The 121,911-nt window shown below is 41.2% G+C and overlaps 3 protein-coding genes across 6 annotated transcripts; 2 read left to right on the top strand and 1 right to left on the bottom strand.

The window, feature by feature from the left end:
• The first annotated feature begins 17,606 nt into the window (after positions 1–17,606).
• On the top strand, positions 17,607–56,077 carry ITIH2 (inter-alpha-trypsin inhibitor heavy chain 2). Of its 2 annotated transcripts, XM_032624810.1 has the most exons (21): positions 17,607–17,800; positions 20,483–20,557; positions 23,437–23,469; positions 25,026–25,195; positions 28,315–28,419; positions 30,936–31,098; positions 32,710–32,817; positions 33,641–33,769; positions 35,132–35,248; positions 37,483–37,651; positions 38,619–38,744; positions 40,122–40,303; positions 41,151–41,336; positions 41,710–41,849; positions 43,675–43,844; positions 45,601–45,738; positions 49,969–50,082; positions 50,557–50,755; positions 51,311–51,483; positions 52,958–53,069; positions 55,030–55,230. In XM_032624810.1, the coding sequence occupies exons 1-21, from the start codon at positions 17,717–17,719 to the stop codon at positions 55,175–55,177; spliced, it is 2,841 nt and encodes a 946-aa protein (XP_032480701.1). In that variant the 5' UTR covers positions 17,607–17,716; the 3' UTR covers positions 55,178–55,230. The 2 variants fall into 2 exon arrangements, with proteins under 2 accessions (XP_032480701.1, XP_032480702.1); XM_032624811.1 differs by lacking the exon at positions 23,437–23,469 and having other exon boundaries at positions 17,685–17,800; positions 55,030–56,077.
• Positions 56,078–62,687: 6,610 nt separating this feature from the next.
• KIN (Kin17 DNA and RNA binding protein) lies at positions 62,688–99,981 on the bottom strand. The gene is made up of 13 exons (XM_032624582.1): positions 99,815–99,981; positions 95,770–95,864; positions 93,521–93,564; positions 93,314–93,436; positions 92,293–92,474; positions 89,829–89,877; positions 88,808–88,865; positions 76,079–76,208; positions 73,875–73,925; positions 69,167–69,235; positions 68,261–68,360; positions 66,694–66,794; positions 62,688–63,027 (listed from the first exon to the last, which is right to left on the bottom strand). The coding sequence occupies exons 1-13, from the start codon at positions 99,926–99,928 to the stop codon at positions 62,965–62,967; spliced, it is 1,179 nt and encodes a 392-aa protein (XP_032480473.1). The 5' UTR covers positions 99,929–99,981; the 3' UTR covers positions 62,688–62,964.
• A 125-nt stretch (positions 99,982–100,106) lies between these two features.
• On the top strand, positions 100,107–120,259 carry ATP5F1C (ATP synthase F1 subunit gamma). 3 transcript variants are annotated; one of them, XM_032623003.1, is made up of 10 exons: positions 100,107–100,268; positions 107,201–107,235; positions 107,749–107,880; positions 111,141–111,345; positions 111,950–112,093; positions 112,217–112,281; positions 113,894–114,049; positions 114,441–114,537; positions 117,324–117,360; positions 118,109–120,259. In XM_032623003.1, the coding sequence occupies exons 1-9, from the start codon at positions 100,213–100,215 to the stop codon at positions 117,328–117,330; spliced, it is 897 nt and encodes a 298-aa protein (XP_032478894.1). In that variant the 5' UTR covers positions 100,107–100,212; the 3' UTR covers positions 117,331–117,360; positions 118,109–120,259. The 3 variants fall into 3 exon arrangements, with proteins under 3 accessions (XP_032478894.1, XP_032478895.1, XP_032478896.1); XM_032623005.1 differs by lacking the exon at positions 100,107–100,268 and adding an exon at positions 106,921–107,033; XM_032623004.1 differs by lacking the exon at positions 117,324–117,360 and having other exon boundaries at positions 100,109–100,268.
• Positions 120,260–121,911: the final 1,652 nt, after the last annotated feature.

The raw sequence follows: 121,911 nt of genomic DNA, 5'->3' as shown, positions 1-121,911 counted from the left end.
TTATTATTTATTCATCTTTGTGAGAGTTATAATTAAAAGAACAGGGGAAAGACAACTGAATTTGACCCTCAATATAACATTCTATCCGATGTTTAATCTTCTCTGAGAGGATTAGATCCTGATGGGCTTGAGTTCTCATGGTGAGAGAAGCGAGTTCTAATCTGTCACTTTCCCCACTCCTACCTCTATTTTTCTATGCTGGAGACCCTTGCCCCTTCAAAGATCCCCCCCAAAAATCTGCTCTCAGAAATTGCTATCATCTTTCTCCAAACATACGGACCAAAATCATCGCCTTCCCTTGAAAAATTTTAAGGATTATATGTAGTAATGTATTTTTATTATTCCCGAGGTCATCAGAAGGCACAACTAGCATGAATTTGGCCTTATTTCTTGAAATGCACACACACGCAAAAAATCAAAGCCAGTTCCTCACTCTTCAGCATTAGCTGTGGATGGCTGTCTTTACTTTTCTGCATCTGTGTTAAAGAGTAATTCAAAGCCAGGCAAATCATTCTGAAGAAATATTTGTCCATTGAGCAATGGTTTGTCTCTGTAGAAGTGCTCACTAAACACTGAACAAGCTCAGTGCAAAGTTAGGAATTAATCTTATCTTTTGGAAGAATGCCTAGGGCCCCGAGAGGTGTCCTGGTTTTCTGGGATTTAACCGGGGACCACAGAAGACTTGAAATAGCACAGAGGCTTTGCTGATGCTACAACAGGGACAGAGGACCAGTTCAACCTGCCTCAGTGCCCAACGTGAATGCCCCACCAGGCTTTTTCTTTCTCTCTCAGGCACTGAAGATGGAGAAGCCAGCAAAACTTGGAGTTCATCCACAGTGTGAGTTTTCTCCCTGATGACCTGCTGGATCCTTTCCAGACAGATGTTGGGAGATGTCCAGAGAACTTCACTGAAAGCCACAGGTGTGTCTTTGGAAGGGTTTTGGCTAAAGCAAAACATTGTTGGGTTTGTGGTTGATGCCAAGAGATAGATCGCACTCTCTGAAATCAAGACTTAACAACAGAGCTGCCATCGAGTTTTTCCTCCGGTGCTCACAGGCTTGCTGCCGGGCTGGTGAAGGAGAAATTCTCTTGTCTCTGTAACACATGCAGCAGGTTTGGATCTCACAGGTGCAGACTTGCTGAACCAAAATATGTAATCCTTTTGACCCTGTATCTCAAGGTTTTCTCCATACTGAGTTCCCAACCTCCTGTGTAGAACGAACTTTACTCTTGCCTGTTCATGATAAACCATCTATATGGGTCTTTTAAAAATCAAATTACTGTTTTCTTAGTCAATTTAGGGTTCTTTGCCTTCCTTCCTCTCCGTTGGATGGGTCCTAAGTTCCATCAAGTCATTAGGGAATGGATTGGGGGTATAAGGAAGGGTCCACTGGTCCTCAGTCATCACCTGTGTTAGACCGAATGTTTGTGTCCACCTAAAATTCATATGTTGGAGCCCTAACCCCCAATGTGATGGTATTTGGAGGTGGGGCCTTTGGGAGGTGATTAGAGTGAGGTAAGTCATAAGGGTGGGGTCTCCTCCTAATAAGAAGAGGAGGAGATACCAGAGCTGTCTCTCTCTCCACCCTATGAGGACACAGTGAGAAGGCAGCTGTCTTCAAGCCAGAAAGAGAGCTCTCACCAGGAACCGAATCCGCCAGCACCTTGATCTTGGACTTCCAGCCTTCAGAACTTGAGAAATAAATGTCTGTTGTTTAAGCCCCCAGTCTGTGGAATTTTGTTACAGCAGCCTGAGCTGACTAATACACCCATTAATGTTGGCATGTGCATCATCCCATCTGGTTGCCAGGGTTTAGGGATGCAGGGAAGGGCTGAGCGATGGAGGGATTGGGTGAAACTATAAAGGAGTAACAATTCAAGGGACATCTTTGTGGTGATGAAACTGTCCTGTATCGACTGTGGTGGTCGTTATACACATCTACATGCGTGATACAATTGCAAAGAACTGACCCCCCTTCACCCATACACACACACACACACACACACACACACACAAGTGCATATAAAACTGGTGAAATCTAAGGCTGTGGATTGGACCAATGACAATTTCCCTGATTTTGATCTTGTGCTATAATTATGTGAGATGTTACCAACAGGGAAGTCGAGTTAAGGGTATGTGGGACTCCACTATTCAGTAAATGTGCCTTGCTCGACTGGCTGATTAGTTTACTATAAGGAATTATGCACATCTTCTGTTTTCTAAGTGCAGCTCCTGAATAAGACTTAGAAGTGAATCTCTCTTGGGTATTCATGCGTTTTATGTGTTGTATGTCAGAATCAATAATTTTAATACATGGCGATGCCAGCGTTTTTGGAGGGAACACTGCATGGTTGACTGGTGATATTAGGCGTGTGCTAATGCAGTGCCACTACAGTAGAGCTCCTGTGATTATTCTAGAATGACACAGGAGTTCGTATCCACCCACTGCCTGGTGAGTGTTGTACTGTTCTTGGTCCCTATTTTGCCCAAGGGCCTTTGGATCACCTCAAAATAGGTGAGCACCTTGCGCCATCTAGTGGAAACACATATAAAAATATTTCCAGGTATTTACGGCTGAGATTGGCAGATCCACACCTTCCAAAAGCCACTTTGGTTAGACTTAGGAATCGCGGTAAAAACAGAAACTTCGAATTAAACTAAAATCTTTTCCCCAGTAAGCAGGCGCTCTAGAATCATTCTTCCAGACTCTGCCAGACTGTTCTTCCTGATTTCGCACAGCAGCTTCCTACTGAAAATGGACAGAAGACCTAAATAGACATTTCTCCAAAGAAGATATACAGATTGCCAACAAACACATGAATGCTCAACATCATTAATCATTAGAGAAATGCAAATCAATACTACAATGAGGTATCATCTCACACCGGTCAGAATGGCCATCATCAAAACATCTACAAACAATAAATGCTGGAGAGGGTGTGGAGAAAAGGGAACCCTCTTGCACTGTTGGTGGGAATGTAAATTGATACAGTCACTATGGAGAACAGTATGTAGGTTCCTTAAAAAACTAAAAATAGAACTACCATACGACCCACTACTGGGCATATACCCTGAGAAAACGATAATTCAAAAAGAGCCATGTACCAAAGTATTCATTGCAGCTCTATTTACAGTAGCCAGGACATGGAAGCAGGCTAAGTGTCCATCAACAGATGAATGGATAAAGAAGATGTGGCACATATATACAATGGAATATTACTCAGCCATAAAAAGGAACGAAACTGATCTTTGTTGTGAGGTGGGTGGACCTAGAGACTGTCATACAGAGTGAAGTAAGTTGGAAAGAGAAAAACAAATACTGTATGCTAACATATATATGGAATCTAAAAGAAAAAAGAAAAAAAATGGTCAGAAGAACCTAGGGGTAAGACGGGAGTAAAGATGCAGACCTACTAGAGAATGGACTTGAGGATATGGGGAGGGGGAAGGGTAAGCTGTGACAAAGCGAGAGAGTGGCATGGACATATATACACTACCAAACGTAAGGTAGATAGCTAGTGGGAAGCAGCCGCATAGCACAGGGAGATCAGCTCAGTGCTTTGTGACCACCTAGAGGGGTGAGATAGGGAGGGAGGGAGATGCAAGAGGGAAGAGATATGGGGACATATGTATACGTATAACTGATTCACTTTGTTATAAAGCAGAAACTAACACACCAATACTAACGCACCAATTCTCCAATAAAGATGTTAAAAAAAAGTTTGACCAGAAAAAAAAAAAAATACAGATTCCATTATCACTTTTGTCATCGATGATGCTATTTTCCAAAATGGTGCAAACTTCCTGGTTCAAAGTACACAGTAGTTGCATTCCCACAAATTCAATTACATTAAAACATTTTTAAACTATCGTGTGAAATAGAATTAGGTTGGAAGACCAAATAATTTTAAACATGCTTTTCACTTACGCAAATGTCTGGTGGGTCGTTCAGATGCCTTGTGGCCTTCACTGTCCTGTGCAAAGCAGGACACTTGTTATTCTTGACCTCACCCACCAATTGCTAGCAGCACCTTACAGTCATTAAGACAACCAAAAGGTGCCCCCTAAACTCCCAAAGTAGCCCCTGGTGGAGGCCCACTTCATGGTTCTAAAACATTCCAGAGGGGGCCCCATTTTTTACCATAGAGCAAGCTATTGTGTGCATGTGTATGCGTGTGTGTATTTATTTTTATTTTCTTATTTATACACACACAGAGGTGGTCCTCACTTTGCAACGTGAGACCATAAACATGACCCTAGATACTAGTACTGTGCAAACCAATGAATAATGAATGGGAAAATGATGCTTATTCCTTGACCTTTAACATGTTTTTGTGAAAACATTAAAAACTCTCTTACTGTTGGTTACAAATGCATAGGAAAATTTAAAAAGAGTAAAACTAGTATTTATTGGATACACCATAAGTTCAGACATCAAAAACATTGAGAAAGTGGTTCACTTTTTGGTAAAAACTTACCAAGAGTAGTTGAACAGTGCTGGCCTTCCTCCCGCTGTGTAACTTCTGACATTAAGTGAGCATCTTCTCTATGCCTGGGGAAATTGCCCTACCTCTTTCTAAGTTTGGGTTCGCTTCCCAAATTTCTTCCTTTGAGCTTTCAGTGCTGTGAAACACCTCCAAGGGTTCCTTTAAGTGTGTTCTTTCGGCGGTGTCACTTTCTCTAAAAGACATCCTTCTTTCCATCACAACAACTGCTTTCCTCATTTATGCAATAAATTCACCTTCACAGAATTTCTGTGGCTGCCCAGCTAGAGTGTCCACATCCCCCATGTCAGCTTTTCGTTGTGACTCCATTTACGTTCAAATCCAAATTTCACTCCCAGCATGATTGCTTTTCATTTTCTTCCTGCACTTTCATCTTTTGGGCCAATTCTCCCTTTCGATCATCCGTGTTTGTAAAATGTCACATGGGTTTATCACCGGGAGACAAGGAGGAAACACAAGTACATGCTTTGCTGTCTGTGTTTGAACCCGATAACAGACGCTTAGCGGCCAATCACAGAAAGACCGTGAAAGAAGTGACATGATTGATCATTGATTATGTTGCACCTGCTGTTTACAGAGTGGAATTCTTGCCCTTGAATCTGGGGAGCCTGGAGACTCTCTTGACCCAGTAAAATGCAGCAGAAGTGTGACTGTGTAATTTCCATGGACGGGCCTTACCCATCTACAGCTTCCACTGTCACACACCAGGAATACTCCTGTGCAGGCCCCGCAGCCATGCAGGGAGAAGTGCAGGTCACGTGGGGAGGCCGCAGAGAAGAGAGTCAAATTCTGAATTTCATTCAGAATTGAATGCAATATTCCAGGTAGAGTCTACATTGGTGAATGCACTGAGTCTTCACTGCTTCTGGAATTTATTTTGGCCTATCAAGATGTCTTTGGATTCTCGATCTGTCCACCAGAATATTAGGCATTCTTTCCAACAACCTGTCATCTGAAATTTTGTCCAGTGTTTCATTCAAGTCTACTTCAAGTATATTTTATTTGAACAAGTTCTGTGAGTTTTATTTTTTATTTATTTTATTTTTTATTTTTGGCTGCGTTGGGTCTTTTTTTTTTTTTTTTTTTAAACATCTTTATTGGGGTATAATTGCTTTACAATGGTGTGTTAGTTTCTGCTTTACAACAAAGTGAATCAGCTATACATATACATATGTTCCCATATGTCTTCCCTCTTGCGTCTCCCTCCCTCCCACTCTCCCCATCCCACCCTTCCAGGCTGTCACAAAGCACCGAGCTAATATCCCTGTGCCTTGCGGCTGCTTCCCCCCAGCTATCTACCTTACTACGTTTGTTAGTGTGTATATGTCCATGACTCTCTCTCGCCCTGTCAAAACTCACCCTTCCCCCTCCCCATATCCTTAAGTCCGTTCTCCAGTAGGTCTGCGTCTTTATTCCTATCTTACCCCTAGGTTCTTCATGACATTTTTTTCCCTTAAATTCCATATATATGTGTTAGCATACGGTATTTGTCTTTTTCTTTCTGACTTACTTCACTCTGTATGACAGATTCTAGGTCTATCCATCTCATTACAAATAGCTCAATTTCATTTCTTTTTAAGGCTGAGTAATATTCCATTGTGTATATGTGCCACATCTTCTTTATCCATTCATCCGATGATGGGCGCTTAGGTTGTTTCCATGTCCTGGCTATTGTAAATAGAGCTGCAATGAACATTTTGGTACATGACTCTCTTTGAATTTTGGTTTTCTCAGGGTATATGCCAAGTAGTGGGATTGCTGGGTCATATGGTAATTCTATTTGTAGTTTTTTAAGGAACCTCCATACTGTTCTCCACAGTGGCTGAACCAATTCACATTCCCACCAGCAGTGCAAGAGTGTCCCCTTTTCTCCACACCCTCTCCAGCATTTATTGTTTCTTGATTTTTTGATGATGGCCATTCTGACTGGTGTGAGATGATATCTCATTGTAGTTTTGATTTGCATTTCTCTAATGATTAATGATGTTGAGCATTCTTTCATGTGTTTGTTGGCATTCTGTATATCTTCTTTGGAGAAATGTCTATTTAGGTCTTCTGCCCATTTTTGGATGGGGTTGTTTGTTTTTTTGTTATTGAGCTGCATGAGCTGCTTGTAAATTTTGGAGATTAATCCTTTGTCAGTTGCTTCATTTGCAAATGTTTTCTCCCATTCTGAGGGTTGTCTTTTGGTCTTGGTTATGGTTTCCTTTGCTGTGCAAAAGCTTTGAAGTTTCATTAGGTCCCATTTGTTTATTTTTGTTTTTATTTCCATTACTCTAGGAGGTGGGTCAGAAAGGATCTTGCTGTGATTTATGTCATAGAGTGTTCTTCCTATGTTTTCTTCTAAGAGTTTGATAGTTTCTGGCCTTACATTTAGGTCTTTAATCCATTTTGAGCTTATTTTTGTGTATGGTGTTAGGGAGTGATCTAATCTCATACTTTTACATGTACCTGTCCAGTTTTCCCAGCACCATTTATTGAAGAGGCTGTCCTTTCTCCACTGTACATTCCTGCCTCCTTTATCAAAGATAAGGTGTCCATATGTGCGTGGGTTTATCTCTGGGCTTTCTATCCTGTTCCACTGATCTATCTTTCTGTTTTTGTGCCAGTACCATACTGTCTTGATTACTGTTGCTTTGTAATATAGTCTGAAGTCAGGGAGCCTGATTCCTCCAGCTCCTTTTTTCGTTCTAAAGATTGCTTTGGCTATTCGGGGTCTTTTGTGTTTCCATACAAATTGCGAAATTTTTTGTTCTAGTTCTGTGAAAAATGCCAGTGGTAGTTTGATAGGGATTGCATTGAATCTGTAGATTGCTTTGGGTAGTAGAGTCATTTTCACAATGTTGATTCTTCCCATCCAAGAACATGGTATATCTCTCCATCTATTTGTATCATCTTTAATTTCTTTCATCAGTGTCTTATAATTTTCTGCATACAGGTCTTTCGTATCCTTAGGTAGGTTTATTCCTAGATATTTTATTCTTTTTGTTGCAATGGTAAATGGGAGTGTTTTCTTGATTTCACTTTCAGATTTTTCATCATTAGTATATAGGAATGCCAGAGACTTCTGTGCATTAATTTTGTATCCTGCTACTTTACCAAATTCATTGATTAGCTCTAGTAGTTTTCTGGTAGCATCTTTAGGATTCTCTATGTATAGTATCATGTCATCTGCAAACAGTGACAGCTTTACTTCTTCTTTTCCGATTTGGATTCCTTTTATTTCCTTTTCTTCTCTGATTGCTGTGGCTAAAACTTCCAAAACTATGTTGAATAAGAGTGGTGAGAGTGGGCAACCTTGTCTTGTTCCTGATCTTAGTGGAAATGCTTTCAGTTTTTCACCATTGAGGATGATGTTTGCTGTGGGCTTGTCATATATGGCTTTTATTATGTTTAGGAAAGTTCCCTCTATGCCTACTTTCTGGAGGGTTTTTATCATAAATGGGTGTTGAATTTTGTCGAAAGCTTTCTCTGCATCTATTGAGATGATCATATGGTTTTTCTCCTTCAATTTGTTAATATAGTTTATCACATTGATAGATTTGCGTATATTGAAGAATCCTTGCATTCCTGGAATAAACCCCACTTGATCATGGTGTATGATCCTTTTAATGTGCTGTTGGATTCTGTTTGCTAGTATTTTGTTGAGGATTTTTGCATCTATGTTCATCAGTGATATTGGCCTGTAGTTGCGTTGGGTCTTTGTTGCTGCCCACTGGCTTTCTCTAATTGCGGTGAGCGGGGGCTACTCTTTGTTGCGGTGCGCGGGCTTCTCATTGTGGTGGCTTCTCTTGTTGCAGAGCACAGGCTCTAGGCGCACGGGCTTCAGTAGTTGTGGCGCACGGGCTTAGTTGCTCCGTGGCATGTGGGATCTTCCCGGACCAGGGCTCGAACTTGTGTCCCCTGCATTGGCAGGTGGATTCTTAACCACTGTGCCACCAGGGAAGTCCCTCTGTGAGTTTTAGAATGCTGTTTCTCACCACAAAATCCATTCCTTCAATTTAACATCAATCTATTCATCAAAGCTCTTCTGCTTGGATTTGTTCAAACAACGGGTTCTGTAATTAAGCAGTTTAAAGCTCATTCGTTTTCATTTTCCACCTCATCCATGATAAGCACATTGGAAACCATCTGTGCTTATAAGAAGTCTGGGTCTCTAGCATAGAAACACTGGGGTAAAAAGAAGTGAAATTAGTTCAATCAAGCACTGCTTAATCACTGATCCTTTAGGCAGGAAATGGCCCTTTGCCATTCACAGGCTTACAAATCAAGGGGAAGAATTAGGCTATGATACCCGGTACGGGCATGTTAATGGATTATGTGTGTGTGTTACCAGCCCCTGACTCTGCTGACAAATTAGTTTGCATCTCAGTGCCGGACTAGGCTTGGGCCCATGCCTCGGGTTTCAACTCCAGCCACCATCAGCACGCACTGGAAGGTGGCTGGTTCCTCCCGCTTCCTGACCCTTGAGAAGGTCTTTACAGTATTCTTGCACCTTTCCGTGGTTTTCAGACCCCCCTTCTGCCGCCTGGGTGCCCACCTCCCAAGACTCCAGAGCCCAGGCTGTCTTCCTCTGCCATCTCTGGTCCATCTACCCCCAAATCTCACATTGATTCCTCCCACTTTCTTCCTATCCCATAGAACCTAGTGAGCCTTGGTCACCAAACCCCTTCCGCACACATGACGTTGTCAAAATGCTTCCTTCTCAAGAGTTCTCAAACCCTCTTTTGAATGGTGTCATTCATTCATACTTTTTCTAAAAAAAAATAAAGTCCACCTCAAGCTCCCCAACCTATAATTTATAGAATCTAAACGGCTTCCCTTTTGGAAATTGAAGGAACCAAAGGCGCGTCATTTACAAGCTCTTTCTCCAGAACTTCTTTTGGTTCCCTGGCACGTAATTAGTCTTGGGCCGAGACGCGATCAATTTGAATTAGTTCAATGCAGCCTTATTACTGGTACATTCCTCCTGGGTTTTACCCATCACTCATGCTACACCTTCCAGTTGGTTATCCTATTCCAGGGAAAAACCAAGCTAAATAAACTCCCAGTTAACATTACCGCTTCTTTCCCCGGCTGTAGGCCTAGTATCGTTCTTCATTGTCCCCCACACGCTCCAAGCACAGCTTTAAAGGTGCCTTTTGGTGTTGGGATCTCTCACACATCTATTTATTCTTTTAGACTTCTCAGCACTGCTCTCACAAGTGTGCTGGTCTTCTTGGTAATGACCCCTTCAATCCACCTCTCCTTCCAAGTCCCTTTCACCTGCCATCTCACTGGAAAAGAGGGAGAGAGTTTACCCTGTGGCCCCGACACCAAACTGCAAGAGGTACATTAGGGATGAGAGTGAGGGAGGCTCGTGAGGCCCCTCCTTGATGCAAGGCTAACAGGACAGCCTTTCTCCTTGGCTGTGTTCATTCCATTTGAAATGCCCTTGAGACACCCTTGAGGACACAAGAGATGTAACATGAAATGAAAAAAACCACCGAGTACTTACCTGGAGATCAGAATTCCATGGATTAAATGTGCTTTGATACACTACTGATCACTGCTGACATTAACTGAGCACTTAATATGTTGCAGGCACTGTTCTAGGCCCTTTACACATGCTCAGAGATAAGTACTATTTCTTATCCCCATTTTCCAGATGAGAACATGGAGGCACGCAGAGAATTGCCCAAAGTCATGAAGACAGCTGGTGAGTTAGCAGGCTAGGGTTGGGGCTGGAAATGAGGAGGAACCAGTCTGCCCAGTTCAGACACCATTGCCCCTACTAGTCTGTCCCCCACCCTGTATCACTCCTCTGTCCACGACCGGCTTGTATCACTCTAGCCCCGGACTTAGCTTCTCAAGCCTCACTTTCATCATCTTTTAAATTAGACTCTCAGCTAGATGACTTTGAGCATCCCTTGTGGCTCAGATACCCACATACTCCTTGCCCTATTTACACCTCAGAGGCAACCACAATAACTCATGAAGGTGCTTCCCAACCTGGGACAGCAATACCAGCTGTCAGTGTCATAGTGAGAGCAGCTTCCAGATGTGATCCCTTCCCCGCCAGAAACACCCAGATTCCCTGGGAGGGATGCAGGAAGCCACTACACTGGAATTGACCTATAACGGCTGGTCAGTCCCCAGGCACCCATGGACCCAACTGTCTCCTTTTTGGCAATGGGTTTGAATGCAAACTTCTGAGACAGGGAACACAGAGCAGAAAATAATGGAAACGACTCAACGGCAAAGCCAAGTTTTCGTGGCTCAAGAACTAACAAGGAATAGAAAACCATAATTTGAAAACATCATATGCACCCCAATGTTCATTGCAGCACTATTTAACAATAGCCAAGACATGGAAGCAACCTAAATGTCCATCAACAGATGAATGGATAAAGAAGATATGGTACATATATACAATGGACTATTACTCGGTCATAAAAAGAGAATGAACTAGGACCTCCCTGGTGGCACAGTGGTTAAGAATCCGCCTGCCAATGCCTGGGACAAGGGTTCGAGCCCTGGTCCGGGAAGATCTCACATGCCTCGGAGCAACTAAGCCTGCGAGCCACAACTACTGAACCCACGTGCCACAACTACTGAAGTCCACGTGCCTAAAGCCCATGCTCTGCAACAAGAGAAGCCACCGCAATGAGAAGCCTGTGCACCGCAACAGAGAGTAGCCCTGGCTAGCCGCCAACTAGAGAAAGCCCACACACAGCAACAAAGACCCAACACAACCAAAAAAAATTTTTTTTTTTTTGCGGTACGGTTGCCTCTCACTGTTGTGGCCTCTCCCGTTGTGGAGCACAGGCTCTGGACGCGCAGGCTCAGCGGCCACGGCTCACGGGCCCAGCTACTCCGCGGCATGTGGGATCTTCCCGGACCGGGACACGAACACACGTCCCCTGCATCAGCAGGCGGACTCTCAACCGCTGCGCCACCAGGGAAGCCCCAAAATTTTTTTTAAAAAAGAGAGAAAATGAAATAATGCCATTTGCAGCAACATGATGGACCTAGAGATGATCATATGAAGTGAAGTAAGTCAGACAAAGACAGATATCATATGATATCACTTATATATGGAATCTAAAAAAAATGCTATAAGCGAACTTATTTACAAAACGGAAACAGACTCACAGACTTAGAAAACAAACTTATGGTTACCAAAGGGGAAAAGTGGGGGGGAGAGATAAATTAGGAGTTTGGGATTAACATATATACACTACTATATCGAAAATAGATAATCAACAGGACCTACTATATAGCACTGGGAACTCTACTCAATACTCTGTAATAACCTATATGGGAAGAACATCTGAATCTGTATATATACATATATATGACTGAATCACTTTGCTGTACACCTGAAACTAACATAGCATTGGAAATCAACTATCCTCCAATATAAAATAAACAATTTTTTAAAAAGAATGAACAAGGAAATCAGCCCCCCACACTCTAACTTTGTGTTTTTGGCTCATGAAACCTCTACCCAATGTCTAACATTTTTCTTCTGAAATCTCTTTGTGTTCTGGTCCCAAATTACAGCAGCCCACACCTACACCTAAGAGAGAGGAAAAAAGATGTGACAGAATAATGGAATATCATCTTGAGAAATTAAAACAAATAATCTTTGAAGAACCTAAGACAGAACATCTTAACCTGACTACTAGAAGGAAGGTATGAGAGTTCAAATACGTGTAGACAACAGACCTGCTCCATATCATGCCCCATCTGAACTAACGAAACAAGCAGGTAAGGGTCAGATACAGCTATTTGTAAGTTAGCTCACCTTTGACTTTGGACTTTTAAAAATATACTCTTTCACAATGATAGAACTAGAACTGGATTTTGTAAATGTGCAACAGTTATCGCCGCACCGTTATCTAAGCCACCATGCCTTACACTCAGAGCCACAAATCCCAAGTGTATTGATATTCCCGAGAATTCTCATTGGGCACGAAATGAGTTATTCTTTTATTTAAACATTATGAAGTGTACTGAAATTTTTTTCTCTTAGATTCCTCCTGATTCTCACATCTATGAAAGTGAATATTCTGGCAGCATTTGTGGTAGCGATTTCCATGCTATAAATCAGGAGAATGTAAGTACCAACCGATACATTCCATTCACCAGTGACAGCCGCCCAGGGCCAGGGCTGGTGGAAGGGCCCCAGGTGCAGGACCCCGTGACCTGAATACACACCTGCCCTGATAGGGAGCCTGGCGCTTCTGGACAGCAGGAGAGATCAAACGTGGTGGGTTTTTTCCCAAGACCTTGGAATTTGGAGATAGGCTATCAGCATAAAAAGAGAAGCGTGACCCAGGCTGCCCTTAGCTTGGCTTGTCCTGAGGTCATTCCAAATATCAGATTATAGTCATCAGAGATGAAATGACCAATGGAAGGGGCCAGAATATTGGAAATCATATCTATATTTGCAAAACATGCCATAAGGTCTTTTTTTTAATTAGCAGACCAACAAAAATGTTCCACATTATCCTTGCCCACAGCCAACCACCGCCAACACGCTAGCAATCTCAGAAAACAGCAAAATGTGCTAAGTAACTTTCTTTTAGACCGTGTTAATTTTACTTTCTCAACTTCAGTATCCACAGTATACTATGGAATTTATTTCAACATTAATAACTGTTAAAGATATCTACCGAGGGATTATCTTGGAGCTCTTAGTTGAGAAAAAAAAAAAGTTGTGAATGGTTTTGTTCAAATTTTGGAGGTTCTGTTTGGTACTCGACCCATAAGGTCTTAATTGTCTTTATCTCAGCAGAGAATGCAAAGCTGTGACGGGGTTTTTCCATGAGGGCTAGGCTGAGGCACCCACTGGGCTGGGAACTCCCCCAGCCCGCGCTACACAAGGGAGGGGAGGGGTGTTTTTCCCGCTTCCGGTATCCAGAAGATACATTTTTCCAGAATGTATAGCACTGTGCAATTTCAAAGGCTGAAGGGAAAACTTAGGCAGAAAACTAGAGACAACTCTCAGTTATATGCCCTTGATTCTGTTTTCCATTCCGAGCTGGGTTTCTTTTGCTGTTTAGAGCAGTGACAGTAATGATACAAGCACAGAACAGCTCCTAGATTTGCGCCAGGCACCTATCTCGTTCTTCACTTACTCTTCCTCAGAGCCGCCCCATGACGTGAATGGGATAGCCCCATCTTACAAGTGAAGAAACTGATTTACAGAGAGATAAAGTAACCTGCTACAGTGACTAATCTAGTAAGAGGTAGACTCTAGATTTTGAAGATGGTATTGAATATCATGTTCCATTATTGGGAGCTAAATAGCTCGATGTGGACATATTTTGAAAAGGACAATGTATGAAAGGAAAGAATTATTACTCTTGGGCCCAGGTCACCTTCCAACAGTGATTCAAGTCAGTGTTGATACTTAAGGGCCAGTTATGTTCAAAGGCACTGTGGTGAGTACTGTCCGCAGTGCTGGGCACATAGTAGGCTGTCTATAGAGAGTGGGTTTTTTAGTGTATTTTATTGAAGTATAGTAGATCTACAATGTTGCGTTAGTTTCTGATGTACAGCAAAGTGATTCAGTTATACATATATGCATTCTTTTTTTAAATATTCTTTTCCATTATGGTCTATCATAGGATGTTGAATATAGTTCCCTGTGCTATACAGTAGGACCTTGTCGTTTATCCATTCTCTATATAATAGTTTGCATCTGCTAATCCCAAACTCTCAGTCCTTCTCTCTCCCACCCACCTCCCCCTTGGCAACCACAAGTATGTTCTCTATGTCTGGGAGTCTGTTTCTGTTTTGTAGATAAGTTCATTTGTGTCATATGTCATATTTTAGACTCTACATATAAGTGATATCATATGGTATTTGTCTTCCTCTATAAAGAGCGTTGAATGAAGGAGTGTGTGGTCTCTACACTTGAGAAAATGTAGCAAGGCATGGAGGTGTGTGTTGCAATCATGCCCCCAAATGACATGAATGATGAATGTCAGCCAGAGGAATCTGCAAAATGTTGGTGACGGAAGTCGCAACTAAGACGGGCTTTGAAAGAGGGATGTGGTTTTAATAGAGAGACGCTGGAGGAAAAGGTTGGAATTCCAGGCAAGGGGAACTGTGTCGGGGAAAGCCCTTGGTTGAAAGGTTTGGAGGTGAGCCAATAGTCTGGCTTTGTGGTGTGTAGGCTGGAGCTCAGGCTGAAAAGGTAGAGCACTGACCACCATGAAAATCAGTCTTGGCCGGATCCTCTCTAGAAAGAGAGTGAAAACTTTGGAGCAGGGAGTGACCGCTTCACAGCTGCACTCGGACGCTGCTTCAGCCGTGGTGTGATGGATTCAGAAACAGGAGCCAAGACGTCTCTAGAAAACATCGCTATCATTCCAGAAAAATTAATGAGAGTAGTGACAGTGGGAATGGAGAGAAAGTGCAATCCATATCGGTTGGTATGTCCCCAGAAACGCTTACCACGTTCACTCTTAGCTGAGACCAAGCATTTGGCGGGGGGGGGGGGGGGGGGGGGGGGGGGGGAAGGGGCGTGTAAATTCACTACCCAAATCATGCAGTACACACTTAACAAAACCAAATCAACGTACATGATCCGAACCCACGTCATCTTCATTCGTAGCAAACACTGCTCTACCTTCAGCTAATAGATTTATTTGTTTAGCTTAGATCTCTATTCTATTTAAACAAAATGAGGTGGCATGTAAAACAAGGGATCTTCTTTATTCCACCAAGTTTACCTTTATTCCTTGCTGAAAATATTTTTAACTGACTTGAAACTGATTTTTTTTTGCTCTTTAAATTGTTTTTAAAATGTTTAATTATGAAGTAGTTCAGAGAAAAGTTTAAAGATACACTTGTTTAACAGACGAAGCCTAAGTGTCCATAGCAGGATGAATGGATAAAGAAAATGTGATATATACATACGACAGACTATTATATTTAGCCTTAAATAAAGAAGGAAGTCCTGATAGGCGTTAACATGGATCGACCATGAGGACGTTCTGCTAAATGAAATAAGCCATTCACAAAAGGACAAATACTGGATGATTCCACTTATATGATGTATGTAAAGTAATCATACTCATAGAAAAAGAAAATAGAATGACGGTTGCCGGGAGCTGGGGGCAGGCAGAATGGGGAATTATTGTTTAATGGGGACAGGGTTTTAGTTTTGCAAGATGAACAATTTCTAGAGAGGTACTTCACAACAATTTGCATACAATTAATAATCTTAGATTTAATTCTCTCTTCTGACTTTCTTTTTAGTATTATTTGCTATGACATCTAATTTAACCCTATACCAACTTTGTAACCCCCATTTTCAAGTATTTGAAATAAATAAGATAGATTTTAATGCTATCTCAACTTTCAGTCTGTTTTTGTCTCTTGGAGATAAAGTGTAATTGTTAGAAACAGCATACAGTTGAACATTTTTAAAACAATCATCAGTAACCCTTCATAATCTTACAGATACATTTAATCTATTTGCATTTTATATTACATTTGAACCAGCACTTCCAGTTATTTGGGGCATGTGCTTGGATTTAACAAATAAATTTGTCATTTTTTAAAGATCATTTTGCATATTTTAACATGTCAGTTTATCTTTTTTGGCATGGTTTTGATTTCCTCTTTTCACTTGCATTGTTTTTGAAATAAACTTTAAACCGTGTCCCTTTGAACAAAATCAGAGGGCAAACTCAGAGAAGTGACCTGTTCATCCTGGGTTCGCTGTAATCCTCAAGATGCGTGTCTGAGATCCCCAGAAGCTAGCTGAGTCTGGTCGGCACGGATCTGGTGGAAACAGCCCTACGTCACCAGGTTTCAAAGGCCATCGCAGACTTTCTGTTTGCATGTGGGTGAAAGTTCCCCTGTGGGAGTGCACTTTGGGAAAGTAGAGGTTTTTCCAGCAGCAAGACCCGGACCAGGTGATGGATCAGGGACCTCGGGCAGGAAGCCATCGTTCCATCCTGGCAAAGGAAACTGCCAGAGAAGACATGGGAGCTGTGGCCAAATTGAGATCCACAGCATGGCTCTGTCCAAGCAGATGTCTGGATTAGAGGCTCAAGAAAAAGTTTCATCAAGTACACTGGCCACCCAGCTTGGGAACTACAGGTAATTGTTAGTCTAAATTCACACTTGGAACACTGATCCCAGAGATGGACCCCAGGCTGCCTCTCCTGGACGTGGTCATGAACAACAAAAGATTTGAGGTCAGGCTGACCTTGAATTAAGTCTCCACGTGCTAACTATGAAATGTGGAATCAGTTATTGATACTTAACCTTACTTTCCTCCATTGTGAATGAAGATACATGTAGTACACGTCTCACATGGCTCTTTTATAGTTGAATAAGAACAGGGGGTTAAAGTTAATGTAGGTAAAAGTGCATGACACCACAAGGGGCTCAATAAATCCTAGTCAACATTGTTATTAGGATTCATGACCATGGGCGGGAAGGGATTCCAGGCTGGGCTGTCTCTGGTTCTGGGATGGGGAGAACTGATTTTCCGCTAACCTGAGTGAGACTGACCAGGGGCAGCCGGAACAGACTCTGTTCTCTTAATCAAAGAGGTTCCTGAAACTTCCTTGCTGAAGGGGTGCCTAACCTCCCACACTGCTGCTTGCCCAGTTCTCTCATGAAATAGGTTCTCGGTTTTCAAAGGGAGAGGGGGAGACACTGCCAGTGAGTGCTTTGCTCAGAAAACCGTGGGGTTTCTTCTCCCACTTTTCCTAAATTCCTCCTGCTTTCACTTAAACTAAAGGATTTTGTTTCCAGAAGCTTTTCACTTTAGCTTTTTCCTCTCTGACTCGATTTCTCAGTTACGTGCCTCACCTGGTCTTTCAAAGAAGATGACGCTGATCTTAGGTCTCTCTGATTTTAAGATGAACAGAAATCAGCAAAAGGAAAAAAAAAAAAGCACTGCACATCTGTCCGACCCTGCCTTACTCTCGCAGCCCAGGGACTGCCCCCAGCTCTGCTGTTTGAATAACCTCTGGATGTGTGACCCACCCCCCCATCCCCAGCTTAAGTTAGAACTCCAGAACAAATATTTGTCCTGTTTTGGAACAAAGTTTGAGAGCTCTCTTCTTCTCTTTTCTCTCAATTTTCTTTTTGAAAACCAACTGTACGGCTCTGCTGTCCCTCTGATCGTGGTTCAGGGAGCAGTGGGCTCCTCCCAGACCCGGCGCTGGAGAGCTGGGCAGAGCAACCTAGCACGATGAAGGGGGTCGTGTGCTTTCTCGTCTGCTTCCTCCTTTCTGAATCACAGGGCTTCGAAATCCCCACTAACGGACTTTCAGAAGTAAGTACTTCCAGAAGACTTCCTTGCTGTCGGCCCCAAAGGTTAGCTTGGTAAATAACCTGTTACCTGTTGCTATTCAAGGACAGCATTCTGTGTGGAATGGAAATTCATGAAAAAATTAATCTGAGTAGACGTGTTCACTATTATAATTACTGGAACCTGTATTTACCCTTTTTTTGATTCAATATTTGTATATATTGGAAAATGATCACCACAATGTCTTTAATATCTCTCACCATACATAGTTACAGTTTTTTTCCCCTTGTGATAAGGATTTTTAACTTTTTATTTTATATGGAGTACATTTGATTACCAATGTTATGATAGTTTGAGGCATACATCAGGGTGATTCAATTATACATGTATCTATTCTTTTCCAAATTCTTTTCCCATTTAGGTTGTTGTATAAAATTGAGCAGAGTTCCCTGTGCTGTACAGTAGGACCCTGTTGGTTATCTGTTTTAAATATAGCCATGTGTCCATGTCAGTCCCAAACTCCCTAACTATGCCTTCCCCCCGGGTAACCATAAGTTCTGGAACATATATTTACCCTTTAGAGCATTAACAGGTTTTGCATGAGAACCAAGTTCACAGCCCGACCCCATAGTGTACCATTTACGAAGTACAGCTGCCCCCTCCTTATCTAAAAAATTGGGGATAATAATTGATCTAACCCAAAGGGTTGTTGTAAGAATTAAGTGACATATGTAAACTACCCAGCACAGTGCAAACCTGGGGAAGAACTTAATAATTATTAGCTCTCATAACTCTTATTATGAAATATCATTATCACTCTTTTACTTAAGAGTATATAGAAAAGTCATTTTCAAAGCACTCTGTTTGTCATATCTAAGTGAAAATGATTTCCAAATTAAGGACACTTAATATTCCTGTTAAAGGGGAAGATTGGGTAAATGGACGGGCAGAGTGTAGGAATTACTCCTGGGGAGCTCCAGGTCTTCACTTAAAACCGTTGATCATCCCCAACGTATTGAAAGTCTTGGACTGAAAGTCATACAAGAGCTTTTTTTTTTTTTTTTTTTTTTTAATTTATTTGTTTACTTTTGGCTGCGTTGGGTCTTTGTTGCTGCTGCCTGCGGGCTTTCTCTAGTTGCGGCGAGCGGGAGCTTCTCTTCGTTGCGGTGCGCGGGCTTCTCATTGCGGTGACTTCTCTTGTTGCAGAGCCCGGGCTCTAAGTGTGTGGGCTTCAGTAGTTATGGCTCGCGGGCTCTAGAGCACAGGCTTAGTATTTGTGGCTCATGGGCTTTGTTGCTCCACGGGGTGGGTGGGGTCTTCCCGGACCAGGGCTTCAACCCGTGTCCCCTGCATTGGCAGGCGGATTCTTAACCACTGCGCCACCAGGGAAGCCCCAAGAGCTATTCTGATGCCAGAAAAGCAGCATGTATTCTGGGAATATCCTAGAAGGCGCAGCTGCTTGTGCTACTTACAGAATGGATTACCTACAAAGATGCCAAAGAACAGGATGGCATATTTGCAAGAAAAAAAAATCACCCTGTCTGCCTAGAAACTATCATATTTTCTAACACTTTAAAAACTACCAGAGTATGTTGGAAATCTCATTGACGAAGCCAGGAGTTGGAGGCAAGATATCCAAATGTGTTTGTGCTTTTTCAGTCACTTACTGGCATTCCTTTCACATCGCCATTTCTAACTCAATGGATAATGGTCCACATTTACCTAGTAAGACACCTCTGATGCCCCCAAGATCTACCCAGTACTTCTGCCAGGCACCTACCTGATCATTGGGCTACTGCAACCCCTACTTGGATATCCCATCATCTATAGGCAAACTCAGAAATGAACTCCTGCCTCCCCAAATTTGGAGATACTAACTCTCATTTACTCACCTCTGAGACGTAACTGGCAAACAAATATATTAAAGAAATCATTGTAGGGACTTCCCCTGGTGGCACAGTGGTTAAGAATCCACCTGCCAGTGCAGGGGACACAGGTTCGAGCCCTGGTCCGGGAAGATCCCACATGCCACGGAGCAACTAAACCCGTGCACCACAACTACTGAGCCTGTGCTCTAGAGCCCGCAAGCCACAACTACTGAAGCCCGAGTGCTATAGGGCCCACATGCTGCAAGTAGTGAGCCCATGTACTACAACTACTGAAGCCTGCATGCCTAGAGCCCGTGCTCCGCAACAAGAGAAGCCACCACAATGAGAAGCCCACACACTGCAATGAAGAGTAACCCCTGCTCTCCGCAACTAGAGAGAGAAAAAAAAAAAAATCATTGTAACAGACACAGAAAACAAACTTAACAGTTCCAAAGGGAAAAGGGGGGAAGGATAAATTAGGGATTTGGGATTAGCAGATACACACTACTCTATATAAAATAGATAAATGGCAAGGACCTACTGTATATATAGTGCAGGGAACTCTACTCAATACTCTGTAATAACCTGTATGGGAAAAGATAGTGAAAAAGAATAGATTATATGTATATCTATAGCTGAATCACTTTGCTGTACACCTGAAACATTGTAAATCCACTATACTTCAATTTTAAAAAAAGAAATCATTGTATGAAAAAATGAGATTGCCCAGAGATATAGAAAACAAGGCAAAATAATATATTGAATACAGTACCTTATGCCTGTCACCAGCTCCCTGTTTTATGTTGATAGAAATAAACATCCTAAATTCTTTTTTAAGTTTGCAGAATATGGAGACCTTGTGGAACTGGCCCCAGGCAAATTTCAGTTTGTGCCAGAGAACCGGAGGTACCAGGTACAGTAAACCTCAGTTCCAAAAGGGAAAATAAGTGAAAGAGATCATGATTGAAGAAATAAGTGAAGGGTTGAGATGATTTTTGCTACATTTTCTCAAGAGCATGTTTTTTTTATCAGCAAAGAGTCTGGTGGTTTTGCACCCAGGGGAAACACTATCCAGCTGAAATAAAGGGAAGCCTCCACATGGCTGTCTGTTCATCTTCAAACTGTAATGGTCACCTTGGTCCCTTAGAGAATACATTGCTATGTGTTTTCTTCAAAGTTTAAGATTATGGGATAGTTTTACTGCTTTGTATGGAAGAATTTCCTCATAGGACACTTCCTATTGGGGCCATCCATGCTCTCCTACTTAGTCACGGTCCCTACTGTCTCGGGGAGTTGCTCAGAGAGCACAGGGGACCTGACCATGCTGGCGGTCTCCTCCCGGATGCCAGCAACAGCACAGACAAAATGCTCTAACTCATGGGGTGAGTTCTCCAGGGGGCCAAGAAGGGTTTGGCTTCTCCCATGTAGAGCCCAGGTGCTAAAAAAGGAGGTATTTGTGTAAGCTGACCTATGACATCTTTGGTGCGGGTATGAATTTTTGACCTGCTGCAAGTCCAGGCTTTTTGTAGACCGATAATATTAAAACCCAATAGGCAAGTCCTCACGCCAGTGTCTTCATCTAAAAGGGAAAACATCATCGTTAGGAATTGCATTCAAGAAGTCCAAAAGACCCACAGACATAGAAAACAAACTTAAGATTACCAAAGGGGAAAGGGGGAGAGGGATAAATTAGGAAGTTGATTAACAGATACACACTACTATATATAAAACAGATAACCAGGACATCCCTGGTGGTCCGGTGGTTAGGACTGCGCTTCCACTGCAGGGGGCACAGGTTCGATCCCTGGTTGGGGAACTAAGATCCTGCAAGCCGCATAGCACGGCCAAAAAATAAATAAAATTAAATAGATAACCAACAAGGACTTACTGTATGGCACAGAGAACTATACTCAGTATTTTGTAATAAACTATAAGGGAAAAGTATCTGAAAAAGAATAGTTATATATGTAGGTATAACCTAATCACTTTGCTGTACACCTGAAACTAACACTAAACTAACACTGCTTCCCTGGTGGCACAGTGGTTAAGAATCCGCCTGCCAATGCAGGGGACACAGGTTCGAGCTCTGGTCCCAGAAGATCCCACATACCGCGGAGCGGCTAAGCCCGTGCGCCAGAGCTGCTGAACCTGAGCTCTAGAGCCCGTGAGCCACAACTACTGAAACCAGCAAGCCACAACTACTGAAGCCCGCGCGCCTAGAGCCAGTGCTCCGCAACAAGAGAAGCCACCACAATGAAAAGGCTGTGTGCAGCAACGAAGACCCAGTGCAGCCAAAAATAAATAAATAAACTATGCTCCAATTAAAAACAGTCTAGAAGAAGGCAGTCGTTGGCCTCGCTATGTCACATAATACCCCCTAAAATTTCAACTCACCCCAAATCAAGCAAGCAAAGCTAATGTCCCACACCTTAATTATTACTTTAAAATCCATCTGACATTAAAGGTTCACCCATCACTCTAAAGCCAGTCAGTTTTCCATGCCCACAGGACAGTCATTCATGTGGATACAGTAAGTCCCTTACATATGAGTGAGTTCCGTTCCGAGAGCACGTTCAGCAAGTTCGTTCGTAAGCGTGACAAAGTTAGCCTAGGTACCCAACTAACACAATCGGCTATAAACCTACGGTAATAGGTTTATAATACTTCTCACACAAATAATGCATAAAAAACAAACACAAAAAATAAAACTTTTTAAATAATTTTTTTAAGTTTAATTTTTTAAATTAATTTATTATTTTTGGCTGTGTTGGGTCTTCGTTGTGGTGCGTAGGCTTCCCATTGCCGTGACTTCTCTTGTGGAGCACGGGCTCTAGGTGCGCGGCCTTCAGTAGTTGTGGCACATGGGCCCAGTAGTTGTGGCTCGTGGGCTCTAGAGCACAGGCTCCGTAGTTGTGGCACATGGGCTTAGTTGATCCACGGCACGTGGGATCCTCCCAGACCAGGGCTTGAACCCATGTCCCCTGCACTGGCAGGCGGACTCCCAACCACTGCGCCACCAGGAAGTCCCAAGAAAACATGTTTAATCATACAGTACAGTACCTGGAAAAGTACACTAGTACAGTACAACAGCTGGCGTAAAGGGGATGGCATCGAGTGAACAGGCAAGGAGAGTTATCGCCTGGAGGAGGGAGAGGAGGTGGGAGATGGTAGAGCTGAAGGACCGTCAGAAGTAGGAGACAGAGGGCAAGCTGCAATTTCACTCACGCCTGACGTTGATGGAATGCACGTTCGCATCTTCAAAAGTTCGCAACTTGACGGTTCGTATGTAGGGGACTTACTGTAATTCTCTAACATAGCGGTTGAGTACAGAATTTTCCACCGTGCTTGACTCAGGGGCTACACCAAGGAGGAAACGCATCCAAGTCTCTGCTCCCATGTAGCTTCATCTAGTGGAAGAGACAGACATGCCTTCCAACTGCCTGGCTTTGAAGAAAGGCTCTGCTGCTGAGAAAACAATCAGACAAATAGGGTAAAGGTGATCTGTGCTACTCAGCTTAAGTTTGGTTGAACATTTTCATTCGAAAACATAGGTTTTAGCATTGTATCAAAGGATGGTGGGCATGCAACCAAACAGTGACTGAGACATTTGTTCACAGAAACACACCAGTGGGAAAATAGCATTCAAGAATATTTGATAATTATGTCTTGGTTCCAGTGAATGAGTTATAGCTCAGCACTGAAGGAAAAAATATCTTTTGAGGAAACAGTTTTTGCCCTCAAGGTAGTAAGCAACACGCTTCTGAAGAATGATTATCCAACTTCCTTTCACAGAGGAGTGTTTCTGGAGAATCTGGAGAAATGATGGTAAGTTTACTTTGATTTTGTTAAAAATTGATGTCTGAATGACTTTTCTGTTACCTATTATCGAGAAATCAATACGGGTGCCTCCTTTGTCTTCATCACTGAGAATGTTTACCTGACTTTCGAAATACCCCCTTCCCCAGTTCTGTTTGGAAGTGTGTCTAAAATTCAGCATGAAAGGGTGCAGTTTGTATGCAGCCGGGAGAGCTGTCCCCAGGAGTGAAAATGTCCCTTCTCTTTACTTTCGCAAGTTTTGACAACATTGTAGGTGTTTTTGGAATAAAAACTGTGTATTTATTCCAACAGAACAGTTTTGATTTAAAATAGGACACCTAACAGCTTTGGAGGGAAAGCCGTGAGTGTGGAAAAAGCACTCTCAAACATGAAATGGCCCGATTCCCTGAGATGTTCGGAGTAGAGCTTCCTGTGGCAAGAAAACATCAAGAGGAAGGGGTTCCCTGGGCTTCCTGCTCTGAACTGATAGCAACTGTGAGAAGCTCTGGGTTAAGGGGGAAGAAGGACAAACAACGTAGCCTGGGTTTTATCTCAGCTTGAGGTGGGCTGGATGTTAATGTGTTGAAAGGTTTAATCTTGGATGACAAAGTTTAGGGATATGACACCTAGTATTGAAATAAGCAAAAGCTTTCGGAGAAAAAAGCAAAACCTAGTCAGTCACATCACTGCCATAATCCTGACTGTTTAGAGTCACCTCCTAAAAGATGTGCGTTTGCAGTACTTTGTCTTTGAGCATACGGATACTGGAACTGCCTTAAGTCAGTAGAGAAGGATTGGGATTAGGGGTCCCGAGTACTGGACCAGTAACTGCATCAAAATGCCCTCTGCAAGGTATTCTGTTCTTTGCTCACATCCATCAGCATTCTCATATTTTGTTTTAATTTGGGAAAGGACAAGAGGACTGCAAGAAGGTGAAATTACAATAGATCAGGTTGAAGAAGGTAGGTGGCAGTGTGGGGCTTTGGGGACCACATGTGTCTTCCACCCCACCGTACCCCTGGTAGTGCCCAGGTCCCCTTCCAACGCTGCAGTCCTGCATCCTTCCTTCCCTCTGGCCCTGCATTCGAAGTTATTTCCTGCACTTTCGTAATCCAAACTTGCTTCCCCACAACCATTTTCTCCTCGTATTCTAACCTTTAAAATCATTTTTAATAGCCTCATAGCGCTTGAAAGGCATCTCAAGATATCTCAGACCTTTTGTTATTAAATTGTATTTATTTTAATTTCATATTTCCTCTGACTTTTTTATTTTTATTGCTATTTAATTTATGACTTTGCTTTTTTTAATCTTTGATCTGTTTGGTTCTGAAAAGGGCACGTTAAAGTTTACTAATGACAAAAAAAAAAAAAAAAGAAGATATCTCAGGCTTCTGCCTGAGGGGTATTCCAAGAAGTTAGGAGAATGCTTAGTAATACCTGAGTTGTATGCTTACCGGTGTCTTAGAATTGTTTGTAATCCAGTGGACCAATGTTAGCATTGAATACGTAGTGAAGTTCTGTGTCATTTTTCTCTGAGTGCAGTTGTATTTTCTTGCCAATTACAGGAAGATGTTGATCAAGTGACTCTTTATAGCTACAAAGTCCGGTCTACTATCACTTCCCGAATGGCCAACACTGTCATCCAGGCCAAAGTGGTGAACCACTCCCCACAGCCTCAGGATGTCGTGTTCGATGTGCAGATTCCCAGAGGAGCCTTCATCTCCAACTTCTCCATGTGAGTGACTCTTGTGCAGAACCAGACACTGGATATGCTCTGCTCGCAGAATCGAACCCCGTCACAGTTAGGATGGACCTTAATGGCCACCTATTCCAGTGGTTCTCGCTTTCAGAGCTGTGGACCCCCTGGACATCAAGAGTCATCTTGGGCTGGGTCCCAGTATTTTGCTTCTGTTCAGAGTAACAGAATTTGTGAAGCACTTGCTTTTCTTTTCTAATAAATTAAAGCATCCTTAAGCCTATCTCTGTGGTAACAACCTCCCACTTACTTGGGGAGAGAAAAATATATGGAGTTGCCCTGGGTTACAGGAAACCGTATATGAGTGTGTAGGAGGTTGCAGGTCAGCATCATCTATCACATGTTTCTTTACGGGGAAAAAAAAAGTGGAGAACCGCTGATTAAATCCAGTCACGTGTCCAGTGCTTGAATTCCTCTGTGTAGCCGCTGACTAGTGAGAATTATCCAGGCTTGACTTGAATATCTCCTTAATGATGAACTCACTACTTTCCAAGGCAATTCACTCAGTGGTTGGCAGCGCTTAGAATTATTTCTGCCACTTAATTGAAATCCGTTCCATTTCCTACTCAATGACTCTAGTTCTATTCACAAAAGAACTTTAAAAAAATTCCCTACAAAATGCATACTGAAATGTTCAAGGATGAGATGGTCAGCTATCTGAGATTGGCTTCAGAATAAATGAGGTGGAAGGAGGGGGTATAGACAATGGAGGTTGGCTGAGTATTGATAATGGTGTAACTCAGTGATGGTTTCATGGAGGTGTCTTACATTATTCTGTTTTTTTGTATACTTAAAGATTTCCGTAATCAAAAAATTTTAAACCACCCAAATAGTGAAGGCCAGTTATTTTGTTCCCACCCTGAGGCTTCATTCATCAAGGGTAAACTTTCCCTGTTCTGCCAATAGAGGAATAAATAAAATAAAAGGTTCAAATACCAAGCACTTTGGCTTCTAAAAATGGCAGAGCCATTTTAATTATATTTTCTAAACAAAACAAAGGTGAGGGGAACAAAAGGCAATTTGTAACTGGGAATTGGACTTACTGGAATTGGAATTCATGGATTTTGAATCCTTCAAATTGTCTGAGAAATTTATTTCCAAAGAAAAATTTTTTTAGTCAGCCTTTTCTAAAAAGCAAATGTAGAAGGAAAAGCTTTTATGTAGTGGTATTATATGACACTGTCTAAAAAATTATATTAAAACTAGTTTAATAAATTCTTACTTTTAAACTATATGACTAGATATTCCAGGTGTCTCATCTTTCTGTTTTCCTTCATTCTTTCCCTTCGTCCCCATCTCATTCCTTAGAAGATTTGAGGTGATGAAAGACAGAATTGTGAAATATATGTTTATTTTGATCTCTCTGTACTCCCGGCTGAATGTATAAATCAGAGAAGATAGCTCCTTACATCACCACAATTTAATATGAACCACACAGACCTCCATCTCCAGTCAAAAAACTTCTCCTGCCTATTTATCAAGGTTCCAAATATTCCACCATTAGAGATTATTTCCTTTTGTCATAAAGACTTTTTGGTCTTCGAACCTTAGCATGACTTGATGGAAATAGTGCCGACCTGGGCACTCGGGGTCCAGTTCTAGCTCTGCCCCTGAGCAAGTGTGTGACCTCAAGCAGGTCGCTTGACTCCTTGGCTCTGATTTCTCTCACCCACAGAGGTGAACCAAGCGTGCTCAACAAGCATGCTGTTGGCATTTGGGACAGGAAACTCCACCTCACGTTGCAGAATGTCTAGCACTCTTGGGGTCGTCCCATAATGCCAGTAGCCCTTCTCAGTCATCAGAACAGCCAAAAATTTCTCCATGCACTTGGAGAGAGATGCTGGGGAGAGATGCTGCCCACTTGAAGGCCAGATGTTCCATTTTGCTTCTAAAATTCTGTCATTCGACTGCTCCAGCTAACCATTATTGGGACGGATTAGGTGACGGCCAGCTAAGAGACAGAGGTGACATGAGCACACAGAGGTCCCCGAGAGAGATGTTGGAGAGATAAACACAAACTGTGCAAAGAGATTGACAAGCACCTTTCTTCATCTTTCTTTGCTCTTTTCCACCCTCACAGGAGACCGTAATGCCTCCAGGCCACCCCAGATCCTTAACACACAGGAGAATGATCTTATAAACCAAAAGTCAGCCAGATAACTAGTGACTTATCAGTCACCAATCCTAGGCACATTTGTCATTCCAAAGGGATGCACGAGAGAAAAACCCTTAATCTGAAGGGTGAAACTGGAAAATGAAGAAACATTTTTAAAAAAATTTATATTGGAGTATAGTTGGTTTACAACGTTGCGTTAATTTCAGGTGTACGGCTAAGCGATTCAGCTGCACATATACATGCATCTATTCTTTTTCAAATTCTTTTCCCATTTATGTTATCACAGAATATTGAGTAGAGTTCCCTGTGCTATACAGTAGGTCCTTGTTGGTTATCTAATTATATGCAGTAGTGTGTATGTGATAATCCCAGTCTCCTAATTTACCTCTCCCCCTTCCACGTTTCCCCTTTGGTAACCATCGGTTTGTTCTTTAAGTCGGTGAGTTTCTTTCTGTTTTGTAAATAAGTTCATTTGTATCATTTTCTTTAGATTCCACATATGAGCGATATCATATGATATCTGTCTTTCTCTGTCCAACTTCCTTCACTTAGTATGATCATCTCTAGGTCCACCCATGTTGCTGCAAATGGCATTATTTTATTCTTCTTTATGCTGAGTAGTATTCCATTGTATATATGTACCGCATCTTGTTGATCCATTCCTCTGTCGATGGACACTTAGGTTGCTTCCATGTGTTGGCCTTTGTAAATAGTGCTGCTATAAACGTTAGGAAGAAACATCTTAAACACTACAATATGCGAGAGGAAGTTTTTAGGATGGGAGCCCACCTCACCTCTCTTAATCACACTATCAGATAAAGGAACTCCTGTGAAATATGCAAACGTCTCCGTGTTTCCTGCAGGTTCAAAATGATAATTAAATAATTCATTAAGTCCACCTGGTTGGGCTGTTGGCTTGTTGTTTGTTTGTTGTGCTAAGACTACTATTTGGACCAACTGTAGGCCCTCTGTCATTTTTTAGGACTGTGGATGGCACGACATTTACTAGTTCTGTTAAGGAGAAAACGGTGGGCCGAGCCCTCTACTCGCAGGCCAGAGCAAAAGGCAAAATGGCTGGATTGGTGAGGTAAGCGGGGGGGTCCTCATCCACTGCTGCCCCCACTCAACCCCAAAACAAGCCTCCAAGAAGGCACAGAACCTCATCCTCAGGCGACAGAGTTAGGTATCTCCGTTCCTGTTTCCCTAAGGCCTCCTGCAACACATGAGTTTTGGATGATCTCACACGTGTTAGCCTTACATAGCTTGCCTTGCATGTAGATGGCTGTCCTGTCACTAAACACTGATTCCCAGCAGAGTACAGAGAGGAACTACAGAAATATTGGTGATTGGGGCTTCCCTGGTGGCGCAGTGGTTGAGAGTCCGCCTGCCGATGCAGGGGACGCGGGTTCGTGCCCCGGTCCGGGAGGATCCCACATGCCGTGGAGCGGCTGGGCCTGTGAGCCACGGCCACTGAGCCTGCGCGTCCGGAGCCTGTGCTCCGCAACGGGAGAGGCCACAACAGTGAGAGGCCCGCGTACCAAAAAAAAAAAAAAAAGAAAAAAAGAAATATTGGTGATCTTGTTACAGCACCACATGACACAGAAAGAAAGGTTTGGAATTTGTCTTAATGATCTTCTTGGCCTATTTTTATGGGGTGGCACCTTTTTCAGCACAGTTACTTAGTTTAGATTCTGTTTATTTTTTTCCCCTTATGGTCTTTAAATAAGACACTGGAAATGCCACGCCACCCTCAGAGAGGCAGCCTCTTCCACCAGAAATGTCAGAGGAATGTTCACTTATCCCCACACTCCGTATCTAAGCTGCCCTCAGATCCTGCCATCTTCTTTTCTTCATCTCATTCTCCTCGTCCAGACGCCCAAATTTCCCCTTAGCTGAAGTTCTTTTCATTTCATTCATGTGTTCATTCATTCAGAAAAATGCACTGAACGTTAACACTGTACCCAGCTCTGTCAAAGGTGACAGCAACACTGCAACAAACACCGTCAGGCCAGTGGAGGCGATGGCCACGGAACGGACAGTGTATAGGTGACTATAACATATAGATGACCATAACATATATAGCATATAGGTGACTATAATATATATATCATATAGGTGACTGTAATATGTATAATATTTAGGTGACTGTAATACATATAACATACAGGTGACTATAATATATATAACCTATAGGTGACTATAATATATATAACAGATGACTGTAATATATATAACAGGTGACTGTAATATATATAATATATAGGTGACTATAACATATATACCATATAGGTGCCTACAGTATATATATATATATATAGTATATAGGTAAGTGTAATATATATAATATATAATGGGGTAATATATAATGGTATAATGTGCTAATGTAGAGATGGTACAAAACCCTATGGGAGTTCCAAGTACCAAGTGAACAGTTCTGTCCGGGGGTCCAGATCATCACAGAAGACTCGATGTTTGAGCTGAGCCCAAAGAGATTAATAGAATTCAGCCAGGAGAAGGGACAGGAGAAATTCCAAGCCAGGGAACATCTCCAGCATGCCTCCAGGTTAATAAGTGCTTTAAGTATCATTCTGCCGTCTTTACCCATCACTTTGACCACATCATCCATCCATTTATTATTTCTTCATTCCACAAATATTTATTTGCAGCAGAAACTCCTCCAGGTACTGCGGATACAGCAGAGAACACGGAGCTCGCATTGTAGCCTGCCCTCCCCCACCCAGATACATCAGGCCTCTCACCCCACTCTCTACTCCTAAGCTCTGTACCCGGCCGTGCTCATCTTTTTCTTCAGCTGCCCTGTATCCCAAGCTCACTTCTTCATGGTACTTCCCTGATCCCAAACGATCCGGTTATGCATGGTCTCACCTTGCTTATTTAGCTGTTTAATTTGTTTTTTAATCACCCACTGTTTCTCCTAATGCTCAAATCTCCCTCATTTGACAATGTTTTCTCTTTAAAACCATAAACACCTCAAGATTAATGATCACGTTGGACTTGGTGTGTATGGGACTAAATAAGGCATCAGTGCTGGAAATACACATTCAATTTGTTGAAATAATAGATGTCTTCTTTCTGAAGACTTTCAAAATATAAAGAATCTCTAGAATGAGTCTCAAAAGCAGTAGAGGAAAGGCATGCTGTCTTTGGAATCATCTAAACTTGGGTTTGAGTTCCTACCGTACAACTGACTCACCATGTGGTCTGGAGCGATTACTTACCCTTTGTGAGCCTCATCTGTCATCATTTGATAACTGAGGGTATTGGGATCCAGCTTGCCGAGCTGCTATAATAGCAATGATATGTGTTTCCAGTTCCTGGCACATAATAGGTGATCAATAACTAGTAGCTCTTTGCAGATGACACTCAAATCTGTAAGAAGCTCTGGAAGAAAAAGATCAGGTAGGAGAGGAGAAGAAAATTCCAGGCTGGTGGAATGAAATTTATCTAGAAGTTGCAGTTACCTCTACTGTACCTACCATTCATTCTTCTGAACAGTGAGCAGGTTGCTAGCCCAGGGAAGCCCGACTGCCCTCTGCGTAGGTTCTGCCTGTGATGACTCACGTGGGGGGCTCGCACCTGTAGGAGCAGAGCCCTCGATATGGAGAACTTCAAAACCGAAGTGAACATCGCCCCCGGAGCCAAGGTGCAGTTTGAACTTCATTACCAGGAAGTGAAGTGGAGGAAGCTGGGGTCCTACGAGCACAGGCTCCACCTGCAGCCAGGACGACTGGCCAAGCACCTGGAGGTGAGCCCATCCCTCTACGGCTCTGTCCCTCATCTGTGCTTTCTGCCTGTCCCCACTCTTTGTGGTGTTCCATGCCACTCGACACTGCAGGTCAGGGTGGCGTGCAGAAAGGATTCTGGGTTTGGAGTCAACCAGGCCACTTCTTTGCAGATTTCAATGCCAGCTCATCTCCTTATTAGCTGTGTCAGTTTCCTGTGGCCTGTTGGAACAAATGACCACACGCTGGGTGGCTGAGAACAACAGAAATGTCTTCTCACACAGTTCTGGAGGATGGAAGTCTGAAATCAACTTGTTGGCAGGGCTACGTGCCTAAAGGCTGCCAGGGAGAGTCTATTCTTGCTTCTCCTGGTATCTGGAAGCTGCTGGCATTCCTTGACTTGTGGCCACATCACTCTAATCTCTGCCCCCCTGGTCACGTCACCAGGGTGTGACCTGTTCTGAGTGTCTTCTGAGTGTCTCGAGTCTCCCTCTGCCTTGCTCTCGTAAGAACACTTGTCGTTGGCTTTAGGGCCCATTGGGTAGTACAGGATGATCTCATCTCAAGATCCTTTATTGCATCTGCAAAGACCCCTTTTCCAAATCAGATAGTAGTCACAGCTTTCAGGGATTTGATGTAGACATGTCTTGGGGGGGAGCTCCATTTAACCCACTACACTGACCTTCCACATGGGACAAGCTATCCTGAGCCTCAATTTTCTCACCTGTGAAAAGGGTACTACAACGTTCTTAGACTCCTTGGTTACAAGTGAGATGAGCTTATGGAAGTAGGTGGCAAATGATAGCAGCTCAGTGGAGGCTGAGGTAGTCGTCTTCATCTGCTCCACGTTCCCCGCATTGCACTCCAACTCCCTTCACCTCGAGAGCAGTGCCTGCGGCAGGGCATTGGCTACCAATTTGAACTCACCTCTGCTGTAATCTTCACCTCTTGCCATGAGAACTGAGCTGCTCTTTTCTTGGTTCGAATCTTATTGACATCACATGACCACTTGTGTAAGAGGCAGAGCAGAACTGGAAGAAACCCAGGGAAGTGCACAGTTCGACCTGCTCTCCATTTGACACATAGGAAGGTGAAGCAGACAGGTTGTAATTTGCCCATTGATGTAGAAGATTCAAGGGAATGAATGAATGGATCATGGTAACATTCTCATTCCATTCTTATTTCTAAATAAGAATAGAATGGGGATTTCCCTGGTGGTCCAATGGTTAAGACTCTGTGCTCCCAATGCAGGGGGCCCAGGTTCGATCCCTGGTCAGGAAACTAGATCCCACATGCCACAACTAAAAGATCCCGCATGCTGCAACTAAGACCTGGTGCAGCCAAATAAATAAATAAGAATGGAATGGAATAGAGTAGATGAGGGGAATTAAATTCCAGAGAAATGAAGCAATAGAAGGGGAATACTAGGTTGCCCAAAAGGTCTTCAGCCTACATGGTGAGATGCATTGTGTCACACAGAATTTAAAGAACTTGCAGAAGTGATGCTGGAGCCATGCTGGGTCATCTTTGGGAAATCCTGAAGATGAGAAGAACAGCAGAGGACTTAGTAAGTGTACTTCTTGCTCAATCTTGAAATATTTTAATGCTTTGAGTAATTTCTTTCCCACCTCTAGGTAGATGTGTGGATTATTGAACCTCAGGGAATGAGATCTCTTCATGTTCCGGACACGTTTGATGGGCATTTTGATGGAGTTCCCGTCGTATCTAAAGGACACCAGAAGGTACCACAAGCATTGATGTTACAGAGTCTAAGTGGCCACTTAGACTTTGCTCCTGGGTTCTGCTCTCCTCCTCTGCTCTGGGGGATAGAAAAGCCCAGGTGCTGAGCTGAGGGAACTATATGAAGGAACAGTGACTCCTGAGCAAAGTCTAGGGTCTCCCACAGGATATACAGAATAATATTACGGATTGTTTCATTGCATTTTGACCAGAGTCTGTTCCTTTTGGAGGTCCTGTCCCATTTCCCCCAGGTAATTTCACTTTAGCAGTAGCTAAAAGACAGTTTTCACAGGGACTTGAAAACCACTGGTCCAGTAGTTAAGACTCTGCGCTTCCACTGCAGGGGTGCGGGTTTGATCCCTGGTTGGGGAACTAAGATCCTGCATGCTGCGTGGTGCAGCCAAAAAAAGACAGTTTTCACATAATACACAGTGGATTTTCATTAATCACAGCAAGAAATACTCAGCCTAATTCTCTCTGCCTTAATGGCCAATAGTAACCACCTTTGGAGGGATCGAAGTCCTGTAAGAACCTTTCACCAGCTCTTTCTAGAGCTGGTAGCTGTTTCTTCCATGGGGGGAAAGGGAGGAATTCTTTGAATCTCTTATAAAGGACTGAAACCAGGCCAGCAGCACCGCAGGCTGTTAGACGCCCCCCTCACATGCTGTGGCACCATCCCTTGCATCAACAATGGGACCACCGATGCTGCCCGGATGCAGAATGGCCCTGGACCTCCACCTGTGTGCACGAGAAGGTGCAGCTGTCAACTCCTCACCTGGAGGTGGGGGGGGCGAGACCAGGCTGTGACACTACTGTTCTTTCCAGGCACACATCACCTTCAAGCCCACGGTAGCACAACAAAGAAAATGTTCCAACTGCTCTGAGACTGCGGTAGACGGTGAGCTCGTGGTGATGTATGATGTGAACAGAGAGGAGAAAGTCGGTGAGCTTCAGGTGGGTGAAAACAGACTCTGGGAGAGTGGCCCCGCCAAAGCCAAAGAACTGGTTTTTGTTGAATAACGCCCCCTTCCCCCCGCCCACGAATAAACCTCTTTGGCCTCTGGGTAGTTCCCAGACGAGTGTCAAGGCTGCAGACAAGGGACTAAAAGCATATTTCTCTAAGTGTCGCCGAGCATTTTATGTCAAGATAACTGAATAAAGGTCATTGGGCCTCATGCCTTTGTCCCAGGAAGGTACGTCTAGGCCTCGAATGAAGAACCATAGGAAGTCACAAAATGGGAATTTTCGATAACCTTCCAAGGCCCTTTGCAATGAGATGATCAAAGAAAGCACAGAGATTATGTTCCCTGTGAGATTTCTTGAGCATTTCCCTTTCCTCTTTTGTCACGTCTTAGATGTGTGTGCATATTTCCCTGTGCTAAAGTAATGAGGCCTTAGTAGCCAAGAGCCTGTGCTTCTCTCCAGGGATGGGGGGTGTGTCGGGAAGTGTCCACAGCTACACACCTGACAGCTGGACACTGTAATGTCCTGGGGGAAGCAACCAAAGGGCAGTGGAAAGAGAATGAGGTGAGCCAGTCTTTAGCACCTACAAGAGAAGATGGGGTGGGGGGGGGAATCAGGAATCCAGCCCCTCCCATTAACTTCTAGAACAACCCAGACTCCCCAGGGTGCACATCAAGGTCCTTCATGGTCTGCCCGGTGGGTTCTCTGCCCTAACTCCTTGAATTCATCGTGCTGAACCACTTATGGAGCCCTAAGTGTGCCGAGGGCCGCACTGTCTGGAAGTCTCTTCCCCGGCCTGGCCCCCACCCCCCAGCTCAGTCCAACCCCGACGCTGGCAGCCTAACTGCAAACTCATGAACCCACGTTCAAGTCCAGCGTAGATGCCCTTTCCCTGGGGAAGACGCCCTTGCCTGACTTAGATGCACCGCCACTGGGGGTGTTCTTGGAGCCTTTTATTTTTCCTGATCACGGACTTAACAACCTGTGCTGCAAATTGCCTCTTTATTTGTCTGGGTCCTTCATCGCCCGCGAGCCTCAGGAGAGCAGGGACTCTTCCTGATTCACTGTCGGTGAGCAGGGTGCCTGGGACGGAGGCTCTCGATGAAGACTGGGTGGGGTGGAAGGAGTGGAGGGAAATAGCCTAGGAGGTGAACTGCTGAGAAGGCTCAGACCTTCGCAGGGAAGGACAGAGTGGGAGCAGGAAGGAGAAAGGAGAAGCAGGGGGACACCAAGCCTCTGTTCTCTCCTGTCCCCTGTGAGCACCCCTCTCCTCTCTCAGTCCTCAGACCCTTGTCTTCCTACATTCCAAACATTGCTAATGGTTTGGCTCACAAATGTGTTCTGGTTTCCCAGGTATTTAATGGATATTTTGTCCATTTCTTTGCTCCTGAGAACATGGACCCAATTCCCAAAAACATCCTCTTTGTCATCGACGTTAGTGGCTCAATGTGGGGAATAAAAATGAAACAGGTAAGTACCCCTGGTGGGCAGTGGTACCTGGGGCTCCCTACCTTTTCTGGTCCTCTCCTGATGATGCAATTGTTCAAGTCCCCTTCCCACAGGGCTTGTCTCAGCTCAGGCTGTTGACAAAGTCACACAGACTGGGTGGCTTCTGAACAGCAGAAATTTATTCAAAACTCACCTTTTTGAAAACTTTCGTGTCAGTATAACCTCTTCTCACTCTGCTCACTCTTCTGCGTCATATTCTTTTGGTTCTTCTGCATATAACACTTTAATACCTTGCCATTGTTCATGAATAACTTTGACACCACTGTATGCATTTATTTTCTAATTATGCTGTAATTCCTTGAGGGTGGCCATCCTGTCTCACATCTTCCAGTTCAGAGTTCAACATAGGCTTATTCAGTGTTAATGGTATAGATGCAATTCTAAACAAACAAGGAAATGTCTTATTTTATTCATCAATCTATCCATTCAGCCAATTTGAACCACCAACTAACCATTCATTCATTCAACAACCATTCTGACCACCCAAGTGTTCACTACTGTTCTAGGATCCAAAAGACAGAAAAGACATGGCCCTGCCCACTGTGCTTCTACCCTGGTACCCAGGTCTCAACAGTGGTGTTTTTGACAGTTTGGGCTGGCTGATCCTTTGTTGTGGGGACCACGCTATACGTTGTAGGATGTTTAGCAGCATCCCTGGCCGCTATCCACTAGATGCCAATGACACCCACCCTTCCAGTCATGACAATCGAAAATGTCTTCAGACGTTGTCAAATATCCCCTGGGGAGAAAATTACCCTCAGTTGAGAACCACTGCTCTAATACAAGAGTTTTTTCACCCCTCCCTCCCTCCCTCCCTTCCTTCCTTCCTTCCTTCTCTCATTTAACAAGTATTTATTAAGCACCCACTATGTGTCGGGCGCTTAGTTCATCACCGAAGTCTGAGATGACTATTACACACCCAAGCGAACATGTTAAGCAGGCTGTTGGCTCTACAGATCTGGTGCTCAGAGGTGAGATATTAAGATAGACACTTTGGAGCCACCAGTATGCAGAAGGTATTCACAGCCATGAGACCAGGTGAGAACGCCAAGGAGTAAGTGTAGATAAGAGAAGAAAACCAAGAGTCAAACTTACACTATTCCAATAATTAGAATAATCTGGGGAGAAGACGAGGAACCAGCAAAGAAGAAAAAGTAGCCAACGAAAGAAGAAGAAAACCAAGAGTGTCCAAGGCTCTGGAAGAAGACAAGGAAGTTATATTAGGAGAGAGATGTGACCAGTTGGTCCAAATGCTGCTCACATTGAGTCTGATAAGATGAGAATAGTCCACCGGATTTCACTGCAACCTTGACGAGCGACGTTTCAGTGGAGGGATGATGGTGAAAACCTGAATGGAATGTATTTCAGAAGAAGATTTGGAGACAGTATGTTTAGACAGTTCTTTCAAGGAATTTTATTGCAAAGGGAAGCTGAGAAATGGGTACATTATGAGGTTTTTTAAGGAATGAGAAATGATAGCATGTTACTCTGTTTATGGAAATGTACCAACAGAGGGAAATTCAAGATGCAGGAGAGGCAAACGGCAGTTGCTAGAGCCATGTCCTTCAGTAGACGAGAGAGAATGCCATCTAGGTCACATGTGGATGGATTTGCATTAGGCGGAAATACAACTACCGGTTCTTCTACATTACCAGGCAGGAAGGAAAAGTTTATGGGTACAAGTACTGGCAGGTGGGATTTTATGGTGGTGGGAGTTGTGGGAGTTTTCTTCTGATTGCTTGCATTTCTCAGTGAAGTAGGAATCCAGGTCATCAGCTGAGACAGGAGAGGGGGGTGTTGGTGGTTTGAAGGGGAAGGAGACAGGAAGCAATAATTACGTGGTAGTGGATGAGAAGGCTGAGTAGATGCACTTGAGAAATACATTTGATTCTCAGACACCACAAAGGGGCCACCTGAGGCTCATAATCCTTAACTTAAAGTCAAGCTAGTGAGACTGGTCATGCATGACAAAATAAGACAGTAAAAGTTTAAGTATCAAAATACAGACAATACATGTTCAGAATACAGGAGAGGTAGATCTGTGTTGACTCAAGTGGATTTATATGGTTTTCTGGAAAAATTACAGCTTGAGCCACTACTTGAAAGATGACTAGGATGAATTCTTGGTCTTCCTCATTTCATCTTAGGCTTAGAGCTTATGTATTAAGACCCTTCTCTATTCTCTCTCAAAACAGACAGTGGAAGCGATGAAGACCATATTGGATGATCTACGCGCTGAAGACCATTTCTCCATGGTTGATTTCAACCACAATGTTCGAACCTGGAGAAACGATTTAGTCTCAGCTACTAAAACACAGATTGCAGATGCCAAGAATTACATTCACAAAATCCAGCCCAGTGGAGGTAAGTAGGTTTAGCCCACAGCCCAGTGAGAAACTCCCATAGGATTCAAATCTTGGTTCACTTAAGAAATATGATTCCCTACCCCAGTGGTCTTTGCCCAGTCTGCAGTGGTCTGCTTTAAATAATACATTTATTATTAAACAATGAATACTATGGTCATGGTGAAAGCATAATTCATACCCCATCCCACACACGTTTTTAACCATTCCATCCTCAGAAAAGGGTGTCAGTAAGTGATACTAGCCTTCTTATGACTCGCATAGCAAGAGGAAGACAAATACCGTATAATATCACTAAGATATGACACAAATGAACTTATCTATGAAACAGAAACAGACTCACAGACATAGAGAACAAGCTTGTGGTTACCAAGGGTGACAGGGACGTGGGGGAGAGATGGACTGGGAGTTTGGGATTAGCAGATGCAAACTAGTATATACAGGATGGATAAACAACAAGGGCCTACTGTATAGCACAGGGAACTATATTCAATATCCTGAGATAAACCATCATGGAAAAGAATATGAAAAAGGAACGTATATATATGTATAACTGAATCACTTTGCTGTAAAGCAGAAATTAACACAACATTGTAAATCAACTAAACTTCAATTTAAAAAAAAAGAAAAAAATCACATTTCATAACACATAATTGTTTACAGGACAGTGTCCAAGTATGTCAGCAAGGCTGAATTAGGTAACTTCAGTTTGGTGGTTAACAAAATGACTGGTGCTTTGAAAGGGTTAATTCATCTCTAAGGGAACCATTGACTACAAAGTGAATATTTTATTCCACTGGGGGATCTGGACCAGCCTGGTCAAAATTTAGAAGGCAATCGAATGATTTGGGTACTGAATAAACTATACATGAGTCATCACCAAACAGATGAACCTGAACCCAAGACGTGATTGTTTCTGTGGAAAGTAAGAGTATGTAACAGAACAGCACATTCTACGGCTTTCACAGGGACGAATATCAACGAAGCACTGCTGCGGGCCATCTTTATTTTGAATGAAGCCAATAACTTGGGACTGTTGGACCCCAACGCGGTCTCGCTGATCATTTTGGTGTCTGACGGCGATCCGACAGTAGGCGAGTATCATTTACATTTTTAGTGATAAATATTTTTACTCTTGTTGCTTGGGAGCGTGATTTGCTCAAAATGGGAACTCAGATGCATTTGCCTGAGTGTCTAAGCCATTTTAAAGCCGTGCTTCCTGAAAGAAGGGTTCTTTTGACCCTGAAGCATTCACTCCACTTAAAGCAGTCCCTGGACGTTTGGGGGGAGGACGCTCTTGAATGCCTCAGTTTCACCTCCTCAGCGTGGGGAAACTTGAATTTGAGTCACATGCTGTGAGGATTGCTGATACATACTAGTGCAGTGTGTTTATTTCCTCAGCGTAAGGTGTGCGAGGTGGTGTGTGGAGAGTGTGTGTTGAGGATGTATCCTCTGAGTCTGCAGTGACCTGTTCTCCCACTGTTCTCCAAATTTCCCCCATGTACTCACTGCACCTGGACAGGTTACTTCTCTCTGATGCATCCTGTGTGTTTTCTTATCCACACAACGGCTCGCCGTCTCCCTGCTTCTATTACATACACTGTTATTTTCATTTGCTTCATTTGCGTCTTTACACGGACAAGCACCAGTGAGAGTGAATGCTAGATTGCGCTGCAGTCCGTCTTGTAGACAAGGATGTACCTAACTGTGCCTGACACAGCTCAGTGGAAGGAGAACCAGTGATGCGATCCTGACAAGGTACCAGAGTTCTAGAAAGACGGAGAGCGAGGCAGAATGGCAGTTGTTGTGTATTTGTTGTAGATTCAGTGCTTGGATCAGATGACTTTTAAAATTCAATTTTAGAATAAAATCTTAAGGAAATAAGCTTAAAAAATTGTCAGTTTCTTACTCTTGACCCTCAACCATCCAGTTCCTGTCCCGGGAGACAGTCACTGGTTACCAGTTTCTTGTGTGTGTTTCCAGAGATATTCTATGTGTATCTGTATATACATATACACACAAATATGTGAAAATATATACACACACATACATACATGTAAACAGATGCATTCTGCATACGCTGACCTTCACCTTGTTTTTCTCCCCTTTAAAAATGTGCCTTTGAGATCATTCAATATAAACACATAAAGAGTTGCCATGTTCTTTTTTATAACTGCATAGTATTTCAGTTTGAATATACCATAATTTAACCCATCTCCTTTATCGGTGTACATTTAAGTTGTTTCTAATGTGTTGCTATTCCCAATAACGTTGCTATATACCACTGTCCGTCCTTCATTTAAACATGTATGAGGGCATCTCTAGGGGACATTCCTAGAAGTTGAGTGACGGAGTCAAAGCATAGGTGCATTTTGAATTGGGACAAATTTTGCTAAACTGCCCTCCATGCGTTTTCCTAAATCTTGATAGCATTGGCTTCTCACTCCTTTCCTTCCTGTCATCATCCTTAGGGGAATTGAAATTGTCAAAAATTCAGAAAAACGTGAAGCAGAACATACGAGAAAACATCTCCTTGTTCAGTTTGGGGATAGGATTTGATGTTGACTATGATTTTTTGAAGAGACTCTCCAACGAAAACCGTGGGATCGCGCAAAGGATTTATGGAAACCAGGACACTTCTGCCCAGCTCAAGGTAACTTTTTTTTCTGTTCTTTTTCACTTAAAATCATTCAACTAGCAATATCTGATGCCTAAGATGGCTGAATTTAAGTAAAAATTGTCATTATGTCAGTTATATTAGGTCACAAGAATCGGGGAAGTGTTCTATTCCTTTCTCATGCACCCCACCCCCACTTGTACACCTGCAGTAACAGTGAGATGAGAGGCGGTAAGGTGATGGATACCAAGTTCCCTACTCCCTGAACAGGTCTTGGGAGACACATCACAGCTTCTTGTGTCTCTCCAGTCCCGCTAAGCCATCGGTCCTCCTAATCGTCATGGGCACTGTTCTCCCTTTAAAGTACATTGGCATCTTGGAAATCAACTTCTATAATGCAACACAAGTCAAACTATAGCCTGTACATTTCCTTAAATATAAAGGATATCAATTACTTGTTTATTTTGACTAAATGGACAAGAAAAAATGAAGGAGAAGAAGAATATACTTTACTCCACCCTCTGTCAGTACCATAGCAGGCACCATATTTAAACCTGGGGACAGGTAAGAGACAGGTTCTAATTTGGGGATATCCACCCAGCTGACTTATTATGAGAGTCCATGAGCTTTTCATGCTCGTCATAACAGAAAGAAAATATGCTGGGCTCTGAAATCAAGAGTAATATTCTTAACAAAGTCTTGATCGTCTCTGTTTCAGTTCATTGAGTAACTATGAGAATTTTCCATAGCTTTCCACAGAGATCCTGGGAGAATAAATTGAGCGATGTCTGCTAAGCACTTGAAGAATCTCAGAGAAAAATGCTTTAGATCTATAAAGTGATATGAAAATAATGATTTCTCTGTTTTTTTCTATGAATTGTAGAAATTCTACAACCAGGTCTCGACTCCCTTGCTCCGGAATGTTCAGTTCAACTATCCCCAAACACCAGTAACAGATGTCACTCAAAACAGTTTCCATAACTATTTTGGAGGCTCAGAGATCGTGGTGGCAGGAAAAGTTGACCCTGATAAATTGGAGCAGTTACAGGGTATTATCACTGCAACTTCGGTACTTCTACTTATCTGCTCATTCTAAAAATACTAATTGTCCCCTTAGTATACGAGAGACATCTTGTATATTAACAGGCTGATACTCTGAATTCCAAGAATCATGTGGGTATAATAAAAGCAAAAAGCGAAAGGGAAGGCCTGAGAATATCTGTGCCATCTTCCCAACTATTGTGTAAATCCTGACCTTTTCCATCCCAAACTCTAGAGGTTGGCACTTACTTCCTCTCGTGTATTCTTTTGGGTTATTTTGCATTCCCCTTCCAGTTGCCTGCTACCCCGATTCACTCACAGTAGATCCTTTGGAAAATGTGAATTGATTAACTACAATTCTGCCCCACTGGTGTCTTTCAACTGAACCTTCCACTGTCCAGGCTAATGCAGAGTTAGTCTTGGAAACCCTGGCCGAGATGGATGGCTTGGAGGATTTTCTATCCAAAGACAAGCATGCAGATCCTGATTTCACCAAGAAATTGTGGGCCTATCTGACTATCAACCAACTTCTGGCTGAACGGTAAGAAGACCGTACACCACAGGGATTTGCAAAAGCAAAACACTTGCCTTGGATACTTGACATAATAGACCAAAAAAAAGAGTTTGGAACCAAGAAGGGCAGCAAATTATTACAGGGTTTGGAGTTTTCATTTCCGCTGGTTTCAGGCAGTTTTAACTCAAGCTGGGTTCACTCTTTTTTCTCTTTTCTTGACATATAACATGCATACAATAAAGCATGTGAAGTGCATTCATTTTAAATGTACAGTTTAATGAATTTTTATGCACATCACCCACGTAATCAGCACCCTATCCAGACACGGAACAGTTCTTCCATTTCTGAAGTCTCCTTCATTCTCCTTTCCACTCAACACCCACCTCCCACCTCGAGTAGAAATCACTCTTTTGACATCTGTCACTATCAATTAGTTTTGTCTATGATGAAATTTCATATAATGATACAAACTGTATTTTTTGTTTCTGGCTTCTTTCACTCAATGTGATGCCCGTGAGATTCATCCATATCATTGCTATGGGTATCAGGAATTCATTTGCATTTACTCCTGAAAATAGATTATTGTCCAAAGAGAAATTTATGATTATGCAATTCTGATATCATGTAAGTAAGGGCTTCCTATAGGTACCCATTTCATCTCTGGCTTCTCAGCTGACTGGTATTTAAATGCTCCAATATAAAAACTATATTTCTAGAGTAATGTATGGTTCTTTGATCACGTGTATCAGAATTACAGGGGGGTGTTTGGATAAGAAAATTACTGTTCCCCAGCCCGCCTCCACCTATTCGATCAGATTCTTAGGAAGAGGGAGCAGGGTGGTGTGAACGGGGCTGGAAAAAATGAAATACAGCTGTATAACGGTGCTCAGAGAGAAAATCCTTAATGTCAGTAAGATTCTAAAACAGACACAAGTTTGTAAGCTGTGGCTTTAAAGTAAGTGAGAACTGTCCCTGCATCTTTACAGAGGCAACTGGGTGCATGTAAAGGTACATAGCAAATTGCTGCAGACGTTAAATATTGATTTTTAAAAAACAATCCCTGTAAAGTGGGTCAGTGGTTGCCAGGGAGCGGTGGGTGGAAAGGATGAACAGGCAGAGCACAGGGGATGTTTTAGGGAGGTGAAACTACTCTGTATGACACTATAATGACGGATACCTGTCATTATACATTTGTCCAAACCCATAGCATGTACAACACAAAAGTGAACCCTGGGTGATGATGACGTGTAGATGTAGATGTATCGATTGTAACAGATGTACCACTTCTAGTGGGAGATGTTGATAATGGGGGAGGTTGTCGGGTGGGGAAGGGGCAGGGAGTATACGGAAAAGCTCTACTTTCTGCTCAGTTTTGCTGTGAACCTAAAACTGCTCTCAAAAATAACTTATTTAGACTTGTTTCCAAGGGGGAGGGGGTCGGGGGAGGGGTGGAGTGGGAGGTTGGGGTGAGCAGATGTAAGCTATTACATCTGCTAAACAACAAGGTCCTACTGTATAGCACAGGGAACTATATTCAGTATCCTGGGATAAACCATAATGAAAAGAATATGAAAAAGAATATATATATATATATATATATATACATGACTGAAGCACTTTGCTGTACAGCGGTAATTAACACAGAGAACACTGTAAATCAACTATACTTCAGTTAAGAAAAATAATAATCTGTTTAAAAATTCCTTAGGACTGCATGGATAGACGAAATACTAAGCTTCATGAAGCCAGTTAATTCTGTTTTACCTCATGGTCCCCAGGGTCCCAGTTGGACCCAGAAGTGGTGGAGTTAAATCTAGTGATGCTGTCCAATGTCTCTGTTTCCTGAGTACAGGAGCCTGGCTCCTACAGCTGCTGTGAAAAGGAAAATTACAAAAACAATCCTGCAGATGTCTCTGGATCACCATATAGTGACCCCCCTCACAGCCTTGGTGATTGAGAATGATGCCGGGGATGAACGCATGCTGGCAGACTCCCCTCCACAAGACCATTCTTGTTGTTCAGGTGAGTCTGCCTACCTGGTGGAGAAATTTTTCATAAGATGTTACGGAAAAACCCAAACGAACTTTTTGGCCAACCTGATATTTTTTTATAAGCCTAAGCCCTGATAAGCCTTGTTGACATAGATAAAAGTAAACAGGAATGGAAAGAACTTGGTTACAGCAGTGGCAGTCACTTATCTGAACTTCTTTGAAGTCATATACAAAACTCATATAGAATCTAGTACTCAAAAAAGTATTTTTAATGGTCTATCAGATGACATGTCAGGCTCTTCTCCAATCCTGTTGAAAGCAAAGAATTGAAAACTGTCTCACTAACAAATAGATTTGTTTCCTAGACATTGGAGTTATTCCGTTTTGGGGCACTACACCGATTTTCAAATGGACACTTAATTCCTGGGAGGTTTTTGGTGAGGCAGGCAGGAAAAAGGTGTGCCTTCCATTTCTAAACTAGGAGAAAGGGTTTTCTTGGGAAAAATATATATGGAAGCTAAGAAGCTCAAAATTGCCGTAAAAGCTATCCACGATCTCTGTGTTTCGTGGAATGTCCCAGGGTACACCCAAGGGCACGTGTGCCCACATTTAGAAGAGCTTGGTTTACTCATCTCTTCCTTCCTCCCTTTCTTAGGGACTGGTCCTGTTATAACAATCTTGAGAATGACCAGCATTCACTGGAGGGATCATTTTCTGCATTTTTAATTCTGTCCAAGTGAGATGCCAACTTTATGACAGTGGTCCAGGCTTCAGGAAACTCTTACTTCTGACTTCCAGTTACAATAGCCTGGAGCCTCACAGCTAAATTTATGCAGGGAGAAACTCACGCTAGATGACCTGGCATTTATAGGTGATTTTATATCCCCTGAATAAAATGCCTAGGTGAACTGGCATTTTTTTCTCAGAGACAAGGAGCTGACTGCATATCAGAAAGCCAAATGAATTTTTTTTTTTTTTTTTTTTTGCGGTACGCGGGCCTCTCACTGTTGTGGCCTGTCCCGTTGCGGAGCACAGGCTCCGGACGCGCAGGCTCAGTGGCCATGGCTCACGGGCCCAGCCGCTCCGTGGCATGTGGGATCTTCCCAGACCGGGGCACGAACCCGTATCCCCTGCATCGGCAGGCGGACTCTCAACCACTGCGCCACCAGGGAAGCCCCCAAATGAATTTTTTGCAACCAGTAGGGGATATTGGTTGGTTGGGAAACTAAATCGTTCAGATTGATTGTTTTGTTTTGTTTTCTTTTTTATTGAAGTATAGTTGATTTACAATATGGTGTTAGTTTCAGGTGTACAGCATAAATGATTCCATTTTATATATATATATGTATTTTCAGATTATTTTCCATTATAGGTTATTATAAGATATTGAATATCGTGTTGTACAGTAAATCCTTATTGCTTTCTGATTGTCATTTGGTGAGTAGATAGGAATAGATCCAAGAAGATGCCGTCCAGAGTCTGGCTGGACCTCATCTCCCCAGTTTATGGTGAAGGCACAAGGTCCTTCCCCAACCTCTGAGGGCTGGTTCCTCCTACTACAGACCCTAGCCCAGGACCCAGACTCTGCAGAGAAGCCTACAGCAGGCCCTCGCAGCATGATGACAGAAGGAGCTGGAAGATAGAGAACTCAGGAATAAAAATAATGGGAGAAAACCTTAGCTGAAAACCTCTGGGGTCTGTCTGCATAAAACAGATTCTTCATATTGTAAGCAATGTCCATGGAAAAGTAAACCTGGAAACTAATGGGTACAGTTTTTTCTATGCAGGTGCCCTGTATTATGGCAACAGAGTTGCTCCAAATTCATTCCCACCTTGGGTGAACCCTTCACCGACACCAATGGTCCCAATGCCTGCGGTTGGTGCTCCAGTGCTTGAGACAACCCCTCCTCCACACGTGATGAGAGGTAAGGGAACTTCCACAATGCTTCCACATCCCAGATCTCAATTGGACCATAATGCCATGGAGCATTGGTATACGTTTAAAAAATCCTGGTAAAACTGGAAGCCTTCTATAGGCATTGTTGCCTTCCATGGAAAGAAGATGGCCCCATGTATTAGTCAGCTTGGGCCACCAAAACAAAATACCATAGACTGGGTGGTTTAAGCAACAGAAGTTTATTTCTCCCAGTTCTGGAGGCTGGGAAGTCCAAGATCAAGGTGCCAGCAAGGTACATTTCATTTTCTTCGTTTGTAGGGAGCACCTGTCTTCCTGTGTGTTCACATGGCCCCTTTGTGTATGCACTGGAGAGAGAGATAGAGGGCAGGCTCTCCAGTGTCTCTTTTATAAGGGCACAAATCCCATCATAAGGGTCCCACCCTCATGACCTTCATCAGCTCCCAAGGCCCCACCTCTAAACACCATCATGTTGGTGGTTACAGCTTCAACATATGAATTGGGGGGGGGACAACACATTCCATAGCACCCCATTTCCAACTGTACAAGGCAAACCCTCTGGGATGGAAGAGATGCACCTCTCGTGTGGGGAGGGCCAATGTGTGTCAATGGAAAGGACATCTTCTTTGGAGATTGTTCATGACACTCATTTGAACTTAAGTTACTTAACATTTCTGCACTTCACTTCCTTCATTTTGAAAACAGGCATCATGATACTTGCGTAGCTGTAAGTACGTATCATGCTGTAAGCTACTTACACAGCTGTCGATTAAATGTGTAACCATCTTACAGAGCTGGCATGTTAGAGTCACTCAATAAATAGGTGTTTTGTTTGTTTTTGGCCGCACCATGCAGCATGTGGGATCTTAGCTCCCCCGACCAGGGATCAGACCTGTGCCCCCTCCAGTGAAATCACAGAGTCTTAACCACTGGGCCACCAGGAAAGTCCCTAAATAGGTGTTATTATCAATTTTATAATCAAAAATACTTGAATGTTTCCTATATAACTGCATTATCATACATTATTTTGTGAGGTTGTTTGTTAATTTGCTTACTTGATTTTAATCAACAGCATATTTGAAAATCCTAGTTTTGCTCAGCATTTAAAAATCTTTCTACCAGTGGTTTCAGTGGCAGGCATGGGTAGCAGATGCAATCGTGTGAAAGCCAGGAAAATGAATTTCCTCACGAGGGTCCTGGCAGCTGCAGCTGGCTTCCTTGTGCAGATTCTTTCTTTGCCTTCTGGTCGTCAACCTCTGCAGGGTCTTATTTCTCAACCAGAGAGAGGGGCTGCCTGGGGGAAATAGGAAACTATCTTCTCTCCTGTTCCTGGTCTGCACTATGCCTTTCAGTGAAAGGGATTTCCACTGCCTACCCATTGGCTGGTCCCATGTAGAAACCTTGTGTCCCTTTTCTGCCTTTTACTTAGGAGTAAATTTCAACATTCGAAGAAGGAGCACATCCCTCTCCCTCTTGGAAGGTCCAAAGTACCAGCTTAACTCGGGTGGTTTGCAGTTTAAATATCAGAGTAGCTTCTGGTGTAGCTTCTTAGAAATGTGCTGCTTTTCTAGTCTGCTTGGAATGTAAGACTCTTCTATCCAGAAATCCTCAGAACTGATTTCTCAGGACTGTACACCTACCACTCACCTGACATAGAATTATAACAGAGAGAACACAGCAAGGACTTTGGGTATTTATGATATCTTTAAATATCTTTAATAAGTATCTTGATAGAGATATTTTAAAACATCCCACCTCTACGACTTAGCTCTGAAATTGTTATTTGGGGGCCCAAAGTGATCTTCTTCTTCACCCTTTCATTGGTGGTGATGCTTCAGACAGAGGACCCTCCACTCCCCTCCCACATCACCTCCAACTATGGAGCTTTGGCGAAGGGCTCTGCATGTGACTCTCAGAAGTGACAGCCTCGTAAGTGGCACATGAGGAGGGAATCTATATGTCCAAGGTTGCTGTGCTTGCACAACAGCCATTTTTACTATGTGTTTCCAACGAGTGGCTTCTGAGAGGAAGATCTGATTGCAGTGACAAGTTCATGAGTCACTTAAACTGTTCCTTTGCAAAATAAAACTTTCAGAGAAACATGTAGAGCCCGAGCCAATTTCTTTTGAAGTGTTCTTCTCAGTAAGAATGCAGTGCTTGCTCCGAGTTTCTTGTCTCTGCTGTATGAGGCAACCAAAAAGGACAAGGTCTTGAGAATCAGACAGTTCTGGGGTCAAACTCTGCCCCCATGACCTTGGCCTGGACACTGAAACATCTACAGGTCTCAGCCCACCTTCAAAATGGGGATGATAATAACCTGCAAGGTGGTTCTAAAGTAGGTTCCTGGTTCCTAGGAGAAGCTCGGTAAATGCTGGCTAGTCTTACACCCATTAACCCCAGGTCCTCAATCTCCCTCCAACCTGATCAGAATGGAAGGCTGCACAGACTAACTTCAGTATGATCTTCTGTTTCTGGTAGACATCTATCCACTCATTACGGCAGTACTGATTCGCTGCTGCTCACCAGTTCTGATGGATGGGATTTAGGTTCATCAAAATGGCAAAACCCATCATTATCTTTAATAAAAGCAATTTCCTTCAAGCCAAGTGATCTCAAAACACCCTATTTGTGTAGAGGAAAGAAGAGGCTATCATAATACGATGACTTTTTTGATGAAAAAAACAAAGAGCTGGGAACCTTTGTTGAGTGTTTTAATGATGCCCTCTCATGCCCAGCTCCTACACTAAATCAATTAACCAAGTATTTATTGACTACAGAGCATGACCTTGGTGGTGTGAGGGGTGCAAAGAAGTACAAGATTTTGTTCCAGTTCTGGATGAGTTTATCCTCCATTTCAAGTTCCCAAACACACACTTGAAGGAGCATATCAGGATGGTTGGGAGAATAGGCATGTAATCAAACGGCGTGGCTTTGCGTCATAACTCTGCCACTTATTAACGCTGTGATGTGACCTCGGGCAGGTCACCTGTCCTCTGCAGGACTGCGGTGAGAATTAGTTAATATTTGCAAAGAGCTTTGTGATAGCATCTAGAAAACAGCAACCTCTCAGACATTTGTTAAAGCACGGTAAGGAACAATTTATTCATGATGGGTGTAGGGACAACTGCATTGGGGTATTGCAGTGCAGGAGGGAGATAAGACTCAACTCTGAACACACCATGGGAAAGTGGGAATTTACAGACAAAAACCAGGCTGAGGTCAGTAAACGGAATATTACTGAGAGGAAACATCAGTGGAAAGGGGGGGTTCTGGTTAAACTAACCTAACAGGATTCTTGCTGAAGGCAGGCCAGGTAATCAGACCTCACTTGAGGTTGGTGGGGGGAGGAGGGACCTGAAGAGATATCAAGGGTGATCAGATTTGGAGGGTGGGGGATTCTAGCTAAACCTACTTAGTAGGATTTTTGCTAAAATTAGACAATGCCGAGAGGAACATGGAAGTCCAAAAGTTGAGGTCAAACTTGAAGAGTTCAGGGAAGCCTGAGTAGAGTTAGTCCCAGGAGAGAGTCTTTGTCACTCCTTCATTAAATTGTTTCTCTCTTGAAGGTAAAGACCATGACTTATTTATAGCTACACCAAGCGTTGCATAATTCAGACTTTTGCACATGGTTTGGTTTTTTTCTTACCAAATATTTTTGAATGGGTAAACAAACAAACAAAAAAGATCAGCCAGAATAATGGTGTCTAGTAACAAAGGAGTACTTTCTTGGGAATAGCTTGATCCTTCATTGCTCTTGGAATTGATCAATATTAATCTGTATGCCAAAAGGTAATATTATGTCTTTTTTATTTTTATGCACTGTGTATGACTACTTAAAAATACAGGTATTTTACCTATCTATACACACAGTCACTGTATATACGCATACGTAGTGCATTTGTAGTATATACTATACATATAGTGTGTATGCTTGTGTTTCTTATTCCTAATGTCTTTCTTTTCATTTTTTTCTCTCTAGCCTAGAATATATGTGACAGCTACAAAACGAGTATACATTATATTTGTAAGATAACCTAGAACTCTGACGGCAGCTCCATGAGGAAGGGACAGCGCTTGGACCACTGGGTCCCTGGTGCCTAGAACAGTACCTAGCATATAGTAGGAGCACAATAAACATTTGTTGTTGTGAAATTAAAGATGTTCAGGAATAAAATACTGTTCAAATTAATCTTCCTTTCTATGATTTTGTTTGTTTTCATTTTCTTTGTATATTTTCCAGTTGAAAATGACCCACACTTCGTCATCTACCTACCAAAAAGCCAAAAGAATATTTGTTTCAATATTGACTCAGAACCTGGAAAAATCCTCAACCTTGTTTCTGATCCAGAATTAGGTAAAATAAAAAGATATTATATTAGAATTAGACTACTAGATCATGGTCATTCTTCACTGTCACTACCTGGGATTTCTTTCTTTCCTACCTTAATAAAATCTTATATATATATATATATATATATATATATATATATATATATATTTCAAACTACTCTTTTCAAACTCTGATAGTGAGAAATGAATTATAAATATATTCCTAACTATTTGAACTATTCTAGATAAAATACTCTGAGTATGAACTAGCAGAACTTGTGATATGATTAATTTAAACCATAATAAAATAGTTATAAAATGAGAATTATAGAGGAAAAAAATATTATGTAAATCCTGAAGCTAAATAAAAAAATAATTTTCCCATTCTGTCAAGTTTTATAAATTTGAATTATGGTGCCCACATGTGCAAAAAAAAAGAAAGAAAGAAAGAAAGAAAAAGAGCGCACAAGAGAGAAAAAAACATTTTTTTTCCTTGCAGGGATTTTGGTCAATGGACAGCTCATCGGTGCCAAGAAGCCCAAGAATGAAAAACTAAGCACCTATTTTGGGAAACTGGGATTTTATTTCCAACGTGAGGACATGAAAATAGAAATCAGCACTGAGACCATCTCCCTGAGCGGGGGCTCTCGAACATCTGTCTTGTCCTGGTCCGACACGGCCCACGTCCTTAACCAGAGGCAAGTAGTTACATCCGAATTAGGGCGTATCCTTGACACGTGACTACATCAACAAATCCAGACATGCGTGACACAAACATAAAACTCAAAATCGTCATTTTAAATGTGAAGAAGTCAAGGTTCAGAAAAAATTTTGTTACTTCCTGCCCTGCTCCTGGCAGTAGAGTCTATGTGTTTTGGTCACAGTGTGTCTCAGTGCTAGCCTGGCGCCTGGCATACAGTAAGCACTCAATAAGTACATGTTGGACGTGTGAATGAATCCATCAACTGAAATCCAGCCCAGTGTGTCAGAGTGCTCAGAAACACTATGATTTTGTCCTACGAGTAATATCTTCCCATTAGTATCTGTTCATTGTTGATACGGAAACGTATACATTGACAGAATTTCAGCGCTGGGAGATAAATCAACGTTCTGTGGCCAAAATGTCGTAAAGCTCTTAGAAAACTGGGGGGATTGTACGGGGCAGAGTGAAGTCATATTAGGGGTGGGAGAGGAATGACATTCTAAAACGAGTCTGTTCTGGAATCGTTAACTCCTTTTTGACTTCCCACCAGGGTGCTTGTCTCGGTGAAGAAAGAGAAAACTGTGACTATCACCCTGGATAAAGAGATGTCCTTCTCTGTTTTACTTCATCGCGTTTGGAAGAAGCATCCGATCAATGTCGACTTTTTGGGGATCTACATCCCCCCCACAAACAAGTTTTCTCTTAATGTACACGGGTTGATAGGTAAAGTGTCCGTGGACCGTCTGACAGGTTTGGGACTGACCACCCTAGGTCTCGAGCAACTTTGGCTCAAGGTTAGAACATTTGGTTAGAATGTGGGAAAGTGACAGGTATGGACTCAATGGTTCAGGGAGGACCCACACCCTGGTCTTAATTTATGAAGGTGCCTGAGTGACACACAAAGAGGTCAGTGTCATTGACAGAGTGTAACATTTACCGTTGCTCGCGGTTTCCATAGAAACATGAGACACAGCTCACCATGCAAGGCCACGGGGAGGCCAGGTTTGGGTCAGGAACCAGAAGCAGGAGCAGGAGATAGGTCCAGGCCAGAGCCTTTACTGGGGTTTCTGTGGCAAAGACAGGACAGAGCAGGGTAGTTTGGGGTTGGCTGGCTTAATAATTTCAGTGGGCACTGGGCTACAGGTGGTCTTTCCTTGCCTGGCACCTGGCCCTGGAATGATTCCTTCTGGGGCTCCCAGGCCAGAGACAGGAGGCCGGCTCTGGCTTGGTTCATTTGCAGATCCCCGCCATGCTCCCGGCTGAGTCCTTTGCTCTCTTCCAGAATTGGCTTTCCCAGGGAGGGGCAGTCTCTCCCCAGCCAGACGGAGTTTTTAAGATGTCAAAACATCATAATATACAGAGAATAAAAAACAAGATTCCTACAACCCAACACAGCAGTGCAGGGCAACTCGTAATGCTATAGCTGGGACTATTTGCTGCTCCAGACAAAGTTGTCCAGGGCTGGGATTTCATCACATACTGGGCAAATTAAGAGAAGGGATGGATACAGTGTAAGTTTTATGCTGAAGATTTTTTTCTCACTGAAGAGAAGCGAACTGGTTTAGGAAGTCTGTGATAACAAGCAGGGCGTCCAGGTCAACCTTCCCTACTTTTTAATTTTATTTTTTATCTTTATTTTTTTTTTTGCGGTACGCGGGCCTCTCACTGTTGTGGTCTCTCCCGTTGCGCAGCACAGGCTCCAGACGCGCAGGCTCAGCGGCCATGGCTCACGGGCTCAGCCGCTCTGCGGCATGTGGGATCTTCCCGGACCGGTGCACGAACCTGTGTCCCCTGCATCGGCAGGCGGACTCTCAACCACTGTGCCATCAGGGAAGCCCCCCTACTTTTTAAAGAACGGTGGCGATTTAAGCATACTGTATAGTGTCACAAACCAAACGTGTTTCTAGATTTGAGCTGTACTCTCAGGTGCTGACCTTTACCCCCACCATCAGAGTGTTCGATTTTACTTGGGGTCCAGTTGATCAGACTCATATGTCAAATGACATATGAGTGAGCAGCATGGATTTGCCCTCAGGAAGAACCCATCCCCATCTGCATCCTTTTCCTCTCAGTACATCTGTCTACCCCAGAAAGTCTAGATGGGGGAACCAAAATGCAGCTTGGATCACATGACCAGCCTGTCCTTTTGTCTTCCCTTGAGTTACATGTAAATAAACGTCTGGGCTTTGTTTCATAGGCCAGTTCATGTATGAGCCAAAGATACATATCTTCAATGAGCGACCAGGAAAGGACCCTGAGAAGCCAGAGGCAAACATGGACGTGAAGGGACAAAAGCTGATTGTCACCAGGTATGTCTCGGATGCATGTACTACGGGAACAAAAAGGGCTCCTGTTAGGATTGGACTCACGGCCACATAGAAGAACAAGAAAAGCCATTTCAAGCTTTACCTGTGTCACACTAAACAGTTCACCAGGAAGAGACACATACATGGCATTGGCATAAGGACACTGCACGGAGTCCATCCGAAATGCAAAAAATGACCAGGTACATAAGTATGTACCATCAAATGCCAAGATTAATTAATCTACTCTTCTCACCTTCGTACATTAGATGCCATACGGCCACAAGCTGGATAATTGAAAAAGCAGATCAAAGGAAGAAATCATAAAAATACCTACTCGCCTTAGTGCTAGCGAAAGAATGTGTAGATTTTTACTTAAGCCTAGAGCTTTCTTTTTGAGTACTTATCCACTGAATGCATGTTTGTGTTTGAATCTACTGAATACATCTTGGTGTAGCTTTTCTTCCATAAACCGTATCCGTATGCTTCATTTTGAAGTGAGAACATAGATACCTGTAAAGCACCCTGAGTTTAAACTTTTTACACGTCTTTTTCATTTTTCCCAGTCTTTACAGTTGTCTCACCCAGGCCTAATTTGGTATCATATTAAAGAATTCGGGGCCTTTTTAGAGTTTTTACAAAGCAGCCAACTTTGCTCGATGAGAAATGACTCTTTTGGCACACGAATGTCATTGGCTTCCATGTACTTCATTAAACCATAAAATTACAACAATTAAGCCATAAAATTACAATAATCATTAAGCCATAAAATTACAACAGTAAAAGTTACCACAGAAATAGATTTGTGAACTGAAACTGGACTCTTAGTGAGTATACTTCTCAACTAGTATGGGTTTACCAGAGATCAGTGAGTTACCACTGGGCGTCAGTAAGCGTGTTTCATAGAAGCAACGCTGAGCACAGTTGATCACAGTAATAACAAGTTATCTGAGGTTGGTAAACACACATCTACCCTATGCTAATGACCAAAGGTAAAGGCTGGGCCCCATTTTCTTCTACTGCCAGCACCTCGTGACGCACAGCGGAAACTAACTCGACCTGTGGGCCACGCGCAAAGATGTATGTTTTAAAGCTCATTAATGGCAATACACCGTATAACTTCTTTACCCTTAAGACGAAAACCATGAATGTCTCTGGAACAGCCGGCGTCGCTCCTAAGTAGAACAGTCACCCCTGCAGTCAAGCTGAGACGCACCTCAGATTCATCCTGCAGGGAACCTGTGAGCTGGAGCTTCGTTTCCACCTTCTTTCCATTTGAACGTTATTTCCGCCTCACAGCCTCCCTGCAGTAGCCTCAGCTCCCCAGAGAGCACGATGGCTGGATCCTCTTCCAGCCTCATCAGATAAACACAAGACACCCAGGAAGTTGTGAGTTTCAGATACTTGGGACATACTTCTGTCGAAACATGAGCGGTGTTTATCTGAAATTCAAATTTAACTGGCATCCTGCATTGTTATTTGCTAAATCTGGCAGCTTCTTCCTTGCTCTGGGCTAATTTGGAGACTATACCAGCCCTAGGCAACCTTGAGGACATAGGCCCCAGCCAGTTCCCACTGCCCCCTTGTCCCTTTCCCCATGTCCAGAAAGAGGACTGCCTCAATACATGGGCCTCCCCTCCAAGGCAGCAGGGAAAAAGTAAAAAAGGAAAGTTTATTTGCACTCTTTACCTTCCTGGAAAAGTCCATATTGGTCAATCTCTAGCAGGTTATTTGAATTTCTAAGGACACACTGCTTATTGTCTGTCTTTCTAAACCAAGCCCCTGACTCTGGTGCTTTGTATGACTTGGGGAAGACTTGGGGAACGGGGATGGGGCACGGGGGTGTTAGCAGATACGGTGCTAGAAGGGGGCAGAAAACAGAGAGGGAGAGTGTGTCTTCTTTCTAGATACACAGGCTGGCCACGCCTGGTCTGTGTCCTGACCACGCCCACTGTTCTCCCTGCAGAGGCCTGCAAAAGGACTACCGGACAGACAGAGTGTTTGGGACCAACGTTCCTTGTTGGTTTGTGCACAACAGTGGGAAAGGCTTCATCGACGGACATTACAAGGACTACTTTGTGCCTCAGCTCTACAGCTTTCTCAAATGGCCTTGAAAAGTTTATAGTTGGGGAAATTCTATGTATAAATATACATTTTTTCCCTGCCACCTTTGCAGTCATTCTTGAGTTTGAATAATTAAAAACTAACCAGATATCATGGTGGTTTATAAAACCTGTTAACACACCTGAAGAAAATACTTTGCAAAGAAGTTTTAGGATGTTGTTACGTTTTCAGATGGGAAGGTTTGTTAATCGAGGTCGTGCAGAGGAGGGCTGCATTGGTGAGTCAAGCTGCCGTCCAGACGGAGTCCTGGGTTTGGCATTTACTGTAAGGACTTCACTGTTTTTAGTGTTAGGTCCTCAACCTTGCAACTGAATACATTATTACACTGTCAGTTACATGGGAAATTCAATTATGAGGTTATTTGGTGAACTTGGAGTAAGAACAGGGGAAGTCACCTATCTTAATTGTTTTGTAGTTATATATATATGAATATAAAGCCCTGTCACCCTCTGTAGGGATAACCTTGCCAAGGTACCTATGATGCCCATGATGCTTTGCCAAAATTCCTTCCTTAGTGTTGGCCTCAGAGACCCATTTTAGTCCAAGAAGCCTGTATTAGGATTCTCCTAAGAGAACTAGTAGGATAGCCATATCATATATACACACATATATAAACGTACACACCTATACAGTTGGCCCTTGACCAATGTGGGGCTTAGGGCTGCCAAAATCCCACACAGTCGAAAATCAACAAACTTTTATCTCTGTCTCAAAGACAAAGGAATTGATAGATGACTTAACCAAGGGCAGGAAACTGAGACAGTATAGAACAGATCAGGACTCAAACCCTAGTTTTTTTTTGTTTTGTTTATAAATTTATCTTTTACTTATATTATTTATTTTTGGCGGTGTTGGGTCTTTGTTGCTGTGCATGGGCTTTCTCTAGTTGCGGTGAGCAGGGGCTGCTCTTTGTTGCGGTGCGCGGACTTCTCATTATGGTGGCTTCTCTTGTTGCAGAGCACAGGCTCTAGGCGCGTGGGCTTCAGCAGTTGTGGCACGTGGCCTCAGTAGTTGTGGCTCATAGGCCCTAGAGTGCAGGCTCAGTAGTTGTGGTGCATGGGCTTTGCTGCTCCGTGGCATGTGGGATCTTCTCGGACCAGGACTCGGACCCGCGTCCCCTGCATTGGCACGTGGATTCTTAACCACTGCGCCACCAGGGAAGTCCTCAAACCCTAGTTTTTTGATTCCACATACTGTGATCTCTAATTAAATACAAACTTTTCCCCATACTTAGTTAATTTTAAAGATCTGTAAAATGAAACAACAGGTGCTATATTTGTTTTTTAAAAATCCACATACAGGGGCTTCCCTGGTGGCGCAGTGGTTGAGAGTCCGCCTGCCGATGCAGGGGACACGGGTTCGTGCCCTGGTCTGGGAAGATCCCACATGCTGCAGAGCGGCTGGGCCCGTGAGCCATGGCCGCTGAGCCTGCGCATCTGAAGCCTGTGCTCCACAACGGGAGAGGCCACAATAGTGAGAGGCCCACGTACCGCAAAAAAAAAAAAAATCCACATACAAGTGGTCCCATGCAGTTCAAACCCATGTTGTTCAGGGGTCAATCGTATATATATATATATATATATATATATATATATATATGAAGAGATTTATGGAGGCTGGTGCAAGTCTGATCCATTATCATTCTGTGCTTTCCTTTGTTTATAACTTTCCTTTAAATCTATTCTGAAAATGGATATATGTTCAAAGGCCAAAGTGATGAAATTGCACTTAAAAAATTTTAAGGTACATTTTTATGAAGCTTTTGCTCCATAATTTGGTTAAAACAATTTTTCATTTTAGAAAGTAGACAAAACTACCTCTTTTTGGACATACCCAACCAATATTTGAGAAAGCAAGTGATCATCTTTTGACATAATTGCAAAATATTAAACATGTGATTATTTCTATAATTTCCAAGATAACCTCAGTTCTGAAGAGGTAAATAGCATTGTCTTTTAGTTTCATTCCTCTATAAAAATTGGTCACCTATGATTTTTTAAAAAATCTATTACATCTTTTCTATCCCTATTTCAAAAATACTAATCTTAAAATGCTAATATTCAACACAAACTTCAAAAGTGGGTTCGTATACTGGTTACTTTGTAAAAAATTTTGACCTTACAGCTACCTTTAGCTATATAAGGTTAGATCTATTCCTAGTATTTTACATGTGCTCAGTAGTTTTAAAAATTATGATGAAAATCTTGGGGTGTAAATTTACATGCAGAGTACTGAGCAACACAGTCCTAGCAAAAGAAACGATTTAAAATCAAACCCATGTTATTCAAATTATCAAAACTTTTATTAATAGCTGGTGTTTTAAAATTCATTTCCTGTAAAAAATAACCTTATTAATACTGTTCACATGTGTCCCTCTTGAGACCCGAAAATTGCCTTCTCTATATAATTAATTTTGAATTATAAGGGAATAATCAATTTTGAATTTCAAATGAAGAAACCAAATTAATGGGAATCATTGGAAAAGAAGGAACTATTCCACTGTCTGCCTCTTGGTTAGTTCTGAAAGTATTATGCTCTCAGTGATGAAGAAAAACAAGTTGACAATTATCTATGCTTATTCGTTGAACACCTTGGAACCCATGGTAATTGATCAATATTTAATTTTGTATAAAGCTGGGGTAGTACAGGGCTGGTATTTGTCATATTCCTCTTTAGGATAAAAGCCTATCTTCAAAGCTTTCTGTAAGTATCAATCTAAATAGTTCCCATTAAACCAATTAGATATGTATGTCTTATTGTCAGAACTGTCAGGAAAATAAGAGCCTTTGTTTGAGAAACAAGACTGTGTTCAGGTCATACTTCTGTCGTAAGTTTGTTTGTTTGTGTTTTTAAGTATCTGAAAATTAAACAAGGCTTCTTAGAGTCGGAAAATTGGCAATCCAAAGAAATAAGTTAAAAAAAAAAAGGGAATTAGAGAGTGTCTCTATGTGTAGTAAAAATGAACTATGAATCAGTAGTTATTTTAGTACCTAATGGTATGAGGTCCTATGCAAGTCATTCTACTTGCTTTAAAGGATCGCTTAATACCATAAGGAGGAACATCTTCTCTTCAGACTTATCCCAATCGAAAGAGCTGTAAGTGACTCCAAAGACCCAGTAAGATGAAAGTAGAAATTACCTGGCTGCCTAGATATATAAAAATGCTTATATGCTGTAATAATTTAGTAGTCTTATTCCTTTCTTAACACTTTTTCAGGGAATTCCCTGGCAGACCAGTGGTTAGGGCTCAGCAGCCGTGGTCCGGGTTCAAACCCTGGTCAGGAAAGTAAGATCCCGCAAGCGGCAAGCATGAGGCATGGCAAAAAAACCAAACCAACAAACAAAACAGAACAAAACACTTTTTCACACTGGCAAAGTCTACATGGGTGACTTTTTCTGAAATATCCATGTGAGAGAAAGAAAAGTCAAGGACGCTTCCTTTTAATGGTATAGTGATTCAATTACCCAGTTAACGTTTCTGGGGTCACTTCAGTCTACCTAATGACGAACTTACAACAAAGGCTGAGCCATATTCTAATCCTGTGATCCCATTTCACCGGAGTAGGAACTGAGGTATATACAGTTCCTACTTACGTTACGGGTAACAGTAACGGTCTCTCACTGCGGTATGTCAAAGTCAGGGCGGGTTTTTTTTTTTTTTGGCTGCACCAGGTCTTAGTTGCGGCACGTGGGATCTAATTCCCTGACCAGGGATGGAACCCGGGCCCCCTGCATTGGGAGCGCAGAGACTTAACCACTGGACAGCCAGGGAAGTCCCAGGGCGGGTTTTTAAGTAGCTACTCCAAATTAGCTAATTTCTGTTTAGCGGCCAATCATTTCATTTGAATATCAATTCACTAAACATTGTCAATTCCTACACGACACCCATCTTGGGCCTACACCTGCTTCTCATCCTTTTATCTCCAGCACCTCCTGCGATCATTTACTTAGGGGAGGTGATTTAGTAAATGTTTGTTGAATAAATTCACTCAAATGTGTCAGCAAAAACTGATAGGCAGTTAGAAGTACACAAGGGTAAAAAGAGCAAATAAGGCAATGGGATCAGACGGCATTCCTAATGAAGAAAACTCAAGGAATTTGGTTTCCTAAGATATCAATGCCAATAATTTGATATGACCTCAAGCAAGCTGGTGAAAAAGAACAGCTTTCCAAAAACTGAGAAGCCACAGACAGAAAATATTTACAAAAGATATTATCTAAGACGATCATCCAAAATATACAAAGAACCCTTAAAACTCAACAGTAAGGAAGTGAATGACCCAATTTAAAAATGGCAAAAGACTTGAATAGACACGATATACAGATGGCAAATAAACATATGGAAAGACGCTCAACATCATATGTCATTAGGGATTGCAAATTAAGACAATGAGATACTACTACACACCTATTAGAATGCCAAAATCAAGACAACACTAAATACTGGCAAGGAGGTGGAGCAACAGGAACTCTCATTCATTGCTTGCAGGACTACAGAACACAACAGCCACTTCGGAAGTCAATCTTACCATTCAATCCAGGAACCACGCTCCTTGATATTTCCCCAAATGAGTTGAAAACTTACGCCTGCACAAAAATCTACACACGTAGGTTTATAGCAGTTTCATTCATAGTTGACAAAACTTGGAAGCAACGAAGATGTCCCTCAGTAGGTGAATGGATAAATAAACTGTGGTATATACAGATAAGGTGGTATTATTCAGCACTTAAAAAAAACAAAAGAGCCATCAAGCCATGAGAAGACGCGTGGAAGAAACAAATGCATATTACCAAGTAAAAGAAGCCAGTCTGAAAAGGCTACATACTGTATGAGTCCAACTATCAGACATTCTGGGGAAGGCAAAACTATGTAGACAGTAAAAAGATCACTGGTTCCTGGAGGCAGGCAGGGGAGGGGGGACGAGCGGGTGGATGTTTAGACTGATGAACCTATTTTGCATGATACCATAATGGTGAATAGATTTCATTATAAATTAGTCCAAGCCCATAGCATGTACAATCCCAAGAGGGAACCCTGACGTCAGCTACGGATGCTTGGTGAGGATGACGTGTCCATGCAGGGTCATCAGTTATAACAGATGCACCATCTGGTGGGGGTGCTGATGGTAGGGAGGCTGTGGCTCGGGGGGCAGGGGGCACGTGGGAAATCTCTACACATTCTGCTTAATTTTGCTGTGAACTTAAAATTGCTCTAAAAAATAAAGTCTATTATTTTTTTTTAAAAAAAAGAATAGCTTACGATGCTTTAAAAAGAAAAAAAAAGTCAGGGAATTCCCTGGCGGTCCAGTGGTTAGGACTCTGCGCTTCTACTGCAGGGGGCCCGGGTTCAATCCCTGGTCGGGGAACTAAGATCCTGCAAGCCATTTGGCTCGGCCAAAAAAATAAAGAAAGAAAAGAAAATAGAGAAAAAAGTGTACATAAGACGTGATTTTAGGTGTCTGCAGTCACTCTGCTTAACATAACCATATTGGCCTCTAAAAACTTACAGGAAAAAAGGTCCTACAGTCTAGCATCATATTTTTGTGCTTCAGACTTTTTTCAATTAAGTTGACCTTCAATAATGCTACTTTATTTTATCCTGCGACAATTTCAGGAAGATGCTGGAGAAAAGAAACGGGGGTGGTAGGGATGAAACATGGTTTTCTAAGAAGAAAACCACTGAGTCGATTCCAAACTTACAGATTTGGGGGAGGCCTATGAAATTTGTCATGTTTTATTTCTCCACTATAATCAGGGAGAACCATTCCCCTTATGGAAATTCCTCAGGTCACAAACGCTCGCCCCCATTTACTGACACTATGCTCACTTCCGTTTATCAAACACCTACTAAGTGCTGGGCTTTACGTCTGACACTCCATATGCATTTTCTGTAGTTCTCACAACAACCCTGCCGGGACACACTATTTTTGACAATTTATACATTAAAAGCATTGAAATTCGAGAACATTAACTTTCCTGAGGTGACTTAGCTAGTGAATAGAACAGCCAAAATTCAACCTAAAGTCTGCCCAACTCCAAAACCCAGCTCCTTTCCCCAGTACGATGCTGTCCAGCTATTTCGGAAACGCTTTAATTCATCCCATAACATTTTCTGTAAAGCTACTGACATCATCCTATTACTATTTCTTTCGCTGCCTCCTCTGTCTCTGTTCACCAGCAAATATTCTCCCGCCTTCTGATAATAGATTTATCACCCCTCCCCTAAGGGTGGGGTTCCAGAGGGATGGCCCATGGGTTGGAATACAATCCAAGTCTGGCCAGTCGGTAGTATTCCAATCCTTTTACTTGGAATGATCTGTCCCGGTGTGGATCCATAAGACTCAATCCCAGGTTTTTTGCTGGAACTGTGACAGAAGGGTAAGATGTAAACCTGGAGGCTGGAGATGCTGGCAGTCATCTTGTTGTTTTGAAAAGTACCTTGAATGAACCCAACACAGAAGCCAGAGATGACAGGGACCCAGCCCTGAATCTGGACTGCTTGCACCCTGAATCTCACTTGAATCGAGGGTCTGCTCCTTCGCAGTTATATGAACTATAAACTTCCTTTTTTTTTTTTTCCATAAGCAACTGTGAGGTGGGTTTCCTGTCTTTTGTATCCCTTCCTAATACGCTGCCCTACTTATTTAAAAATGGAGAGCTCACCATTGCTGGCGGGACTGTAAAATGGAGAGCTCACCATTGCTGGCGGGATTGTAAAATGGAGAGCTCACCATTGCTGGTGGGATTGTAAAATGGCGTGGCCACTTTGGAACACGGCCTGGCAGCTCTTCAGAGGTTAAACATGGTATAACGTGAGTGAGTTACAGTATGACTGACTCCACTCCTAGAATCTGAAAACGTACGTTCACACAAAATCTTGTACACGAATGTCCACAGCAGCATTATTCATAATTGCCTCAAAGCGGAAACAACCCAAATCCAGCAACTGATGAATAGTTTTTTAAAAATGCGGTATACCCACATGATGGATAATTGTTCAATGAAAAGGAATGAGATAGTGATCCGTGCTACAACGTGGATAACCCTTGAAAACATTATGCTGTGTGAAAGAAGCTGGTCATAAAAGACCGCATATCGTATGATTCCATTTATATGAAATGTCCAAAACAGGCAAATACACAGAGATGGAAAGTAGATTAGTAGTTGCCAGGGGCTGGGGAGAGAGGGGAGGTTAGGAGTGACTATGGATACAGGGTTACTTTCGGGGGTGATGAAAATGTTTCAAATTAGATAGTGGTGGTGCTTGCACAACTTTGTAAATATTCTAAATACCACTGAAATGTCCACTTTAAATGGGTGAGATTGTATGGTGTGTGAATTATATCTCAATAAAGCTGCTATTCAATTTATAGTTTGACTCTTTAAAATGTAATTATATTTACAGTTCAACTTTACTACTTTACTGATGAAAACAGAAATTTAGAGTATATGAAGGATTTCCTCTAACTATATGATTCTAAATTGTCCTATATAAAACACTTTACAATAATGTTCTTTTAATGAAGATAAAAAATCATCAAGGAAATATTACAAAGGAAATAAAAATAACAAAGACAAAATTACATAATTTTGATACTTCATTAGACATAACTAGATTTTTCTGTAAGTTTAGCTAAACAACTATACAGTAATATTTAAATAAATCCATTTGTTTTATACAAAAGAAACACCCTAACACAGTAGAGTCTTGTATTGCCTTTGTGAACACCAATTTGATGCTTTAAGATTTTAATGTGCTGTTAACAAGTCATCAAACTCAGGCAAGTTTAGAAATGTCTTCGTATTGAATTCCTTCAACTCTGCGTCCTTTTAAAGGGCCCTACAAATTAAAATAATTGAAGAAGAGGTTAAGAACACACATGTACTTACAAGACAAGAAAAGGACACACACTTCTGGATCCAAATTTGCCTTTTTCACATCCCTATGATACCACTAAGGTACCTAACAGCTCTACACATCTGTGAATTTTACAAGTATTCTAAAGTATTCTACGGCAACCTCATCAAGAACTGGCCATATTTTCTTTAGTGCTATGTGGCATGTGTTATCTCTAGACCCTGTGGCAGAGACTGGCTAGCTGGTCAGTATCTCCTCTGCTTCCTGGAGAAAGTCACACTTCCTGGCTCCTTCTGTGGTCAGGTATGCCATGAGATGGAGCTCCGGCCCAAGGAAGGGAACAGAAGCGATGCGGGCCACTTCCAGGCCCAGGCCATGCTCCCCTCCACAGGCAACCCGTCATGCTCCCCGCGGCCTGCCTGAAGCACACGGACACGGCAGCTGTCAAAACCCCGGTTAAAGGTGGTAGAGCCACAAGTCAGAAGGACCCTGGGTGCACAAATCACCGCTAAGAAAAGAGCCATTCCCTGATTCAGAAGACCTGTTCTGGACTTCAAAATGAGAAGTTAATGTCTATTATGTTTGTGCCATGATCAGTTGGTTTTTTTTTTAAATAACAAATATTATTTTAAGCAATACAAATCCTCATACTCAAACATATGTGTCTAGTTTAGCTGTGACAGGCTGGTCTTATTACAGAAAATGAGTCTAACCTGAAATACATTTTCTTGTTCCCTTCATATCCAAAAAGGGAAAGGGGAAAGAAAACTGGATTAATGAAAGATGATACCTGTCATAAAAGCTGATACAGCCTGGGAACACAGAGGCTAAGAATATGGGCTCTGGACCCAGACTGCCCAAGTTCAAACCCCACCCTCGGCAGGTGACATAACCCCTCAGTGCCCCATTATCCCCTAGTGGGGAACAGTAACAGTACCCTACATTACTGGCTTGTTGAGAAATATAAATGAGTTAGCACATATAAAGTGCTCAGAATAACATCTGGAACATAATATGCCTATGAGCTCAATAATTCTTTTTTCTCCCGTTGCGGAGCACAGGCTCCGGACGCGCAGGCTCAGCGGCCATAGCTCACGGGCCCAGCCGCTCCGTGGCATGTGGGATCCTCCCGGACCGGGGCACAAACCCGTGTCCCCCGCATCGGCAGGAGGACTCTCAACCACTGTGCCACCAGGGAAGCCCAAGCTCAATAATTCTTAACCCTTATTATTAAATCTTTCGGTTAAAATTTAAAAGTTGGTCCTCTCCACTGCAAAATATAAAATGATGATGGTGACTCTAACCCTGGGCTGAGATTTTAACATTTTTTACCTTCCTTTAAAAAATGCTTTTAAAATGTCTTTCTTTTAATGTACTATAATGATTACATATAAAGGAAATAAGTTCCCAGATAAAGCATGACCCAGTTTGACATCATCAGGTTTAAAGGTCGAAGGTCAATCACACTTCTGTGATAAGAAGGCCAAGTAAGGGATAAAGAAGGGGGGCCAGACTTGGGTTAACTAGGCAAGTATCTAAAAAGTTGGGGCTGGTTTTGAACAATTTGTGAGCTATTTAAAAAATCTGCTTAATAAATGTATAAATTCCAAATCTTATGATACTGATACTAAAATTTAAGATGCCAGAAATAATAAAAATAGGAGAAACCACTCGAAAAGTTCATGTCTTTCAGGGCATTGACTTGGAGAAAACATGCGGACGTAGAGACAAGCTGACCGACATGCACAAACCAGCACAGATATTTTTAATGGAGGCAGGCTGCAAAACAAGAAGAAAAAACCAAAAAATTTGCATGTGGGTTTCCTCTCCCAAGAGTACATGCTGCTTTGCAATCAACCAGAAAGGCTTTCCCTGCGGATAACCTCCGAGGTTCTATCTCGGTCCGGCTCTGAGAGCGATGAAAGCATTAGAGGGGAAGATGGAGCTGTGGGTTCACAGCAAGGCCGGGAAGAAAGCAGTTCTCGAAAAGCATACAGACTGGCAACCAAAGGTGTGGATGGAACCTAGAATATCCTCAACAGTACTGAGTCTTTCTGTTTCCCTTAGATGAAAACATGAAGCGGGATCTAAATTGGATAGTATTAGGAAACTAGAAAGTGGAGGAGATTCAACCTGCCAAGGAAATACGAGAGTTTCCAGATCTTATGCTGATTGAATCAGAAAAAAAAAAAAAAAAACTGATTTAAAAAAGAACTTCAATCTGTTCATGTTGTCAGATTAATAAATTCCCTACTGACAGGTGACATTCCCTGTTCTTTTTTTTCCCCTTAGAGTTTATGTTCGTTGGTGATTAGGTTAGTATTTTCAAGGACAGGGAAAAAATGCTTAATTTACTGAAATGTGATTTCTTTCAAATAAGAACCTAAATGGTTTTTCTAGAAAGCTTTCCTGAGACACATGTTCTCAAACCAGTTTATAGGTGGGCTCAGGGGACCTAAGAACTCCTTAAAGGGAACACATAAAATTTGGCAGTTTATGTGCAGTTTCTTGCAGAGAGCCCAAAACTTTCATCAGACTCTTCAGGAAGTTGATTATTCCCCCAAACACTAAAACTTCCTGTAGTGGAGATGAAAAAGCTTCTCGTTTAGAGATAAAGATACACGGTGCAGTAGCGCAGGGATCTAAAAAGAATTAGGCAGTTAGGAAAGAACATGTTTCAGACCCTTCCTTCTGAAGACAGCTCAGGTCTCACTCAGCCTCATGTGCAGACCTGTCAGTGGACCATCAGTTCTAAGTCAATGAACAATTTTACTTAAATGTCAGATTTCTTAAAATCTATTTATTGATCTCTTCTACCTTAAATCCTTTATGAAAGAAAGATGGACATTAGAAAATATTATTGATCTCTGTGGCTTTTCCCCCACTAACTCTGACTATATATCCTCCACTAATCACACTACGGCAGATTGAGTTTTATGTTAGATGTGGGGGAAGAAAACTGGGATATAAAGCTATGTGTAATATATACAATGTTATAAAATAGAAATACTGAAAAAAAACAGACCAAAATATTAATGGAGGTTATCATTTGCCTGGAGGGTTTACGGGCAATTTTAAAAATTATTTATATTAAATTGTATTTTTCAGCTTTTATCCAAGAGTGCTGCTAGAGACTGAATGTTTGTGTCCCTGTCAAAATTCATTCAATACATTCAAAATGTGATGGTATTAGGAAGTGGGGTCTTTGGGAAGTGATTAGGTCATGAGGGCAGAGCCCCTGAGAATGCATTAGTGCCCTTAAAAAGGGATCCCAGAGAGCTCCCTTTCCCCTCCCACCATGTGAGGACACATTAACCAGGAAACAGGCCTTCAGCAGACATCGAATCTGCCTGTGCCTTGATCTTGGACTTCCAGCCTCCACAAACGTGAGAAATAGATTTCTGTTGTTTCTAAAGCCACCCCAGTCTATGGTATTTTGTTATAGCAGCCTGAACAGATTAAGACACATAAGGAATTTCTTTTGTAATCAGAAAATAAAATGCTTTAGTAATGTCGGTCATTAGAGAAAATAAGCTTATAGATTTCCAAACAGAAAACCCAAACTTAAAACACCAATCCGATGAAAAAAAACCATAGCACATTTTAAAAGCATTTTGAAATTTCCGTCTTTGTGTAAACTATACTTACGGTTTCAATGACTATAGTAGCTGAAAAAGTCTTCTCATTGATGGATTCTAGGGTACCTTCATTTCCTCTGTAGCCTCCATTTAAAACGAGAATTCTTTTTCCTGTAACAGAAAAGGGTTAACACTTAATACAAAGAAAATGGCCACTTTCTTACAGCCAAACGCAATTACACTGAATCAACATAGTAGAAAACAAAACTCTTCTCTTAGATGTTCTTAACCATTTAATATCTGTATGATGCTACAGTACAGTTTGTAGATACTTTGATTACTGTAACATTACAAGACTCCTCATTTTTTCTACTTATTTGTCAAGGGATGTTTTAATTTTATACCAAGGAGTATAAGGTTCTTGGAGGAGATGCCCAGAGCCCAGAAGTAATCAGAAAAAATTCAGCTTACTTTTAATTTCTCTCTTTTTAAGATAAGATGGTTGCTAGTTTCATAAAAGCGTAAATATATGCCTGCTGTTTGGCTGAGCCATTCTATCTCTAAGAATTTTCTCAACAGAAATCATATATCCATACAAAGATCTGTATGTGAATGCTCATATAGCAGGTTTGTTTGTAATGGCCAAGAGCTGTAAACAACCCCAATGTCCATCAGTAGGTGACTGGATAAAGAAACTGGCACATCCACATAATGAAATACTTGGCAATAAAGAGGAATAAAGTATAGATGCACACAACAACGTGAATGAATCCAAAATGATGTACTTAGTGAAAGAAGCCAGACAGAAACACAGGACACGTGGTATGATTTTATTTATATAAAATTGTAGAAAACTATGAGCTAATCTATAGTCACAGAAGGCAGACTGGTGGTTGTGTGGGGGACGGGAGACAGCAGGGAGTGAAGGACTATAAAGGAAACGGAGGAAACTTTGCGGGGTGATGGACACATTTGCTAACTTGATTGTAAGGGTGGTTTTCACGGGAGTATGCATGTGTTGAAAACATCAAATTGTATACTTTATACAGATGCAGTTTATGTTAATTACATCTTACTGAAGCTGAAAAAAAAGTCCACAATTTCTAATCCATAAAATGAATTTTATTTTATGGAGAAAGAATATAGGATCTGATAAACAGAAGTTTTAGAGACTAACATTATCACTGTGCCAGCAATGATACCACCATGAAGAGTCTGCGTCAGAGGCAAACAACCTAACTACAGAAGCATTTATACTAGATATGTGTAAGACAATTAAGGAAAAGAAAATGCAAAATAATACTGACTTTTACTTTACCATCTCAAATAACTAAACAAATATATTAATAATAATCCTAATATGGTTGATTTTATCCAGATATGTCTGTGATTTGCTTCTGGAAAGAAAACAAAGATTCTAGAAAGGGAAAATTTATTTATGCCACAAAATAGCTTTCTCAGAGGACTGGCAAACTACCACCTCACCAAGTCAAACTGGGATCAGTTATATTGGCAGTTACATGTTTCTAAAAAGGAAACTCATACCCAGAACTATCAAGTAACGTCAAAAACTAAGGTTTTAAAGAATGGAATCACTTATTTCGATGGTATATTAAATGGTCTGCAAAAAGATTTACCTGGTGCTGGAATTACTGTTTCTAAATGAGTCTGGTCAAGTTTCAGCTTGTCTCCAGAATCAATCATCTTCACGACAGCTGTGTAATTGTCAATTACTTCCTGCCATGTAAAACCAACACTTTTATAACAGAAGAGACATGTGAACGCAAAGTCCAAAGGACAGAAATAAATGTAAACAATGAAATTCTAACCAAAAGATAAGAGTAACTTGTTTTAAGAGTAACTCCTTGTATCAATGGAGCTTATTTTCTAGATGCCATATATGACCTCAGGCTATGGTTCTTAAAGAATTCAATTCAAAGCTTAGTGAAGGTTTTCATCTGGAAAGAAAAGGCTGGTGATCTTAGAATAAGACTTTAAGAAATACAATGAGAGGGATATTTCTGTGTCATTTCAAGTACAGTAGGAGGGCAACTTATGCATGCACAAGGGTGGCCTAGCATGAAACTATACTCAGGAAAAGCAAAAGAAAGAAAAAGACTGGAGCATTGATTTTTAAATTTTAAAATCCTAGAGCAATCAAAAGATAAGTCTCTCAGGCAAACCACAAGGAAGTCCTCCTTGGAACTCTGGGGCACTATTACATTGCCCGTCATTAACCAAGGGAATGTACCTTACTTACTAGCAAGGTGCGCTCACTGAATTTTTTTAAGAGGTGCCGATGGGATTTCATACATACCATTTGCTCTAGTAAGAAAGCCGACCAAAGTTAAGTATAAACTACGGTTGGAAATGAAATATTTCTCCAACCATTGGGAAGTCAGCCTTCCTTTCATGGAACCATCAAGAACCTTAGACACACTGCTTCTGTTACTAGGACTTGATTTTTAAGGAGTATCAAAATGGCTTTACTCAGCCACACACCAGCTCCTTCACCAAATTCCATCATAACTTCATGTTCTTACCTTAACAATCCCCTTTTTCTTATGATATTTCTCTCCAAGTTTTTTGGTTATAATTTTCACTACAATTTCCTGGAAAATAAGAAAAAAATAAAGATGGAAGGAATGATATAAATTATCTTTCCTCTTTTGATCCTTCATTTTAAACATTTTCACCAAAAATCATAGTAAAATGTTAACTGCTTTGCTAAATAAGACATTTTGGAGTTGGAAGTCTTCCCAACGATGGCAGAACATTTCCTTAGTAATCTTTCATTCCTTCTGTCTCTTTTTATTCAACACAGTTGGTTACCAAGAGGAAAAAACGCGTATCTCATGGCTGATTTCCATAGTGAAGATTTCCTGAAATCTAGGACTTTCATCCACCAATCTCAACTCTATTAATCCAGGTCTTTCATAGAGAGCTTCTTTCTTTCTCTCCATTCAAGGAAGAAAAAATGCCAAGGATATTATATGTTGACATTCACCGCTGACAAAAAAACTCAAGAGAGCAGGAGTCTCACTGGGAACTGCAAGCAACGGAGGCTTTGAGCTAAAGCGCAACACTTTCCACAGTGCTCTCTTCTCATGATGTTGCTTTGGATTTTTGGTAAGACTGGACTCCTCCAGACTAGCTCCAGTTAAAAGCATTGCTCTTCTGAGCATCTAGTTCTCAACGGGAGAGAAATCTGAGTTTATTTCATATTAATGCATTCTGAGTTTGCTTCTTTATCATTGTTTTCCTGATTTCAATTGGCTAATGGCTGACGATGAAAATTAAATCACCTGACTTAATTCCAGATTCACTACAGCAATTCTGTATTTGCTACTTCAAGTGGATACAGCAGAAGTACTAGATGGTCACAAGTACTTCAATAAGCCAGGCTAAACATTACATTAACAAAAACCTAGTAAGGACTTTGGGGGAGAATATTTAACAGCAGAAAAATATGTTTAAGAGAAGGCTTGAATGTTCTTATTCTTAAGCCAGTATTCTATTAAGACTTTCTCAATGAAGCCATATAATACCAACAGCTTCTCTGATTTCTGGGCTAAATTTCTCAAAGGCCCTCATGGGTACACACACTTATAATTTAAACATAATTCATTACTTCATTGTACTATTGACACTTGCTTATAGCACATCTGTCAAAACTTTCTTTTCTGAGTTTAAAAACTAAAGCTCTCCAATCCATCTCTGTGGGCTGCTGGTTATTTTAACACACATACTGCCCATTTCAAAACGAGACACACACTGTTGTGGCCTCTCCCGTTGCGGAGCACAGGCTCTGGACGCGCAGGCTCAGCGGCCATGGCTCATGGGCCCAGCCGCTCCGCGGCATGTGGGATCTTCCCAGACTGGGGCACAAACCTGTGTCCCCTGCATCGGCAGGCGGACTCTCAACCACTGCGCCACCAGGGAAGCCCTGATCTTCACTTTTAATGTAACATTCTCCAAGAGGAGCTAGGAAGAAAATCTGAATAATTTACTATACTAGAAGATTATCAAACTGAAAATAAAATTTTTTTAAAAGTATTGTCAATGCAGGGAGTTCCCTGGCGGTCCAGTGGTTAAAGACTTCGCCTTCCAATGCAGGGGGTGTGGGTTCAATTCCTGGTTGGGGAAGTAAGATCCCACATGCCTTGTGGCCAAAAAACCAGGGCGTAAAACAGAGGCAATATTGTAAGGAGTGCAATAAAGACTTTAAAAATGGTCCACATTAAAAAAAAAAATCTTAAAAAAAAAAATATTGTCAATGGGAAGAGAACTTTTAGACTAACTAAAAATGCTTTTTTTTTTTTTTTTTTTCTTTTGGTTTGTTTTCTTTTTCCTTTAAACCAATCGTTCTGAAAAAAGGTGATTCTAAACATGAGAATCACCTAGGCGGTTAGTGAAAATAGCCATTTCACCCCAGGAGACTGGATAGTGGTAGTATTGAAGCATATATATCTTGGAAAGAAATGGTCTAAATTTTTTTGAATTGTGCTCTGGTTAAGAACTACTGCTCTAAGCAAAATTCTTGATTACACTTTCATAAACAATATATGAAACTATTAATATCAAATGCTAGCTACTCCGACAGGGAAAGCAAACAAAATAATCCATAGATGGTTGCCTCTCTCTAGGTCCTTCCTTTTCTAATCTTGACCCAGACTTCTACTCAGAGACGGAAGTCAGGGAGACTAATGCATCCCAGGAAGTACTGTTTATTAGGGCAGAGTACAACCTAGTGAATATGCCAGGGACATCCTAGCTCACCACTTTCTAAATGACCTTGGGGGAATTACTCAAATAATCTATACCTCAGTTTTCTCACCTATAAGAAGGGAATAATAACAGTAATCACCTTGTAGGGCTGATATGAGAATTAACTGAAATAATTCATATGAAGCATATTTTTTAATAGTTTTTCTTTTTTTTTTTAATTGAAGTATAGTTGATTTACAATGTTGTGTTAGTTTCAGGTGTACACCACAGTGATTCAATTATATGTACATGTTTATCTATTCTTTTTCAGATTCTTTTCCCTTATAGGTTATTAAAAAATATTGAGTATAGTTCCCTGTGCTATACCGTAGGTCCTTGTTGGTTATCTGTTTTATACATAATAGTGTGTAACTGGTAATCCCAAACTCCTAATTTATCCTCTCCCTACTCCCTGCCTTTCCCCTTTGGTAACCATAAGTTTGTTTTCCATGTCAGTGGGTCTATTTCTGTTTTGTAAAAAAGCTCATTTGTATCTATTTTTTTTTAGATTCCACATATAAGTGATATCATATGATATTTGTCTTTCTCTGTCTGGTTTATGAAGCACTTATTCTCTATTTAATACAGCAAGGATTTTCATTTTACATAACTTATTTCATGATCTTTCATGTGATCACCAGGCAAATATTTCCCATTGTATAAGAACATAAACTAAGACATGGAAACAAAATTATTTTTAAGCTAGTGAGGGAATAACTATGAAGATTTAAATTAGAACTTTATGCTTTTTGATCTTCAAGATCATTATTAATAATAATAAAAGTAAATCAGAAATTTTCAAATCAGAAATTACCCAAATAATTACTTTCCACTCTCGTGTTATTGATCAAGCCAGCTTCCTTAAGGATAACTAAGATACCCTGAAGGTTTTATGAAAACTTCATATTCCAGTAAGTTCAAAACCGAGCAGCAATAAATAAAAAATATTTAAAGTACTGAAATGTTTTAAAATTATTATGCAATTGTTATCTTAAAAGAATAAGAAATAAAGTGAAATAAGTCAGAGAAAGATAAAAACTATGACATCATTTATATGTGGAATCTAAAAAATACAACAAACTAGTGAATACAACAAAAAAGAAGCAGACTCACAAATATAGAGAACAAATTAGTGGTTACCAATGGGGAGAGGGAAGTGGAGAGGGGCAATAAAGGGATGAGGGAAAAAAAAGTTATTATGGGCTTACATGAAATCATGTGTGTGAAACTTTTGAAAACTGGAAAGCACTACAGAATTTAAAGAATCTTTCTTTCAATAAAAAAAAATTTTTTAAAGACTTTAGTAAATTAGATTAAGAAAAAACGAAAAAACAGAAGCAGCAATAATAAAAAAGCAATAAAAAACAAATCTTTCCTTGAACTTATATAATTAAAACGTGTTTTTAGAAAAGGGAACCCTCTTGCACTGTTGGTGGGTATGTAAATTGATACAGCCACTATGGAGAACAGTATGGAGGTTCCTTAAAAAAACTAAAAATAGAACTACCATATGACCCAGCAATCCCACTACTGGGCAAAGAGTCATGTACCACAATGTTCATTGCAGCTCTATTTACAATAGCCAAGACATGGAAGCAACCTAAGTGTCCATCGACAGATGAATGGATAAAGAAGATGTGGCAGGTATATACAATGGAATATTACTCAGCCATAAAAAGAAACGAAATTGAGTTATTTGTAGTGAGGTGGTTGGACCTAGAGTCTGTCATACAGAGTGAAGTAAGTCAGAAAGAGAAAAATAAATACCATATGCTAACACATATATATGGAATCTAAAAAAAAAAATTGGTTATGAAGAACCTAGGGGCAGGATGGGAATAAAGACACAGACCTACTAGAGAATGGACTTGGGGACATGGGGAGGGGGAAGGGTAAGCTGGGACAAAGTGAGAGAGTGGCATGGACATATATACACTACCAAATGTAAAATCGATAGCTAGTGGGAAGCAGCCACGTAGCACAGGGAGATCAGCTCGGTGCTTTGTGACCACCTAGAGGGGTGGGATAGGGAGGGTTGGAGGGAGGGAGGGAGGGAGACGCAAGAGGGAAGAGATATGGGGATATATGTATATGTATAGCTGATTCACTAACACACCATTGTAAAGCAATTATACACCAATAAAGATGTTAAAGAAAAAAAAAAAGCTGTTTTTACAACAAAGTACCTAACTGGGTATTCTTATAGCAAAAACTGAAAATAATTCCAGGCTTAAATTCAAGGTGTCCATACACAAATTTGGCATTAAACTCAAGAAACATTACTGGTCCATGAACATGAAGTAACCCTCTAATAACAATACAACCAATGCTTACAGAGTAGATGCAAAGACAAGTCATTAAAGTTATAAATCTATCTACAGAATTTACAGATATTTAAGAAATTTAGTCATTTATAGCAAATGCTATTTAAATCATTTGCTTAAAAGCACATTTAGAAGTAAGAAGCCCCAGCGGGATACGTACAGGCTGGAGCCAGTAATCTGTTCGGGCAGCTCTTTTCTTCTCCTCTTCAATCTGGAGGACGCATGAGACATTCACAAAATTACCTCTTTAAAATCCTCAATTTATTTCAAATAACATTCCATTTAGCAAAAGAACACTATAAAACACACTTCACAGAAGATCGATATAATTTGCAATCTCTGATAAACACAAACCTTTTTTTGCAATTAGTTTTTGATTGAAAAAAAAAGCAACCTGGATTTAGGAAAATAAGTGATAGGCAAGTCAACTGACCAAGAAGATAAACGTAAACAACCTCTATTGAGTCAATACTGCATTGCCACCTGCCAGCATTACTCTGCCCTATCCCTGCTTCCTCCCCTGGACTGTCATGCGCTGGAAAACAGGTGATGTTTTCAGGGGGCAAAAACATAACTCTTACAGACCAATTCAGCACAGCATAGATGGGTATACAGTTTGATGGCAAAGAGGAGCTTCCCTGTTTGATAAGGATAATAAAGCCTGTGAATGGAGGGGAAGAAAAACACAACCAGGAGAGAAGTAAATGAAAGGGTGACCAAAAGGAAAACGTGCTGACCAGCTGACCTGGCTGTATCTCACACCTTTTTCTTTCTCAACTGCTCAGTTAACCCTAAGTACCTACTTTCAAAGGGACTGAACAATGTCGCTCTTTGGTTGATTCAAAACCTCATCTTAATTCCTCCAACTTTCCAATATGAACAAAAAATATTCTAAACTTGGCATGGTTATATTCTAAGCAGGTAGATCTGGCTTTCCATTTTACTTTGAATTAAATCAAAATGGCTTATAAGACCTCTGTGGTGTTGCCCGTTTCTCTCTCCAACCTCAAATGCCACCACTCTTGTGCTTACCATGCTCTAGCCACCTGGATCTTCCCTTTGGATGCTGAGCTAGAGATCTCCCCTGCCCTAGTGGGGGAACAAGCTATCTCCCCACTCCCTGCCCTCAGACCTCCTCAGCACATAGCATTTTGTAATTACTTATCCACTGGTTCACTTGGTCGTGGAATGCCTCCTTCACTAGGGTGAAAGCTCCATGACATGCAGGGACTGTTTTTCTCCCTACTCTACACATGCAGGACCTCACATGATGCCCAGCACGTAACAGCAACTCAGTATCTGCTGAATGATGTAATGACTACATCTCACAGCGTACACACGTTACATTATACTTTAAGCTTTTCTAACTGTCCTGCATTGTGTGAGGACTCAGTAACAGGGAAGACCAAACAGTTACTCCCATCCCTTGACAAATGAAAAGGAATGAGGAGACCAGAGGAAATGATGTTACAGGGAAAAACGTTAGCTTCTTGTACCCATTTATTCTTTCTCTTCGCCTTTTCTACTTATTTCATAAATTTATTGATAAGGGAAGGTGATGTGTTGGAAGGGAGAAAGGAATATTTAGGAATATATTAAGAACCTTCTGCAGAACGGCACTAGAATTTCAGGTAAATTTAGAGCAAAAGTATAGCCCTAGATCCAGATAATCACAGGTTTTCACTGATTCATCATATAAACTTGGCCATCAGGTTAAATCACTTTAAAAATATGTCAGAGGGCTTCCCTGGTGGCGCAGTGGTTGAGAGTCCGCCTGCCGATGCAGGGGACACGGGTTCATGCCCCGGTCCGGGAGGATCCCACATGCCACAGAGCGGCTGGGCCCGTGAGCCACGGCCACTGAGCCTGCGCATCCGGAGCCTGTGCTCCACAGCGGGAGAGGCCACAACAGTGAGAGGCCCGCGTACCGCGAAAAAAAAAAAATAATGTCAGAGCTTTCTCTACCAGGTAGGAGGTGGTAAGTGGAAGTCAGAGGCAACAGGAGAGCCTAGGTTGGTGGGGGCATCCATGGAGGATGCCAATTTCACGAAGCCACCAAAGGTGAGCAGAGCTTTCATTTCTGGCTTCAATTACCACTGAGGTTCTCCTAAACTAACTTTATTGACCATAATTTCATGGAGTGTTTTGAAGACAGCACTTGAGGCAAGAAAATAAACCTATCTAAGGACGTTCCAGCCCCATTCAGATGGAACTACACCTAGGCTCTTTTTTCCTAACCTGGTATGAGCACATTTTTCTCACTTTATATTAATCTCATAATTGGTGAAACTATTTAACTTTCCTTGGTTGGAATCACATAATTCCCCTAACAGCTAGAGTTGACAAGCACTTCATAAAGCGTACCTCCATGATTTCATCGAGTGCAGATTTCTTCTTCTTCTTTTCTTTTGACTGAGCTGAGCTCTGGGAAGATTCCTTCCGTTTCACCGATGCTGCGTTCCCTACTGTCTTCAGAGCACTTGGTCCCAAAGAACTGATGGGAAGAGGAACCGTGCTGTTAACAAAAACTGTGCAAAGACGCAGGCTTTATATAATGTGCAAAAGGAACAACACAGAAGATATCTGTTATATGGTTAGCCTCGAACAGATTAGTCAAAACTACAAAGGGCGCGTCTATCACTTACAGGACCGGGAGCACCATGAGAACATGGAACCCTTCCTGTCCCCCCACCTTCAGCTAGTGCCACTCTATCAGTGTGGCTGAGTGACGGGTGACAGCATTGGCTTCAGGGTTGGGGCCACCAGGGTTTGATCCTACTTCTGCTGGGACCTTGAGCAATTAACTTTTCTAAGCCTCATTTCCTCACATATAAACGGGGGTAGTAATGTGACCCAACTCTAGCTCGACCGGCAGGATTAAGTGAGATGTTTGTAAAACAGCTGGTAGAAGTCCGGCACATTATCAGTTCTATTTCTTTAAAGCAAAGATCTCAACATCCAATTAAAATTTTTTTTATCGTTCCCAATTGCCTAACGTCGTCAGTGTACATTCTACATTTCTGAGCGCCATCATAAAATTGTCACCACAGGCCCCAGAATGCCATCCCTGATGTATTACGTATACTTGTCATTCTGTACACTCTGCTATTGACTGAGCCATGCCCTGTGCTTCAAGCTTTTGCAAATCTGCACATGCCTCTTTTATACCTAAAATAGTCTCTCCATTTATCTCCATTTGCTGAACTTCTTTAAGATCCATTCTTCATGAGGCTTCTTGGAATTTGTTGTTTTTGAACCGCCATAGCACTTTGGGGCAGGCATCCCACTCCACCTGGCATATAATCATTTGTATATATGACTCCTCTCTCACAGTAGGGGAGAGAATATATATATCCACATATATATATATATATATATTTTTTTTTCCCCCCTGTAAAGTAGCAGTAACTCTCTTGTGACTCAGATAAAATAGATGCTCCATTAATATTTGCTGACTCACTGAATATTATCAGTATAATTATTTAATTTGTCATACTTGTAAAATACAAAGAACACATATTTGCACAAAGCTACCATGGAAACAAGAAAAAAAGTGTGATTATAGAGAATACAGTCGAGTTAATATTTTCCACTCTTTGGACCTTTTCCTTTAGGCATTTAAAGGCAGCATTAGCTTTATTAGCAGCCGGATGACTGTAAGGACTCCCAGTGGAGCCTGCAGTCAACTTAAATCCCTGCTTCTTATATGGGGAGGCTGCAGGTCAGGACTCCCACACCCTGTCTTCATGGAAGCCATTCTCTCTTTATCTAACTGGAAGGCTTTAATTTTACCCTTGCGATATTTCACTTACTAGGTTTTGTCCCATAATTCAATCCTCTGACATATTTTTAAGTTCTAAGGTTTGTGACAACTGTAAATAATATACATTGGTTGTGAACAGATTAAGTCCAAATAAAGATAAACTCTTCAACATGCTACTCAAAATAAATATTCTTTGGAGTTAAATGTAATTTGAGCTAGGAATCCACTGAATTTAGCAATAATTCCAGATCATAAACAACCACAATATGTCTATATAATAGGCACTAATAATCCCAGCAGAAGGGCAGTTAGGATTACGTGGCTATTTTCGGGTCTAGTAATTACTTCTTCCTTACATGTTCACAAACCACTATTTCTACTATAATCACTGGGAAAAGCTAGCTACTATTGTGTTCTGAAGATTTTTCTCCACTTTTAAAAAAAAACATTTGCTTATTTTTCTGCTTTCTGTGTCTTCTCACATTCTCCATGATTCCTCAAATTTTATCAACAGTGAGTCGTCAAACACATCTATAAATTATTCAATATTTTGGTATTTGTTTCAGCTTGGAAATTTAACGCAATTTAAAAATGGACAATAGACAATTCTCCAAAGATCTATAAATGGCCAGAAAGCACATGAAAAGATGCTTAACATCACTAATCATTCGGAAACTGCAAATCAAAACCACAATGAAATACTACCCACACTCATTAGGATTGCTACTATAAAAAATTACAGAAAATAACAAGCACTGGCAAGGATGTGCAGAAACTGGAACCCTTGTGTAATTGCTGGTGGGAATGTAAAATACTGCAGCTGCTGTGGAAAACCTTTTAAAAGTTAAACACAGAATTACCATACAATACAGCAATTCCACTTCCAGGTAAACACCCAAAGGAATTGAAAGCAGGGACTTGAGCAGGTATCTGTACACCGATGTTCGGAAGAGCATTAATCACAAGAGCCAAAAGGTAAAAACAACTCAAATGTTCACTGACAGATGAATGGATAAACAAACTGTGGTCTATATCTACAGTGGGGTATTATTCAGATTAAAAAGGAACGAAATTCTGATCCATGCCACAACATGGATAAACCCCGAAGAGCTTATGCTAAGTGAAAGAAGCCAGACACAAAAGGACAAACACTGTATGATTCCACTCAAATGAGGCAGTCAAATTCATAAAGACAGAAGAGTAGAACAGAGGTAACCGGGGGCGAAGGGGAAGTGTCGTGGGGGGTTATTTTTTAGTGGGTTCAGAGTTTCAGTTTTGGATGATGAAAAGATCTGGAGATGGATACCGGCGATAGTTGCACAGCAATGTGAATCTACTTAATGCCACTGAATCGTATACTTAAAAGTGGTTAAAATGGACCATCTTATGTTATGTATATTTCACCACACAAGAAAACTAAACTGAATAGGAAAAATAAAGTTTTCTATTTAGCAAATGTATTCAGCATTACTAAATGATTAAAATGTGAGAATCATCGGGAATAAAAAGCTAAACAGAATAGCCCATCAGGATCTCATGATGTAGTGGGAGAACAGATACGGAGGGCATTGCACGGAGAGAGAGCAGTAGATGCAAGCGAGGGTGAGACCACAGAGTGCTTAGGAGACAAATGGCTTCGCAGAGCTGTGGTGCAGATGGCAGGTGGTACGCCTGTAAACGTAACTAGAGGTTATCATATAGACGATGGCCTAAATTGCTGAAAGTCTTTAACAAGAGAAAGACATGGTAAGATTTGACGTTCAGAAAGCTCCTTTCTGCTTGTGATATCAAGAACCTCTTAGAGGGACTTCCCTGGTGGCAGAGTGGTTAAGAATCTGCCTGCCAACATAGGGAACACAGGTTCAATCCCTGGTCCGGGAAGATCCCACGTGCCGCGGAGCAACTGAGCCCATGCGCCACAACTACTGAGCCGGCGTGCCACAACTACGGAAGCCTGCGCACCTAGAGCCCGTGCTCCACAACAAGAGAAGCCACCACAATGAGAAGCCCACGCACCACAACGAAGAGTAGCCCCCACGCACAGCAATGAAGATCCAACACAGCCAAAAATTAATTAATTAAATTTTAAAAAAGAATCTCTTAGAGCTAAAATGAATAAATGAAAAATATAAAGAATGTTGATGAGACATGATGAAGGACAGTATTCTAAAAGATTAATAAAACGGATAATAAATTTGAATACCTCGTTGAAAAGAATATTCTAGAAAAACAAAAATTATACAAATGATAAAAATTGAGGGCTTCTCTGGTGGCACAGTAGTTGAGAGTCCACCTGCCGGGGACACGGGTTGGTGCCTCAGTCCGGGAATATCCCACATGCCGCGGAGCGGCTAGGCCCGTGAGCCATGGCTGCTGAACCTGTGCATCCGGAGCCTGTGCTCCGCAATGGGAGAGGCCACAACAGTGAGAGGCTCACATACCGAAAAAAAAAAAAAAAAAAAAAAAGAAAATAGGCAATTTGTTTCCAGCTTTGCTTTGTATGATATTTAATCTTACACCAGCTGCTGTACCAATAATGCCCCTCCAGCCCAAAAAAAGATTCTAGTAGAAAGGTGAGAGATTGAGACAGGGTCAAATGAGGTTAAAATCAAGGCAGGAAATGGAACGGAAGGCTTCTAGAACAGCCCTAGGATTCTGCTTTCAGTAACTGGAGTGAGCATGTGTGCAGTTAAGAGACAGGGAAGCCACACCGAAGTGGAGTTACTGAGCTGATGAGTTGTGGCCCAGGCAGTGTTATTCACGTGTATGAACACAGCTGGAATCTTCATTAGCTACCTGTCAGACCGGGCCCAGTGCCAAGCCTTCCTGGAGACACGGAGGTGTGTGGAGGCCAGGCACACCAGGCTGTGCCTGGAGACGGAAAACCAAAGACAGCGTGTGGCTGACAGGGTCTTGGTGCTCCGGTTGGGTGTCAGGCCTGAGCCTCTGAGGTAGGAGAGCCGAGTTCAGGACTTTGGTCCACCAGAGACCTCCCGGCCCCATGTAATCTCTATAGGCGAGAGCTCTCCCAGAGATCTCCGTCTCAACGCTAAGACCCAGCTCAACTCAATGACCAGCAAGCTCCAGTGCTGGACACCCCATGCCAAACAACTAGAAACACAGGAACACAACCCCACCCATTATCAGAGAGGCTGCCTAAAATCATAATAAGTTCACAGACACCTCAAAACACACCACTGGATACAGTCCTGCCCACCAAAAGACAAGATCCAGCCTCATCCACCAGTACACAGGAACCAGTCGCCTCCATCAAGAAGCCTACACAACCCACTGGGGGCAGACACCAAAAACAACGGGAACTACTAACCTGTAGCCTGTGAAAAGGAGATCCCAAACACAGTAATTTAAGCAAAATGAGAAAACACAGAAATATGCAGCAGATGAAGGAGCAAAGTAAAAAACCACCAGATAAAACAAATGAAGAGGAAATAGGCAGTCTACCTGAATAAGAATTCAGAGTAATGATAGTAAAGATGATCCAAAATCTTTGAAATAGAATGGAGAAAATGCAAGAAATGTTTAACAAGGAACTAGAAGAACTAAAGAGCAAACAAACAATGATGAACAACTCAATAAAGGAAATTAAAGATTCTTTACAAGGAATCAATAGCAGAATAACTGAAGCAGAAGAACGGATAACTGACCAGGAAGATAAAATAGTGGAAATAACTACTGCAGAGCAGAATAAAGAAAAAAGAATGAAACGAATTGAGGACAGTCTCAGAGACCTCTGGGACAATATTAAACACACCAACATTTGAATTATAGGGGTCCCAGAAGAAGAAGAGAAAAAGAAAGGGACTGAGAAAATATATGAAGAGATTATAGTTGAAAACTTCCCTAATATGGGAAAGGAAATAATCAAATCCAGGAAGTGCAGAGTCGCACACAGGATAAGTCCAAGGAGAAACACGCCAAGACGCATATTAATCAAACTATCAAAAATTAAATACAAAGAAAAAATATTAAAAGCAGCAAGGGAAAAGCAACAAATAACATACAAGGGAATCCCCATAAGGTTAACAGCTGATTTTTCAGCAGAAACTCTGCAGGCCAGAAGGGAGTGGCAGGACATATTTGAAGTGATAAGAGAGAAAAACCTACAACCAAGATTACTCTACCCAGCAAGAATCTCATTTACATTTGACAGAGAAATTAAAACCTTTACAGACAAGCAAAAGCTAAGAGAATTTAGCACCACCAAACCAGCTTTACAACAAATGCTAAAGAAACTTCTCTAGGCAGGAAACACAAGAGAAGGAAAATACCTACAAAAAAAAACCCCAAAACAATTAAGAAAATGGTAATAGGAACATACATATTGATAACTACCTTAAATGTAAATGGATTAAATGCTCCAACCAAAAGACATAGGCTGGCTGAATGGATACAAAAACAACACCAATATATATGCTGTCTACAAGAGACCCACTTCAGACCTAGGGACACATACAGACTGAAAGTGAGGGGAGAGAAAAAGATATTCCATGCAAATGGAAATCAAAAGAAAGCTGGAATAGCAATTCTCATATCAGACAAAACAGACTTTAAAATAAAGACTATTACAAGAGACAAAGAAGGACATTACATAATGATCAAAGGATCAACCAAAGAAGAAGATATAACAATGGTAAATATTTATGCACCCAACACAGGAGCACCTCAATACATAAGGCAAATTCTAACAGCCATAAAAGGGGAAATCAACAGTAGCACAATAATAGTAGGGGACTTTAACACCCTACCTTCACCAATGGACAGATCATCCAAAATGAAAATAAATAAGGAAACACAAGCTTTAAATGACACATTAAACAAGATGGACTTAACTAATATTTATAGGACATTCTAACCAAAAACAAAAGAATACACTTTTTTCTCAAGTGCTCATAGAACATTCTCCAGGATAGATCGTATCTTGGGTCACAAATCAAGCCTTGGTAAACTTAAGAAAATTGAAATCGTATCAAGTATCTTTTCAAACCACAATACTATGAGACTAGATATCAATAAGAGGGAAAAAACCTGTAAAAAATACAAACACATGGAGGCTAAATAATACACTACTAAATAACAAAGAGATCACTGAAGAAATCAAAGAGGAAATCAAAAAATACCTAGAAACAAATGACAATGAAAACACAACATCCCAAAACTACGGGATGCAGCAAAAGCAGTTCTAAGAGGGAAGTTTACAGCAATACAATCCTATCTCAAGAAACAAGAAAAACCTCAAATAAACAACCTAACCTTACGCCTAAAGCAATTAGAGAAAGAAAAACAAAAAACCCCCAAGGTTAGCAGAAGGAAAGAAATCATAAAGATCTGATCAGAAATAAATGAAAAAGATATGACGGAAACAAACACAAAGATCAATAAAACTAAAAGCTGGTTCTTTGAGAAGATAAACAAAATTGATAAACCATTAGCCAGACTCTTCAAGAAAAGAAGGGAGAAGACTCAAATCAACAGAATTAGAAATGAAAAGGAGAAGTAACAACTGACACTGCAGAAATGCAAAGGATCATGAGAGCTTACTGCAAGCAACTATATGTCAATAAAATGGACAACCTGGAAGAAATGGAGAAATTCTTAGAAAAGCACAACCTTCTGAGACTGAACCAGGAATAAACAGAAAATATAAACAGACCAATCACAAGCACTTAAATTGAAACTGTGATTAAAAATCTTCCAAAAGACAAAAGCCCAGGACCACATGGCTTCACAGGCAAATTCTATCAAAGATTTAGAGAAGAGCTAACACTTATCCTTCTCAGACTCTTCCAAAATATAGCAGAGGGAGGAACACTGCCAAACTCATTCTATGAGGCCACCATCACCCTGATACCAAAACCAAAGATGTCACAAAAAAAGAAAACTACAGGCCAGTATCACTGATGAATACAGATGCAAAAATCCTCAACAAAATACTAGGAAACAGAAACCAACAGCACATTAAAAGGATCATACAGCATGATCAAGTGGCGTTTATCCCAGGAACGCAAGGATTCTTCAATATACACAAATGAATCAATGTGATACACCATATTAACAAACTGAAGGAGAAAAACCACATGATCATCTCAATAGATGCAGAAAAAGCTTTTGACAAAATTCAACACCCATTTATGATCAAAACTCTCCAGAAAGTAGGCACAGAGGGAACTTACCTCAACATAATAAAGGCCATATATGACAAACCCATAGCCAACATCATTCTCAATGGTGAAAAACTGAAACCATTTCCTCTAAGATCAGGAACAAGACAAGGTTGCCCACTCTCACTGCTACTATTCAACTTAGTTTTGGAAGTTTTAGCCACAGCAATCAGAGAAGAAAAAGAAATAAAAGGAATCCAAACTCAGAAAAGAAGAAGTAAAACTGTCACTGTTTGCAGATGACATGATATTATACACAGAGAATCCTAAAGATGCTATCAGAAAACTACTAGAGCTAATCAATGAATTTGGTAAAGGAGCAGGATACAAAATTAATGCACAGAAATCTCTTGCATTCCTATACACAAATGATGAAAAATCTGAAAGAGAAATTACGGAAACACTCCCATTTACCAGTGGAACAAAAAGAACAAAATAAACCTACCTAAGGAGGCAAAAGACATGTATGCAGAAAACTATAAGACACTAGTGAAAGAAATTAAAGATGATACAAACAGATGGAGAGATACACCATGTTCCTGGATTGGAAGAATCAACATTGTGAAAATGACTATACTACCCAAAACAATCTACAGATTCAATGCAATCCCTATCAAACTACCAATGGCATTTTTCACTGAACTAGAACAAAAATTTTCACAATTTGTATGGAAACACAAAAGACCCCGAATAGCCAGAGAAATCTTGGGAAAGAAAAACGGAGCTGGAGGAATCAGGCTCCCTGACTTCAGACTATACTACAAAGCTACAGTAATCAAGACAGTATGGTACTGGCACAGAAACAGAAGTATAGATCAATGGAACAGGATAGAAAGCCCAGGGATAAACCCACACACATATGGTCACCTTACCTTTGATAAAGGAGGCAAGAATATACAATAGAGAAAAGACAGCCTCTTTAATAAGTGGTGCTGGGAAAACTGGACCACTACATGTAAAAGAATGAAATTAGAACACTCCCTAACACCATACACAAAAATAAACTCAAAATGGATTAAAGACCTAAATGTAAGGCCAGACACTATAAAACTCTTAGAGGAAAACATACGCAGAACACTCTACAACATAAATCACGGCAAGATCCTTTTTGACCCACCTCCTAGAGAAATGGAAATAAAAACAAAAATAAACAAATGGGACCTAATGAAACTTAAAAGCTTTTGCACAAAGGAAACCATAAACAAGATGAAAAGACAACTCTCAGAATGGGAGAAAATATTTGCAAGTGCAGCAACTGACAAAGGATTAATCTCCAAAATATACAAGCAGCTCATGCAGCTCAATATCAAAAAAAAAAAAAACCCAATCCAAAAATGGGCAGAAGGGCTTCCCTGGTGGCGCAGTGGTTGAGAGTCTGCCTGCCGGTGCAGGGGACACGGGTTCGTGCCCCGGTCCGGGAGAATCCCACGTGCCGCGGGGCGGCTGGGCCCGTGAGCCATGGCCGCTGAGGCTGCGCGTCCGGAGCCTGTGCTCCGCAACGGGAGAGGCCACAGCAGTGAGAGGCCCGAGTACCGCAAAAAAAAAAAAAAAAAAAAAAAAAAAAAAAAAAAAAAATGGGCAGAAGATCTAAATAGACATTTCTCCAAAGAAGATATACAGATTGCCAACAAACACATGAAAGGATGTTCAACATCATTAATCATTAGAGAAATGCAAATCAAAACTACAGTGAGGTATCACCTCACACCGGTCAGAATGGCTATCATCAAAAAAATCTATAAACAATAAATGCTGGAGAGGATGTGGAGAAAAGGGAACCCTCTTGCACTGTTGGTGGGAATGTAAATTGATACAGCCACTATGTAGAACAGTATGTAGGTTCCTTAAAAAACTAGAAGTAGAACTACCATATAACCCAGCAATCCTACTACTGGGCATATACCCTGAGAAAACCATAATTCAAAAAGAGTCATGTACCACAATGTTCATTGCAGCACTATTTACAATAGCCAGGATATGGAAGCATGCTAAGTGTCCATCAACAGATGAATGGATAAAGAAGATGTGGCATATATATACCATGGAATATTACTCAGCCATAAAAAGAAACAAAACTGAGTTATTTGTAGTGAGGTGGATGGACCTAGAGTCTGTCCTACAGAGTGAAGTAGGTCAGAAAGAGAAAAAGAAACACCGTATGCTAACACATATATACGGCATCTAAAAAAAAAATGGTTCTGAAAAACCTAGGGGCAGGACAGGAATAAAGACAGAGACATAGAGAATGGACTTGAGGACACAGGGAGGGGCAAGGGTAAGCTGGGACAAAGTGAGAGAGTGGCATGGACATATACATACTACCAAATGTAAAATAGATAGCTAGCGGGAAGCAGCCACATAGCACAGGGAGATCAGGTCGGTGCTTTGTGACCACCTAGAGGAGTGGGATAGGGAAGGTGGGAGGGAGGTGCAAGAGGGAGGGGATATGGGGATATATGTATACATACAGCTGATTCACTTTGTTATATAGCAGAAACCAACACAACATTATAAAGCAATTATATTCAATAAAGATGTTAAAAAAAAAAAGAGACAGGGAAGCCCAAAGGAAAAACAGAAGTGAGAACTGAGTAATCTTTGTTCCAGCAATGGGGAAGCAGGGCTTATCTTTGTGCCTCACACAGCCTAAATTATCCATTTTTGATAACTAGATAACTTAGTTAATTCTGGGTTTTAAATATATTAGAGATATAAATCAATAGGAAAATAAATCCCAACCTCTAAAAAATATACCATAATTTCAGAAAAAGAAAACTTAGATAGTCTCTCCATTGTATTATCTGCAACACTATTTTCACATTATTATAGACAGTTGAGACAGAAGTCACAGAACTTGGTCAAATAAAACTACTGTTTTTACTAAATCACAGTTTGGCATAGGGATGTAATAGGTTGAATAGCAGACCCCCAAAGCTATCAGGTCCTCATCCTTGGAACCTACAAATGTCACCTTATTTGGAAAAAGGGTCTTTACAAATGGGATTAAGCTAAAGATTTTAAAATGAGATTATTCTGGATTATCTGGGTGGGCTCTAACTGCAACCACAGGCATCCTTTAAGAGGGAAGCAGGGACTTCCCTGGTGGTGCAGTGGTTAAGAATCTGCCTGCCAATGCAGGGGACACGGGTTCGATCCCTGGTCCAGGAAGATCCCACATGCTGTGGAGCAAATAAGCCCGTGAGCCACAACTACTGAGCCTGCGCTCTAGAGCCCGCGAGTCACAACTACTGAACCCCACACGCCTAAAGCCCAAGCTTCACAACAAGAGAAGCCACTGCAGTGAGAAGACCACACACTGCAACGAAGAGTAGCCCCCGCTCGATACAACTAGAGAAAGCCCATGTGCAGCAACGAAGACCCAACACAACCAACCAACCAACCAACCAAATAAATAAATAAAAATAAAATTAAAAAATAAATTAAAAAAAAAAGAGGGAAGCAGAGGGGGATGACACACAGAGGGGAAGGTGATGTGAAGATAGAGCAGAGATAAATCTGAAGGGATGCAACCCAAAGCCCAGGAATGCCTGCAGCCACCAGAAGCTGGAAGAGGTGAGGAACAGATTCTCCCCAGAGACTCTGGAGGGAGCACAGGCCTGCAGACACCTTGATTTTGGCTCAAGGATACTGACTTCAGAACTCTGGCCTCCAGAGACAGAATCAATTTCTGCTGTTTCAAGCCACCTAGTTTGTGGTAACTTGTTACAGCAGCCATAGAAAACTAACATAAGGGCGATCAATTTGGGGCCCAGTGGAACCAATATCAGCATTCATCTACACTTAGGAATAACAAATAATAAAGGAAAATAGAAACACATAAGGGTCCAAAACTATATGGCATGTGTTAAGATATACTGCAGTCTGTCTTCCTGGTCATATATCACAGCAATATTTTGAAAAGAAATTTTCTTTTCAAATGTATCATATATAGAACCCAATTAACCAATTTCTTCATGATATCTCATATAGATGTTACTACTGAAACACTTTGATCAAAGTTAAGACAGTTGGCAAGTCATCCTGAAGCAGTTAGGCACTGCTGACTCAGACTGCCCGTTTCCTTCAATTCTCCTAGACACTTATTTAGTCGTGCAAATAACCACTAGCCTGTAAACCAAAAAGAAAAAAAACTCCCACCAACAAAAAACTGAGTTAGGTTAAATAAGCACCATGTGGAATATTAAGTAAAACAGCAAATCACCCAGCTTAAAACTAAATTCCAGTAGATACTGAATATAAAGTGCCCTTCTGAATATCCTGTCTGATTTATCTTTTCACCTCCATAACCAAACTGAATGCAATGCACATCATAAGTACTGCACAGATATTTGGTGAAAGAATATATGAGAACTGCAAGAGAAGAGAACATGAAAAGTAGATATAAATACCTGACTACGTGCCATACCAGGGCTTGAAAAATTGCAGTTGAGGGCCAGATCCAGTCTGCTGCCTGTTTTTATAAATAAGATTTTATTGGAACACAGCCAAGCTCATTCACTTATGTATCATCTATGGCTGCATCCTCGCTCTGAGAGCAGAGTTAAGTGATGACAAAGACACATGGCCAACAAAGTCTAAAATATTTACTATGTGGCTCTTTATAGAAAAGGCTGGTCAAGTCTTGCTCAGTACCACACCATCCAGAAGGGAAGGCAATTATTACTAAGTGTCTACTAATGCACTTACATTCTACTAGGTGCTAAGGAGATAGTTGAATAAGTTAGTCTCTGTTCTCAGAAAATCATAATAGAGCAGGTAAAACAAGAAGTGTGTACTCCAGTTAACAAACTTGATAGTGGGCTATGACAGAAAACTCAATAGTATTGCCATAGCACAGAAAGAAACTTTAAGTGGAGAAGCTTTCAGGGAGAAGCTAATGTTTACCATGTGAAGCATTTAATGAAAATGAGCTTTTCCTTAAAAGATATAATCAGCTCATCATAGGCAAAAAAGAAAAAACCCAGTTCCTAAGAAAATAAAACAAAACAAAACAATCATTAAACAAAAAGGAAAAAGAGATGAAAATAAAAACCAGAAAAAAATAATTCACAGTTCTGCACCTTTTAAAATGTAGTAATCAACATTTCATCAAAATTTTCAGGTTCTAAGATACCTGTTCATATAGCTCACCTTGATTTGGAAGATGCCCCTCCTGAACTACATGCTCCTTTATTCAAATTAAATGTAACTGGAAGAAAAGAATTGGTATTCCATATATATATGTCAGGAAAATTATAATAAAACATCAGATATAATAAAACAAAATTATAATTAAAATCATAATAAATATCACAATGCAGCTATGTAGAAATTCATGGACATTTTGAATACATGAGAGCTGGAATGCTCCTACCCAGAGGTCATAAACTCCTGTAAAATATACTGGACTGATGCTTACAGAGCTGGGAAAGACCATCATGTGATGTAGCAGACAGCCTTGGCCACTTCCCCACTCCACTGCCCCTCTCCCCTTGGTAACAGGAATCCAATTTTGTTTGGGTGTCCGTACCCCTCACGTATGGCTTGGGGGATGCTACGGTCTGAAGGTTTGTGTCCCCTCCCAAATCCAAATGCTGAAAACCTAATGCCCAAGGTGATGGGACTAGGGGGTGGGACCTATGGGAGGTGATTAGTAAGGCTCTTTGGTCTAAACCAATCAAAATAATTCCACTCCCTTTCCAAGTGACTATTTTTGAGGTGGACATGTGATACAGTCTGGTCAATGACATTCAAAAGGAAGTCTGCTGGTGGGAAGAAGGTCTTCTAGGAAAAGTTTCCTCGCTCACAGTGGACTCCAAAGGACAGAGATGCTCTCTGTCTTCTTCTGGACAATACTGGGTCTGCATATGATGGCTGGACTGCCGGCAGCCACCTTGGGTCCAGCTACTGATAGTGTGGCATCCGGAACCATCCTACCTCTGGGACTCTTGGTATGGCAAGGTATTTCCTTATTGTTTAGGCTCATTTTACTCAGTCTGGTTACTTGTTGCTGTAGGCATTCCATCCAATTCATTGTTATCGCCTTTTCATTTTACTGAGGAGAATAACCCAGACAGATAACACCTCTTGCTCCCAAACATGTTGCTAGTTTTTGGCAGAGCCAATACAAAAGCATCCATATTAAAAAAGGAAGAAAGAAAAGTAAAAATACCTTTTTCTTCATCATTTTCTCTGCTTAATTCCGTAAAAACAGGGACTTCCTTTAAAAAAAAAAGTTTGAAGGTTTGGTTCACAACTGCATTTACCATCAATATTCAATAGTCCTTAATTATGACTTGCTACCTAAAATGGTTAAGATACTAATTAAGAAATTATATGTATTGCAAATATTCTCCAATAAAGAATTATTCTATGGGGGGAAAAAAGTAGCTTTTCTATACCGAACTGCAGAAGTTTACCTACATTTTTATTTCTATTACAATTTAAGCAGGAAACAACAACATAAAGCAATAAACTCTAGGAATCTTAGCTAGAGGATTACTTTAAACAGCAAAACCTTTCTCTTTTGTAGTACGCTTTAGTGTAATGATCAAGGGTCTAAGACTAACTCGAAGAAGACTGTGTATAAAATCCTCCCCTGCCACCTATGAGCCTTGTCATCTCGGTCAATCTCATCATCTCCCTGAAGGCTCAATCATTACATCTTTAAAGTAGGGATAGCCTACATGTTTAGAGTTATGATAAAGGTTAATTAGGATAATATAAATAAAACACTTAGCATAGTGCCTGCCGTAGTGTTTGATAAATGTTAATTGTTGTTACTACTGATAAATAAGAAGGATGACCTTGAGATCCAGCTAAAATATTTTGTTAGGTAATGTCCATATAGGATTTCACAAAAGAACACAAAAGAACATGATCTTACTTTGAAAAAATTGATAAGTTTAAATGTAGAATGAGGAAGCACTGATCAATAGAATTTCCCCTGCTTTTTGGGTAAAGATACTGTTTACACCTGAAAAGTACAAGTAACTTGAAGGTTTTAGCAATATTAAGCTAAAATGTTACAGAGCAATAATGTTATTCCAAAAAGTAAACCTCTTTCCTCAGTACAAGATGTGAATCCTTTGTGATTTCCACGATAGGAAGTTATAATATTTTCTCTATTGAAAATGAAGATTTAAATTTTTAAAAAGCAAGAGAATAAAAAGCTTTCAGCCTTAAGGAGTTTAAATTTCACATTTACAGCAGTTTAAGCACTGTTCCTGTTTTAATTTAATGTAGAAAACTTCTAAAAGATTGTGTGACAATATGCATGTTAATGTAAGTAACGTAACACACATTCACTCTCTCACTTATCAAAGAGTTCAATCAACATGGTACAAAAGCTGATTCACAAAGTGATCCTCACTGATGTCTTACTTCTCATCGCCTGCTACTTCCTGCATCACTCTGTACTCAACAGCTTATACGTGTGCTCAACAACGATCAGAGCAGCTGTACTCATAATAGCTAAAAACTGGAAACGAGCCACATGCTTCTCAACAGGAGAATGGATACATAAACTGTATTATATTCGTAAAATGAAATACATCAATCAAAAAAAAGAGTGAAGCACTGATAGGAAAGGATGTAGACGAACTACACATACAGAACATTATGGTGAGCTAAGGAAGCCAGACACAGAGAGAACAAACTGGATGATTCCATTCCTACAAAGTTCAAGGGCAGACTAAACTAACCAACAACCAATAGTATATCAGAACAGTGCTTTCTTCTTAGAGGACAAGGAATATTAATTGGGAATGGGCATGAGGGAACCTTCTAGGATAGTAGAAATGTTCCATATCTTGATCTGAGTGGTGGCCACATGGACTACCTATCTATTGATCCATCCATCCATCCATCTAAAGACACACGCATATGTGAAAGTTCATCGAGCTGTAACCTTAAGATTAATGCACATCATCCACTTTACTTCATGTGTGCTACACCACAATAAAAAGTTTTAAAAAATACTAAATGGCTAGTAGTTTCACATACACACTAGGCTGTATTTTCCTGCTCACACACAACTTCTAGTATGTAAGCTCCTTGAGGGCAGGGATTTTTATCTTTTGTCCACTGGCTGTATCCCCAGTGCCTAGAAGAACGCCTGGCACACAGAAGGTGACCAATAAATGTCTGTTGGAATAAATGCCTTGATCTAGTTATTCTAACACCTGAACCAACTTTATCATGCTTTCCCTTCCCCATCTACCTGGATTTTACCCATTAATTCCTCAAGACTCCTCAGCCTAGGGCATGTAGCTACCTCCAAATATTCTCGGTCCTCCCCAGGCTGGAGCAAGTGCCAGGCCTCTGTGTTCTCACACACTGTGTTCATCCCCAGCACTGCATTAATTATAATCAGTTGAAACGCTCTGTTTATGTCTTTGCCACTAGCTACTGACTCTATTTTAGAGATGAGGAAACTGAGGTTTAGAAGATTCCATAATTACACAAACTTGTGAAGTCAGTAAGTCAGGAATGGACCCAGGTTTGTCTCAACTCCACAGCCTGGACTTTTAAACTTGGCTATGCCCTTTCTCCTACAAAACTCATTCAAGGCTTAAACAAACAAGCGATTTTGCTTCTTCAGACCTTTGTCTATTGCCTCTCTTGATGATGCCCACCTGCTCTCTCCCCTCCAGACCTCTTCTCACTTGTTCTTGAATAAATTTGGCAGTTTTTTCTTCATCATCAAGGTCCTGCTTCTTCTTCTTCTCTAGTTCCAGCTGCCGGCGGATCGTCTCAGGGTCCCTATCTATATACTGAATATACCAGCCTTTTGGTGTTTCGTCCACTTTGCACAAGCCTTAAAAAAAGTAATGGATTTAAAAAAAAAAACAGTAACGGACACTATAATTTTGAATACAATCAAAGCTGAAAGTACATATAAATGTGGTCTCTCTCTGCAGTATTTACTCATTCATTCAAATACACTCGTTCAAACACATTCAAATACAGGAATTCATACAGCACGTGAATTTTCCATATTTACAGTTAGTGACATTTAGACTTTAATTGGAATATTTTATCTCTTTAAAGAGAAAAGAAATACTATTTTGATTTTTGACTAGGTTGAGGCAACACATTTAAACAAGGAAAACATTTTAAAAAGCATTATCTTGCTTAGCAATTATTGAACTGTCTCTAAGTACTTAACATCCACTGAGTACAGGATATTCTAACTTAACCAAGCAGAAATCTTCCCCAAAATGGAATAAAGAAACACACTCAATAACTAATACCCTGATACAAAATTTCTTTCTCTGTTCTTTTCCTGAACTTTCCATCCTATTAGAAATGGAAAAAGAGGCAGCAAATTTAAAAACTGCCTTAAGAAGGGGTAACAAAAGTTTCCAAAAGTGCAACGAATGTAGTGGGAAAAGTGGAAGAGGACGGGTACTGGTCCTTAACCTAACGAGTGGATGCTTCAGTGATGTACCTTTGCACTGTTGAAAGAATCACTCCAGATGCTCTTACACACCTGCAGTGCACAAAATCAATCCTGGAAGATTATGCTCCTCTCTGCCAGTTTCTAATTGCCCTACTCATCCTCTTTTTCATAAATTTACACAGAAAATATGATCATTCTCTCCCTCCCTGCAGTGCAGCCATATAACAACTGTTCACATCATGTCTTGTTCTTACCTTCTCTGCCCAGCCACTTAGTAAAATCTGTCAGCGTCTCCCACTGCGTGGCGTTCATGTGGATATGCTCTCGGTGGCTGATGTACTCATTGTAAACGATGTTGTTGTGAACCCTCTTGGTTCCTAAGAAGAAATTAGGACACTGCTGACCCTTAGCAGATTATGAGATTATAAAGTCATTATGTGCACAAGACTTAAGGTACTTACCAAAGCGTCTCCTGAGAAGTTCTAGGAAGTCATTTCGGAATTCCCTAATAAAGCAGGGAGGGAAAGCATTAAGGTGATTTCTACAAATACATAGCATCACCTTCCTGAAATTTAAGCCATCGTACAGTTTGCATGAGCACATGATATATAAAACATCTACGTTAATATCTGTTCCGAACTTTTAAAAACTGAACAAGGGAAAAATCCTGAAAGATTACAGCTTTCAAGAATTAAAGTTAAAAGTCAAGTTGGAGTTGGAACTTTTTGTCTTGGTAAAGGTGGCACAGCAAAAGTGACCACACATCTTTGGAGCGGATTCTTCATGGAGTCTCAGTGCTACTGAATGTGGCATAATTATCCCATTCTATTGATAATAAAACATGAAGTTGGCACTTAATGTGTCCCTCTGAGCTGAGCACACTGTGTTAAGTGACAGATAAACATAGGTGAATAAGATATACATTCTGACCAAGACATTTACAGGTGAAGAGAAAGAGAAGGCTGTTCCCATCTGGCACAGAGACATGAAAGCATCACTTGATATTTGAGAAATGACAGACATATAGACAATAGTTATTTCAAATTAAGTATTCAGTAGATATTTTCTCAAAAATAAACAAAGTGAGCCTGTCAGGTCAAGAAAAACAACGGACAGTATTTGTTGCCAATGATAAAATTTGAGCTTTCAAGCAAAAAATATGAATTCTGGTAAACTAGCATCCGCCACCATGAGTCTGACATACTTCCCAATACTTAAAGATGTTTCTGACAGCACTGAGTTGACGTTAGTGAATATGATTTTATGATATTGCATAATAAAATGTATCACCGTTCAGAATTTCAGAATACCTGTGTAACTCAATGAAGCAATATTTTCCAAATGACTGATGTGTGATGTTACAAAACCATACATGGGTACAAGATCCACTTAAAGTAAAATATCACATGGATTTTAATGTCATAGAGTACAAAAGGTTTGCTAGGGGCTTCCCTGGTGGCACAATGGTTGGGAGTCCGCCTGCCAATGCAGGGGACATGGGTTCGTGCCCCAGTCCGGGAAGATCCCACATGCCGTGGAGCGGCTGGGCCCGTGAGCCACGGCCGCTGAGCCTGAGCGTCCGGAGCCTGTGCTCCGGCAACGGGAGAGGCCACAACAGTGAGAGGCCCGCGTACCACAAAAAAAAAAAAAAAAAAAAGGTTTGCTATATGGTTTCTGATTCCACATTGCAACTAATCTTTAGGAAACTACCACGCCATTGTGTTTCAATGTAATATCATAGAAGAATAGCCAAAATTATGTGAAAAGGCTATTAAAATACTCCCCCCACTTCCAACTACACATCTGTGTAAAAGCTGGACTTTCTCTATGTATTTCAACCAAGCAACATTTCAGAAGAGAATGAAGGTAGAAGCAGATGTGAGAATACAACTGTGTTCTATGAAGACAGACACTGAAGAGATCTGCAAAAGTGTAAAACAACACCACTCTTATTTTTTTGTGTGCTTTTTGTGTGTTGGAAAATATAGTTAATTTTCATGTAAAAATGTTATTTTAACTGTAATAGCCTTATATTGTGATTTTAAATGAATAAATTTTTTTTAGTGTCTCAGTCTTAATCCCTAATTTACAGGCTATTAACCCACATAAACAAAAGTCTTTGGGGTTTAATACCAAAAGGTCTAAAACCCTGGAAAGAAAGAAAGGGATGGAGGCAAGACTAAATACTAATTGTAATAATAATAATTAACAGCTAATATTAATCGAGTACTGACCACTCTTCTAAACACTTTCAAAGTATTAACTCATTTAATCTTCGCATAAACCCTATGAAGGAAAGACAATACCTGAAAGGTACAAAACCTACAGATGAGGGGACTAAAGCACAGAGAAACTGTGTAAGTTCACCCAAAGTCACACAGCTCCTGAGTGGAGAAGCCCAGCTCTGAAGGACTTAATGACAAGCAGTCTGACTCCAGACCTGTGCTCTTAGCCACAATTGTTTTAGACTGAGCAATGGTTTTTCATATGTTTGAAGTGAATGGAAGAAAGACTGATTTGTGAGACATAGTTTTTTAACAATTCCACACAATGATAAACTGTCAAAACAAAAACTGAGCACAAAGATAATACAGCTATCACATTAATACGTAAGGAATGAACAGAGCTCCCAATATATTAAATATCAAGCATCTATTAAATGTCCAACTGAATAAAGCTTATGATATAAGGACGGCTTTGAGTTACTTACTCTGAAAAATAATCCATAAACTGCTGAGGATTTTCTGAAGCCAGCAGTAGTTGTCTCTGATGAGATTCGGACATACAATGACACTTAAAGCCATTCTACAAAAATGTAAAGGTAGTGGTTAAATCTTGATTTAGCTCATTATAATAGGCCCTAAATATAAGTATTTAATTAAATCCTAACAAGCTGCTCTTCGATGATAAATTGTAAAAAATAATCAAGTCACTGGCTGTAGGCACCCTATCGTTCTAAAAAATTTTTTTTATAAAGTTGAGTTTTGCAACCCTGCTAATCAAAGAATCCCAGAAGATTAAAGAGACAGAAAAATACTGCTTTAGAAAACAGACATTAGTAACAAACATTATAGGGCACAGCAACAGAAGAGCGATTTTATTTTTTGACTCAATTTAACAAATTCCTATTGGGCACCTACTTCATACAAAGTGTTATGCAAGCGTTTCGAGGACTACAACAAGGTAAAATGGGTCATTAGTGAATTTCCATTAAGGAAACTATCTTCACTCACTTTCCTATACTTTAGCTCATTACCCAAAATACACTTGCATTTTATACATAAACCTTATTTTATCATACTAAATCTGTATCTTCTTCAGATGATTGTAAAAAACATGCAAGTTTTGACTTTGTGTCTATTCTACTTAACATTTGAACCTGATTCTCCACTAGTAAGAGAAATGAAAAATGTGCCTCTCCTCTGTCTCCCCCATCTTGGTGAACAGCACTGTCCTGTACCGTCACCTGGCCAGGACCCAGGACAGCATCCCAGAGTCCTCTACCTCCACTCAGCACTACGTCTACTCCGCCGACCTAATAACTTACCCAGTCCCTCGGCTCAATCCCATTGCCACTGCCCTGATTTCAACACTCAATCTTGCTTAGAGCAGTTTCCTAATCTTCAGTCATCCACAGATGCCTACACAATTCTTGCCTCTTCTGTGCCCTACCTATGCATTACTCTTCCTTAACTGAGTCTTAAAAGGAGATTTGATATCAGTCTCATAAACAAAAAACCAGCACCACTTCCCATAAATTACAAATAAATCAGTAAGATGAAAGCAAAATAATGTTATTAAATTCTAGAAACTCAAGGGAGTGGATGGGCAGGAGGGGAATACTCCAGATCTGACCTCCCTCCCCCTCATTCTTCCGGTATTAGAGACAGAGACAGGGGAGGGGGCTTGTAGGGGTCAGCTTCTCCTCCCCTAGGCAGGGAAGGGCAATGAACAGATGTGAGGGCAAACAGGTCAGAATCACCCCAAGTGTCTTACTCTGAAAAGTAGTAATTAAAAGAGAGAATCAAACGTGTCTTCTCTTTCCCTGAGGAATTCTATTTTAGGATAACATTTGAGGATAACCAAATAACCCTAGTTAATGAGAAAAAGCTCATTTTTTCAAAAGAATGGTGGTCAACAATGAATGTAAAAAGAACTAGAAAAATAACCACTTTTCAACTTCTAATGAAATAAGTGACTCAAGCAAAGATGTTAAAACACATGAGTGGGCTTCCCTGGTGGCACAGTGGTTGAGGGTCCGCCTGCCGATGCAGGGGACACGGGTTCGTGCCCCGGTCTGGGAATATCCCACATGCCGCGGAGCGGCTGGGCCCGTGAGCCATGGCCGCTGAGCCTGCGACCCTGTGCTCTGCAACATGAGAGGCCACAACAGTGAGAGGCCTGCGTACCGCAAAAAAAAAAAAAAAAAAAAAAAAAAACACATGAGTAAAAGGCTGATGGGAAATTGGAGCTATAGGCACGATTCCACACTCCACTAGTATTTGTTACCAGTTCCCCCATAGTTACTTGCTCTCGCAAAGGGGAAAATATTACTTTCCAACATTACTTTACAGGCTGTCAACCGTACTCAATTTTCTTAGCACTACCAGACATCATGCGCTTTCTTATTTGATGCAATGTGATATACACAGGGTCACCTATCAAGGATTCTGCTCCCAAATATTTAACCTGACCCTAACAAGCCTTCAGACCTAAGTTCCAGTTTACAAAAACTACAAGAGTTAGAGAAAGAAGACGAACGACAACCACAAGAAAAGTTAATTGTTAAAGGGGGAATCCTCTAGGATCATTACTGGCCTAGCCTCTTCAAGTCAATGTCAAGAAAAACAACAGAGGGGAAGGAAGGGAATTCTATTTTAAATTTAAGATTGAGAGAGAATTAAAAGTCCTAACACCCGACACCACAGAGATTTTTAGGGCAATGCAACTATTCTGTATGATACTATAATGGTGGATATTTGTCATGATACATTTGTCCAAAGCCACAGAATGTTCAACACCAAGAGTGAACCTTAATACAAACTATGGACTTTGGTGCTAATGATGTGCCAATGTAGTGTTATTGACTGTAACAAAAGTACCATTCTGTTGCACCAGGTTGATGGTTGGGGAGGCTGTACATGTTGAGGGCAGGGTGGGTACGAGAAATCTCTGTACCTTCTGCTCATTTTTGCTGTGAACCTGAAACTGCTCTAAAAAATAGTCTATTTTTTAAAAAGTTCAAATAACCAAATCCAATGTATAGCTTTTGACTGGATCTGGGTTTGTTTGTTTTTGTTTTTACTTTATTTTATTCAGGTATAGTTGATTTACATGTTGTGTTAATTCCTGCTGTACACCAAAGTGATTCAGTTTTTTATATATATATACATACATACATATATAATTCTTTTTCATATTCTTTTCCATTATGGTTTATCACAGGATATTGAATATAGTTCCCCATGCTAAAAAAAACTGTTTTAAAAAGCATTTATGGGAACAATTGAGAAAATGTGACTATGGAGTATGCACCAGATGATATGACGAAATATTTATTAATTTTGTTACGTGTGATGACATATATTGTGGCTATATAGAAAAATATCCTAATATTTTAGAGGAGCGTAGTTAAATATTTATAGGTGAAATACCCTGATGCTTGTAATTTACTTTACATATTTCAGAGAAAAGGAAACATGGCAAAGTATTTAAAATGTTAAGTGAAACTTAAAGCGTTAAATCTGGGTAGTGGATATATGGATGTTCCCTGTACTAGTCTCTAGTTTTCTGTGTAAGAATTTTACCTTGACTAGTAGTAAAGAGAAATGAAAGAGAATAACTGTATCAATGTTATTCAACGCGAGGCCACCTGAAGTATCTCATCCCTCACTTGCAGAAACACTGGATTAGATTCCAAGTGCCCAGTGCTCTTCCTTTCCTACCCAATTCAATCTCCAGAGAAAAACGTGATCCTGTCACTAGCCTGCTCTCAATTTTTCCAGGTGCTTCATCATCCATCTAAATAATGGGGAAAAGTGTAAACTCCACAGCACAGCAAAGTTTTTTCAAGATCTGCTCAAAGACCCCTTGAGCCACCTTACACATAATTCGCTCATTTAAAACTCACAACAATCTTACAAGTAGGGACACTTACTATTCTCACTTTTCAGATAAGTAAACAGGCAGAGACAATGTGACTTGTCGGCTTCCTAATTCTGATTCTGACTCCAGAGGCCACATCTCACTCGCAATAACATCCTGGTCCTGGCACATGGCAGGTGCTCGATGAATGCTTGTTAGGTGACTAGTGTGTAAGAGCTTAGTTCTCCTTTTTCATCTGATCCCGAAAAGAGGTGTACACCCTTATCATGTCTAAGAGCCACGGCAAGTCAGAGACGTCTGTTACTATCACTCCCGGGCGTCCGGCTCGGCACTGTTCACCCCCCGTTTCTTGACTTGAGTGGGGTCACTTCTCCGAGGGCTGCAAAACCTTTTCTTACTTCACTTCTTTTTTGCGGTTAGACTGGGGAACAAGGAGGTGTCAAAGGCCACTGGTTCTCTGCCAGGACGGGGGCTGAAGGGAAGGACGGCCCTACTGAGTTGAGTCCTTGACTCACCCTGCGCAGCCCCCACGACTAGGGACGGGAGACCCAGGCCCTCACCCCGGCGTCGGGGACCTCAGCCTGCATCTCCAGCGGGGTCCCTCCGGGGAGAGGAGGGGGTGGACACGGGGTCGCCCCGGGCCCGCTTACCTCGTCCCGGCACTGCTTCTGGCACATCTGGCAATACCAGCGCAACTTCTGAAGCCCCTTGGACTTGATTCTGTTGGCGATGGCCTTAGGGGTAAGAAAATCTGATTTCCCCATCGCGCCCTCCGCAGCAACAACTTTCCGCAGACCAGCGCCTGGTTGACCGGAAGCGGAACAGGGCTGGCGGGGGTGGGCAGGACAAATATCCTCGGCTAGTCTGAAGGAGGTGGGGCTTCGGAAGCCTGGGCACCACCACCCCCCAACGCTCGCGAGGCTTCGTTCCATCCTGCGAGAAGAAACGAGACTGAATGAGACGACGGAGTGGGCGGGGCGTGTGGGGCAGCTTCCGCGCAGGCGCGGTGAGGCCTGTCTGACCGACCTTCAGCAGGGCCGCATTCACCATGTTTTCTCCGGCGGGCCGAACAGGGCTGTCGGCCTGGGCCGTGCAGCCGCAATGGTATGGCAGCTCGCGGTGGGAACGGGAGGGTTACGGCGGATGGAGGGGCTCAGGCAGGGGTCAGGGGAAGCGGGTGGAGGCGAGTGGGACGGACCCGGGGTCGCAGGGCCGGCCAGGCCCGGGTCCCGCACAGGCCCCAGAGCCCGGGCTGCAGGAAGCGCTCGGAACCGGGAAGGGCGCGCCAGGTCTCCGGAGGCGGGCTGGGGCGGGGTGAGGGCCACGAGAAGTGCTTATCTGGGACCTCGAGAGTGGGGCCTTGGGCCCAGTTGATTTGAGGGCAGTGTTGGATCCCCTCAGCTACTAAGTAAATGCTTAGGGAGCCTTTGCTGCGCGCCAGGCGGCGAGCCTCTGGGAGGCCTTACCCGGGCCCTCAAAGTGGGGGAGGGGAGGGCCCCAGGGAAGGTCCCGCGGAAGGTTAAGGTGTGCTTTTTGTCCTTGACGCCTTTTGAAACTCTCCGGTGCAGAGCGCAGTAACGCACAACGCGAACTAAGCAGCGACCTTGCAGCAGGCGCTGTGCTGGGCCCAAGTGAATAAAATAAATGCCCTCGTGGGTTGCAAAGGGGACCTTAAATATCTGTTGGCGAGGAAGGGGAAGAGACCTTGCACTATCTCGAAACCGTTGTGCTGAATCAGTAACCCTGCAAGGTCATGATATCGTCCCAATGCCCCGAGGAGGAGGAGATAGACGGACTTCTGTGCGTCATCTGTACATTGCCATGCAAGTTTTAGGGATTTTAAACATTGGTTTCCCCCCACCCCCCAGAAAAAGCATATTAGAAGGCCTAGGAATAGGCAGACAAACGTTGGTTTGTATGGTACCCTGTAATAGGATGAGATGTGATGAAGCTAGACAGAGTCTGGAAGAATTTCAGATACAGTGCTAAAGGGTTAGCTATAGACTGTAGCATTTCCCCGGTTTTACAGTAAAGGAGAATTCTAAGGAGCCACCCCACTAAACTAGATTTTTGTACCTAATTTATGAGAGGGGACTATAAAGCATTAATTAAAATAAGGATGTGTTCATTAAGCCAAAAATTTATAACAATAAAAGATTTTCAGCTTAATGAAGTAATTAAATCTGATGTGAAAAACCTACATACAAATGTTAGTGGATTTGCCTTGGAATTCAGAGTTTCTTTCTCCTAATATTGAAAGAGTATTCATGGGAAGTAAGAAGTCACCTTAGTTGGATTCTCACTGGTATAGGTTGTCCTATTTCTCAGTCACTCAGCGCACATTTGTTGGGTGCTTGCCCTACGCCAAGTTGGCACTGTGGAAAGTGCTAAAACGTGGTGAACAAATCGACATGATCCTGGTGAGCGTTGTGGGATAGTTCCTCACATGCAGTGGTGCTCTGCAAACATCACCTCTCTTTCCTTCCTTCCTTCCCATCTTGCTGTGCATTAATGTTATCTGTAAATATTTTTAGAACTTTGTTATCCAAGTTGATCTTTAAAAATGGACAGTTTCTGAAATGAGGACAAAATACATTACATAAAATTGTAAAAATAACTTTTAAAAAACCTGTAAGATCTTTTAGTAAAGAAGCATTTAAGCACTTGCTGGGTCTGAGACAACTACTGCGTCGGATGGGGCTTAAACTGGAACCTCAGTCAGAAAATAAATGTCGAAGTCCTGACCTTACTCCCTTCGGAGTGTCAGTTTTAAATTGTTAGGTTATGAATGTTCATCAAACGTCAGTTTCCACCTTGCAAGGCACATACTCTGTCCTCTTCCTTTTCATACATTCCATCACTCTAGATGCCTGCCGTCTTTCCTGCCTCTTCTGCCTTTTCCCTTCCACTCCCTATAATTGCCTTTTAAATTCAGAAACTAAAGCCATCTTAATGTTTCACATGCCACAAAATTAATTTGGAAGGGAAATACGTTATACTTTTGTCTTTGCAGAACCAGAAAGAGGCATTTCCTTGGTTGTGTTTTGGTTATTGAAAGCTTTTTAAAATGCAATTTGTTGTTATAGTTTTGGTTTCAGGGAGGTTAGCATACCAACATTAACTAAACATTAGGCTTAATTAAACTTATAGTGAAGTTGTTTTAATTGTTCAGGGTGTCAGTAAAATACCCTAAATTTTTGGAAATTAAACTTTTTTTTAAAGTAGTATTTAGGAAAATGGAAATGAGAAATTTGGGGGTGGGAAAGAGTGATTTTTCTATCTCACATCAGGGGGAAATACATTTCTATTTCCTAGTGTTCCACATTGTCTAAAATGGAACTATTTTATAATAGGAAACCAGTAGGCCGTAAGTTGAACTATGGACACTGAAAAGGGGGAGAGATGGCATTTCAGGAGAGAGAAGAGAGGCCATGATCTGAGGCTGACATAGCAGATACATACTTTTAAACGTGAGGCAGCAGCCTGTAGTGTACCCGATGGAGTGGTGCCAAACTGCCCGGCTTTGAATCCTGACCACCACTCACCTGGCAGTGTGGCGTTGGGCAAGTTACTCAGTGTCTCTGTACCATTTCCTCATCTGTTAAATGGGGGTAATGCTAGTACCCCATTCATTGGATTAGTGTGAGGATTAAGTGAATCAGTATTTGTAAAGAACCAAGGACAGTGGGAAAAATGCTTGTGAGGTTCCAGATATATCAGCTGAAAAATGAAAACGAATTTATACATACACGTTCTACATAAAATGTAATGTGAGAAGGTTAGAAGCCTAACAAGACTGAATTGTGTGTCACGGTTGGTGATAAAGTTCTGGGGAGTCGCTTGGTGGAGAGGCCAGGGTCGGACTTTCACCCAGGCATTCAGTGTTAGAATTAGACATACTTCATAATTTTCTTTTCCTTTGGAATTAGTGGATGCTGCTTCTTCCTTAATTTTTATATTATTCAGCATTATACACTCCTTAAAATTCATTCAAGCTGTCTGTAATTTCTTTGAATGATGCATAGTTCACCCACGAACCTGCTGTGTGATCATAGTAGATCATGGTAGTCCGCCATCTATCTGTGCGATTTGCCCTCTGCTGTATTTGATGTGTTTCTAGTTTCTCAGATAATCTCCCGAGAATTTTTTAGGACATAATGCAATTTTCCAGAACAGAAAACTGACACAGGACTTCCTTTATCTTCTCATTTGCAAAAGCTGTATATTCAGTAGAGCAGTCTGTCGCTAGAGAGAGTTCATATCAGCTCGTGGTTATTTTGCACTCAAATTGTACTTAAAAAATAACTTTGTAACACAGATAGACATGTTTAGAATTGAATGAAGTCTAAACATGAGAGTGCTTCAAAATTGGGGAAATTAGGGTGTGTGCACAGCAGAAAGAATCACAAAAGATCCCGTATCTTCCTGCATACCTCTCACTTGGGATACGTGTGGAGACCCGAACATTCTGTGTTCATCCAGATATGGCATGCAGTTCAGATTTTGTTCCATGTGATGTGCTCTGACTAGAAACCTGTGTCAGTTAAATTGGAGTGCATACCTAAGACCATCTATAAAGAGTGACCAGTGTCACTCTTTATAGTCTCTAAATTTAGAATGTCTGGGCAAAAAAGTTATTCCAAAAAAAGAAAATCATCCCCAAAATATTACTTTTCAAGTGCCATGATGAAAAAATGTTCATGGGATGGTCATTATGTTGATTAAGTCCGCCCTCTGAAACTAGCAGAGCTTGTCAATGTTTGACAGCTTTTATCTTTGCCTTTGGGGGATCCACTCTTAAAATCAAACCCCTAATGTTTTCCAGGTAGTCTCCTTCCTCTTATTTTCTTTATTTTTCTTTCTCCATGGCTGAGTAATACCAGTAGTAAGATACATAAGTCAAGAGATTTTAAAAAAATAACTGTTCTGGTTATGAACTTTCAGACTTACTTTTGTGCACATAAACACATAGAATCACAAAAATGGCACATCATATCTTATAGCCTGCATTTTTAGGTTATTACAGACTTTTTTTTAGTCTGTTTTTTAGTATAGTTTTAGATTTATAGAAAAATTGAGTAGCACAGAGAGTTGCATATACCCACACCCCACTCTGGACATTTTCCCCAGTCATCAACATCTTGCATTAGTGTGGAGTGTATACTACAATTAATGAACCCGTGTTGATGCACTATTAACTAAGGTGCATAGTTTCATTAAGGACACTCATTTTGTTGTACACTTCTGTGGGTTTTGACAAATGCATAGTGACATGTGTCTTCCATTACAATATCATGCAGAATAGTTTCACTGCCCTAAAAATCTCTCCCTAAATCCTGGCAACCACTGATATTTTTATTGTTGCTATAGTTTTTTCAGTTCTGGAATGTCTTATAATTGGAATCATACAGTATGTAGCCTTTTCAGATTGGTTTCTTTCACTTAGCGATATGCAATTAAGGTTCCTTCATGTCTTTTTGTGGCTTGATGGCTCATTTATTTTTATTGCTTAATACTGCTCCAACTGTATGGATGCACCTGTCTGTTTGTCCATTCATTCATGTATTAAAGGACATCTTGATTCCTTCCAGTTTTTGGAAGTCATGAATAAAGCTGCTATAGGAATGTGAATGCAGGTTGTTATGTAAATAAAAGTTTTCAGCTCAATTGGGTAGGTATCTAGGGGTATGATTGCTGAATCATATGTTTAAACTATGTTTAGATTTGTAAGAAGCTGCCAAAACATCTTCCGAAGTAGCCATACCATTTTGTATAACCAGTGATCAGTGAGAGTTCCTGTTACCCCACATTCTTGCCGTCATTGGTATTGTCAGTTTTTTTTTTAATTTTTGGCCTTTCTTTGGGATTTTCTATGTAGTTGATCATGTCATCTATGAACAAAGACAGCTTTATATCTTCCCTCCCAACCTGTATATGTGTTGTTTCCCTTTCTGTCTTACTGCATTAATTAGGACTTCAGTACAATGTTGAGTAGGGGTGGTGAGACAGGGCATCCTTGTCTTGTTCCCAGTCTTAGGGGGAAAGCTCCTAGTTTCTAACCATTAAACCTTAGGGGTTTTTTTTTTATGGATGTTCTTTATCAGGTTGAGGAAGTTCTCCTCTATTCCTAATTTGCTGAGAGGTTTTTAATCATGAATCGGCATTTGATTTTGTCAGATCCTTTTTCTGCATCTATTGATGATACCATTTTTCTTCTTTAGTGTGTTGATGTGGTGGATTATATATTTGAATTTCGAATGATGAACAAGCCTCACATACCTGGAATAAATCCCACTTGGTCGTAATGTATAATTGTTTTTAATAACATGGTTAGATTGCATTTGCTAATATTTTGTTGAGGATTTTTGCATCTATGTTCATGAGAGATATTGTTCTCTAAATTTCATTTCTTATATAATGTCTTTATCTGGTTTTAGTATTAGGGTTATGCTGGCCTTATAGAATTAGGACATATTCCCCCTGCTTCTCGTTCTAATTCTCTTTCTTTTTCTTTTTTTTTTTAATTTTATTTTTTTTTGGCACCAACTACCATGTCTACTGATAGTTACAAATCTGTCTCAAATCTCAGTACCTCATATGTTTCCCAGACCTGGTTAACATTTCCACTTGGTCGCATGGTTTTTTAAACTACATCAAATTCAAACTTTATAATCTCCAGGGAGATCTCCCCCACCCAGTTTTTCTCTCTTGGTTAAATGACAACAGTGTTCATTTAGGTCATTAAGTTAGAAACCTTTGGGTCAGCTTGCTCTCACATCTGGTCTCCTGTTGCTTTGCCAACCTCTCAGTCCAGGTGCTTGCCTTCTCTTGTCTGGAAGCCCCTTGTTTGGCCTCCATGTCATCAACATTTGGTATCATTTTGTGCTTTTCACTGCCATCCGAGATACCTTACTGAAAAACGAAACTGATTTGTGGGCTTAGAAACATTCATCATTTTTCCAGTACCTATAAAATAATATTTAAACTTATTAACCCAAGCTATGTCTCCAGCTTCAAAACTACATCCAGTTCCTAGGAATGCCCTCCTTAGGCCCTCCTTTATGCACAAATATATCGATTCTTCATTTCTCCCATGGAGCTTTCCAGGCCAACACAGGTACTTTATGGACTTAAGAGCTACAAGATAATGTATATTCAATAACATGTCTTCACCAGTAAGAGGAGGATCCTCTTGTAATTTATCTTTCACCAACATTACTTTTAAGTCATATCATTTTGACTTTAATGCATCAGCACTTTAAAAGACTGTAGAAAATATTTAATGTAAATTTCATGTAAATCTAAATTTGCATAAATCTTGTTTATGAGATAATAGTATGCTTCTTGTGGTCCGACACCATGTCCTGGAGCAGAGTAGCTGCTCAGTAAAGAGCTTACTGAATTGAGTTGAAAAAGTTAATTGGTTTAAATAAACTGTACTTTGACACATGTGGTCATGTTAGAATGTGTAGTTGACCCTAAGGGTTATTTGAAAAGGTTTCGGTGAACTGAGGAAGTCAGCAACAATATAGGCAAAGACATAGGGGTGGGAATAGAGCATGTGTGAATGCCATTGTAACTTCAGTGGAAGCTTTGTGTTAGATCATATAGAATGAGATCTTTTTTTTTTTTGCGGTACCTGGGCCTCTCACTGTTGTGGCCTCTCCCGTTGCAGAGCACAGGCTCCGGACGCACAGGCTCAGCAGCCATGGCTCACGGGCCTAGCCGCTCCACGGCATGTGGGATCTTCCCGGACCGGGGCACGAACCCGTGTCCCCTGCATCGGCAGGCGGACTCTCAACCACTGCGCCACCAGGGAAGCCCTAGAATGAGATCTTTGATGATGTAGGGTTTGGTATCAATATTGAGGTATTTATGTATACACACACACACACATACACACACACACATACACATTCAGAGTCATAGATCATTTCTTTATGGGATACTCTTTAAATCAGTTTATCAACTTTGAAAGTTTTTCTTTGAGCTATTTTTCAAAAAACTAAAATGTTTTTTACCACCTTTATTCTCAGGATCCAAGTTCGAAATATGGCAACCTTGAAAGATAGTAAGTACTTTATCACAATATGTGAATTAAGAAAAACTAAACTTTGACAGATAAAAATGTGCTGCTTTAGCCCATTTACGTATTTGGTCAAAATGGACACAGTGAATCTATGTCATCTCTGTGCGGCATTGAACTTGTTTTGGAAAAGACCCATGTGAGGTGACACATGGTTGTTGATTCTGTTGTCTGTAGAATGATAATGATATAACTAGAAAAAACTACTGTGTGTGTGTATAAAATGTTACGGGATATGTGGCAAAAGGCCATTTTCAGTACCATTTAGTTTTAAATACATAATTTATTGATACTATTATGTTGCCGTTTTGCTTGTCCTCTCCAGGTAGCACAAGGTCTGAGTTATTGGTACTCTAACATTAAGCCTAGTTTAGCAGCTGCTATTAATTGAAGGTCTAACTGCTAATTATTCTACCTTGAAGTTTAGGAAAATATTTCGATAAATTCACAAATGAAATGGTAACTCCTTTATCTTAACACAGCACTTCTATTTTTCAGTTACCAGGCGACTAAAATCAATCAAAAACATCCAGAAAATTACCAAGTCTATGAAAATGGTAGCAGCAGCGAAATATGCCCGAGCTGAGAGGGAGCTGAAACCAGCCCGAGTGTATGGAATAGGATCCTTGGGTAAGAGGAGAGTGCAGTCACAAATTACGAAGTACCGTTTAACCTAGAGATGACTGTTCAGGACTCATCTGTCCTGAGTACTTCCAGGCCCCCATCTATCACAGCAGCCCTGTGCGGGTCGGGACCATCAGAGCTCCTGCTTTGCAGATAGGAAAAACTGAAGCCCAGTGCAGTTATAACTACACCTCTGTGACTTGGCATCTGAGCCTCTCTATTTGTTAACCACTGTTTGTGATCGTGTTCACTTTTAAGATATTCTGAAATTTTTCCTAGATTATTAAATACACCATCAAAAGAACTTGGAAGTTTAGTGCATTAGACTCAAATGCTTGATTTCTTCCTGTTACACTGTGATGTGATCTTTTAGGACTGCAGGGTGGGGAGGGGGTGCCCTGCAGTGGAAGGTGACTGGGTAGTCATGGATATGACTCTGAGTACATGAGTGGAATGTTTAAACATCAACTGTAAAGAGGGAGAAATTTGCTTATTTCCAAATTGAAGAAAAGATGTATCTGTATCATCTGTGTGTTAATGCCTCCATGTATTACATATAAATTACCTTGTGCAGTAGTTTTCTTGTGCTCTTCATATTTTTTAAGCATGCATTTTTAGCATGCTTTTTTTAATCAGTGTTTTTGTTGTTTTTTTTTTTTTTGGCTCCATTGGGTCTTCGTTGCTGCGCGCGGGCTTCTAATTGCGGTGGCTTCTCTTGTTGGGAAGCACGGGCTCTAAGCACGCAGCCTTTGGTAGTTGCGGCACACAGACTCAGTAGTTGTGGCTCGCGGGCTCTAGAGTGCAGGCTCAGTAGTGAGGCACACGGGCTTAGTTGCTCCGTGGCATGTGGGATCTTCCTGGACCAGGGCTCAAATCTGTGTCCCCCTGCATTGTCAGGCAGATTCTTAACCACTGCGCTACTAGGGTAGTCCAATCAGTTTTTTTATATATAAATTTATTTATTTTATTTATGTTTATTTTTGGCTGCATTGGGTTTTTGTTGCTGCGCGTGGGCTTTCTCTAGTTGCAGCGAGCAGGGGCTACTCTTTGTTGCAGTGTGCGGGCTTCTCTTGTTGTGGAGCACGGGCTCTAGGCGCGTGGGCTTCAGTAGTTGTGGCTCACAGGCTCTGGAGCGCAAGCTCAGTAGTTGTGGCACACGGGCTTAGTTGCTCTGCAGCATGTGGGATCTTCCCGAACCAGGGCTCAAACCCATGTCCCCTGCATTGGCAGGCAGATTCTTAACCACTGCGCCACCAGGGAAGCCCTAGCATGCTTTTTTTTAAGCATGCTCTAAAGAAACTTCTGTATGAGAAAACGATAGGGCGCTAGGCTTCAGTGGAAATGCCTCCTTGCTTTAAAAATGCCATATTTAGGGAATTTCCTGGCAGTCCAGTGGTTAGGACTTGGCACTCTTATTGCCAGGGTTCGGGTGAGATCCCTGGTTGCGGAACTAAGATCCTGCAGGCTGTGTGGTGCAGCCAAAAAAAAAACCCAGCCATATTCAGCTTTTCCTAGGAGGCATAATGGAGACTTGCTAGGTTAGGGTTAGCAATCATTAACAACCCCAGCCGTTTGCTCTCCTGAGTCCTGTTCTATAACCAGCAAAATACTGAGCACCTAGTTAGCGGCCCGGTAGAGGTTGATAAATTACTCTAGCCTATTCCTATGAAAAGGTGAAAGTCATTCACTGTTCACCTTTCATGCTGAAATGAATAAGTGTAATAAATTTGTTTCCCCTCAAAACTCTATAACCACAAAACTATCGAATAAGGAAATTCACTCAGATATCTAATTATAGTATTTGTGGTGGGATATTAAAAATTCAAGTCAAGGCTGCCATTCAGCTTCTAAGTCCTTCAAACTAAAAAAATACTAACTGCTAGATATTAAATGGCTAATCATTTAAAATATTTAAGAACTTTAAATAGACATTTTATGCTGTACAATATAAAACATATAAAGAGACTGAAAAGGGGGCTTCCCTGGTGGCGCAGTGGTTGAGAGTCTGCCTGCCGATGCAGGGGACACGGGTTCGTGCCCCGGTCCGGGAAGATCCCACATGCCGCGGAGCGGCTGGGCCCATGAGCCATGGCCACTGAGCCTGTGTGTCCGGAGCCTGTGCTCCGCAACAGGAGAGGCCACAACAGTGAGAGGCCCACGTACCACAAAAAATAATAATAAAATAAAATAAAAAATAAAGAGACTGAAAAGGAATATTTTCTCCACTTCCCTAAACTTTGGAGTTGAGTATTTACCTCTCTCTGCTTTTTATGGAGGGTCCTCAGGTATTGAAATTGAGAATCACTGCTCTATACTGAAAAAGGCGATAGCAGGAATTTTGTTGAAGTGGGGAATGTGGCAGCCGTGAAGATGCACTTTGTAACTAGAGTGAGCACAGCTGCTGAATCGTCCTGTGTTTTTGCACCTAAGCCATGCTTCCCACGGGCTGCTCCTGGCCAGCACCTGAGCACAGATGGGATACTCAGGTAGGCGTGTTCTTGGGAGACTTGGGGCTCCCTGGCAGCCTCGCTGAACTTTCCCTCAACTGTACAACAGTCCAGGAAGCTGCCACCGCACCTTTCATCCCACTGGTCAGACTGGCATCCTGGTGTGATGGCTATTCTGACCTCCTTGCTATTTTCTCTCACAGGCATTTCCCCAGTAAAATCCATGTATATTTTATCCTATTTAAACACCTCTTGCCTTCTGCTTCTTGGAAGACCAACAAAGTGAGGTTGTTAGTAATACCAAAAATAGGGACTTCCCTGACGGTCCAGTGGTTAGGACTCTGCGCTTCCACTGCAGGGGACACGGGTTTGATCCCTGGTCCTGCAAGCCACGCAGCCCAGCAAAAATAAATAAATAGAAAATAAAATGGCATCCATCATTTTAATGTCAGCAGTTTTCATAAAAGCTTGCTATGTAGATTATATGAGCATTTCAGTAAATGTTTGTTTTCTGCTTTTTTGGTTGTACACTGAAGATCTGTGTTCTTTAGAAATTTGGCAAGTCTAGAGAAGTTGGTACTTCTATAAGTCTGGCCTTTTTACAAGTTCTTTAATTGTGCTAGCGATTTCTTTTAGTCAGTACTTAAGATAATTTGGCCCTTAGGAACCTCTGTCTTAATAGAGATTTAAACCTTTATGGTTTTTAGCCTGATTGTAAATGAAATACGTGCACAGACACTTGATTATATTGAGGCATCATTTTGTAAATTAGGGTTATTGCTGTACGTAGTGTAATTACACATACATTTTTTTTTTAAGCTCTGTATGAAAAGGCTGATATTAAGGTGCCTGAAGACAAGAAGAAACATCTCCTTATCGGTGTGTCCTCAGACCGAGGGCTTTGTGGTGCTATTCATTCCTCGATTGCTAAACACTTAAAGAGTGAGGTGGCCAGTCTCACGGCAGCTGGGAAAGAAGTTAAGATTGTTGGAGTTGGTGATAAACTCAGGAGTATACTTCACAGGTAATTTAAGTATATATTGTTTATGTTTAAAAGGCTGCAAGAATGAATAAAGGGAAGTTTCTTTGATAGTCTATTTAAGCAAGGTGTCTCTTTTTGGTTACCATTTTATACACAGAGGTTTGGTTTTGTTTTGAATTTTTTTCCAGAATATAGTAGAATGGATAGATTTCCCCTGTTTTCTATTTATCTTTTGTTTTTCCTTCTTCCAGACCATAAATGGAATACAGTAGGAATATCAGAAGCTATGGGTTTTTGTTTTGGGGGACGTTTTTCAGTGTTTTTTTTTTTTAACGAGGACCCTAAGGAGCTCTCACAGCCGAGAAATGCCAGAAATGAATGACAGCTGATTAGGGCTGGAAGGAGAGAAGTGAAGGCAGAGAGAAATGCAAGACAGGAAGGGCCTGGTGTTAGTCCTTAGTTCTTGGCAGGTGCTGAAGGAAAGGGACAGTCACGATAATGCAGGGGCGCCTTAATTCAGTGAACACCCCCCCGCCCCCCTCAAAAAAGCTTGATCCATAGTGAGCGTGTTTTTTCCTTGTTCTCTGTTCTTTCAGCAGAAGTATTCTGTTAAACTATTTTATGTGACCTCTTCATTTTCTTGTAGGACTCATTCTAACCAGTTTCTGGTGACATTCAAAGAAGTGGGGAGAAGGCCCCCTACCTTTGGGGATGCGTCGGTCATTGCCCTTGAACTGTTAAATTCTGGATATGAATTTGATGAAGGGTCTATCATCTTTAACCGATTCAGGCAAGAAAAATGTTGAAATCTAAGCTTTTTTATATTTATGTTCAGATTTTTCAATTAAGTAAATGTCTACTTAACAGTTTAAAATTATACTTTTGGAATTTACATTTGCTTTGCCGTTTCTAGGTCTGTCATCTCCTACAAGACAGAAGAAAAGCCCATCTTTTCCCTTGGTACCATTGCAAGTGCTGGTAAGTAGGTTTTGTATGACAAGTATTTTTCCTATAGAAGAAAGGAGAGATTTGTACATTTAGGAAAACTGATTGTCCGGGTGGCTTTTTTTCAGCAGTAACAAAAATGACGTTGGGCTGTTTATCACCATCTATTAGTGGCTTCCATGAAATCATAAACATTTATTGTTTGACAACTCTTACTGCATTCTTTCATTAATTTAATAAATAAATATCCATTGAAGGCCATCGTTAGATATGATTTCTGTCCTTGGAGGTTGAAAAACTAAGCTAGAATGATCTGTTGGCTTTGCAATCTGTGTGTGGGAGCCCTCCCTAACCACAAAACAGACGCTCTAGAATAGAGATTTGAACGCTATTCACAACTAATATACATTGAACAACTCAGTTCTCTTGTTTTGCTGTTTAAACAAAGTGATCATTGCTCAGTGATGCATCCTGGAAATAATACTCAGGAACTGATTTTATTTTCCCTTTCTGTATATTAGATTTCTCCTGTAATGGGTGTATAACTTTTACATTTTTTTAAAAAATAAATCTATTTATTTTTTGGCTGCGTTGGGTCTTCATTGCTGCAAGTGGGCTTTCTCTAGTTGAGGCAGGCAGCAGCTACACTTCGTTGCAGTGCGCGGGCTTCTCATTGCGGTGGCTTCTCTTGCTGCGGAGCATGGGCTCTAGGCGCACGGGTTTCTGTAGTTGCGACGCATGGGCTCAGTAGCTGTGGCTCATGGGCTCTAGAGCGCAGGCTCAGTAGTTGTGGCGCACGGGCTTAGTTGCTCCGCGGCATGTGGGATCTTCCCGGACCAGGGCTCGAACCCGTGTCCCCTGCCTTGGCAGGTGGATTCTTAACCACTGCGCCACCAGGGAAGTCCCTATCACGTTTACATTTTAACGTCTTAGAAATTGGGATGCTTCTACCAGTCAATGGCATGTCATTTTCAATTGGCTATGTTATTTTCTTTCTTCATGGTACATAAAATAGGAGTCATAATCCACCGCATCTTAAATGTGATGAAATCCAGTACTGTCTCAGCACTTTACACCAATGAGTGAATTTTCAAGTCTGCTGCTACGTTTCCACTGCCTAATTACTAAAATGCACAGCAGCCTCTTAACTCTTCCTCTCCCACATTCTCAGAAAAGCTTTCCCTCCCGTATTTTCCTGAAACTTTCAGATTTCCCCAATGATCAGATGGCTGAAATGGGATTTTTATATTACACTATACGAGTCTCAGTTCTTTCCTTAATTTCTTTATTGAAAAACGCAGTCACTGACTGTTGGGTGGCTTCGTGCCCAGCACGCTGCTAGATACCATCCAAAGGATTTGTATCCGTGAAATGTGGTGCTGTTACTTTAAATGTGGACTTCTTAAGTTTTATGAAGTTAAGCATTTGAAGTAGAATATCAAATGCTTTGTTTACACATCATATTTTGCTGAAAATCTGTTATCTATAGTATGGAAATAGATGAAGATTTTAGAACTGAGTCCTTTAACCAATCTTACGTTGACTTCTCTGTAATTATAAAGAGTTTTTCTACCAGGAAGCTGTCTTGATTAAATCAGTCTTTGTGCTGTATCGCTTCAGAGAAATCCATGGCTTGTTTTAACAGAGAGCATGAGTATCTATGATGATATTGATGCTGACGTGCTGCAGAATTACCAAGAATACAGCCTGGCCAACATCATCTACTACTCTCTGAAGGAATCCACCACGAGTGAGCAGAGTGCCAGGATGACGGCCATGGACAATGCCAGCAAGAATGCTTGTAAGCGCTGAGAGAATTCCCTTGCGGAAAGCAGCATGAAGACCCTCACGTCAAAAGGCATTAGCGATTCTGGAAGTGGACCAGGAAGCAGGAGAGCTGGGGTCTAGTCCTGGGCTCTGCCACCGATTCTGTGAGGATAGAAAAATTATATTCTCTGCCTTAAAGGAAGTAATATCTTACTTGGTACGCAGTAAGTGTGCAGGTACTTTGAAAAGGTATCTCGTGGAAGAAACAAAACTACCTTCATAAAATTTTTTGAGTGGCCAGTTTGGGTACCCAAAAGGAAACAGAATCTTATTTTTGAATTAAGCAACACACGTCTATAAATGAGTTAGTGAAAAAGGTATTCTTTTCTAGTTGTAGATCTTGTTGTCTTTTGTTCCGTTTGTAGCTGAGATGATTGACAAATTGACTTTGACGTTCAATCGCACCCGCCAAGCTGTCATCACCAAGGAGCTGATTGAAATCATCTCCGGTGCTGCGGCTCTGTAAGTAACCGTGCGTCACCCTCAGACTCCGTGTCTCATCTGTGCCTGCTAGTTTAGCCTTTGCACGTTTAAGTTTTCTGTTTTGTTTTGTCTGTTAACGATGAAATGATCCATTGCTTCTTGTTTCCTTAATCGTAGAACATAAAGTTTGATGAAAATGAGATCTCTGATGTATTTGGATTGTCTCAGCTGAAATACTCAGGCTTCGTTTCTTCTTAGAAATTAGTATATTGCTAGCTTTCACTTTCTTCAAGTTTCAGGAATAAGGACGTGAATAATTCAGTATCATTTATATTGAGTGATAAATATGCAGTATCATTCATAAAATCTGTCTTTGAAACTTAAAATATTATAAATCAGGCTTTCTGAGTTACAGGACTGGTTTGGGGTTGGGTTTTATATAAATCTGCAGATCATTGAATGGTAGTTGGGTCCAGGAATTTTTAAATTAAGTTTTCTGTATCAGTACTGTCTTATAAGGAGTTCTTAAAATACCGCTTTCCTCAAGAAAACGTCTTGGTTGTCTAGCTAGATATGTTAATGTTTGTGAAACCACGGTTACGATAATGGGAATTCTGTTTTAAAAATTATTAAGTTGAACACCCATTATATGCCTCATACAGTGCTAGGCACGGTGTTGAAGGACGTGATCCTTTCTTCCAAGGCATTTACGTGCTAATAGGATAAGGAAAAAATGCAGATAATTATGCTGAAAGATAAAATGGGTCGTAAGTTTTCTTTGACTCATTCTCTCTCACCTCCTGCTAATTGGTCACCGAGTTCTGTAAATTTTACCTTCTAAATATCCCTTGACCCTTTCCCCTTTATGCCCTCTTCACGCAGATCCTTGTCATTTCTCTCCCAAATTAAAAAATGTATTTTTTGAGTGGCACATATGTTTTTTTCCCTGAAATGCCATCCTTCCCCTGCACCCTTGATTGTACATCTGACTCTTTTTATCCTTCCTAACGGAGCTGGGGTAATCCTTTCTTCCAGAAATCCCCCCTTCCTGGTTTGAGTGGGGCAGCCTCCTGTGCTTCCCTTCATCATAGCACTTACACTGTTTTACTAGGAATTGCCCTTTTGTTTGTCTGTCCTCCTGCGGCTTGGGACAGGGAGTGTCTCGTTCAGTCTTATAGCCCCATCACCTGGCACATACTTCCTCAGTAAATGTTTGTAGAGTGAATGAATGACGTGCCATGAATATATACATTTTTTTTAATATACTTATTTGTTTTTATTTTTGGTTGTGTTGGGTCTTTGTTGCTGTGCACGGGCTTTCTCTAGTTGCGGTGAGCGGGGGCTACTCTTCGTTGCGGTGCACGGGCTTCTCAGTGTCGTGGCTTCACTTGTTGCGGAACGTGGGCTCTAGAGTGTAGGCTCAGTAGTTGTGGCGCACGGGCTTAGTTGCTCCGCGGCATGTGGGATCTTCCCAGGCCAAGGGTTGAACCCCTGTCCCCTGCATTGGCAGGAGGATTCTTAACCACTGCACCACCAGGGAAGCCCGCCATAAATATATTAAGACCTGGAAGTTCAGCAGAGAGAGAAGTAACGTTTTATTGGGTATGTGAAAACGTGAATCCAGCTTTAAGGATCAGGGAAAGGTTTATCACTACGATGACATTTAAGTTGGTCCTTTTGTCTCTGGAGGATAGAAATGGGCAGAATGCCAGAGACACAAATAAACTGGTTGAGACTGTTTTATAAGTGTTGGTTGGATCCAGCAGCCTTCCTTCTCTTATTTTGCTTTGGAGCATGAGTTTAAGACTAATCCATCTCTCAGCCTGGTCACTACTGCTCTGTTAACATCAGAGTCCAGTGCAGTGATGAGCGGCCCTGCCGCTTACCAGCTTGATAGACGTGGTTAAGATACTCTCCCTGCAACGCAGTTGTTTTCTATGACATGGGGGCTAATACAGGGATTAAATAAGTGTATTATTCGTGTCCTCCTTGCTGTACTTCCTACTGCTGGAGCCACGCTGACGACTTCTTGGGTGGCGTGCATGCAGAGGCCTGGGGGAAAGTTTGGACTGCGCTCTGAAGGTCTGGGAGCTGTGAGATGTGGAGAGCCAGGAAAAGAGGAATGAATGCTCGGAATAGACCGAGGCTACAGCCTCTGCAGAATTGAGGACCAGGCTCTTTCTTGATTAGGAATGCGGGGACTTGGCTGAAAAGTAGCAAAACCAGAGAAATGAGGAGAGGGAGATTGGGATATGAAGACCAAGAATTTTAAAAAGAACTCAAATAACTGGAAATTGACTAGTTTTCGTTTTCTAGAAAGGCAGTCTAAATCCTTTATTGCAAGTTAGCTGTGCAGCCCCACGGTGGATTATTTATATGAATGGACTTGCATGCTCTGTAACCTGTCAGCTCTTCTGCTTAAAGGCTTTAATGCAAACACATTTGGCTCTTTGGTAATAATATAAAAGGCATGAATAAACCATAATATTTGAGGTACCAAATATTTAGTTGCTAGCCTAAAATTTTTTAATGTATTGTATGCTGTTTATAGAAAAGTTGTGGTTTAAAGTATGCTTTCATAGTCCTGCCTACTTGCATGAACATAGTTTTATTGCTTCTAACCAGATTCAAGTCTATGACCTTTTGTAACAATCATTGAATCTGTTTTAAGGGAATATTTTGGTAAGTATTTATGTGATATACTCAAGGTAGTGAGTGAGGAAGTGGGCTTTCTTAGTCAGAAATTGTAAATGATTAACCAGCATGGATTGTTTCTTGACCTGCTTGTTTTGTGTTTGTCTTTTTCTTCTAATATAATAACCCAGGGACTAATGAAATTCGAGTTTCATCCTCAGACAAGAGGTAAAGTGGTAATATTTCACACACTCTCCCCTACCCCGTCAGAAAAGAAACCCGGTCAGATAGAACTGAAGGTAATTCGGCAACAGTGAAACTGATTCCCTGAGAGATGAGATGGCCAGGCCATTAGAGCAGCAGCCAGATGGTGGGAGTATGTGGGTGATGTTAGTGGGCTTTTTTTTTCTTCTTAGATATATTAAATAAACTGTAAGGATAAAGAATTAGCATTCTTGGGACCTCTCTGGTGGTCCAGTGGTTGGGACTCCACGCTTCCACTGTGGGGGACACGGGTTCGATCCCCGGTCAGGGAACTAGGATCCCACATGGCTCATGGTGAGGCCAAAAAGAAAAAAAAAGAAAAAAGAATTAGCATGCTTTTGAGTTATTAAATACAGGCTGGTGAGGAGCAGTGGTTCTCAAATTTTCTGGTCTCAGAACGCTTTGATATCTGACTTCACAGAGGATAGCTCAGTTCTCTCCACTTCTGTATTCATTCTGTCCTGATATTACACGTCGCATAGCCTCTGGAAAACTCCACCGTGTGCACCTGAAAATGAGAATAAAATAGGCAAGTAACATTGTTATAAAAATAGTTTTGCCCTCACGGACCCCATGAAAGGGTCACCAGACCAAAATTTGAGAACCACTGGTGTAGAGTAGCATTTTATTATGTAGAGTCAGTTCTTTAAGTCCCACCGAAATATGTATTATATCTTGACATCTTTATTTGTTCTGTACTTTTATTTTTCAGGTAAAGAAGATTCAGCCAGCTGATTTTGTTTTTAGCTTACTGCTGTCCTTGTCAGAAGAAATTGTTGGTCCACTGTTTAAATTAGTAAAGACAGCGAGATATTTGTAAATTATCTTACAATAAATGACTCACCATAAGAAAATCACTGTCTTTTCTTATTATATGAGAACAGCAGCTTTCCAAATGAGATCTTAAAACACTTAAAAATATTAACATGCTACTATTAAGAAGATAGTTGAAGAGGCTCCTCTGATTTTGTGGTTGCCTAACAGCCGTGGAAAGCCTGGCCTCCGTGGGGTCAGAGTGGAAGGAAGAGGCACCAGGCCACAACCCCAGCCCAGGCACCTGGGCGCCACACCTTCATAGAACAGCCAGCACAGGGAAGCAGACGCGCTGTCCAGGTCATCTGCTGTTTCTCACGTGCACGGTGTAGAATTTCAGGCACATACTAAATCTAAATAAATTTTTAAATCTTTTCCAAGGACTGAGAAACATTTCAGTAGGATATTTACTCCATATTCGCATTTATATAACCATTAAGATTGGGCGCGTGAGCTATTCCACACAGCGAGCTGGCCATGCCAAACAAAGTGTCAGGGTTTTTTCCTATTTATTTAAAAGATGGCTTAGGGGTTTTTATTGCAAAAGTAGTACAGGAATTACAAAAGACTGTAGAACTATAAAAAAAATACAAAGCCCATTCTCACTTAACACTTTATATTACTCTTTTAAAAAACATTAAATACATGCATATGCTGTTATTTTGCCAATAACTATTCATAAAAATGAACAATAAGTGATACAAAAATGGATTAGCAACCACAAACCTGTAAAGAGCAGTGTTGCCACTTTAAGAAGAAGGCTGCCAGGGAAAGAAACTGAACAGAATCTCAGGGTCATTTTCTAGCTTCCCTGAAATGTTACAAGAGGCATTTTGATTTTTGAGCCTTTGTGACATTTGTTTTTCTCTGAAGGCTTATAGGTCTTTACCTGTGTTGCTCTGAAATGTCACAAGGATAATTGTTAATAAGCATCCTTGGGGAAGTGTTTGCACACTTGGGCGAGTACTTCTGTGTTCTTAATTTTCGGAAGTGGAATCAATGACTCAGACTATGTACATTTTTTAATTCAATAGACACTGCCAAATAGCTCTCAAAAAAGGTGGTAAACTTGTGCTAACTGTATAAAATTGATTTCCTCTACTCGCTGAGACTGTCTATCTTTTAATCTTTAATGATCTGATGGGTGAAAAGACAATAGACTACTCATTCATTGCCCATTTTTTTAAGTGAGTTTTTCTCTTTTTCTCATGGAAACATAAGAGTTCTTTGCCTATGAGTGACATCAGCTCATTTGTGTTGCAAATTAATTTGTGTTAGAAAGTTTGCACTTCGGCTACTTTCTTGCAGGTGCAGCATGGGGTCTTGAGAAATAAAACTAAGCAAGGATTTAACTTTACCAGCCACACGAGTGTTCGATGTATAGAGCAGTGGCTAAGAGCATAAACTTGGGGCAAACTGGGTTGGAATCCCAGTTCAGCCCTTAACCAGCTGTGTTGACATTGGGCAAGTTACTTAATCTTTCAGTTTTATCATCTGTAAAATGATAGTGAAAATAGTACTTACCTCATAGGGTTGTTATGAGGACTAAATGAATGAATATTTGCAAAATACTTAGAAAATGATGTGGGACGAATGCTGTATCTGTGATTAAATGTTGCCTGATCTATGTAAGTGACCATCGGTTCAATATCGTGTTTCTGATGTTCTGTGTATCAGCACTCTTAAATTCTGAAGCTACGATGATGATAATTATACTTCCCTATAGGAGCTTACCATCTGGAGCAAAGACAAGCAAATAATGAAAAAAAAACGTGGTAAGGTGTTTTGGTACACTGTTACTGAAGTATAGTGTATGTACAAAAGAAGGCATAATTCATAAGTATATGGCTCAGGAAAATTTGCAAAGTGTAAACACTCATGTATCTACAATCTAGATCAAGATCTAAAAGGTCCTGTCGTTACAGAAGCCTCCCTTGTGTCCCTGCCCTTTTTGTTATCTCCACAAAAGTACCCGCAATCATGACTTCTATCACCATAGATGTGTTCTGATTGTTTTTGAAATTTAAGTAAACGGAATCATACAGATGAAGCCTTTGGGGTCGGCTTTTTCTTAAAATTCAACAGTATGTCTGGGAGATTTCATTCACATTTGTAGAGCAGTTTTTTTTCATCGTTTTATGTTACCACACGTGATAAATATCTTAGAGTTTAGTAATTCTGTTGATGGACGTTTAGGTTATTTCCGGCTTGGAACAATTATAAATGCTTCTCTAAATCTTCTGTGCACCTCTCTTGGTTTAAATTTGAAAGAATTTCTGTTGTGTACATACCTAGCAGTGGGATTGCTTGGCCATAGGTTCTGTAAATGTTCTGCTGCTTTGGCACTGCCAGACACTTTCACAGAGTGGGTGTATTGATACACCCACTGGTGTATAAACTGGTAGTATAAACTACCAGTTTATACTCTTTCTGGCAGTTGTCTACATCCTCATCAACACTAGGTATTGTCACCCTTTTTCATTTTGCCATCCTGGTAGGAGTGTAGTGTTATATAATAATACGTTTAACTTGCATTTCTCTGATGGCCAATGAGTGGGGTTAATCATGCATATTGTTTTTTTTTTTTTTTTTTTTTTTCCTTTTTTTTTTTTTTAAACATCTTTATTGGGGTATAATTGCTTTACAATGGTGTGTTAGTTTCTGCTTTATAACAAAGTGAATCAGCTATACATATACATATGTTCCCATATGTCTTCCCTCTTGCGTCTCCCTCCCTCCCACTCTCCCCATCCCACCCTTCCAGGCTGTCACAAAGCACCGAGCTAATATCCCTGTGCCTTGCGGCTGCTTCCCCCCAGCTATCTACCTTACTACGTTTGTTAGTGTGTATATGTCCATGACTCTCTCTCGCCCTGTCAAAACTCACCCTTCCCCCTCCCCATATCCTTAAGTCCGTTCTCCAGTAGGTCTGCGTCTTTATTCCTATCTTACCCCTAGGTTCTTCATGACATTTTTTTCCCTTAAATTCCATATATATGTGTTAGCATACGGTATTTGTCTTTTTCTTTCTGACTTACTTCACTCTGTATGACAGACTCTAGGTCTATCCATCTCATTACAAATAGCTCAATTTCATTTCTTTTTAAGGCTGAGTAATATTCCATTGTGTATACATGCATATTGTTTGTGTGGAACTTAGATATTCTCTTTCCAAAAGTTTCTGAGCACTGTGTGTGTGTGTGTGTGTGTGTGATTTTTGCTTGTTTTCTAATTGAACATTCTATTGAGATAATTGTAGATTCACATGCAGTTGTATGAAATAATACAGAACGATCCCTTGTACAGTTGCCTCAATTCGCCTCAATGGGGGCTTCCCTGGCGGTCCAGTGGTTAAGACTGTGCTTCCACTGCAGGTGGACCAGCCAAAAAAATAAGTGAAAATAAATTCCCGGCGCTTCCCCGGTGGCGCAGTGGTTGAGAATCTGCCTGCTAATGCAGGGGACACGGGTTCGAGACCTGGTCTGGGAGGATCCCACATGCCGCGGAGCAACTAGGCCCGTGAGCCACAACTACTGAGCCTGTGCGTCTGGAGCCTGCGCTCCGCAACGAGAGGCCACGATAGCGGCCCGCGCACTGCGATGAAGAGTGGCCCCCGCTTGCCACAACTAGAGAAAGCCCTCACACAGAAACGGAAATCCAACACAGCAAAAATTAATTAATAAACTCCTACCCCCAACATCT

Source organism: Phocoena sinus, chromosome 2 (assembly GCF_008692025.1).
Source record: "Phocoena sinus isolate mPhoSin1 chromosome 2, mPhoSin1.pri, whole genome shotgun sequence".
In the NCBI taxonomy this organism is placed as follows: Eukaryota; Metazoa; Chordata; class Mammalia; order Artiodactyla; family Phocoenidae; genus Phocoena; species Phocoena sinus.
This window is presented reverse-complemented; position numbering and strand designations above follow the sequence as displayed.

Bases quoted from the DNA above. Each gene is read 5' to 3' on its own strand.
- ITIH2 (XM_032624810.1), top strand. From the start codon at position 17,717: ATGAAGGGGGTCGTGTGCTTTCTCGTCTGCTTCCTCCTTTCTGAATCA. The intron at 43,845-45,600 runs GTGAGTCTGCCT...TTTTCTATGCAG, and splicing joins AGACCATTCTTGTTGTTCAG to GTGCCCTGTATTATGGCAAC. The intron at 53,070-55,029 runs GTATGTCTCGGA...TTCTCCCTGCAG, and splicing joins CAAAAGCTGATTGTCACCAG to AGGCCTGCAAAAGGACTACC.
- KIN (XM_032624582.1), bottom strand. From the start codon at position 99,928: ATGGGGAAATCAGATTTTCTTACCCCTAAGGCCATCGCCAACAGAATC. The intron at 89,878-92,292 runs GTGGGCATCATC...TTTTTTTTAAAG, and splicing joins GTCTGGAGGGGAGAGAGCAG to GAAGTCCCTGTTTTTACGGA. The intron at 69,236-73,874 runs GTACGTATCCCG...CTTATTTTCCAG, and splicing joins CAGATTACTGGCTCCAGCCT to GAAATTGTAGTGAAAATTAT.
- ATP5F1C (XM_032623003.1), top strand. From the start codon at position 100,213: ATGTTTTCTCCGGCGGGCCGAACAGGGCTGTCGGCCTGGGCCGTGCAG. The intron at 100,269-107,200 runs GTATGGCAGCTC...CTTTATTCTCAG, and splicing joins TGGGCCGTGCAGCCGCAATG to GATCCAAGTTCGAAATATGG. The intron at 112,282-113,893 runs GTAAGTAGGTTT...TTGTTTTAACAG, and splicing joins TGGTACCATTGCAAGTGCTG to AGAGCATGAGTATCTATGAT.